This window comes from Triturus cristatus, chromosome 2_2 (genome assembly GCF_964204655.1).
Source record: "Triturus cristatus chromosome 2_2, aTriCri1.1, whole genome shotgun sequence".
NCBI lineage: Eukaryota > Metazoa > Chordata > Amphibia > Caudata > Salamandridae > Triturus > Triturus cristatus.
The window spans coordinates 264,630,892-264,775,070 of record NC_140582.1 but is presented as its reverse complement, the minus strand read 5'-3'; the positions used below and the strand labels follow the sequence as shown (position 1 = coordinate 264,775,070).

Here is a 144,179-nt window from a genome sequence, read left to right as displayed (position 1 = left end):
CAGTTATGTTGAGCTGGTGTTTTCTGCGTGGCGTGGCCATGGATAATACTCGTGCCATGGAACCCAGCTTTGATTTTACATGAATACAAGTCAGGTGATGGCACTATACTTTAGTATCACCAGGGCGGGAATGGCCATTGGACGTTGGCCATTGGCCGGTTTTGCAGCTGTGGGGGCCAGGTTTTGTTGCTAGTGGCTGGTTTTGCAGCAGTGCTGCAATATCGGCCTCCAGTAAATAAAAAGGCAGCAGCGCTTAACACTTGCACCCCTCTCAGCCCCTGGGGGGCTGGTCGGACAAAATTGCCAGGGCTGCTTTGGGTTCCCAAGCCAGCCCTGAGTATCCCCACTCCAAGGGAGAGATTAAGTAATTTGCCCAGAATCACAGGATGTGCCGCCTGAGACTCGTACAGGGATCCCCAGCTCTCAAGTCAGCCGCTCTAGCCGTTATGCCACATCCTCTCTAATCCTGTGATAATTGTCAGGGAGCTCTTTGCTTCCTCTCTCACTGAAATCCATGTCACTATTGTGTCCTATAACAGTTTTACCTGCTCATCTTTAGTCATGTCCTGGACAGTGGCGGTGCGTCCATTGGGGCGTTGAGGCGTTGTCTCCCCGCCGTCTCTGAACTTAAGTAAACTGACTCAGTTTACTTAAGTTCAGAGACGCCGAGGGAGAACTGACAATCATGTCAGTCAGCATGACGTGAGACCGCCCACCCCCTTCAGAGTCTGTAGGGGGTGGGCGGTCCGACGTCATGCTGACTGACATGATTGTCAGACCAGGGGCAGCAGGTCTGACAAGTGCGCATGACTGGTGAAAGTCGGCAAATTTTTCGCCATGCCCAGTCATGCGCACTAGTGTCTGCTCTGGCTGGCGGCTGCGCATTAGGAGAGCGAGGGTTGAGCAAAGGCGCAAACCTCAGTCTCCTAATGGGCAGGCGGGCGGTGAGTAACTCTGCTCTAAGCCAATCCTGTTTTGGCTGAAAGGAGTTGCCACTCCAGTCTCCAGTGATGCAGCTGCTATTCCTGTAGAAAATGTTGAAGGCGCCGCACGGGACCCGGTCAGGTACGTTTTCTTTATTTATTTTTTTTTTTTTTTTTATCTCTTCTGCCTCCCCCCCCCCCTTGCGCATATTGCGAGCCACGACGGCTTACATTCCCTCATTTCCGTTTGTATAAATCAATACAAAAATATGTGCAAAGCTCACCAGAGTAAGTGTGACTAGTCTTCGGGTGCTGTACAGGAGACCACTCTCGGATTCACAATATCAATTGATTGCAGCTTTCTTTTTTTATTGTTTTAACACCACCACTGTTACCAATGGCCACGTGACTGGGCTTATGATCCAGTACTGGTGTTCATTTAGCGCATTCTGGGGTAACCTGTCACTTCACTTAACCTGGACGATAGTACCAGATTACAACGATTGGGGAATGGAGAGACCGATCTACAAAGAAAGTCGATTCATTTGTACAGAACCGAAATGCGAGCTGCTCCTTTTTATGATGTGACGTAAGCACTAATCAGAGACTAAAACCTCCATGTATATTAACGTGCCAGGAATCCCTCTGCTAAACCCTCGGAATATTTGCCACTACAGTGATGAAGGCCTGCCTGGGACAGCAGACCTCTAACACCTCATTTGCATTATTTTCTTCTTTGATTGCAGTTTTATGGTGGTGTTGCTCGCGTGGGCACTTTCGTTTTTTGAACGGCAGGGCGTTTGTGATGTGTTTTACACTGTGTCCCTATCATGGTATGTCTTCACTTCCTGCGGGCTGGCATTCATTTCCCCATTTTAGGACCTTGCAGAGAGATCGGACATCTTCTCCAGGAGGTCGACGAACATTTGCTGCTCTTTCTTCGTGTTTCCGTCAATTTCACCACAGGAGTGTGTCTTTCTGAACCAAACACGAAACATGCCGGAAGCGAATGCAGTTGTGCCTATGTGCATGTACACAAAAAAGTGATCTCAGTTAGGTGGGCTCTGCAGGAGTTTTCCAGAGAGACTTTAACAATGAAAACAGTGTGCAGCCGAACAAGAATGTAATACTGGAATGGAAGATAATTTCTCATTATTGAAATATTCATTGACAACTTGTATATTGTATGCCGATGCACTCCTTAATACCAATTCACAATGCCAACATTCTTCACTAGTTCTTGAGCCTCAGCTCTTCCACTGATACCTACTCAATTACCTAATCACGGTTCAGTTTGCTAGTCTCTCATTATAGGGGTGTTGCTTTCACACCGCCCAATAATTTCACCTCCTCTGCCCCGCCAAGTCTCTAGTCTCAACACCAGGATGCTGTAGGAAAAAAGACAGGGCAGCCAGGTTGGAATCCTGGGCACCTGCTCTGGTTGTTTATGTCAAACTAGGAACAATCACATGCACAGTCACTGCGGCGGTGTCGGTATGTCTGTCTCTCATGGGCTTGTCATTTGCTGTCACTGCGGCGGTGTCGGTGTGTCTGTCTCTCATGGGCTTCTCGTTTGCTGTCACTGAGGCTGCGTCTGTATGTCTCAGTCTCATGGGCTTGTCATTTGCAGTCACTGCGGAGGTGTCGGAATGTCTGTCTCTCATGGACTTGTCGTTTGCTGTCACTGCAGCTGCGTCTGTATGTCTCTGTCTCTCAGGGGCTTGTCGTTTGCTGTCACTGAGGCTGCGTCTGTATGTCTCAGTCTCATGGGCTTGTCATTTGCAGTCACTGCGGAGGTGTCGGAATGTCTGTCTCTCATGGACTTGTCGGTTGCTGTCACTGCAGCTGCGTCTGTATGTCTCTGTCTCTCAGGAGCTTGTCGTTTGCTGTCACTGAGGCTGCGTCTGTATGTCTCAGTCTCATGGGCTTGTCATTTGCAGTCACTGCGGAGGTGTCGGAATGTCTGTCTCTCATGGACTTGTCGTTTGCTGTCACTGCAGCTGTGCCTGTATATCTGTCTCCTATGGACTTGTTGTTTGCTGTCACTGAGGCTGCGTCTGTATGTCTCAGTCTCTCATGGGCTTGTCATTTGCAGTCACTGCGGAGGTGTCGGTATGTCTGTCTCTCATGGACTTGTCGTTTGCTGTCACTGCAGCTGTGCCTGTATATCTGTCTCCTATGGACTTGTCGTTTGCTGTCACTGAGGCTGCGTCTGTATGTCTCAGTCTCTCATGGGCTTGTCATTTGCAGTCACTGCGGAGGTGTCGGTATGTCTGTCTCTCATGGACTTGTCGTTTGTTGTCACTGCAGCTGTGTTTGTCATTTGCTGTCACTGCAGCTGTGTCTGTATATCTGTCTCCTATGGACTTGTCGTTTGCTGTCACTGTGGCTGCGTCTGCATGTCTCAGTCTCTCTTGGGCTTTCATTGCCTGTCTCAGAGGCTTCCACTGTCTGCCTTTGTCTCTCTAGGAACATCATCGCCTGTCACCTCATCGGTGGGAGGGGGCGAGGAGGTGGGGGTACAGCACTTGTTCATTTTACGGTGGCCCGTGTAGTTAGGTGACCCAGTGTACGCTGAAACGGGCCTGGAGCGGCAAGTTGTCAAGGCCTTTCATTTCTCCTGACCCCTCACCCCAGTCGGATTCTCCGCTCCACAACCTCCTTAATTCTCCCACATAATGCCTCCTGCTACCAAAGCTCCCCTTCTTTAACTAAGGTGCGGCTCTTCGTGGCTGGGCAGTGCCTAGAGCCTCCACCGGCCTTCAGTGAGCTTACCTTGCCTGTGGCAGTGCGCACAATATGACTATTAATTACTTTAGTCTGGCATCCAGAATGGCACAGCTGGAAGGGGCTCCTTTGGGCCTTGTGGGATTGCAGCATGTAGGTCATGAGAGCTGCTGGCAGAGGGAAGGGGGGCCAGCTCAGTGGGCACTGGACAGACACCTGATGGAGGCTGGCGGGAGGGTGGGTCACTTCTCGGGCTGGGCGTCAGCTCCGAATAGGCTCTTACGCACAGCAGCTACATCGTGGCCCTGATCTCTCCCGCAATCATTGTTGTTACTCATTTATCTTAAACAGCTAACACCCAGTAATAAAGCCAATCATACTGACAGGCTTTAGGCGTATGTCAGTTGCTGTGCCAATTATCTGGATAAAATTACATCTCAGAGAGAAACCAAACAAGCATTTACAATGCAATAGGTCTTGCATTTACGAGAGTTTGAGCTATTTGGCATTGTAAATGACAATGCCTTTTATTTATGTTTTACAAACAAAAACATAAATAAAAGGCATTGTCATTTACAATGCCAATAGCTCAAACTCGCGTAATTGCGAGACCTATTGCACTGCAAATGCTTGTTGCTGTCTGTAGAAACTATGAATAAATGCAGTCGTACAGTGTGAACTGCTTTTAGAGTCCTGCATTTTGCGAAAGTAAAAGAAAAGGTGAAAAGGGATAGCTTACAGGTTAGTGGGTGTGTGCAGGGCAATGGGGAAGTGAAGGAGATGCCTGGAAGTGTGTGCAGGAGAGAGTCAGTGGAAAGAAACTGCTGTGTGAGCTATGCAGACGGAGGGTTTTTAGAAAGATGGGGAGAGAAAAGGGGCATAAAGTGTTCTAATAGAGAAACCGTAAAGGAAAGAGGTGTGAAGTGAAGAATGGGAGTGATTAAGACTCCGAAGACCTCTACCTCTTACACAGAACTCAGTAATGTTTAATTCACACACTCAAACTTCAAAATTGAAAAATTTGCATTTCTAATTAGTCACAATAAAATCATTGTTACTTATTTATCTTATACAGTTAATAAGCATTGACAAAGCCAATAGATCCAGCGTATTTTAGGCCTATGTCAGTTATTGTTAATTATATGTCCGGAGGTAATAACAGAAGCTCACAGAGACAAAATAAATACTCATCAGATGGCTGCAATAGGAAGCACAGGTTTTTAATGTACACGTTTAAAGTCATGCTCTTAATTTCTTAGGTCTGACCTATTGGAAAGGATTCCTAGTTTTGCTTCATAAGACCCGCTCTTTTTAGGTACCCCCTCCACCCACACACTTTTATAATTTAATTAAAGCCGTGCCCACAGTGCCCCAAACTACACGTTTACGGACACACAACCAGGACTGCCTCGCTGCCAGATGAAATGTGTGTACAGATAACCGGGCTGGAAGACAGCACAAGGCAGCAAACCTCTAGTTCGAAAGAAGCGGGCAGGGGACCACGCCTGGCTGTTTACCACCACAGCGAATGGCGCTCAGTAATATTACCCACTGGACTACCCACGCTGATACATTATAAATTACTCTAAAATTAGCTGTAATGCCGAGTTTAAAGCAGTGAGGGTGAGGTAAACGCCCGAAGATTGAACCTCGATGAGTAATCTGTCAGGAAGGTGGTGGTGAACCCAGAATTTAAAAGAAATGAGATGGAGCCAGAAAACACACTTTACCATTTAATGCCGGTGGGAAAAGGGGTCGGCAGGGGATGAAAAGTTACACCCTCTCCTGCCAGCTTCTAGGCCCTCTTTTAATTTGCCCAGCCCATTTGCTCGCGTAGAGATAATGCTTGGTAGGTGGGGCCCAAGCTGTGTGGTGAGATGTGTATAGATGCAATCACTGGCAATATTCTGGCACGGTATATATATCATTTTTAGCATTGAGGGCACCCATGACATAATAGTTGTTCTGGTACAATCTACATAATTGTTGTCATATGGGGGATGGAGAATCCACAGTATATTTTGAATGTGCGATTAACTCATGGTGCGCATCAAGCTTCATTGGTTTGCCATGACCTAAAAGAACTTTAATATGTAATAACCTTCCGACTTGGGATCAACGCGAGATCGCACCGGGACTCTCTTTGCTCCATCGACGCCAGCACCTCGCCGGACCCGCTGCGTGGGTCCCGCAGCGCCCACCAGGCTTCGTGGGAGCGGTGTGGAGCGGGACTGACCTAAACCGGGTGAGCGTCAGCTGACAGGGCTGCGAGCAGCAGGGGACTCCATTGCCCAGGAGCCCCTGCGTGCCCAATAGCCTACACCTGGGCAGCTCTCCCTGGAAGACACGCCCCCCACGCCTACATACGTATTTTATTTACGGCCTTGCTTCCCTGCAGCGCGGGAGTGCGCAGGAGTGCCCGGGGCTAAGCCCGGGCAATGGGCGGGCCGTCTGAGGCCGTCAGAGGCAGGAGGAGGCAGGGCTGGGCCCACTCCCTAAGACCTGCTGTCCATTCCCCCATCCTCTGAGGTACTGTTTGTTCACAAGTGCATGTTAAGTGGCACACACCCACCATTTAAATGTAGTTGTTGTTTGTGGGCCACTTTATATAAAACCCACGCACGCTCCTTATATTTGTGGTGTAATATTGCCATTTCCAATCATCGGTCTTGGTCATTTGCCTGTTTACTAATATGGCTACTTGTATTCCACCACGCAAATCATCTACCCTGGGAGGCTCAGTCAGAGGTACGTTGGATAATTTTATCACAAGAGCAGCCTCTGTTCTGGAAAAGGAGATAGCTATGGTGGAGCGACGTCTATCGGCTGAACATTTACAACCCAAAAGATCTTCGCTCGGCCCCATCCAGTTGGTTATTTCACCGCCGCCGGCTCCACCCATCTCTTGTTTACCAGACAGTCCCATTGCCTGCACATCTTCTTTGACTACTTGTGTTGGCAAGTTAACGTCACACTCTCATATTCACCAAACTTTGTCTGTTTCTACCCTTTCTAATAATCATTCTAGGGCTTCTACACCACCGACCTCACATCTTCCTAGGGCTAGGTCTAATTCCAATGCTGCCAGCCCACAAAAGCTGAGAGGGAGAAGTAACATCGTAGCCCCCCCCCCCTTCTAAGAAAAGGAAGAAGGGAGGAAAAAAACTAAATAACATGAATCAGCTGGGCAATATTAATCATATTGCGATGGAAAACATTGCAAACAGTTCTATTCCAGTAGCTAAGCAGTTAACAGAGCAAAATATGGAGTCAGATCTCTGTAAATTTGAACTTTTAGCCAACGATATGATGTCCCAAATTGAGAAAGTACTTAAATCACTTCTTCTTCCATTAATAGAAAGGATGAAGAGTGTCTCAAACCAACTAGGGCTAATAGAGCAGATGATTCAGAAAAACAACGACAAACTAAACGAGAAATTGCCAAAGGTCTTGGCACCACTAAATAGTACCTCTGCTGTCAACTTATGTCCAGCGTCAGATGATAGGCTATGCAGATCAGAAATAACTAATACCAAAACTGTTCTACCCCCACCAAATGTACTTAACCTATCACCCACCCGTAAGACAACTGCTACCTCCCCTTCCTCTAGAGGCCCCCACCCTCCCATAAACAATGCACGTACCTGTACCCCTTTAAATAAAACACACAGTGCCAGTCTTGACCACATAGACCTCCCGCCAGAGGCAACTCCTTATGCTGTATTTATGACAGGAGTCCCTGCACTAGAGGCAGGCAAGAAAGAAGGTTATTATGACCTAAAAAACAAGGTCCTGCACTGGCTGGGGAAGAATAGGCCGTTACCCCTTAATATAAATGGCAAACTTTTGAATGTTCGTAGGCTTGGTTGGGTGGGCCCACGGCCTAAGGACATTGAAGGCAACGTAATTGTTGTCAATTTTAGAGATGTTAGAGCTACTAGACATATAGTGAATTGGTCCCAAGTTCCATACCAGAGCTCCATTAAAACTTTTGATTTAACCTACTTTTACCCGCAGTCACTGATCAGGAATTTTACTTATCCCAACACTTCAACTCGGCCACAGACAGGGTTATCTTCTTTTAACTTACCTACTTTTAATCGCTTCTCCCTACTCAGAGGATTAGAGGATGTTGATTGACGCCCCTTAGGACATTACATCCAGCACCCCTCATGTGGTTCATCGAAGGGACAATTAAGTAAAGACTACTTGCCCCTATCTCCGACTTACGTTACACCAGACAGTGGGAGGGACAATCCTGGAACAATTCAAATACTGTCGTGGAACATTGCAGGCCTTAAGAAACATCTGGTTAAACCGGACTGGTTTGACTTTGTCAACCAATATGATATTTGCATGTTTCAGGAGACCTGCAGCCTAGACCCTCTTTATATGTCCGGCTACTCCACTTTTCATATTCCAGCAGTGCACCAGGGTATGGGCCGACCTTCGGGTGGCCTACATATCTGGATTAAGGTCGCACTGAATTTGGACATTAAAGTCCATAATGCCAAGTCAGTAGATCTTCTCCATCTATCTTTTAAACGGCGCTGGAATGGTTCTAGAGTTGACCTTCTCAATGTATACGCTAGAGGAGGCCCCCCCACTCAAAACTCCTCCACTATTTCTATTCTGGAAAATGTCATGTCAGGTATCCCGCCACTCTCCAACATTATTTTAGGCGGTGACCTAAACTGTACGTATGAACCACTAAGAGATGCAGATCTTTTAGGGCTCATTGAGGAAGATAGTAAAAACTGTATCCCCCCTCTAAATTTGAGTCCTATTATGAGATGATCAGCGAGGGCACTTCCGATGACTGGTCTCACCTTGGAATTCAACCTCCGAGCCCTAAATGGAAGAACTCTCTCTGAGCCACATGGGGCTATGACCTTTAATAGATTAAATGGGCCATCGCGCATCGATTATATTATCATAGATGCAAAATCCTGGGAGTATGTGGTTGACATGAAGGTAGAACAGATGCCAGACAGCGACCATAATCCCCTCTGTGCAGTTTTTAAATGGAATACAAGGTTAAATTCTTCAAATCTGAAATTTGCCTCAAAAGCAGTAATCCCTACAAACTGCAATAGAAGGTTGAAATGGCACAAAGTATCATGTCACGAGGACATCCTAACCTCCATAAATCTTCAAGTGGCCTCTAAGGCTGCAGAATTTGCTTTCCTCAATGCCATGTCGGTTGAGACAAACTATGCTGACCTTAATAATTCTTATAAAACACTTATTGAGGACATAGGTTCGTATTTTATAATAAAAGGACCAAAAGCTGGTATAAATCTTCCAGCCAAGAGAGGCAACTCATGGTTTACCAATCAATGCAGAACTCAGAGACAGGAGATCACACTTGCACTTCGCAAAAAAGATCCGGTAGCTGTCAGGTTGGCTAGACAAGCTTACAAAAAATCCATAGTAGCTGCTAAACAGGCATGGGAGGAGGAACATTGGCAAGCACTAAAGAGCGCAGCCTTTTTAAAAGATTCCAAAACCTTCTGGACTTTAATAACTCAACTAACCAGAAGAGACTCTGAACCAATCCCCAATAACATAACTAAACAGCAGTGGTCTGCGCACTTTTCAAAACTATATTGTAACGAGGTAGAGCCCGTCTACCTCGCGTCTGATAGGACAGACCCTAACCCAACCTTTTTTCAACCTGATCCAACAGATCTCTTTACATTTGGGGAGGTTCAGATCGCCATTAAAAGTATAGCTTCCGGGAAGGCGGCAGGCCCTGATGGCCTACCAGGCGATTTGATCCTCCATGACCCTCTAATATGGGCAGAACTTATTTCTAATGTGATGAACTTACTGCTAAGAGGCCATGCTGTCCCTGACTCATGGAAGGGTGCCGAGGTGGTCACAATCTATAAGACGGGGGCGAGAGAGGACCCTGCCAACTATAGGCCGATAAGCTTAATTGATGTTATCCAAAAGGTGGTTGGCAGGGTTCTCAACTCGCGAATGTGGACCTGGCTTGATGAGGGAAACGTTTTAACACACTTACAAGCAGGGTTTAGGAAGAAAGTGGGTACTATGGACCAGGTGTTTAGATTTCTAGCCACATACTGGAAGACCGTCCTTATTGGCGGGGGATCTTTATACCTGGCCTTTATCAACCTCAAAACTGCATTCGATCTCGTTCCCCGGGCCAAACTTTGGCAGGTCCTATATGAAATGGGGCTACCACGATACCTTTTGGAGTTTATTAAAAGACTGCACGATGGTACATATGCAAGAATTAGATGGGGGAGTGAAGGCCAATTGACCGACCGTATTCCTGTTCAGAGGGGGGTTCGCCAGGGATGTGTGATGGCTCCGACACTGTTCTCCCTCTTTATTAATGGGGTGGTAGACCATTTGAGGGAGGACCCAGCAGATGCCCCTGCCCTGGCGGGGGAAAAAACACCTACCCTCCTCTTTGCAGACGATACACTCCTCATGTCTAAAACTCCTATGGGTCTTCAGAAATTGCTTGATAGGTTCAGTGCCTTTTGCGACAATCGTGGACTTACCATCAATACCGCTAAGACCAAATTGATGGTATTATCCAGAAATAAAAAACATGAGAAAATTACTGTCGCACTAAACGGCACCCCATTAGAAGAAGTGGATGCCTTTGACTATTTGGGGGTCAGGATAAACTCTAAAATGAAATGGGATTCCCACATTGTCAAAATGTCTCTAAATTTAAAGAGAGTGACAGGAGCTATCCTCAGAGATCATCGTTTATCCTCTACCAAGCCCATTAGTCCTGCTTTATTAGTATATGAGGGTAAGGCATTGTCTGCTGCTACCTACGGGTCTGAACTGTGGGGATCGGAAAGAGTTGCTGATTTAGTCTCTGTAGAACACAAATTTATGAGAGAATTAGTGGGTCTTCCAGTCTCCACCCCTATTAAGCCGTTACTTTATGACTTGGGACGTCGTTCCATCAAAGACATTGTTGGTCTCCGCCCCGTTTTATTTTGGGTCCGGCTTAGGAGGACCCCAGAACTGAGCAATTATGCAGCAGTCCTCGATGAACTCATTGCTTTAAATGGTTCCAGGCTGATCCCATGGTTGAAAAAGTTGAGGGATATGGTAATTAAGCTAGGGCTAAAAGAAGAATGGTTCTTGCAGCAGCCCCCGCAAAAAGATATTATTAAGAAATTATACTGGTCAAGCGTAGAGGGAATGGCTCTGACAAATCCTAAGCTGGGCACTTTAACTGACGCATTTATGACCCGCAAGCCAGTACCGAAGCTGGAACCGTTTCTAGATTTCATCTCTTCATCAAGGGATAGAGCTTTGTTCCTCAAAATGAGGTTTGGCACACTACCCCTTAATGTTTTTACAACCAACTGGAAAAATCTTAAACCTAATCTTGCAGCTTGCCCGGGTTGTTCCAATCCTACTGAGTCACTGGGGCACTTCCTGTTTGCCTGTAAGGCATACAGGGCACCTAGGAAACGCTGGTTAACCCCAGTTTGTAGTAATCTGGGAACCAGGCAGTCATCAGTGGCCCTCCGTATCCTAACAACGGATACCACATCCATGTTGGTAATTTGTGGGGTAGCTAAATATCTTGGGAAAGCATGGCAATTACGATCTAAGCTGGTTGAAGCAAGCATCGCTTAGACTCCCATTTTGTCTTCTCATGCCATCTATATGAAACAACTTTCTATTATTGGATATGTATCCCTTGCCTACATCCGCTTACCTCTCTGTTTTATTTAATTTCCCTCTTTTATCATTTTTATGAAACTTCTAAACGTATATTTCTATATGTTTTTACTAATTCCTGTGGTTTTTATTTATGTTGTATTGTAACTACTTTTATGATACCTTGTTATCGAATAAAGTATAAATCAATATGTAATAACTGCCCTTTCAGAGCCTGTGGCTTTTTGACGCATTTAATTTAAGACGGGCAGAGTATTATGCCCCAACCCATTCAAGAACCAGCTGGTGAGCGAATTTGTCTGACCATAAGTACATTTGGAGCGCGCTGTAATATGATAATGTAAAGGTTTGTGGGATATTTTCCAGTTGCGCATTCAAACTGGCATTTGGTATGGGACATCCGAGGGTAAGTGCAACTTCGAAGCCTGGTATATGATGGTGGCTTGAGGTCACAACCCCCTGCTTTGCCCTGGCAGCCAACAGCTAACAGGGCTATAAACTATATGCAACTCCTCTGGTGCAGCCTGATTGCTATGATGAGCTGGGCTGTGCTGGAGCAGTATGGACAGCTGTAAGGGGGAGGCAAATGTGAGAGAATGGCTGAAAGATTTATTGTGTGTGACAATGTATGTGTAGGTTTTGCCAGTATGTGTGTCTGTCTGTCTGCATGTTTGACTTTATTTGTCTGCTGGTCTTTGCAAGTGTATGTAGGAGTAATATTGTATGCATGTGTGAAAGTGTGTTTGAGTGAATTTTTGTGGTCAATTGTTTACGTTGCTGTGCGTATGCTGTTCTGAGTGCTTCTCTGCGATTGTGTGTCAGTGTGTGAGAGACTGCGTGCCTGTAAAAGCATGTGTATAAAACGTGATCTACGTCATTATCTTTTGTTCAGTGAAGTTATATAACCTTTTTGCCTCTGATGTCGGACTAAAATCTCATTCATGGTCTAAGGTGTCATCCTATGGGATGTCAAAAAAACACCTGTAACCTTCAAATGCTATTACAGTTATCAACTGATTGATAAATGATCATTATATTAATTATCTGTGGAGCATGCTATACAGAGTAAACGTTCAGTAACTCTAATATTGGACCATTTACAAAGTGCAGCTGCAAACTGGCTTATTAGGAAAGGTAGTTTTGCACAAGCCATTGAGACTGATTTTAATCAACAATATAAAAATTAAAGGCTGGGTTAATTCTTCCAGGATTCAAACCTTTGATCGCCAAGTTACATATGGATCTTCGCAGCAGTTACTAAACCAACTGAGCTAACTTGAAAGTGCTGTAAAACCATCTTTGGAAATTACATAGAGCCGCGTGGGCAAGATGGCGGCCAACAAGTCGGCCGGGTGAGTCGTCTTTCTCTTCTCCGATGATGCAGTGGCAGGTCTGAATTGTTTTGAAGAAGACCGGTGGATTTTGAAGGAGGTGCTCGGTGTCCCGGAGCTGTAAATGCGCTGGAGAGCTTTTTCGCTTGGAGGCTGGAGAGACCACGGAGGCTTATCTCTCCATTATCTCGTTGGTGGCGAGCCGCGGTGTCCGAGCGTCTGGCCGATGATGGCTTCGAAGGGGGTTTCTCGAGCTCAGCGTGGCAAAGATAGTGTGTAGATGGCCGGGACTCCTGTCAAAACTAGAAACGCTACGGCTGCGCCGGGAGCTAAGACAGCGAGCAAGCAAACTCTTAAGAGTACCAGTTCTATGACCCGAAAGGGATCGCTAACGCAGACCCCTTCATCCCTGGACACGGACTCTAATGTAGCACCACTTGGTGGCTCAGCAAGGATACAGGCAAACATCCAAAGTTTATCTGCAATTGTACCTGCAATCTTTTCACGGGTTCCGAAGAAAGGACCGGCTTCTGAGCTAGCGGTTGCACCTGTGGAAGGTAGCAGCAGAGTGAGCAGCGAGGTTGAGGCTGACTCGGACGGCGCTGTTGGTGAGTCCACTACTCTTCCTCTGGCTCGGTTGATCTCTATATCTGCTGAAGGTCCCCAGGCTTCGGATGAGGTTTTGGACTCGGGTTCGGATCTCCCGCACACTGAAACCGCTCTGGAAAGCCTCAGTGAGCACTTGCTAAAACAATGCATTGTGGGAACTGTAGGCCTTCTTGATAAACCTATTGAGCCACGGGAGCCACAGACTGTATCGGGACTATCCCTGCAAGAGCCGATGTTTCTAACAGCTATGAGAGCAGCGGAACATAATATTGATGTTGGCATAAATAGGGCGACTAGCAGTGTACAAGAGAACTTGGAGGTCCCTAACAATTTGGATATCCCTGATAAAATCTCTAATACTGATGATTTTTTTTCACTGTCTGAGCACTCTTCTGTTGAGAGTCTAGCTAAAGTATGGCTGGAAGACTCTAATCCAGATGATGATGCAGGGAACTCAGATATATCGGGCTTTGCTATGACTGAGAAACGGTCTGTGCGTAATAAGAGCAGTCTTGTGGTGGACAGACAACAGGGATCCGACGCCTCATTGTCATGGGACTATCAGAACTCTCCAAATATAGACACTCTTTCTACTAACGTGGTCGGGACTATTCCTGTAGAGAAAGATCCAAGCTCGGGGGATATTACACTTACCACCATTTATGATCTTATAATGGCCCACAGAGCTGAAACTCAGGCAGAGAGTAATCGTTCTCAGAGTGCATGCAAGCGGCTACAAAATGCAATACGAAGAGTATCTAAGTCTTGTTCTGATGTTGTAACACAGGTTGTTGAGACCGAAACTAGGATTTAAACTTTAGAAGACGACTTAGTAGCACAGAAAGAAGTAACAGCATCACTGCGGTCCCAGAGAGATGATATGCAATGGAAATTAATTGATTTAGAGAATAGGGCTAGACGCAATAATCTCTGCATTTTAGGGGTCCCGGAGGGAAGTGAAGGTTCTGATGCAAGGAAATTTGTTATTGAGTTATTGAGTGAGGCTTTTCCAGGACCGGGTGAGTGGGATTGGCAAAAGGAGGTGTTGAGGGCACATCGTTTCCCGTTTAATCAAAAGAAGAGAAGGGGGCAGAAAGAGGCTATGCCACGTGCTATTCTTATCTCACTTAATAATTTTCTAGCGAGAGAGGCTCTATATGACCTGGCACGCCCTCAAAAAAAAGCCCATGGGAAGGGTTGCAAATTTTTTGTAAGACCGGATTTCTGCCAGCCCACGGTCGAGACTCGCTGGAGAATGCGTCAGCTGATCCCACTATTCCAGGCTAAGGGGGCACAAATCTTTCTACAAAATCCGGCTAGGTTAAAAGTAATTTTTAAAGGTCATACACAGGTCTTTTTTTCTGAAGTAAAAGCTAATGAATTTCTACAAACCATGTGCTCCTAATGGTGCTCCCAATTGTGGGGTTTCAAGGTTTAATCTTAATTCCTTGGTATTTTGTTATTTTTGGTTTGCTCTAAATTAGGTATGACCTTTTTCTCTATTGAGGCTTGCACTGCATCGGGGAGGAGGTTCATGGGAGAGATCGACTCTACATCAAAGGGGGCATTTGTCCCTAAGCTCCATGGGCTGGGTGAAGGGGGTGAGGGTGTTGGGGGTTTGAGGGGGGTGGTGCAGAGGGGTGGGGAGGTGGGGGGTGGTGTTGGTGGAGGGGGAGCGAAAAAGAAAAATCCAACTACAAACTTTAGCATTTTTGAACGCTACAACTATCGGACATTTCTCAACCCAGCTATATGTGTTTTCTGATACTTCCTTTTTCTTTCTTTTTTTCTTCTTTTTTTTCTCGAGTCCAGATCACAAATGTATTAGTTTCTTGTGCAGGATTGTCCACCTGTGTTTCTATATATTTTTATGTTCCAATGGCTAGGGGTATAAAAATGTATATTACTAAATGAGGAAATTATCTTTTTGTACCCTCAATATTTCTGGGCTAAACAATCCCAATAAGCGTAAGGTCCTAGCTGGGCTAATGAAGTCGCAAGGCTGGGATTTAGTGTGTCTTCAGGAGACTCATATTTCATGGGCTCATAGAGCATGGTTGGATATGCTTGGGATGGAACTATTGGGCTGTTCACGACAATCAACCAATACTAGGGGGGTCGCTATATTGTCGAAAAAGTGTATATTGGAATGTAAAAGGAAAAGGGAGGATCCGTGGGGAAGATGGGTGATTGTGGAGCTGAGGATCAATGGGGAGGGTTTTACAGTTTGTAGTCTATATGGTTCAAACTTGGATGATGCCGAAGTGATGGATTCAATCAACAACGAATTAGCATTATGGCCACAACCTTTAGTAGTATGTGGAGATTTAAATATACATCTAGAGGCCGAGTTCAATGCTGATACAGGCCAGTCCTATATGGGGCGAAAACCCAGGGTCTTTAAAAGTTTACAGGGATTAATGCAGGATCAGGTACTATGTGATGTTTGGGCGAGATTAAGACCCAATCATCCCGGGTATCCATATTTTTCGGCACCCCATAGCAAGCTGGTACGCCTAGATTATTTTTTGGTCTCACATTCTATATTGGTAAGATCCTCCGTTAAAAAGTTACCAAGAATAATATCGGATCATAATCCTCTTATCTTGGAAATTTCTGGTACTGATTCTCCGTCGTCGATCAATAATTGGTCGTTTGATAGGAAACTGCTTTTGGATCAGGACTATTATACTCATATTGAAGAGTGGATTAAAATGATCTTTACGATTAATAAGGGATCTGCCTCTGAGCCCATAGTTTGGGACGCTTTCAAAGCTGGATTTTGTGGCGAAACGTTGAGTTTTGCGACGCAAAAAAGAAAAAAAGATAAAGACAAACTTGACAGAAGCTTGGCTATTCTGTCTGAAGTTGAGAAAGAGCTGACATATAATATTAAACATAAATTAGATTTAGCAGAATGCCAGGCAAGACTTGCAGTTAAACGATCAATGATCTATCAACACTTTTCAGAGGAAGTGGCCTTAAAATTCGAGATATACAAGAGAGAGTGCTATGAATTTGGGGAGCAAACCGGTAGGATTTTAGCCAATAGATTACGTCAGAGGGAGTCTCAGAATAAGATTTTAAAAATTAAAGATTTGCATGGTAAGATGCAGACCTCTCCATCAAGCATAAGGCAGGCATTTAGGGAATTTTATCAAAGGGTTTATATGAACGACAAGACTGCGATAGCGGAAGGATATTTAGCGTGGACCGAAAGTTCGGTTCTATCAGATAGCAATAAGGATTATTTAGCTTCTGTAATTACTTGGGAAGAAGTGGAGTTGGCGCTTCTGTCTCTCTCACGAGGGAAGGCAATGGGTCCAGATAAAATTCCTCTAGAATTTTATATAACATTCCGCAATGCTCTAAAAATGGAATTGCTTTCTATAATACAGGGTGCATATGACGGAACGCCACCAAATTCATGGTCAAAGACCACAATTGTGGTATTTAAGAAAAAGGGCAAGGATGCCATGGAACTCTCGTCTTATCGTCCCATCTCTTTAATAAATGTGGATAGTAAGATCTTTTCTAAAATTCTAGCCATTAGGTTGGGGAAAGTTATTACTCCGCTAGTATCTCTGAGGCAGCATGGTTTTATAGGTGGACGAAGTACTACGGATCATATTAGACGGGTTATAGCACTATTCGATTGGACTCAGGCGACGAAATCCCGAATGGGACTGGCCCTCCTAGAGGCATTTGACAGGGTCTCGTGGGATTTCCTATGGTCAGTACTTGCCTGGAAGGGTTTTCCGTCGACCTTTATAGAAGCTATACAGGCTTTGTATAAGAATGCATCGGCCACCATTAGGATCCTGGGTGGAGAGTCGGAGGAATTTGTGGTGAACAGGGGGACCCGGCAGTGGTGCCCCTGCTCACCCCTCCTCTTTGCCCTGTACCTGTAACCCTTAGTTAATAAATTTGAGACAGACCCTCTGATATCCCCTGTAGCCTCCTGATAGAATCTCCCAAAGTCCTGACATTTGCTGATGACTTGGCAATAATATCCTCTGATATCAAAAGCGCTTTGAGTAGAATTGAAATTATTACTAACTCATTTGGTGCGGTCTCAGGGTATAAGTTAAATTTGGGCAAGACTCAAGTCCTTCATTCTGAGGTGGGTCTTCCTCAACAGCTTGAAACTGTTTCTGAGGCAGTTTATTTGGGTATTCGCATTTCTCCTGATGTTCAGAAGACACTAGAGGCTAATATAGATCCGGTTGTGGACTCCTCGAACAAACTTTTAGAAAAATGTAACCGCTTACATCTATCACTTTATGGTCGATCTAATGTGCTGAAAATGGTAATACTTCCTAAGTTTTTATATCTATTTCGTGCTATACCTCTGGTATTTACCAACGCTGTATTCATTAAGTTAGAAGGAATGTGTGCACGCTTTATGTGGGGATATAAGAGAACTAGGAGGGCGATAAAGTGGCTTAATCTACCTAGAGTACGAGGTGGCTGAGATGTGCCGAATTTTAGGTATTATTATTGGGCTTCCCTACTCCAGCATTTTGGAGATTTAATAGTTGGTGAAGAAGCAATGTATGACCCCGCCAGTACTCCGTCTATCTATAAGATGATTTTAGGCAATAATGCCCAATACCTCTTAGTAAGGATTCTAGAGCCGAGTTACTACAAAAGGACTCGCTTTAAGGTTCTGGAGGCTGCCTTTTTGATTTGGAAAAAGGTACGTATCATGTATAAGATCCCAAAAATATCATTCCTGACTCCTTTTGAATCTATAGGGCAACTGCCTAGTATCTTTCAAGATACTGTTTCTCGTAGGTGGGTGATGTCGGGCATTCGGGTTATCGGGAATCTATATGAATCTGGGCAGCTTCTGTCTTTTGCACAGCTTCAGGATAAATTTGATCTGCGTAGGGGCGATTTTTTTTACATTTCTTCAGATACATAGCTTTTTGGATAATGCCCGGTCGAAAGGATTCTTTCAGGAAGGGCGAAATAATTTGATAAAAATGATTGCAGCCAAGTGTAAAATTGGTCAGGTATATCGATGCTTAATCTCCGTTCAATTAGACGATTTAGATGTGCAGCAGGAAAATTGGAAACGCAGACTTGGCGCTGTCCCGATCAACATACAGTCGATGCTGGAAATGGCTAATTCAGTGTTATTTGCGGGGTGCTTGAGAAGCCAATTCTATATGTCTGTTTTTAATCTTTACTATACACCCTTCAAAATTGCTAAATGGAAGACGGGAAGGGGGGACAAGTGTCCTAGATGTAAACTTTATGCCGCTGACTCAGTACATATGTTCCATGCTTGTCCTCTGCTTGCTGTATTTCTATCTGAGGTTCAACATTTTCTTAACTCCTCTCTGGGTATAACATGCAAATTGACTGCCAAAATTGTACTGTTTGGAATGTCATCAAGTAGTGGCAATGGCGGGGAGTATGCTCCAGAGTCTCGCTTTCTATTTATTTGTATGTCTATTGTCAGATTATGTATTACATCAAAATGGATAGATTCTGATCCCCCCACGTTTTGGGAGTGGAGAACCAGGATTCTCGCTATATACCATTTAGAAACTGCTCTGTATAGGCTTAAACGACCAAGAAAAAAACAGATTTGGTCGACAAACCTGGGACTTTATCAAAAAATGGCTTTTATTTCTCCTTTTTTGCTGGAAACTCTAATTCTATCATTTTATATGTATCCGGTATTTTTTTATAAGTCTGAAAAAATCTTTGTTGTGTTCTACCTTCTCTGTATTCTGAGGATTAAAATAAAAAAAAAAAAGGAAATTACGTAGAGCCATATACTGATAAATAGGCAGGCAAATCGAACCAAGATATATGGCAGCTGCATTCATTCAACCTTTCTGAACATGGCAGGCTTTGTGACCCGGCGGGATGCTGCAGTCAGCGTCTGACCCCGTACCCCCACCTCTCCCTCCGACAGCCATGGATGAGGATATCGTGAGGATAATAAACTCAAGAGCCGGTGGAGCTTAAAAGGGAGATAAGGGGGCTGCGGGGATCTGGGACGTTTGGAGCATTGCATTTTGTAAGTCGTTAAATAAACAAGAGAGAAGAAAGAAAAGGAGACAAGAGTGATAAAGCGAAGGTAAAAGGTTGAGGGAATGGCAAAAAAAAAGACGGTGGAAAGCTAAAGGAACAAGAGAGAGAAATGGAGTCTGAAACAAAGACGGGATCGATGTAACAATAGCCTCCGTAGTGCGTGGGGCCCTGAGAGAAAGAGAAAGAGTGAGATAGAGAGAGAGAGGGGGAGAGAGAGAGAGAGAGCGAGAGAGCGAGAGAGGGGGAGAGAGAGCCCGAGAGAAAGAGAGAGCGGGAGAGACAGAGAGAAAGAGAGAGAGAGAAAGCGAGAGGAGAGAGAGAGACTGCAATCTGGGTTTCTGGTGACCAACTGGGGGTGAGTGCTGAAGCAATACAGGGAAGGGTGAGGGGGTGGATGTGAGAAGCAACATGCAGGCTGGCAAATGGTGTGCACTTTCGCAGCCGCTTTGATGTTCTCAGTGGCCGCGCGGCTCACTGAGAACATCAAAGCGGCCGCGAAAGTGATCAGGCAGGCTGACAAATGGTGTGCGCGCCCGGCACACATGTACTGTAGTTGGAGGCCTGAAAAGCCACTAGTCTGCACTTCCAAATCCCGCTTACTAAAACTCTCATCAGAGCAGCGCTAAAGCGCTGGGTCAGGCGAAACCTAAAAACCGGTCTGATGGCACACTATGGGAATCACAGATATGTATTTGGCATGTTCCTTTATAGGGAGCACTGTGAGAAGCTGGCCTGGCATATGCTGGTCACTAGTTATAGTGGCTACCTTGCACCAGTCCAATTTGACTCTTATGGTAGATAGGTTTATGACAACCTTTTAAAGAAAGCTATCCTAGTGGTAGCTGTGGAGAGCAGCCTTCAGGCTAAGTCTAAGAGGAATGTAAAGCAGCTTGTTCTACCTTATAATCTCTTGAATTACCAAATGAAAGGACACCACACAGGTATATATATCAAATATATATGTATTTATTACTAGACACACTCTACTAATCTCTTTATGAGATTAGAAGCCAGGTACACATTCAAATTTCAACGTTTCACAATAAATTAAGCACAATTATGGCTGGAGCCCTAGGGGCGTACCAGACCATATACTAAAAAAATGGTATAAGAATGTCGACTTGCAAAATGACAAGGCCTAGGGCCTGAGGAATCACTGGGGCTTCACTACTGCAGTGTTAGCAGGTAAGTAACAAGCCCACGGGAGACGCGTGCAGTGTGTGAACACAGCCGCGGGTTCCCTATCGATTACTATGGAGCAAGTCGCGGTTTGATTATTAAAGTTCTAGGGTACTTCGAGGAAGTCTACAAGCAAGCCACTTACAAGGTAAGTACTTCGAGGGCCAACACACACTAGGGCACCGGAGTGCACGAGTTACCTCACCCAGGGAAGCCGGGTGCATAGGTGTCTTTTGGTGTCGGGTCGCGTTGCTGTTTTCAATGGAGACCAAAGAAGACTTGCTGCTTGCGTCGACTGAAGAAGTGTCCGGTGGAATCTGAAGGTGGATTCAAGTTGCAGAAGATCTGAGAATTGAAGGGACAGTGTTCAAAGTCACTTGCCAGTGACCGGTGGCCAGGAAGATGGATGACCACAGATGTCGCGTGATTTCAGGTCATCGATGGTGTTTTGACTCTTTGCTCACGAGGTCCAGGAAGGATCGACGATGACCAGCAGCTGGATTCAGAGTGTCTCACAAGGTCTGCAGCTGATGGCAGTGTCGGCAACCGGATTAGAGCCAACAAGCCTTGGCAACTGCAAGTCCTGTGTAGACTGAAGAAAGTCGATGGTGCAGACCAGCAAGGTCTGAGGGACTCACCCAGGAAGGGTGAGTGAGGCCAGGCCTGGAGCAACCAGGAGAGTCCTTGTAGTTGATGAGAAAGTCTTCGGGGGACCCACTAGCCAACGGGCAAGTGATCGCAAAGATGCCTCCTCAGGAAATGCTTCACAGGAGCCCACGGTCACTCGGGATGGGGTAGGCCGCTGATTTTTGCTGCAATATCTGCTGGAGGCTTGGGCCACAAATGGTCCAAAGCACAAGTTCGTAGAATGTTGCGAAAGGATTGCACTCGACAATAGTGCACGGTTTCTAGTCACTCGTGGGGTCCACTCGCCACAGGATTGCTGGGGACTCACAATGGCTTTCGAGAAGTCAGAAAATCTACTTCCGGGGCAGCAGGGACTTCGAACTCCGGCGGGAGCGTTAAAGTTTGCAACCGTTGATTAAGGTTTTTGGTGCCTGCCAAGCAGGGGAGTCACTCCTTGACTCCAAGGGAGATCCTTCGGTCTTCCAAAGGTAGTGGAACGTTGAAGGGCCAGGATTCTTCTTTGTAGAGCGTCGTCCAGGGTTATCTGCTTTGCAATGGCAATGCTTGCTATCTTATAGTGAAGATAGGGGAGAGACTAGCTCTATGACCACTCCTCTAGGAGGGTCAGGGTAGGGGGTGGTTACACCCACTTCCCTTTGTCCAGTGTCACGCCAGAGCAGGGACAGGTAGCCCCTGAACCGGTTTGAGCTGGCATATGCACAGAGGAGCCTACTGCTCCCCCAGTGCAGGACTTCAAAGCACTCTAGGAGTGCACCCACCCAGCTCCAATACACTAAATCCTGTCTGGAAGGTGGTGACACCTCCCTGTGACAGGATGCCTTTTGTTGGGCCTCCTCCACTGCGAGTTTCAGTCAGCAGCAAGGGGGCCTGCCCAGTGTCTGTGCTGGTGGCATCCATTTTGTGATGCCAGGGCTCTTTCAGATTTCTGTCGTTTAAGTACAGTGGGTACATGTCGTCCCCTCTAGAAGTGTGGGATCATATTCCCACACCAGTTACTGGTGTGGGGGTATGATTCCAAGTTGTTTGACACCAAACACAACATGTTTTGATGCAGTCATTCCAAAGTTAGCATTTACTGCGAGGTTATAATGCACTTAAGAGTATATGGTTTAACTGCATCCACAAACAGCCACAGAGAAAAGACTCTGCCAGCTGCAGAGGGGTCTTGCTCATGCAGAGGCACTCCCTCACATAGTAAACCAAGCACCCTGCCCTCAGGATTGATAGGGCCAGCCATAGGGGTGGCTGATAGGTTTATATGTGTGTGTATGGTGAGATATAGGAACCTATACCTCAGTGAGGAGTGCTAACACTACCTCACACAGGCTGCAGTAGCAGGCCTGTGGTGTCAGATTGAGAATGCTTCCCAGGGGTGGCATAACACATGCTGCAGCCCCTGGTAGGCCTGTGAAGTACCAATGCCCTAGGTACCTAAGGTACCATGTACTAGGGGCTCATAAGGTACCACAGTATCCAATCACTAGTGCATCTAATATGCACACCAAGTCGTTTAGAGAGAACAGAGAGACTGGGGCCCTGATTAGCAGGGACCCAGCCCGACTATAGTCAGAAACCAGTGTATACATCAGAAACAAAATGGGGGCAACATAAGTGCAGATCCTACTCTCCTACAAGCACCCAATTTTTTCATCTCACTTAAAGACCTGTCTGCACATATTTCTATATGACTGGTTACAGCCAGCAGCTGTGGGTGCTTCCGGAAGTCTGGCTAGAGCATATTTTTCTAAAGTTAATGCTGCATGCAGTGCAAGACACTGGGCAAGCATATATTTTAAAGGGTTAAAGTTGTTGTCATGCAGAACAATTTACATATTACAGTAACTGTTGGACAAATTAATGCAAAAAGATACGGGCAAGTTTTTTATGTGTTTAATATTTCAAAACTATACGTTCCCATTGCTTAATAAGCCTTGCTTTATCGCTGCATTCATTTGCTTTAAAATGCACCATTTGCCAATCTTTTTTAGATTTCTTTCTCAGGAGAGGGACTCTCCCTAGACCCCAGGTTTGTCCAGTGAACTTGTTCACATCGCTAACTAGTGTTTTCTATTGGAACGGGTAGAGCCAAAGCAGTCTTGCTTAGTACCCTAGCCCCCTTCAGAAATTCTCTGAAATAATGTATGAGTTTTCTTTTATGAATGCCTAGAAGAACTGAATTTTTAGTCGATTTATCACAGAAATAGTGCTGAAAATCGCACCAAAATCTCGGTAAGTCTTACGTCGGCACTTTGCTATCTGGGCTAGTTAATTATGCAGATTTTTTGCTTTCTACCGTGACGGATGGTCTTGTCATTGTCTTTGCTCCATATGAATGTTGGGGGCTTTTATATTCATGATGGCTTGAACCACGCAGACTTCCTGTTTTTTCTTCATGCTACTGATGTAGCGTACACACTGCGCTGCATAGTTTTGCATTCTACTTCTGCCATCTGCGATCCACTCTTACACCGAGATCAGGTTATCATCATGCACTGGGAGAGAGGAGGGTTGGTATGAGAACCGTATTGATTAGATGTCCACTTCTCCAGGTGGGCTGGTGACTAACAGACTTATGAATGCAAGGTTCAGTTGTCATCTTTAACTACAATACGTGTACAATTCTCACATTCCATATTGTGGGTTAATACTTATGGACTGCTGCCTGATTTGGTTACTTACTTCTCTTATAGGCTGTTGGTTTCCTGCCTATTTGGTTTGCAACTTAAGAGTTGATTTGCGATGGGACGTCCCCTCTGCTCGGATGTATTATAGGTAAGATGACACATAACAATGAAGGTGCTCAGGGTTAAGGAGTAGGTAGATGGTTTACAGTTCTCTCTACCAAGTTTATAATATTTTTTCAGTTAGTATGCTCAAGTGAGATTTGTATCCCGGGAACATGGAAGGGATGTTACTGATTAGATTTAATTATTTCCCTGTAAGTCTAGCGGTGTTACTTATTGCACAAGCCTATCCCTCATCAAGTTGTGTTACCTCGCTTACTTCTAGACTCTCGCGTGATAAACTGAAGGTATGTGCTTACTTATTAGGTTTTCTCATCTTGGCAGGATAGCATGTAAATCCTACTGATTTTCCATCAGTTCAAGCATAGTTACTGTTAATAATACTTGTCATGCCTCTATGGGGCTCCTATGATGGATTTGTAATATTCCTCTCTCACTTTAGATAAACTCCTACAGGATCTGCTTTGAACACCATCGCAACATAACCTGGCGGTGTTGGACATCACCATTGTGGGACGTGCCTTTTAGTCATTTTTGGTTGTGCTCTTTATATAGACGGCTCTAATTCTTGATATAATGTAAGTTTAGAGAAAATGGTATTGGTTTTGTTAATATAGCTCTATTTTTGTTACTCACTGCTCAAATTGCAATTTATATTGATTGCCGTTATTCATATTATAGAACATACCGGACGGGAAACAGCTCACTTGCAGAGAATCTTATGACCTTTCAGCTCATGGTAGTGTTTGACTCCACCATCATCATGCGGTGGGTACTCATTTGTTTACTGTTTTTATTGATTTGATGGTGTTTTGTTACCTCTTCTGTCGATCCGTGGAATATGGGGATTGACCTTTTTTGATCAAGCTGTGACACCTTAGTCTCTCATTTCGGGTATCCATATAATGTTGGAATTTGTATATATTGGGTTCTTTCTATGACATTGCTCTTTCAGAATTCTTGATTGTTCTGCTTTTTCATGCCTCCAAGCCCCGATGGGTAATTTCATTCTCTTTCATCTGTCTCTTGTTGATTTGCACCCACTGACAATGAATTACAGTGTTCCTATCTCACATAGTGAAGCGTGAATAATATGATGTCACTGGAGATAGGCAAAAATGAGGGCACTTTTGATAATTGTATCCCGGCTGGGACTTTTGGCCCTCATAATGTGTTAACTAATATTAAGTATTTATGTATTGCTCATTAAATGTAAATAGGAAAAATTCATAACTGCTCTATAGTTTGTCGGTCTGTCTTTGTTGTGCATAATGTATAAGTATGTAAAATTAGTGTGATGTGGTTATGGGTTAGAAATTAGCCCATCTGTATTTATGTATAGGATGTCTTATATTTGTTGTAAGTGCTGTTCTTATATATGTATATTTATTTGTTTGTATTTACCAGCCCTGAAGAAGTCCTGCACAAGGACGAAACGTGTCGGCTGTACTGTGTGTTGAGTCATTAGAACTGGACTCTGTGTTTTATCTACGTGAAATAAAAATGGAATAAAAAGAAAAAATTGAAGAACTCTCTTTTCTGGATATAGAATTTATAACTGTCCTTATTGATCAAGTTCCGTTGTGTGGTGCACCTGTGCTTTTGTTCTCAATTTTTTTAAAATGTCTTCATGGGGGGGGGGGGAACCCATCTCCCCTTCTTGCCGTCGGGCGCGTTCGCTGCGCTCGCTCGCATACGTTCATTCGTTCTGCTTACGCCTCACCAGTTTCAAATTATACCAGCCGCCACTGGTCCTGGAAACTGATTGTATATCAATCATAAATTTTGAACAGCAAGCCCGAAAAGCTATGGCTTTCGAAAATTCCTCGAACAAATAGCACTTTTAGACTACAAGTTTTAATGCCGAAATAGCTCAGTTAGGAGTGCGTTATACTGAAGATCTAAAGGTCCCACTTTTCGGCAGCACAAGTGTGTTTGGTACTGGTTTGGTATTTATTTCCTCCGCAAGTCGCACATTCTTTTTTCCGCTAGTTTTGCGTCCTCCCTCTCGCGTTCTCCCTCTCCGATTTCAAATCATCATTCTTCATTCTCCTTTCCCCACCCTCCATCTCTTGTGTCCAGCCCACTTCCTCACCTCATCCCTTCCTCATTCCCACCTGCGGACTCTTCCTCTGGACACGCAAACAATGTTTAATGCTCAGACCAGTGCTCAATTTTCTCTGTAACCTGCTCGTTCGCATATTTGAGGTTGTAGTGCATTTTTACAGATTCGCAACAGGTGCCGCAGCTGCTGAGGAATCACACACACAATTTAAAATCATCTCACAGTTCAGGCGAAAGAGAGAAAACTATTCCCTTCCGTCTAACTTCAAAGACCACTTGTGCAGGCGTGCCGAGAACATACATGGGTCAAAGAATAAAATACCTACCACGAGAGGGACTGCCGCACAAACATGCCCACTCTTTTTCATACACACTTCTGTTATTTCCATACAAAATAGTTTGTTTTCCAACACAAAAAAAATGAAACACTCTCTACTTAGGTCATTTATTTTTGATCTAACAATATACACACTTGTGTCCTGTTTTCTAACTCGCTGGCTGGTTTAAACCTCCAGAGTTGGTTGGGCTTGCTGGCCGAGCAGCCCTTCTCCCTCTTCTCAAACAATATAAACATACTTTTGAAACAGACATAGAGCAGCAAGCAAAAACGGGCTATTGTGGACGAGCAGCCCTGGAAATGCTTTTTGTTTTCAAGTTTGTAAATAACAGTATGGTGATGTGTCACTGAAAGTGAAAGTAAAATTTCCTGATTGCGGTGGGATTCGAACCCACGCCTTCGAAGAGACTAGAGCCTAAAACCAGCAACTTAGACCGCTCTGCCACGCTATCATACCAGTGGTGCTCTATAATGGTTTTGTGATTCAAAGGAGACATAGACTGTATTGCACTCCGTTATGCTTATAGTTAATAGATAACACCAGTCCATAAAGAACTTCAGGAGTGGAGAAGAACAAGATGGGATGGTGGTCACTGGATGTCCGGTTCTGGGTGATGCCTCGACTATAATGCACAGGTGGATGTGGAGCGAGAGGTGGGCAAAGGGAACCGCTCGACTGCACAACTGCTCACTAAGCTATAACTTGCAACAAAAACAGTTTATTATTAATCACATAGGTGAAACCGATGCATTACAAATGCTTGTTCACCAGGGCATCCCTCAGTGTGCCTGTAAATGTGAGATTATTCAACCCTCCACAGACTCACCCAGTACAATAGAGGTTTAAGATGTGGTTATAAACCCTACCTCATTTAAAAAAGGAACAGTAATGGTAAATTACAGTACGCCCAGAAAAGTTGTTTTAAAACCTGTTCTGTAAAATAAAGAGGTCAGAATGTACCCACATCTCTCTGCTATTCACACTTGGATCCAGGGCTTGATCTTCGTGCATTTTCTGGGGGAGTGACACCAATCTTTTGACGAAACGTATGTAGCCCTGCTTCTAGTAATGAATTGCCCTTTTTCAATTTCTCCAGCAGGTTTTTTGGGGGTTAAGGGCCACGCATTTTGTTTTAGTCTAATTGCCATTAACCCGTTTATTGCAGAAATCTCAACAAGAAGTTGCATGTTCTGGATTCCAAGTAGCTGGCCTGAAATTTAATAACGTGCCACCAACAAATAAAAGGGTTGCGATTTTTTTGTCCCCAAAAAGTTGGCGCATTGTTAATACAATGCTGAATCAGCTCAATATATTGTTTAGAGGGTAAACAAAGCTGGAGCTAGTACACATCCCTGGCGTACAAACATATTTACTGATTTAACAAAGAAATAACACCCCCAGATTAGAGGTCCGGGCTCTACAGACTTTTGGATCTAGCCAGCCTGCGTTGACACCTCTATTGTGAATGGTGGGCGGAGGATGGACGGAGGTTTATTATGGGTGCCAGATAAGAGCCAGGACTCCTCATTCCCAGAATCTGCGATTCTACAAAAACACTCATAGACAAAGTGTTTGAGTGCCCTTTACCTCCCTCCATGTGTGATCAGAGTCATTTCCTTGGAAGTAGGGAGGGCCAGTAGGATGGGGCCCATTGCCCATGAATCTGCAAGGCTAGCCCGAGCAACTATGACCAGGTTTATAGTGGGAGCGGATAGTGTGATTTTACGTTGCTGGCAGGGCTCGGCATACTATCACCTTCTAATGTCAATAAAGGTGGATTGTGGGTCATTTCTTTCCAAAGGCTGGGGTCAGAAGGATGGAACCAAACACCCAGGAATCATCAAGGCTAGGAGGGAACCAAACACCAAGGAATCATTAAGGCTAACCCAAGACATTGAAACCAGTCCTAAAGTGGTAGGATTGATCTGCTTTTCCCTAACTGGTAGGGCTCAGCGTACTTTCATCTAATTGCGATACAGGTAGATCATGGGTCATAAGGTTTTATACGGTATGTCATTGTTCAATTGGTATTCTAACAGTACTCTAACCTATGGGGAGTGCCCATGCAAAATAACAAAAGAAGACTCTTATTGAATAAATGTGTATCATATAACATGTCACTGTCCTCACGGGTCAACTAAACCAATGACATTTGAGATATGGTTTCTTCTTTCCATTTATATTCCATTGACATTCTATTCTGAAACCTGGTCATGGATAATGTCACTCAGGACATGGAATATATTGCTTATTATATGCCACTGACACCAACATCTATTTCCCATTGGAAAACGAGCCAGGAAACCATAACAGCATAGCCACATGACACCTGGCCACATATTTCACTAACGCAAGCTTTATTTGACTCAATGGATGCAATACCTATTCTATGGGTTGAAGAGGATTATTGTCAAATGTACTGCCTTTTGAGCTGCTATTAAATCTAGGAACCTATACCTATCCATCCACTCCACTCTGCTGAGGTGTGACATTTAGGAGTCCTATACAGCACGTATCTCTCGTTCATTCCTCAAGTAAATGAAGTTGTTAAGATTCACCTGTAACTATACTTGCTTTGAAAAAAGTAACTATCACTTTGTGGTGCTGGGAGGCCTGATGTTGGCACGCTTTGGCTATTGCAGCATCATTCACACAAAGCTTGCCAGGATATCCATCAACAGGCTGCAGCGGTTACAATACCAGGCAGCTGGATCGTGTCTGACGATACCATGTCTGAACAGTTGCAACCAGCACTGAAAGCATCACACTTCCCCTTAGTGGATGTAAATCTTACATTCAAATATATCTAATTCTTATATTCTATCCACAGAGATAAGAAACCAGAATCCATGCAGAAACTGGCACACAGCTGCATGATGGCCAGGAACCTGCAGCAATTAACTATACATCGAATCAATCAATGAATCTCTAAACGGCTGAAGCTTAGAGGCAGATCTGTGTGTGTGCAAAGCCACAACTGTGAACTTCTATTAATTCAAGCCAGGGGGCAGAACCAAACTACATTCACTTCAGGCCCTAACTCACTGGCCTTAACTCACATCTACTTATGAAGACGGTAACGAAGGAAAAACATTGAACAGAAGTCATCTTCTTCATTGAATTGGACTCTGTCTTCCTCCAGTTATGTTGTACAAACTTTACCACACTACTCCATGCATCAGAGAGTTGGAGCGGTAATTTATCTAACCACCTCCAGATAGTCTGTCCACCACTTGATTCTTTAGAAGACCATGCACTGACTGGAGCTTCTCCCTAGGAATACCTTTTGTCCTGTCACCTTTTTATTTTTTTAATGGTGAGCTAATGGCACAGATTTTACGATCCAAAGGATGTAACGCCTACATGTACTCTGAAAACATCGAGGTCCTCATCAAATTGGAGGGATTAGTGGCGTAACAAAACTTGAGGGGGTCCTCCTGCATGGAGGGGGCCCACAACGCTCCGGACTCAGTCAGGAGCTTGATGGCCAAGTGCCCCATGGCCCATACCGGAGGTGGGGGGGTCGCCTGCAGCTCAGGCCCACCCCCTCACCGTGGGGGCTGCAGGGACTATTGTTACAACACTGGGAGAGAGACATTGGTGTCTTTCCCTGTTTGTCTCAACCCATTGTGCGAGATATTAGAGATGGAATGAGAAGCTTCTGGCTCAATTTGCAGCCTGAACAATCAGTGGTGATGCATGTTGGCAGCAGTACATACCACTGAGGCCCTTCTTTATGGACAGCTAATAAATATATATTGGACCCGGTGCCATTGGGTTACTCCTCATGTAAAAATACTGAAGAGTAAAGCTCAAACTGCAGTTTCCAGATTAAGGAAATCTAGCAAACAATTGGATACATTTAGCTACAGAGAAGCTCTTTCTGTTAAACACAAATCCATCTTTGTAGTGCAACAAAATGTTACAGTGATAAAACAGAAACTGCACCAATTCTGCTAAAACATTTTTTGCTGCAGAAAAGATCCTCAGTAAACCTGAGTGTAAATATCCACTTTCTCAAGTGCTCTGTGAAAATGTAGCTTTATGTTTCAAACTGTAGATAAGATGAGCACCAAGACAGCTCAACTGGCCTTATCCTCATTTGCTATCACCTGTTTCTTAAACCTGGGATAGCAAGTTGGGTTGTTGGTTGAGGGGGATGTGTGCAGACTCTGCGATGTAGCGAGCGTAAGGTAAGTGGTTTTATAATATTTTTAATTTAATTTTACCTATCCTGTTATCTGTGGACTTCCCACTCTACCCGCCCCATCCCCACACCGCCCCACAGCTCTTACCTGTGCCGGCCGCCACTGTTACTGCTATTTTATGCTATAAGTATTTGCCAAGGGAAAAGTTGACATTTCAGGGAACATACCTGCTATTAAATGCATTATGCATTCAAATATCCCCTTCGGACTGTGAGTAAAGTCTTTCTATATGTCTCAGGATTTATTAGGGTGTAATTTTGAATTTCAGTTGCTATGATAGTCAGTTGTCCTTATGCCTGATATGGACTTGTCATGGAAAATTGTTGTAAGTCTGTCTAATTTCCTTCAATATCATACTTGATTCATGATCCTGGACTAGATTCCAGGGTTTTATCTGTGAGCTGTTTTAACTTTCCTTCACATTATGCTCAGTTTTATATTATATTCGTTTGGTGTCGAGTGGTCATTGGACATAGCTTTCACCCTATTGAACGTGGCTGTCAATTTATGTCATTATACTCCTAGTTAATGCTTCTGCACTAAGGACGAATGATATGATAACTGCTTATAAAGTGCGCAATTGCCCGGAGGCGTCTTGGCACTGCAACTGTTTTAAGAGATCTTAGATGCAAAAAAAAAAACGTAATAATTTACAAATAACCACGTTTTTAAAGCCTTTCTGAAGAGAAGGAGATTGGTCAAGGATTTCACATTTAGAGGTAGGCTGTAAGTTGGTGGTACAGACAATAAAACATCTGCCGTCCCAAGAGGAACGCCTGAACTCGTGGTCTATGACTTTTTTGCCAGAAGTAGAGCAGAGCATCCTGGTGGGAATGTACCATTTAAAGTTACGTATTGTGAAGAACCTTGTAAGTGAAACCACAGAGCCTTGAAGGCAATGTGCTTCCTGATTGGTAGCCAGTGAAGCTTAAGTAGGGCTTGTGATGCTGATTGAAACTTGGGGATCCCTAGAAGCATGAAGGCTGCTGCATTCTGCAGCATCTGAAGTTTGTTCAGCAGTCGCTGTTGCATGTTCATATACAGGGCACTGCAGTAGTACAGGGGCCGTATTACAGAGAGTGCCCCAGGGGGCACATTAGGTTTTTGCGCCCGCTTTGCGTGCCCCCAGGCCACTTTGGTATTACAGAAGGGACCGCAGATGCTTGTGTGGCCCTTCTGTAATACCGATAGTGCTGGCGCACATAAAGAGCCAGGGCTATCTGCAGAGGATGTTCCCTCATTTGCATGGGGGCGTGCCCTATTCAAATGAGCGTATCCCTTTGCCTCTGCGCCAGCGCCATATTACAGGCGCGGGCGGAGAGGCAAAGAAACTGGAAGGAGGTGCACTGTCAGTGCGCCCCCTGAGGGCAATCCTCTGGAGTGGGTAAAGAGGGTCCTATGGACCCCCCAGACATTCCCTTGCAGGCGGGTGCAGCCACTGACTGCACCCACCTGCCAGGGGATCTCTAGTCCCCTTTGAAAGGGCAGGCGGGTGCCGCCTGTACAGTGAAAACACAGAGTGGCTCCAAAGCAGCTGCTCCATTTTTCAGAGGAATGCGCTGCCCTGGGGGCAGTGCGAGTTGGCGGCTACCCTGGGGGCAGCACATTCCCCATAATGCAGTGCAATTTCATTGTTCGCACTGGGCGCACCTTTTAAAAGGTGCCCATGGCGCAAACAATGAAAATGTGCCATTTACATAATACGGGCAGAGGTGTCTCCAACCTTATCTGTAAGAAGAGCTACTCATGTTCAATGAAAAGCATCCTGAGCTACTAATATTAATGTTGAAATAGTGAACACATCAGACAAGATTACATTAGTAGCCACCACATACTAGATGACCAGCAGTGATCACCTCAGTGCATCAGGCACAGTTGCCAGCAGCAATGCAAAAATGCTATGTCAATGTGGAATGCCTCTAAGTCGTTAGTACATAACAGCCATAACTGCAATGCCTCTGGCGCCAAGATAAAAATATTAGTTAAAATTCTCCTCAAAGCTGCATAATATATCAGACCAAGTTAATAATATTAGTAATAATTCTTCCCAATGCTGCATGATGTATCACTCAAATATCAGCTTTAAATTTAATTTGAAATTCAACCATTTTTCTCCACACATCAGCTTGGGAATTCTGAAACAACATTTTCATCTTGAATAGACACTTTTCAATTTTGATATACATATACCAATTCAAACAAGCAAAAGCTTCAAATTGATAGGCTGTGCTGCACACAGGAGAGCTACTTCCAGCAGTGGAGGCTGGTGACTTTTGAAAGTGGTGGGGCATAATGATTGATTTCAACTTTCAAAAAGCAGCAAAGACCAATAGACACAAGAGGATTTGGTGGGCAAGGTGGGCGGTTAGTTCTAGAACATTTTGGCAAGGAATTCGTGTGAATATCTAAAGCTTTAGAAGGCAATTTGAATTAGAAAAAATGAAGGCCTGTGGCACTGACCAAAACTCAGTAGGAGATGTAAATGAAAGCCTATGGCTCAAAGCTATGCTGGTGAAGTGAAGAGGAGTGAGCAATAAATATTAGTCAAGGATCATTATATGTTTTTTATTGTGGCATCCCATTGATTTGTGATAATTTATAAGCAAGACATATAGATAGGTCGGCAAATGTAGGTAGAGTAGCTTTATGAGTGGCTACATTAGTCTAAATCAAAGGTAATAGTTTGACATGTGGGAAGGCAGATCATCACTATAATAAACACAATAAAATAAAGGATGGAACACATTTAACCTTATAAAATATTTCACCAAATCCTATGTAATATGCACTACTTTATACATGTTACCAAACTGATCCAGGTAGACATGATATACGTGTGTGAGTGAGTAACAAGCCTTTGTGGAAAGATGCATTTTTTATCAGCAGAAAATTCTAGCTCACAACCTGAATGGAACGTGATGCAACTGCTTTAGATAATCATCCAAAAACAGAAAAGAGTATTGTCTCTGCACTCCCCAGACAAGCAAGTGTAAAGATAGGTCCTTTACATGCTATTTGGACAGTTCTGCTTAATTTATATTCCATTTACACTTAACTTGCCAGTCTTTGAAATTCATTGGATTATTTTCTGCTTGTTCTTGATATTAAGAACATTGAATATTGCTCTATGTGTTGCTGGAGGATTTTTGTTTTAGATCTAGATGGTCGTGTCTCGTGCTGTGCACAGTGGAATTAGAAGTGCCCTGCTCTGAAGAAATCGGGCAAGACCCTACTAGGAGCAGTTTGTCCATGCTGGTGTAAACTAAGTTCACTAAGTGAGCTTATTTAACTAAATACATAATCATTGTGCTTTAGGTTTAAAACGTTTTTTTATTGAGACAAAACAAACCATGGGGGAGGGGGATAGGAGGGCAGGATACATGGAATACAGTCAAAGAAAAAGGGTGCAACTCCAGAGGGTTGGCAATAGGTAGCGCGGTGGGTCAGGGGGAAAAACACAGTAAATGAAAGCTAGAAATACAAGCTGTGAAATCCCCGCACGCGTATCCGACACCCCAAATCTAAGCAATAAAAACCCCCCCCATCAACACCTCAATAGAACACAATCCCCCCCCTCCCATCCCCCATCCTCCCAGTAACGAAACAACAACACTCCCCCCCCCCCCGTCCTATGGTCCCGCATCAGAGTAATCCTAACCAGGAAGCCCCGCACCCCCCCCCCCCTCCCCGGGTCCCCGTCTCACATGTAAGCTAGTCCGCCGGGGTCACCGGCGGCGTCAGCCTGAGAAGTCTAAGATACCTCGGGCAGGTGAGCTCCCGGAATTCAGTGGACAGCAGCGCCAGAAAGGGTTGCCATAGCTCTTCAAATTGGTCTATCTCCCCCGCAACCGTAAGCGACAGCTTCTCCATCCCCAGCACATGCCAGAGCCTATGCAACCAACCGGTGATGGAGGGGACGGTGGTTGTGCGCCAGTGGATTAGAATGTTCTGAACCGCAGACCCCAGCGCGATTGCGATCTGCCTACCCCTGCGGGACTTCAGTGGGTACATTAGGTCATTGGGGAGGCCCAACAGGACATACGCCGGGAGTCGCGGCAGCTCTATCCCAAAGTGCTTATCCACCTCGTCCAAGACTTCCTTCCAGTAGGCGGTCAGCACTGGGCAATCCCAAAGAATGTGTGTAAGGGTACCTTCCTGCCCGCAGCTCCGCCAGCACCCCCTGTCAGTGTGTTTATGCATTTCATACAGTCTCTCCGGGGTGTAGTACCAGTATGTGGACACCTTAGTAAAGGTCTCCGTAAGGCCCGTGTGATATGCAGAGTGCCGCGCCCGATACGCAATTTTGTCCCATTCCTTGTGGCTGAGTGTCCTACCCAATTCCCTGTGCCAACGCTCCCTCCCCGGGTTGTAATAGTGAAACGGCGGGGGTTGTAGGTATTTGTACAGATCGGTGATCAGTTTAGCGTCGGAGGTCCGAGTAGCCAACCACCTCTCATACGGTGTAATTGGACGGGCGGCGGTGGCACGCACCTGGGGCTGGAGGGCCCAATGCCGAACTTGCATGTAGCGCAATCTGTCCAGCTCCGTCAGGCCGAACTCCTGGCGGAGTTGCTGAAAAGGAACCACTCCTTCCGGGCCATAGATCTGGAAGAGTGCCCTGCAGCCCGCCTGCCCCCAAGTGGGAGAAAACCCCCGGCTCCATCCCTGGGGAGAAGTCCGGGTTGCCCGCAATGGGCGTGAGCGGCGAAGGGAAGGTGGTAAGGCCCCGGGCCTCACAGACCGCGTCCCACACACGCAGGGGGACCCGCGTAACAAAGGAAGCGTAAAGATTAGGGGGGCGATGCGCGCGGCGCAGGAAAGGAACCTCTTGTAAGGTGCGGCCCGCCACTGCCTGGTCTTGGAAGAGCCAATGTTTGTCGGACTCCCACCTGCTCCACTCCACCAGATAGCGGAGCTGTGCCGCCTGAAAGTACTTATGGAGGTCCGGAATGCCGAGACCCCCCGCTTCCGGAGCAAGCGTGGAGAGGACCCTCTTCATGCGTGGCCTGCGGCCCTGCCAGACAAAGCGGGAGATGTCAGCCTGCATTTGTCGTATCCAGCCCACCGGTGGTTGGAGCGGAAGGGCCCGGAAAAGATATAGTATCTGGGGCAACACCGTCATCTTGACCGCCGCGATTCGCCCCAGCCAGGACAGCAGGCCTTTGTTCCAGCGGCCAAGCTCGTCCTTGATCTTCCTGCTGAGGGAGGCATAATTGGCCGTAACCATCTCCGGTAATGTAGGCGCCAGCAGAATCCCCAGATACGGCACCGTGGACGAGGACCACTGCATGGGGAAGAGCCGCTGAAGATCCCTCCTGGTTTCCGCAGCCAGGGACACGTCTAATGCCATCGACTTGCTCATATTCATTTTGAAGCCAGCCACCCCCGCAAAGGCGTCCAGCTCTCGGAGGCAAGCAGGCAGCGACCTCCTAGGGTCGTCCAAAGTCAGCAGGACATCGTCCGCGTAGAGACTGACAGTGTGGACGTACTGGCCCATCCGGACCCCGACAGCATCAGGATTATTACGAATCCTCTGAGCAAACGGCTCCATGTAGAGGGCAAACAAGAGCGGCGAAAGAGGGCAGCCCTGCCGCGTGCCGGGCTCGATGGCAAAGCCACCGGAGCTACACCCGTTGACCCGCACCGACGCTGAAGGATGCTTATAGCAGTTAAAGACCATGGTGCGGAACTTATCGCCGATTCCCAGTTTCTTGAGGACCAGCTCAAGATACGGCCAGTGAACTCTGTCGAAGGCCTTCTCCGCATCAACGGACAGCAACATCCGCTCCCCCGAGATCCTTGAGGCCTTCTCCAGAACATGCGTCACCCTCTTGGTGTTGTCAACCGTCTGTCTGCCGGGCACAAAACCAGCCTGGTCCGCCTCCACCAGGTCGGGGAGGTGTGGACTCAGCCTGGACGCGAGAATCCCCGTGTACAACTTGAGGTCGACATTTAAAAGTGAGATGGGTCGGTACGAGCCGCAGAGGGCCCGGTCCTTCCCAGGTTTCGGGATTACCGCGACCGTCGCCCTCAGGAGATCCGGAGGGATGGCTCCCGGTTCGGAGAAAGAGTTAAATAGCCGAGTAAGGACAGGGGCCACGGCCGTGCAAAAAGTCTTGTAAAATAGCGACGTGTACCCGTCCGGGCCCGGGGCCTTGCCATGTTTCAGCCGCGCGATAGCTGAAATCACTTCCTCAACATGGATGTCCCGCTCCAGGTGGTCAGCCTGAGCCGGATCCAGTACCGGGAGGGTCACCGACTCCAAATAGCCGTCGGCATCCCATGGCGAGGAGGGCTCCTCAGCATACAGCGCCTCGTAGAAGCCGCGGAAAGACTCCGCTACCTCTGCGTCCCTGGAGACAACCCCCCCGTCCGCGCCCACCAATTCTTTCACAACGCTGCGCTGTTGCGCGACCCGGAGCCGGTGTGCTAGGAGCTTGCCACCTCTGTCCCCCCCAGTGTAGTAGGCATGTTTCAAGCGTAGGGCGGCGTACTCCGCCCTGTCAAGATCCAGAGCCGACAGGAGCTTCCTCGCTGCCTTCAACTGCCTCCACACCCTCGGCGCCCCCGTACGGCGGTGGACCTGCTCAAGCTCCCGGACTTGAGCTGTCAGCTCATCCCTCTTCAGTTGCCGCTCCTTATTCTCAGCTGCAGAGATAGAGATGAATTCCCCCCGGAGGACGGCCTTCAATGCCGCCCACTGTGTCGCCTGCGAGGTGTCAGTGTTGCTATTGTGGATGAGATAGTCCTGTATGACCTCCCCGATGCGTTGCACCACCGACTTTTTGTGTAGAAGTGTATCCCGGAGGCGCCACACCCCCCGAGAGGGGGAGGCCGCCGGCCACTGGAAAACGCCGGTGACTGGGGAGTGGTCAGACAGGGTCAGGACCCCGATGTCCGCCGCCGTGGCAGCGGCACGCATCGGTCCACTCACCAGGAGGTAGTCCAGCCGTGAGTAGGTTCGGTGTGCGTGCGAGAAGTAAGAGTAGTCCCTATCCGTGGGGTGCATGGAGCGCCAGAGGTCATGCAGATCCATTTCCGCAATCCGGGCCCTCCCAGCCTGGGACAGTTCCCCCGTCTGCGGGAAGCGCTGCGCCGATCTGTCCATCGCAGAGTCAAAGACAATGTTGAGATCTCCCCCCAAGATAATGTGGCGGTCGGGGGAAGCAGTGACATCCACCAGCGCGGAATCTAGGAAGCGCTCTTGGTGATCGTTTGGGCTATAAACGGAGCCGACCGTAAATGCTATGCCTCCCAGGCGCATGCGATACGCAAGGAGCCTCCCCTTCTGTTCAGCACACTTATGCAACACCTCCCCCCGAAAGGAGCTCGCTAGGAGAATGGCTACCCCCGCCGTCTTGTTCGCTGCCGAGGAAAAGAACTGGGTAGGGAACTTAGCAGAGCGCATCCTATGGCAATCTCGGGGCAATAAGTGTGTCTCCTGCAAAAGGCAAATGTCCGCCTGCGTCCCCTCCAGCAACGACAGGATCGCTCTGCGCTTCACCGGGTTGTTCAGACCCTGAACATTAAGGGTCACTACCTTTAGGCCCGGCATTCCTCGCGGGGGTCGGGAGCGCCATGCAATGGGCAGGGAATCAGCGGGTGGGGCGCGCGGGGCCGCAGCGCAGGACAAGCCAAAACCAAGCGGGCATAGACAACATCGGACGGGACCTTCCCAACCCCAAAACAACCCCCTCCCCCACCCAAAACACAACCCTGGCAACTAGCCACCCACAAACTCAAACACCCCATAGTCTCAGTCAAGCCCCAAAACGGGCAAGTCCGTAGAAAAGAGCGAAGTGGACGTCCAGCCACTCACCTCCAACCGCTCCCCCCCAACCCCCCCGCCCCGTACCAAGCATGTAAAGAAGCTAAAGACATCTCCCCCCGGAGTGTGTGTTAGGCCGTCAGGGCCACGCTAGAGGAGCCGGTCGAGTCCCCGGCCGCCGCCCTCAGGGCGTCGGCCATGTCCGCTCTGATGGTAGGGGAGTCCGGGCGCCCCACGCTGGTCGCTGAGCGCCGCCTCGTTGACCTCCGCCGGTTCCGTCTCTCCGAGGACCTCCACGACGGCGTAGCTCCCTCCTCCTCCGCCGCCGTGAGCCCCAGGACACCACAAATGTCTTGCAAGGAGCGTAGCTGGTGTAACACTCCGTTCCACCGAAAAATCAGGCGGAAGGGGTGACCCCAAGAGTACGGCGTCTCATGCTCGCGCAAAAAGTCAGTGGCAATCCTAAAGGACCTGCGTTTCTGCAGAGTGATGGCGGAGAGGTCCTGGTAAAGCGCCACCGGCCGATCCCGGAAAGTCAGGGGCTGTTTCCTGCGGGCTTCAGCCATGATGCGTTCCTTTAGTGGAAAGTCGGGCAGGAAGGCCAGAATGTCCGGTGGAGGTGCCGATGACTGGCGCTGCCGGCCAACCCTATGCGCCCTGTCAATGCTGATGGGAAAGTCCGCAGCTTCCCCCAGGATCTCTCGGAACAGGGCCCGCAGGTAGCTCCCCAGATCGGACCCCTCGTTGGCAGTCGGCACGCCACGCACTCGGATGTTGTTCCTCCGAGATCTGTTCTCAAGGTCCTCGGAGTGGGCCTGGAGCTCCACACACTGTTCCCGGAGGCGAAGAACGTCCTGCTGGAGGTGGACTATCTCCTCCGCTCGCTGTTGGCCCTCCGTCTCCACCGCTTCCACACGCTCGCCAAGGCCCTCCACCTCCCTGCGCACTTCTCGGACCTCGCTGGCCACCTCCCGTTTCAGTGTCTGGAAGTCCTCCCTGAGGGAGCTGAACAGTTCCTCCATAAAGGCCCTCGTGACGGGTGGTTCCCCTCCAGTCACATCCGCCGGAGCCCGGGAGGGCCCCGGTGAGGGCTGCGTCCTGTCCCGCAAGTGCTGGGCCCTGCCAAGCATGTCCGGCAGGGTACGGTCCCCTTTCTTCGGGCCTCCTCTTCCAGACATCGCTAGCTCCGCAGTCGGGCACCGATCCAGGCGCTCCAGGGATGCTCAGCCGCCGGCTAGCACTCGACCTGGGTATCCCCCACGAGTGAAGTCGCTGCGTCACAGGTGACAAAATGGCGGCCCAGTCCGGTCACCGTCAGCCGCAAGAGCTTGTGTGAGACAACCAAGGGGGCCGCAGCAGAGGGGTCTCATCAGCACATCCCTCCGATAATCAGCCCAGCAGCAGCGGGGGTCACTTGCATCCAGCAGCCAGGACTCCGGCGAAGGCTGCCACCACTGCTCCTTCGGGGACAAAATGGCGGCCGGGCGGAGCAGGCCAAAACGACCAGGCCCAACGACACCACCGGGGCCCCCGAGGCACCCCACAGTAAAATAAGTTCCACCACCGGCCCCCGTCTGTCACGCACAGGGGCCCAGATGGTCCAACCCCATCAGGGAGTCCGCTGTACCTCGGCTAGGGGTTAGGGCCTCCGCAGTGCGAGGTGTCGCCGTCACCAGTCTGAGTGCCGGGGCACCCGTCCCAAGCCTTCCACACCGTCGGGTCCCTTCCCGCAAGGCTCCGTCAGTCACCGTCGGACGGCGGGCCAGATCCCCTCCAGATCGCAACTTTCAGCACCAGGCCCAGCCGAGGCGCCCGGACAGCTCTCCAATGCGCTCCGCCCCTCGGGCTCGCCGTCGTCGTTCCTTGGTCTCGATCGAACTTTTTGGGGGAGTTCCCCCGAGGCGATCCGAACCAAAACAGCACCAATGTGCACCCCTGATGCTCCGCCACGCTCCTCTCCCGCGCTGAGCCTCAGCAGGGGGAGAAAAGCATAAGAAAAGGGCTCTAGCTTGGCCGGGCCGGAGGAGCCACAGGAGGAAGCGTCCGCTCACCCCGCCATCTTGGCCACGCCCCAATCATTGTGCTTTAAACTATAAGTGCACAACAGATGCTAACTATCACCATAAATATTTCTTCATGTGTTCTTCATGTCCCTGCTGTCCTCTAGTGTATTTGGTGTCACTTGTGTTTTGGTGGTTTGGGCTTGCACCTGTGGTTGTAATACAAGGGCGTGCACTGGTGGTTGTAATACAAGGGTGTCCAATGGAGGGTGTAATACAACGGTATGCACTGGTGGATGCAACGCAAGGGCATGCACTGGTGGGTGTAATTAAACGGTGCGCACTGGTGGGTGCAATGCAAGGGTGTGAGCAGGTGGGTGTAATACAAGGGTGTGCACTGGTAGGTGTAATGTAAGGGCCTCTTGTGCCACTGGAGGTCATGATTTTGAGTTAATACTGGCCGGTGCTGGCATGTTGTACTGATCTGGAACATCAGACAGCTGTCTGACGCAGTCTAGACACGACAGTCTTTTTAATGCAAGCTCTGGGCGAGGTCACACATGGTGTTGGGTAATTTACTTTACACTTGCTGAATGTCTCACAATAAAGATATATGTGTTTGTTTTTAATCATTGTCCGTAATTGACAGCACATCATTGATTAACTGAAACTGTGTACTTTATTTACAAGAGTAAGATAAACTACTTTTTTGTTGTTTTTGTTGCTTTTATAGAGCCCAAACTCAACTCAAAGATATTGGAATGTTCTATGTGAGCACCAGTCACATAACCTACTTTGAAGCAGGAGGAATCTACCTTCGCAATTGTAATATGAATGTATTCAATAATGCTTCACTTAGGCCCTTTTCCCAGTTAAAGAGCCCATCATCAGCCATACACACTGAGATAGGCGAACTTACACACACAAACACACTCTCACACCGTTACACACATCAGCACCAGTTACTCATCCAGCACTCACTTAGACCTACTGCATGATGGTCTCGCTTCTCTCTCAACTGAAGGCAGCACGTAGCGTGACACCAGGCGTGACCATAGTCTTTCAACCACTGCAAGTCACAGAGCAGTGTGACCCCTGCTGTCATACTCCCTGCTGTAGGCAGTGAACGAGCCTACCATGTGGCAGAGTAAAAGAGGGCTGAATGGCGGTAAGTATGTTCATACGTAGCACAGTTATAACGCACCCGCTGTAAACGTTCTGTGTGAACCCCATGCCATAGATGAAAAACACAGCGGGCACATCACTGTCCGTGCACAGCGAGTGCCTATAAGCCAGTGAAATGATTACAAGGTGTCACACACATGCATTACAAAAATCCCAAGAGCCAATATGCACAGTGACTCCACCCAAGCCCCTTGCAAATCCAACCGGTAATAAAAAGATAATATTGGGAGGATATCAGCATGCATACCCAGGCTACAGAGTCCACCAACCCCATCCAAGACTCCAGTCCACCTCCTGCCTTTCCCAGCTCTCTATGCTCGTCTTGTGCTCTGTTGACCCTGCCCTGAGCTAAAGCAGTCCACAACCCTGGGCAGACAAAATCAACAGAACTGAAAGAAGGCCACACTCCCCAGATGATGTAACTGCCCTGGCTTCACTTTGTGGGAGAGGGAAATTTTCACCCGAGTCAGTGAAATAACACACCCACTCCAAAAATGAATCTCCAAACTTTTTTGATGTGGAACAGAAAGCGTTTTTCTGAGCTGCTGTTGCTTTCCCATCTCCTTCCTTCTCGCTTACCATAAAAGGTGGGTAACAGAAGATGAGCATTCTAAAACTTCCATTCCCGAGGACATGGCACCAAATCCCACATGCTGCATCCATCGCTACGTGTGACGAACGGGAATGGGTGGGATCTTTGCCTGTGAATGACGGGCGGCTGCTCTCACACAGGGAGGGAGCCTCCAACGCCCCAAACCATGATACTGACAGCCTCTCTGGCCTATAGAGAATACTGCCATAGACTACAATGGCAATGACTCATTATGAAGGGCTTTAGAACAGCAAGCCCTTTGTCATGCATCCCGGTTAAGAAAGTTGATGTACTGCCTCGCTTCCCTTTCCTGACTCAGAGTGAGGTGGGGCAGGCAGCCTGGGACAGACAGGCCAGACTTAAATTCATCTATTTGTGTAGAAATACAATTGTATCTCTAAATAAATCGATCTATTTAATACTTGTGCAGGAATGTGAAGTAATATCGGTGGGGGGCGCATTTCCAGAGCCCTAATGGAGAATCAGGTAGTAGCAGATCTACGAGTAGCTCTTGAGCTACTCGTTGGAGAAGCCTGCAGTAGTCTATTTTAGAAAGAGAGAGGGTCGTCGTTATAGTTTTCTGCAGTTCAAATGGAATACATGGAAGAATTTTTCTTATTGTCATTAAAGTATAGAAGGAGGAAGAGATGACGGTGTTATTTTGTTCTGTGCCAAAGTTAATTGCCAATTGTTTTGTGTTTATTTAGAGTTTTCCTTCGCCTTATATTTAAATAGCCTTATATTCTATCTGGCTCTGTTCTGATGAGAGCTGTCATTGTACCAAAAATAGCTTAAGCTTCATTTTCTTTCAAATATAGCACACGCTGCATTAATTGGGGATTACCTGTGCCAAACAACTTTGGAGTTTCTGGTTTGTCTCTATATATAGCAGTTACTGCGCCTTTATTTTGTATGAAATGGCTCTAAATTCTGACGCCCTCTGCTGGCAGATCTTTTGGGATGCTCTAGCAACAGCCACTGATCCACCAGACACCCAGTCACACTATAGCCCTATGCTTATTCTACTGTTGCGGGCTGACAACTCCACCTCTGCAGATGCAACAGATCCCACCCATCAACTTGGCAGGCAACCTTCATTTAGGAGGAGTTCAACCACACCTCCAGAGCTCTGGGGAATAAATCTCAGCACAGAGTTCAGTCCTGTCTCTCTTCTCCATCTGCAGGTACCTCTCCTGAGATCCACAGAGCCTTCCTAAACACTCGGTCGCAGCCCTCCGGGTCGCACACGCCAGCAGGATGATCAAAGACGTGCACAGCTTGGTAAGCATGGGACTATCCACCACAGACATGAGAAGCAGGAGGGCTGTTCTTGTCTTGCTTTCTTCTTGATGAAGCATGCTTGTTCACTTGAGGGTATATCAGCTGCTCTGGGCACCTGGCTGACTTTACCATGTGTTTTATCCTTTGGGCTCCCTTACTATTCCTTCAGGTAAGAGAATGCTGTGAAGCCGCGTCCTGTTTCACGATGGTGCATGTTCCTTCAGGTAGGAGTACGTCCTGCAGTCACCTCCTGTTTCATGTTGGTGCTTGTGACGCGTGCCCGTCACATCTCTCCAAATGGACCACAAAGGAGAGGCTGGCAATGGTATCTCCACAGTACTGGCCAAGCCCATTTCAGAATGAAGCAGCAAAGGCTTGCACTGAACGAGTTCTGTGTTCATGTCATTATGAGTTAATGCATACTTGGATCTGCTCAATCCCCTGAAGCAGTTGGCTACAATGAGTTTGGGTGTGCCTGGCATGGAGGTGTTCTGCGTTGATGTGCATCAAGCACCTCTGTTTACATTCCTGATGTGTCATTTTGTAAATAGTTATAATTTGTTTTTATATACTATCTTATGCTGGGGCATTGTGACATTCGACCTGTAGATTGAAAAAGGTTTTCTGTAAGGAATGGGTTAAAATATACTGTTAGGGATGAGTATTATGGCACATGAATTCGTTTTTGGCACCATAAAACGTTTTAATTTATTAGGTTTAGTATAACAGAATGTAATATATCACGCGACAAGAGATAACTTTGAGGATGGTATAGTCGAACATACAGCTCAACGTGTAACAGAATAATACACAAACAAGTTTTCAGCCTGGACAGAGTACTCTAGTGGTCACCTTCAATGTCCTGAATGATCCAATCAGAGTAGTTGAAAGAGACGATGTGCGTGTCCAGGCTCTTTTCAACATTTTAGCAACATTCTGTACATTCAAACACATGCATTTAAAATCTTTATTTAAAAATAATGGTCTTGGATGCATGACTTTGAAATTATTTCCTTTTTGACTGGTCATACTTCATGTGTGACTTCGAATTACATTTTTCTTTAATCCCTCCAAACTTTCTTGTAGAGTACCACATGACTCAGCCATAGTTCTTGTGTGATGTACCAGTGCCTTCTGGTAGAACCATTTATTAATTTGTTGTTAAAATTTTGGGATTTAGCGAATTTGTGCGAATCACGGCAAATCAATTACAGATACAAAGTACAAGGACTCAGGGCTAGTTTGCGAAATTGTGCACTTTATATCTAGTGCAAAAGAGGTTTGCAAGTGTTGTGTATAAGGACTATAGTTTAGCTATAGCACCATGCAAATGAGGCATCCGATAATGTTATTGAAGGTGCTGTTTAAATTAGAACGCCTGTCTATACCACCTCTATGTTGTCGTCTGACATTTGATGTAATATCTCTTGTCAGTTTACTGCATGGCTTGACTGAAACAAATATTTAAATTCAAAGTGGTTTCACATCAAAACAATTTATTTCACGGTAACCTTCATCTCTGAGAAAATAAGAAATCTCTGGGTAATGAAAAATGTTTGAAATGCAAATAGAGAAATATAGGGGCAAGTTAATAAGGGCTTTAAAAGCCAAAGAAGCGGAGATAAAAATATCGCCCTATCAACAACAGGGTGCTAACATGCAAAATCGCATGTTAGCACCCTTTTTCACTACGCTTCCCTTTGAATCTCTAATGAGATGCAAAGTGGGCGTTCAAGAGCAAAATAATAGGAGAAATGTCGCTAAGCGACATTTCTCCTATTATCAAGCTTCACGCTAACCCTGTTAGAGACACAAAAAGCAGCGCTAACCACGGTTAACGCTGCTTTTTTACGTCTGCTAATTTTCAGACTTAGCCATGTAATCCAATTGGAGGTGGATTACATGGCTAAGTCCACCATGGGCTATCAACAAGGATATCCCTATCCTTGTAGTTTTATCGCTGCATTACCAGCGATAACCTCCCAAAATGCCTCTATCGCTGGATTTTTTGTCGCCTAGGCAGTTAGCGTTGTTAATAACGTGATAACCAGGCGATATTATCCAGCGATAGCGGGCGTTAAAAAAATTAACGCTAAGCGCCCTTAGAGTTAATTTGCCCTATTCCTTGTTAATATGCCCCTACATTTCTACTAAAAGTAATTAGAATTTTCATCTGATATTTCTTTTTTTTTGTATTGAGTTTCAGCACACTTAGCCCTGATTTATATTATATCGGAAAAGATACACAGTCGCAAAGGTTAGAGAGTCTCTTTTCCACCTACTGAAGGTCCGCCCACCTCATAGTTCTAATTGAAAATACTATCTTGGTGTAAGCACCGGTGCAGAAAAGCAGCCCCTGCTGATTGAAATATAAATATGTGATTAAGGTGGATCTGTACATATGTGTCATTATTTGGCTGCCATTTATTTCTCACTTCGACACTAACATTAGTTAAACTTGTCAATTTGATGCCAAAGTGTGAGAGACTCCAAGGATGAGTTGTGGCACAGAACAGAAGATTGGTGGCAAAAGCAGTGTAGACTTCCCTTATAGTGTATTTTATGCTCAATTGCAAATACCGTCCAGGTGTAAAACTCAAAGAAAAGTTGTTGATTGTACTTATGCACCCTCGAACCACTGGTTCTGGAAGCAAGGACCCTTGCCTTATATTGGCAAGGAGTCTTTAATTTGGCTGTAGCATAACGTGTGTATTTGTAAAGCGCACGTTCACCCCAACCGGGGAATCTTGGCACTAAATAACATGTTTATTGTTACCCAACAGTACTCATTTTATCAACATCCTAAAGGATGAGTGGACCACCCGGGATTTGAACCTGTGACAATGAGGTCGAACACAGGCCCCTGCAGTGGCTAGTGCACTAAGCCACCACAACCAGCTCATAACTAGAAAGTGGATGCTATCTGAGAACAGTCCAAGACCAGTTAGATTTACTACCTGATCTAACACTATTTTTGGATAACAGTTATTTTCAGTGGGTTGCAAAGTCATTTAGACTTTGCCTACAAAGCTAATAATCAATTGGCTATTATTCAAGTGAAAGGCCTTGTCCGGGTTGACTCCCAACAACTATATATATGCTCATTATTTTGCCTCTACATTTGATTCGTGTGTGTTTGCTAATTCTGTTCATATTTGCTACAACGAATTTGCCCACTGTCATCCCACCCATTATTACTAACTCAAGTTACTGTTAAGGATATATAAAAACAGTTTAAAGCAGTAAAACATTTCTAATTCACTGTGGTAATACCACCTGATTTGTACTTTAAGTTGTTGCTCCTTGCTTTGACTAAACGTGTTATTGAACACGAAAAGCCTGTATACAGTCATCAAAGTTTCTGCAGTTGAATCTGGGTGCAGTGACCCAGTAATGTGAATCATTATATATGATGTGCAGCTGGAAGTGAGCAATCTTAAAGAGCCCTAGATAGTCTTTCTTCACTATCAATGACAACCTGTACCCTAACAAATTCTTAACCGTCCATAAGTGCTTACTTCTATTTATATCAAATATTTTTAAATTGTCAAAGGACTGACTTTCTATGCTTCCGCAATTTAAAAGTGGAGCATACAATAATATTATTCTATTGAGGAGAATTAATCTCACAGTGAGTGCCAGTGATGTACCATCTTTGCCACAATGAGCAGTAGAGAAACTGGAAGAGTGATGATGAGCGTTCTTCTGATTTATTTTGCTGCTTTTTGCCACGGGGTTGTCTATTTTTCATTTTCTAATTTTTGATTTATTATACTTACATTTTTGGGGGAATTTATTTTCTTCTAATAAGAAAATGCTATGTCAACATGATGACAGTTACTTGTTTATTATCTGGACGGCAACCACTTTACTATAGACAGGGTGTGTTTGTGATATATTTGTATTAAATTAACCCTTAATCATACTTACATGTTATATGCAAGCCAAAGTATTTACACAAATAGAACCGTGTGTAACCATTTTGTATGCCATACACATACAATGTAGTCACCAATAAAACAGTTAAAGGCACATTCAGCAAGAGGGTCGGCAGCACTTATTGTTTCATCAACTAAAGTAGCACTTTTAAACATATCTCAGGCCTCTCAGGGCAGCCTGTGTGCACTTTTATATTGCCAATTCGACCTGGTAAAATATACCTTTTTCCTGGCCTAAACTTCACTTTTTAGTATATATAAGAAACCCTTACGGTAAGCCTTAAACAGCCCATAGGGCAGGGTGCATTGTATTTAAAAGACATGACGTGTTTTTAAGTTTTACATCTAGTGAAAAACTCCCAAATTTGTTTTCCACTAGTGTGAGGCCAACCTCTCCCGTAGGATAATATTAATTTAACTTATTACATTGAATAAGTGTTAAATTGTGATTGGGAACAGGGTGAAATGTCAAGTTTGGTCTTAAAATAATTGTACATAAAATTCCCTTGAAATATAAAGTTGGATTTTGAGCCACCATTCTGAAAATGCCACTTTAAGAAACTTTCCATTTTCTCATTCATTTGGTGCTTGCATCCTGTGTGCTGTCACACATGGCTGTGAATATTTGGCAGTTGGCCTTTGTGTATTCTTCCCAGACCGCAAATAAAGGAAAGACTAGGTTTTGTCAGGATGGCCCATTCGACCAAGATTGGAGGGGTGGAGCTGGTCCCTGCTCCACCTACATTTCAAAGAGCTGCCCGAGCACACTCACAAAGGAGCTTGCCCCCAGTCTTTTGTCACCCTAGACTACTTGGAGCCTGGGCAAGGAAAGGAAGGAGCTTTCCAGATCCAGACGGTAGATGTTTCCCCCACTTCTAAGGCGGACAACAGGTATAACAATTGGACGTTCAGCCCAACTCTTTAGTACACACCATCTTAAGACCTGGATTTTTCTGATCTTGTTCGGCGCTGCCACCTATTATTGCTGCCCTTGATAATAGGTGGCAGCGTCGAATTCAATGGGTGTTGTGGTGGAACGCCCACCGCAACACCCACTGCACGCCGCGTTCACTCTAAATTTACTGTGCAAGGGGCACTATTATCAAGGCAGCGTTAAGTCTCTTAACGTGGCTTTATGCCACGTTAAGCGGCTTAACGCTTCCTTGATAATAGGGAGCTGACCCAATCGCCACCACAACGTCACAAAAAGTGATGTTGTGGTGACGATAGGGGCTTGACAATATGCCCCTGTTTCTTTCACAAAAAGCTGGTGTGCAATCTGCAACCACTTTTTAGGTATGGAGTAATAGTTGCTCAGGCCCTAAGTTCTGTTACGTTTCCAGCTCAGAAGCTTGTGGGTGTGTGGCTCTGAGTCAGATCCTGGCAGGACAAGTTCTGCTGGGTCAGGTCTGATTTGGTTTAGCACCCCTTCATAAAGGTGTATCTCATGATGGGCGTGCTCCCAGCAGGAGTGAGAGAACAGGGGCTGCTGAGGCACAGTCAGATCAAGGTCCTGGCTCCTTCACAACAGCCCCTGGGTTTAAGCTATGTTTTATGGAATGGGCGGATGGAGACAAGGGACGCACCATGAGATTCCAATATGGGATTGAGAAAGAAGCATTGTCTTTGTACAGTTGTAATTAAGCTGGCAAAGATCAGTAAAATGTACTCACAAGTGAGGGAAGTTTGAATTGAGGGGATACTTTTCTTCAAAAAGCTTCTTGCTTAGAAATTCTTTAAAGTTTGGTATCTGGTATTCTTAGATAATAAAACTAAATGTGCGACGGAGGAAACGAAGCCAGAGCTGTCAGAGTTACACATGGCTGTGAAAGGGATCATCGAAGAATTTCCCTGCTTCAATAAAAGTAATTCAGTCTCAAGCTCACTTGTCTGTCTTTTATATATCCATATGGCTCAATGGCACTTCTTACATGGTTCCTTAGCTGACAACTGGCATCTGTTTCTCTAAGCTCCCTCACAGGGAAGAGTTGGAGAATCTTTCATTCATTGAGCTCTGAGGACACAAAGGGGTAGAATTATCTAGACTATCTAGATACAAAGCACCACAAGGTCTTGAAAAATGGTTTACTTTCCAGTGCAAAAGTGTGCCCTTTTTTCCCAACACAAATAGTGCTTTGCACTGCTATGTGCCACTTTGTATCAAGAGAACATGACATGGGTGGTAACAGGGCATTCTAGAACAAGCACCAATGTTCTTCCACACAGCGCCCTACCTGCTTACATTATCCGACTGGGCTTTGTGTCAAAAAATAACTCCCCCTTCCTCCTTGAGGCAGGCACAACTTTTGGAGGAATGCATGTATTTGTAAAGCCAATGAACATATTGCATGTGTGTTGCACTGTGCAACACGCATCCAATGTGTGAACTGTTTTAAACATTATTCAACTAGTGTACTGGAAGGTTGTATATCCATTACAAAACTTGTGCTGGACATCACACAAACACTTTTGCACCATTGAGCAAAGGAGTGTGAGTGGCGCTAGACAACCAGCTTATGCACAAGTGCAGGGGAAGAGAGAAGCAGCTGGCCATGTTCAGTAAATGTGGCTCTGCGCTGCTCTCCCTCGTATGCCATGCAGGAGTGCAACTGCACTGCGTTACGCTATATTTTAATAAATCTGCCCCACAGATTTTCTCATATCCCCTTCAATTCAATTAGCCTAGTCTGGCGCTGTCAATAATGTGTCAGCCAATCTAGGCAAATGAGCTAAAACATTGCTGCTGATAATGTCATTGATAATTACTTTGAAAATTTCCTGTCACTCTAGGAACAGCGGGAAATTATGTACCTCTTGCAAAGATGGGCATGTTTACTTCAATTCAAAGTAACAATGTTAAACCCAGAAATTCTACTTCCCATTTTCTCCACCCTATTGATAGAGATATTCAGCCGGAATATCAATAGTGACAGCCACACTCTGAGGGCATTGTGAACCTACAGCAATAAAACCTAAAAAGAGATGGTGACTAACTCATGATTAGTTAAACTTGTAAGTGGTCAAGAAGATGCTCATAGTGTTGGTGGATTAGGTGGTGAGTGTTGTGGAGTTGGTAGGATGGTGATTGGAGCTTGGTCAGTGACCTTGATAGAGGTAGAGAAGGATATGGGTGCTTCTGCAGGAGACTCATTTTCCGGGATTAGTGGTGATAGAGTGGCACAAATAATTCATCAATCAATCAATCTTTATTTCGACATAAGTCATAAAAGTATTTATACAATTGACATTAAAAAACTGTAAAATTAATAGAAATATAAGAGACCATAAAACGTTGTACAATAGCTGAAAAGGAAATAGTGCAATGTAGAAGTACCAGTTATTGCAACTACATAAAAATAACAAGACTCAAGAATCATAGCAATAGTAATAATCAGTGCAGTGTACCTCCATACAAGCTATATTATACTATATAGGACCTTCTCATACATCTGTGACACTATAGCGGGAGGATATAATATCAAGCAAAGTTATCACAAATGCTTCTTTTCCTCCACATAGCTGCGGGGAATGATGACACAGCAAAAACCATTACAGTAGTTAAGTCTGTTTTAAAGATTCAATAGGCGTTCATACAATGGGTGAACCCCAGATTTTTGCAAACGGGAACAATACAACGCTTCCTAATCTTTTTATAGGCAGGACAGAAAAATAGTATATGCAGTTCATTTTCCTGGTCGGCATCACAACCAGGACAGTTTTTTTGGGAGAGCGGCAACCATTTGCTCGTAAAGGCTCTTATAGGTAGGGTGCCGTATCTCCACTGCAGATCCAATTTCCTTGTGAAATATGGTCTGATATAATTTAAGGCATCCTCAAGGTAATAAAAATCTTTAAACATTAGAAAAGATTGTGTTCAAATGGATGATTGAGACTTTTGTATACGAACAGATAGTTTAAATTCATAATACGAGTTAGCCAAGTGCTTTCGTGAAACACTATTACATGCTGTCGCCGGATTGGACCACAGCTGTGGGAGGTCTATTCTCCCCAGTTCCTCTTTCACATATCTCAGCCAAGGATGTTTCCCTACATTGGGTAGTCCTAAAACTTCCGTAAGTTCTTTCCTATAAGCCTGGAGCTCTGGAGTAATCCAGATCCTCCGCCAGAATGTTAGAGGTTTAAGGCCCAATTCTTCATCTATAGATCTGAGGCCCAAATCGAGTCTTAATGGCAGTAAGGGAGAACTGGGGGGAAGGGCCAACAATTGCCTTAAGAATTTATTTTCTGTGACTGTGATCTCCGGACGGCAATGAAAGCCCCAGAGTTCACCTCCATAGATTAATCCACCCCTTGCCTGTAGTTTGTAAATTTCAAGGGGTGGGGCAATTGGTTTGGCACAAGATTTATTTAGAAGTCTTATAATCCCCCCTGCCACTTGGGCTAGTTTGAGTTGGGCTTTGATTTGGTGTGGGACCCATGTCATTGATTCATTTAAGGTGATCCCCAAATACTAAAAGGTCTGGACCCTTTCTAGGATAGCTCTCCCTATAATCGGATTAGGGCGTGTCATTGCTGGAGGGTTAAAGATCATATATTTTGTTTTTAAAGCATTAATTTCTAAACCCCGTTCAAGGCAGAATATCTCAAAACCGTCCAACACTCGTTGGATACCCATCGGAGACTTCGAGGGTAATAAGGTATCATCTGCGAACATGATCGCAGGAACCCGAAGTCCAGCTAATTTAGGAGCATCACTATTTATGACCTCGTTCAGATGTGAAAAGACTCAGTTGACAAAGAGGCAGAACAGGGTTGGAGCCAGAACACATCCCCGTCTGACTCCTCTGTCAACGGGAAATCTAGAAGTTAAAGCACCATTTTTCCCACACCTGACTTGTGCGAAATTTCCCTTATGCAATCGGATTATCATATTCAATAAGGGAACAGGAATGCCAAGTTGTAAAAGGACAGACCATAGTTTGGCCCTGGGAACTAGGTCAAACGCCGCACGAAGGTCCACAAAAACAGTGTATAACGAACCACCCTCTATTTTAACAGTTTTCCAGAATATCAAAGTCAGGCGGAAAATCTGATCCGTAGTAGAGACATTCTTCCTAAACCCAGCCTGATAAGGGCTAAGGATGGAGGACTCTTCAATCCAGTCCCTAAGGCGATCTAAGATCAACCTTGCAAAAATTTTTTGAGGTACATCAATAAGGCTGATAGGCTTGTAGTTGGCTGGGAGGAGAGGTGAGCCCTTCTTGAAGATTGGGACTATCTCAGCTCCCAGCCAAGTACTAGGTATCGGCATACCCTTCTGGACTGCATTGAATAGAGCCGTTAGATAAGGAGCCCAAACCTTGGGTTCATGTTTAAAAAGGTCACCAGGCAGTTTATCCAAGCCAGGCGCCTTGCCAGCTGGAAGGTTAGATAATATAGCAAGGACCTCATGTTCCCTAAACTCATCCTCTTCTAAATCGGAGGTACAGTTAGGCATTGCTGCCCCCTGGTCCAAATCATAAGTAGAGTGAACACCTCCATAGAGGGAGGAGAGGTGATTTTCCCAGACAGTAGCAGCAATATTGGGTACGATCGCCATTAGGGGATCAGACGACCCCGTATTAACGATTTGCCAGAACTTCCGGGGGTCCTTTGCTTTTAATGCAGAAGTTAAATTAGCCCAATTGTCACTATCCCACTCCATCTTGGCATGATAAGTTAGTTGCTTATATTCTAATAGTTTTTGTCTTATAAGCTCCTTATCGTTGTTAAGCTTCACAGCCTTTAGAAGTTCTGTTTTTGACTTCCTACAGGCGGCATTGTACCATGTAGGTTTCGTGCCGCCCCTTCTCTCTTTAGGCACTATAGGATTAAGAATATCAGCCAAAATGTTAATTAATTCGAGGTTTAAATCCTCAAATTTTCGGTATGTTTCGGGAGTGGGGCACTGTAATGGTAGGCAAGCAGTAGCTTCCAGTACCAGAATTACCTGCTCATAAAGTTCTGCCAGTGACGCTTGATGTGTAACTAATTTATCCCACCTGACCCTACGCCTATTACTGGATAGTAGGCACCTGGAATCTGGGTCATTGATTGAATTGCATAAACCTTCAGAATTTGCCAAGGAAAGAAATTCTAGGATCAATGGATTATGGTCACTATCTTTCCTAGTTTCTATCCTAAAGTCAATGACCTTATCCCATGCGCAACTTTCAACAAATATATAGTCCAAGCCAAGCGTGACTCTTGACCAAGCTTGTTGAAAGTGCACTTTGAAGGGACATCTGATTTAGAACGCCCATTGCATGCCCTGATTGAATGTTTTAGGGTTAGGGCCATGATTTGAACGGCCAAGGGCGACCATGACCTAGGCGAAGGGCCCACTACTGGGGGTATTCTCCAATACTCAACCTCTTCCACAATACCATTAACAGTCAGACCTGGAAGCGGCTCAAAATGACAGTTAAAATCTCCTCCTATCAGAACAGTATTACCCTGGGCGATCGTATTTAAAAGTATAGAGAGCTCTTCAATAGTATTGGCCTCCGATGTAATATTCACAGGTCTTGAATACACGTTAATCAGAGCAAGCCTAGATCCATTCGGCCATTCCAGAATCACACACTGGAGATCCTCCACGACAAAATTCTCAGTGGGGTGGGAGTAGGTATAGGTTCCAGAGTTGCTTCAACTTTACCCTCAATGATCAATGCGGTCTCCACCCTTCGGCCTTCCCCTACGACCACACTGGTCGTCGGGGATGGTGGTGCCAGAGAAGGCCCCTGAGTGAGCACTCTGGGTGCTATCTATTCCCCCTTGTGCACCCCTTTCCATGCATATAGCTAATCGATCCTGGTGGTCAAATTTGTTAGTACTGCTATCCCTTGCCCTTAAATAACTGTGGATTTGAGTTACTGGGTAGTCAGTCCACCTCGTCCAGGCAACTGAACCGATTGTAATCCAGGTAGTGCAATGCCCTGTTAAAAGAGTGTGAATTGTTCCTATTCCCTATAGGATGACTATTACACCCCACCCTTGTCCAGCCCTCCTCCACTCCTAAGTCAGAACATCTAACAGGGGGTGGATAAAAGAAGGACAATGGAAGGGTCCGGATTAAGGACTCCTCCCCAAAAAACGGGTTTCTAAGAATGTGGGTGACTGTCTCTGGGTCCCTAAAATTGACCACAATGCAATCGCCACTAGTATTTTTCTTAGTTGATCCCAGCCATGAGACTCTTCTAACCATCAGGATTTCACTAAAGGTGTGTGCGGGAAGGGGTCTGTGCTTGTTTAACCAGCTTGATACTTTGTTTTTTAGTGAAACAAATGGCTCAACTCTTGTGTTAGTGAGTTTGGGGACTCCTACTAGGACCACTACCAAGGGAGCAGCTTCCGGCGGTAGGTTTACTATCAACTCCTTTTTCACTCTATTACCCCCCATTTTTCCCTGCTCGATGTTTGGAATAGGCTTTATCGCTGATGGCCCAGGAAGGGGGGGAGGGAAGAGTGGGTGTTCCTATTTAAAGTATCCTGCAATTGAGAAGAGGGATTTGACAAAGCTGGAAGAGTTGTTGAAATAGGAGAGTTGGCTAGATGTGCACCTCTAACATTAACATCCATACTCCTTTCGGTAATTTCCATAGTTTGTGGATGATCAGTCCTAGGCCCAATGGCCCTTTCTATATTAGCCAACCTAGTATCGATTAGATCAAGTCTAGTAATTAGGGGATTCAAAAGAGATTTCAGAATACTTCCAAAGTCAAGAATTTGCGGATCAACCCTTACTTGCATGTCGTCGCTAATAGTTATAATAGGGGGGTGTGCTACAGAAGAACTCGGATCAGGGAGATTAATGGGCTCAATGGCAGCAGGAGGGAGCACCTTAGCATTTGCCCGGCCCTTGGGGTTAGTATATGTTACAGAATTAGATAGCCTTGCCTTCTTACCACCTCCCGCCTGTGTCTCTCGCTTTCTTTTTGGAACAGCCCCCTCCCTATTACCTCGTAATTGAACAGTACTGGCCACAGGGCCACTAGCAGACGTCACATTAGCAGTAGGGGGTGGCGCAATGCTAGAGTTCATTGAGACCGTTACAGAGTCACCGTTATATCCAGGACAACGCCCAGAGTCGAGCATCATAGTTGTTTCCAGTTGATCAGTATTGGATACAATATTAGGCAACATAGTACACCTCTCAGGAGTTGTTACATTCGCTATGTGGCCGAGCGACGATCTTTTGGCATTGTCAATACCCTGCGAGAGACGACGTTCCAAGATGGTAATCTCATTTGATAATAGAGAATTAGCTCTAAGCAAAAAACAGTCCAATGTTCCCGCCATGATAGTGCTAGACGAATGAGCTTTACTTCTTGTCTTCCTGGTTGCCATTATTTCATATGTACGCAAAAGTATTAACCTAGGATATTAGAGAATAAATCAAAATCAACAAGTACCTCGGTTAGAAGAAGCCCAAGAGGGATGGCCCGGTCCGGTCTTGCACGGTCTGTAACGGGCTAGAACGGGCCCGCGCCCGGCACGCGCCCACGAAGCGGGGGCCGCGAGCAGTTTTCAAGCTGCAGGCAGGGGCAGAGGCAAAGGGAAGAGGACACAGGTGATGAAAATACCGGGCTGCTGGTCCTCGCAGTCCCTCGCACCAGTAGTCAGCAAACAACTCCTTCTGCTACGAGCGGCTCCCGCAAATCGGGGGCCGCAAGCAGTTTTCAAGCTGCAGGCAGGGGCGGTGGCAAAGGGAAGAGGACACAGGTGATGAAAATACCGGGCTGCTGGTCCTCGCAGTCCCTTGCACCAGTAGTCAGCAAACAACTCCTTCAGTAACGAGCGGCTCCAGTGAAGCGGGGGCCGCGAGCAGTTTTCAAGCTGCAGGCAGAGGCGGAGGCAAAGGGAAGAGGACACAGGTGATGAAAATACCGGGCTGCTGGTCCTCGCAGTCCCTTGTACCAGTAGTCAGCAAACAACTCCTTCTGCTACGAGCGGCTCCCACGAAGCGGTTGCCACGAGCAGTTTTCAAGCTGCAGGCAGGGGCGGAGGCAAAGGGAAGAGGACACAGGTGATGAAAATACCGGGCTGCTGGTCCTCACAGTCCCTTGCACCAGTAGTCAGCAAACAACTCCTTCTGCTACGATCTATAATGCTTTTTACACTTAGATAATCTTAAATGACAGTGTATCGACACTGGTTTATTGGTCCTCAATATACAACTTGCAAACATATGTTGAGGTAAGAGAATGTAGGTTATACAATGCACATACAAAAAAGTCAAGTACATTTAATCTAATATTTCTTCATTGTGCAGTACATTCCACTATTCCTAGGAATCAGTTCAGCATAGTGATCCTAGAAATGGTGCATAGTTGTGGTGATGCAGCGGCATGCAGCCCATGTCAATTCAAATCAATTCAAGACCTTTATTCGGCGAGTAGAAACTGCCATAAAAGTATATGCAATTATAAACAAAATTCAAGCAGTAGAATGTAAGAAAAATAAAATCCTTTAAGATATCATAATCTACATAAACAATCATAAGCCCTAGACAGAATCAAACATAATACATTCTCTTCAATAAATAGCTTTAAAAAAATAAAAAGAGCAATCCCTTGCATCTTTATGGTTTCTACTATTCTGGATAATAAATAAGGGTTTCAAATATTGACATCGCAACTCCTCATAAAGCTCACAGAATTTATAAAAAGTGTTGCTTACTCATTCCATCACAGGGGCAAGGGATTTTGTCACAGGTATAAGCATTCATCTTCGAAATGCAACGAAATGATGCACCATACCATATCTAAGCCTAGTTAGAACATACTGATGTTGGTTGTTTCTAACACACATCAAATACTCCTGACACCCATCCCTTTCCTCCAGGGACATATACCTAGCGACATTTATTTTCTGCGTCCCTACACAAATTCTAGCTTCAGACCTATGCATTAATAAAATGGCCATCATGTGACTGTTAGTTAATGCTAATACCTGGGATGTCTCCCATCCCATTGCCAAATTAAACATAGAATCAAACATGGAAGCTATATAGGCCAGCCATGAATCGTGAAAGGCATAAGCCAGTTTTAAACAATCAAGTGTAATCAGTTTGCTAAAGCAAGTTTCTTCATTTATCCAGATTGAGAGCCAAAGCAACAATAATATCATTAACAGAAAATCCTCTAAATAAAACAGTACCACCTCTTTATGTACAATCAGGGATGGGGCTGAAATAGGCAAACAGAGTAGCTGTTTTACAAAGGTTTTTTCTTCAACTTGAAGAAATTTACTAGGAGTGTACCCCCACAGTCTAGTCCTAAATGTGGGAGCAATTAATACTTTGGCCTTGTAAATCTTCTTTAACAGGGCACTGACCCAGTTTAGATGAAAAATTAAAATTCCCCTCACAATTCCTGCTCATTTCAAGTTTAGCATTTGCAATCTGTATAAAATGTATACAGTCTGTTGATTAGGGAGCCTTCAATACATACAGGCCTACATTTATTTAGTTGTTTCCTGCATATCATTGTGAAAGTCTTTGATTTATTGATTAGCATACTTTTAGATGCCATGAACTTCCCGAAGGCTACCATCAATATCTGCATTCCCTTGGGGGTGTCTTAGATATTAATACGACATCATCGGCGTATAACAACACCAGACTAGGGCGCTGCTGTCTTTTGTATGACAAATGTGTGCTGCATTTTGTGGCTCAGGAAGTTTTACTCATGTCCCAGTGGTGATATAAGAGTAATTTGGCTGAAACCAATACCACTAGATTAGGGAATCACATGATGTGTGTCTTTCACTGTATTCACTGCTTTGATTTTAGTGAATGACATGATTTTCAAAAAGCAGAAGCAGTGGATCCATTACTTATTTGAGCATCTTGAAATAGGTTAGTTGGGCTGACATTTGTTTCATACATACACTAGGTCAGAATGCCGCACAGTTAACAACTTCACCAGTGAAGGTACTGCTATCTGTATACTAGTATTGGGTAGCAGGTATTCTAGAATGGCATGATGGACATTCAAGTCTGTTGTGAACTAGCCTTGGCATCAAAATGTTCATCTTGGAATTGGGTGGAATCCCTCTCTCTCTATCGGTGGTGGATGTTGGGTACGTGTGAGTGTTGGTCTGCTTTGGATGGAAAGTCAGGCACATTGGCTTACACGTACTTAGTAGTCCAGCCTTGCACCCCAAGTCAACCCAGAAAATGTTTCTGCCAATAGCTTAGGTCTGTTCCATTTGACTGACTGAAGTAGACAAATACAGAAGTAAGATCTGAGTTCACAAAGCTTGCATGCGACACTTGAACCTTTCGCCACAGAGCAGCATTGCAAATGGCCTGTTGCAATTTAATTTGTACTGCCTAATGATGTACGAGCTACATACATACATAGGGGTAGTCTACAAAGAGGTTTGGCCAACATAAGTAAGGAGGGTGGTCTAGCAAACATCAGCCAGAATGTTTTATATCTTTCCGAACTGAACTTTCATTTGAAGAGAGCAGAACTGAAATTAGGAAAGCATGAAGGCAGGTAACAGTATAAAAGCATCCTTATTGGTGGATATTATCTATAATCATTATGATTAGGCTTTACTGCATTGAAACATAAATGTAAAATCCTAGGAGCTGGTTCTGTATAGGGTGAGCTCTTTAAAAGCTGGTACATAATACGATAGTGTGATTCCTCCTCCCCCACAAAATAGTTCTGAAAGTGAAACGGTGCCAGCATGAAATTGTCTCGATCATCAGCAAATACCCAAAATAAAAGATATCTCTCCCATTGTGCTGCAGAGTATTGGCCTTCAATGCCAGTGTTAGCTGAATTAGGTCCACAAAACACTAAGTACAGGAGAATGAACAGAAACAGTAAAGCAGCTGAAAAAATATCTCAAAGGTTTAGTGCAAATGCTGCAGAAAATTATGAGCCGGCACCGATAGCGGCTGGTTCCAGGACACTCCGATTCAATCTGAGCTATTTATCTTGTGTTCTTTGTATGCAATAAGACCACTGGTGGATGTGGTAGTCAAAAAATGATGATAGTGTTTCCAATACATTCTTATTCATGGACCCACTAATACATTTTCACAATTGCCTCCACTCCCTTTCGTCAATTTTAACTCCTCAGTTATTCTGCCCTTGGATCTTCAGCCTCTAAGAATATTAGTTGTTCTCTTTGGATTTTGTTTGGTTATATTAAACCTACATGCACTTTACGAGTTGGAGTTATAACCAAAACCCATTGCTAAAGTGATTAACTCCAGGTTTACCTCCGAGTCCAAATGTTTATTTTTTTCACCCATTGATTTTAGAACTTGCCTTAATCCCACCAGGGCAAACGCCACTAGTGCTAAAATAAATATGAAAAATATCACACAAACACATATATGCAAGTGCAAAAATATTGATAAATTTAACAGAGGAGTTTATGCAACCTGATTACAAGTGCAGTGAATAAGTAGTTGTAAGAAATTGGAATATTATTTGGGGTGGGTGACTATCCACCTAAAAAGAATGGTCACAACATTTGTCAGGGTGAACTCTCAAAGGCGCTAAATTAACCTGAGCTCAACCCCCTAGTAGCTATGGTCATGTTGCATTTAAACACCAGTATATGAATTGGATAAGCATCCACTCTACAAAAGCTAAAAATAAAATACATTCAACTTTAACCAGAAATATTGTTAATTTCTTCTACAGCACAGAAAAACACTTTATCACTATCCACCACCAATCTTAATCTTGTGAGGTTTCCAAGTCCCAATTGTGTTTTTTCGATGTTTATCAACGTATTTTGAATACAAAATGCTGTACATTTTAAGCCTGTGCCCATAGTTTATACTACTTGCTAAAGGGCAAACTGACAGAAAACAACAAAACAAATAAGAAACAAACATTTGGAAAAAAGAAACAAAAAGGTAATAATTGTCTGTCATATTTTAAAAACAAAAATAATTCATATTCTATGCTAAAGGACACTCTATCCATATTTTGTTTGATGTTATATGCTTGCCTGTATTAACAGTTATAAGAACGTGTATTTTTATTTGGGGTGGGTCGTCACCCACTTCTAGGAGTAATGATGATGATGAAGAGAAATTTATAAAAGTGCACAGATGCTCCTGGTTAATGACACTAATTTCTCAGGGTGAACCCCAAAGTCACCAACATAAACTGAGTTCAACCTCCTGGTAGCTATGGTACAGAGCAGGTAGGATTTACTTAGAGCAAGGTGTAAAGTATTCGTGCAGTACCAAAAAAAGTAATAATCAAAATAAAAAAATATTTAAAAAACAAATCAGATCAGAACAATAGAATTAAATGTATTAATCAAAATTACACCAGAACTACAAGAATCCAATTAGGGGAAACCCAAGATATGAATTTCTGAAGCATTAAGTAAAGATAGCGCCAAGAAGCTCTAAGTGCCTATTATCGTCTAAGGAAGTTGTAAAATAGGATCTAGGCACAATTTCAGGCTGAACGGGATGGAGCGCAGGTCAGATTCACCAAGCGGGTTCACCACTGAAAGAGATATACCTTCTGACTTTATCTTTTTATTTTTTATACAGCTAAAATTTCTTCAGCAGGCCAAGACTGAAGATGCATCCCAGGATGGTAAATCAAAACCTGACACATTTGTCACAAGATTCACCTGATGGTTTCTGAGGTCTCACAAATCCAAACTTTTTTTAAGTATCAACTTTTGTGGTTTGTGGAGCAGCTCCTCAGAGTTTCTTCTAAGGCTTCAAGAACCTCAGGGACAGCAGTTAAGGGCCAGAATTCACTCATGCAACTGCCACCAGGAAAGTTAAGTCCACATATAGAAGGTCCTAGACAACTGAATACTTTTTCAAAAAAGGTTTCTTGCAGTTAGTTGTGTCCCTGTAGCAACACAGGAGGACACACAATTGACCATTGGACCCCACTCTTTTGTCCTGGGTGCAAGAGGGAGGTAGGTCCAGTCCTTCAGTGCTCCTCTCAGGTTGTATCAAGCACGATCCAGTCCCGTTCTGATATTTTGCACATTCAGAAAGTGTTCTAAGGAGGGCTCTTTGAAGTGCAACATTGATGGCTGGTACTAGCCAGTGGGCGAGGAGACTCCTTGATACTCCCTAACCAATGGGGAAAAAGTTCCCATGGACAACACTACCTGTGTTTTCAACAGTTCCTGTTTGCCCTACTGAAAACAATCCCAGTATCCCTCACTCCTGAAACCCAAGATGGAGATAAACTTCCCCCCTTTTGCACAGCCTGTTTTCCCACTCAGTGGTGTGACTTCAGAAATCAGCCACCCCCTCCCTTGTGGTCACTCTTAACTTGTTCTGGGGTCATCTCCCCTCCCACTTGGTTTGGTGCCAGCCTGGCTGGGAGGACAAAAGGTTGCCTTCTCAAGGTCTTGCCTTATATTTACTTGTGAAAGCGCAGGCTCCCCCACAAGTTAATGAAGTTCCTGGGTCCACCCTAACTAGTCTTTCTGAAAGGGGAAAAACACTTCAATATACACAGGCAATTATTCTTGCTCTGGGAGCACTTTCACAACTCTAAGGTCAAGATACTGGGGAGCTAATAGAAATTAGCATCCAGGGCAGGCAGGAAAAATGTAACTTTCTAAAAGTTACTTTTCTGAGCATTTATGAAAAAACAACATCACCAATGAATTAGACCTTTAATAAATGTGAAAGGTAGACTTTGAATAATTATTCTAGCCTTTACCTGTTAAAGATTAACGTTTATAATCTGTACTTTGACATTTTCTAGGATTCATCTACAGCCCTGCAAGTGGAAGTAGCTTTAGAGGGCTAGTCACTGGAGGAACATACCAACTTTAATTTCATGCATGTACTTTTCACTATCATCCGCCCTACCTTGTTGGCGGCAAGGTCTGCTTAGGATTGACTTCTTACTATTTAAAAGCTGGAATTCCTACCTATCAAAAAGAATTATTTTCACAGGTTTATTTTTAAGGTGCTGCAGTTAGGCTACGCATGGTAGGCCTGAAGCCATGTTTTACAGGGCAACCCTGTGGATGGCACTGTAGGTGCTGCAGTCTACAGGCAAAAGACAAACAAATGATGGACAGGATGCAGAACAAATTAAACATTTACCACCAGTCAAAAGATCTGGGTTAAATCCATTGTTCTTTTGCTCACCATGCCATCCCAGTTTAGACCCAGCTGTATGCAAATGAGTCTTGACACTGCTCCTCTTGGGAGCACTCCAGCCCGAACTGCCAAGCCAGGTCCTCCCTGGACCAGAAACAAGAATCCTGGGATGGGTTTTGGGGTATTACACCTCATCAGCCAGGCTAGCTTGAATCCAGTGGCACAGTGAGCCCGGTACCCACATCTGTGCATAAACTTGGGTGACATGGTGAGCAAAGGAACGATGGATTTAACCCAGATATCTTGACTAGCGTGGTGAATGTTTGATATGTTTCTGATTCCGTACATCATTTGTGTGTCTTTTGCAGTCTACAGGCAGCATTTAACTTCCAAATCCTGGGTGTATTTCCTACTACATAACACAACATACTAGGGAATTGTACGCAAGTTAAGTATGTCAATCAGGGATAAGGCAATTTAACCATATTAAGAGGGGGCATAAGAACATTACTTCTGTTTAGCAGGGGTAAAGTGCACAAAGTAAAAAAAAACTGCAAAAACAGGGTCCAGAAAAAGGAAAGAAATATGGGGTAACGAAGCAGAAAAGGTGGATTTGAGACAACGGCAATCAATATTACATAATTGATTAGTTTCATATATAGCTGAGTTGTATGTCTATTAGGTCAATGGCCTGCACTTGGACTCTTTTGACCATAGACTTCTATTTTCAGTAGATCTCCTACATTAATTCAAATGGGATTTATTGATCCATTTAAACATAATTGTAACATTTATTCAATACATGTGTCTCGAATGCCCTGTACCTTGTTTTATTTTACTATTTCTTCCCTTAATGTCTTTTAGAGTTTGTCACATATCTTCCAAGTTTGCAAATATTCTCTTTAAAGTTGATTACCTTTTTATTACTGAATGAAGTTTATTTGTGCATATAAAGTTGTAAAGAACGACATGCTATAACTCTCCAAAAGAATGCCTGTGTATAATTCTAATCAATCAATTGTTTGCCGCATGTACATTCAATCATATAACACAGTAAACTGTATTGCAGCTGATGAATATTTGTTTCATAGTGTATGTAGTTCCTGTATTTCTTTGTGTTGTTGGCAACCTATTTACTGTATTTTCCACATTTATAGCTACAATGAGATATTCCATGGCTTGTGTTTTGTTGATCATTGATGCTTGTTATTTAATCATGAATGAGACATAAGTGATTTTTAAGGATTTTACCATTTGAAGTCTGTGGAAGAATACTATTTAAGTTATTTTCCAATATTAGATTTTCTGACGCTGTGAAGAATGTTGTACAATTTATTATTGTATTTTGAAATGAAGAAAATAATCTCATTCTGTTTCAAATTCTTTTTTTTCATGAAAACTGTTAGAATTGGCATCCATGGCAAAGTTTCTCCTGAGTTTCTGTCTTCCGACCTCCTGTTTTCCTGACTTCATTTTTTGTTAGCTGTATGAATCTGGGCTCTTTACCACTGCTAACTAGTGCTAAAGTGCATATGCCCTGTATTTAAAACATGGTAACCTTGGCTTATCCACAATTTTCATATTTAATTTACTTTTTTGTCTCTTAAGTTAAACCTGACTGCTCTGTGCCAAGCTGCCAGAGGGTGAACACAGGATAATTTAGGTTGTGTATCTGACTTACCCTGTCTAGGATTGTGGTCCCTACTTGCAGGGGGTGCAAACCTCTGCAAGGTAGAGACCCACTTTCTAACAAAAAAGATTCTACTAACTGTGCCTTTTTAGAGGCCAATAATAAGACCTTTGTCTCTATATCTTGTTTCAAGGAATGTTTGTTGAGTACTTTCTGCTTTTGCCACATGTGCATTGCTGTTACTGCAGTACGTTAGCTCTGATTAATTCCGCATAAGCAATATTATTAATGTGGTTCTTCGAGTGGCAAGATGTGACATACAGAGTGCTGTTTAAGTTGGTGTCTTTCTGGTGTAATTTACTGTGCAACCTCTCTCTCTAGACATACGATTAGACAATAAGAATTATACCTTTGCTGCTGTATTAGCTTGGTAATAAAATGGTTATCATTCAAGCATGCATGACACTCCAATATTTATTTTTTCTGTTCCATTACAGATAATGAAAGTCATCTATGTAGTGACCCTATATTATAACCTTGTTCTGTATGTCACCTGCCCGGTCACTCAAGGCAGCCAGCTTCTCATACTAACCTATGAACAGATTGCCACAAGAGGGGCAAACCTTGATCCCATATCTGTTCCATATATATCTTGATATATCATATTCTAATACAAAAGTAATTGATTTTTCAATACAACTTCATTAAGTTGCACTCACTTTAGAGCTGCTGATATAATTAGCTAGTCTAGTGTATAGATACTATTTTAAGGCTGTAAGGCCTTTCTCATGTTCCTTTGCTGTGTATATACTGTGGAGATCTTTTGCCACTAATAGTTTCCAATCTAATACCAAGCCTATTTTACCATAAGGCAGTTGTCCAAAAGCCACACACTCAGGGAGTACTAACAACAATCTTGTTAAAATCAACTATCAAAAGGAGTTGGAACATGCAACAGCACTCAGCTACCGCATCACAGGAATTTTATACAATGTGAAATCTGCAAATGCTCACCACCTTCAAATAACCTTCCTGATAAACCTTCATGATGTGGACCAATTAAGCATGACCTAAAACTGGATGAATGATTTTTTTTACAAAACATCATACACTCCTTAGTTCCATCAGATTTCAAAATTGTCCCAACTGGTGGACAAGGCAACATTGGAGATAGGAAGGCCTTAATCGTCAGACTCCTTCACCTGCTTGATGGCAGGCTCCACCTTTAAAATATAAAACATAAAAGTTGCCGTGCCTTCTAATACCTTCCTTACCATTTATATTCATATACGCTATAGTCACCTAATCTTCAAACAACTTTTCTGATCTTTTATCACAATATATCTCACTTAATCAGATACTCTTACCCCCACAGTATATATGTCGGACATTTTTAAATTGACTGGGTAATGCAGACTCCACACTGTACAGGGAGTTGGGTAACTGTTTGACTTGGATTCTCTAGTTGGCACAGGTATGCACTTGTGACAAATAGGGACCCTTGCCTCTTATCAGGGTAAGGGGGTATACTCCTACAATAACCCCTGCTCACCCCCTTGGTAGCTTGGCACAAGCAGACAGGCTTATCTCAGAGGCAGTGTGTAATGCATTTGTGAACACATACACTAATCAAGTGGCAACACTACAGATAGACACCACACAAGTTTGATATAAAAAATAAGTATTCTTTATATAGATTTAACACAAGACCATAAACTACAAAATAGTAGAATTGAGCTCAGTTCTCTTTAGATCCTAAAAGCGACTCTTTGTGTCAATGTACATTAAGATGCGACACGCAGGGCAACGAAAGTGTTGCAACGATGGTGATGCGATGAAAGTTTGGTGCAAAGAAATAAAGATGTTGTCTACTTCTTGATGCGGTACACTTCTCCGATGTTGCGAGAAGTCTCGACTCGATGAGTCAGCTGCAGCGGCGACACCCTTGTTCCGTGATGCGATGACAGTGGCTTTGGCGGCGACTCTCTTCTCCAACGATGCGAGATGCTTCCGCTCGATGCGACAGCTGCAGCGGCAATACCCTTGTTCAGTGATGCGACGACAGCGGCTCCTATGGTGGCATGCTTCTCCGTGGATGCGAGGCGCTTTTGCGGCGCAATGCGACAGCTACAGCGGTGACACCCTTGTTTCGGGATGCGACGGCAGCGGCTGCGACCGCGACACGCTTCTTCTTCATTGCAAGTCTCTTCTTGTGATGCGGTGCAATTTGACAGCTACAGCGGCGACACCCTTGTTCAGTGATGCGGTGGCTGCGATGGCGACACGCTTCTTCGGTGTTGCGGGATGCTTCTCGTGATGCGGTGCAATGCGACAGCTACAGCGGCGTCATCTGTGATGCGACGGCAGCGGCTGCGACGGTGACACGCTTCTTCTTCTTGAGTCACGCTTCCAGCTCCTTGCGGCACGCAGTCCCTCAGAAGGCCCAAATACAGCTACAGGCACTTCCAAAGAACTCTTGGGGAGCTGGTGGTTGAAGTCTGTTGTCCCTGAGACTTCAGCAGGAGGCAAGCTCTTTTCCAAGCCCTTGGAGATCCTTCACAAGTTGAATGAAAATGCACACAAAGTTCTTTCTCCTTTCTTTGGCAGTCAGGCAACCACTGCAGGCCAATCCCACAAGAAGCACTTCAGCTTAGGGATAGTCTCTCCTCAGTTTCTTCTGGTTCCTCTCCTCAGCAAAGGTTTCTTCTTGTTCCCAAAGTGATCTAAATTTCTTGAGTTTGAGTCCTAATATATATACCAAGTTTCTCTTTGTTCTCTGAAGGCAGATAGGCCTTTGCCTAGTCCAAACCAGTTCTGGTCAGTTCTGGAGCACTTTGTTTACATGACTCCTTCTTTCCTTTCAGAGTGCAGGGCAGAGACATCAGACACACCACAGGAGGTGGAGCCAGCATTGTGGAGGGAAGGAACAGCCCTATTCAGGTCCCAGGTGCAACTCCTCCCTCCCATCTAGATGCAGATCTCTCTATTCACCACTGGGCTGACTCACCCTGTCTCCTGGAATCCCCCAGCCATGTCACTCAAACTCCAGACAAGCAATACACAGCCTAGCAGAGGCAGGTTTGAATGGTTAGACAAGAAAATACCTACTTTCTAAAAGTGGTATTTCAAACACAGAATGTTAAAACCAACTACACTAAAAGATTTATTTTATCATTCTGAGCTCAGGCATACTAGATTTGAGTTTTTACCATGTTCCCTGAGTCAGTTAGGATTATAAGATGTAATAATCAAACTGCCCATTCTGGCCTATGGAGAACAGGTAGCCTTGCAATAGTGAAAAACAAAAATGGCTGTAATTGTCTATTAGAACATGCCACACACACCAGGGCATGTCCTACCTTATACTTACAATGCACCCTGCCCTTGGGCCTACCATAGGGGTATCTGATATGAAGAAAAGGGAAGGTTTAGGGACAGGCAAGTGGGTGCACCAGCAGTCAGCATGACAGTACCAGACTGCACACAGGCTCTGCAATGGCAGGCCTTAGACACACTTTTACAGGCTGCTTCTGTGGGTGGCACAACCAGTGCTGCAAGCCCACCAGCAGCATTTGGATTTACAAGCCCTGGGCACTCCTGGTGCACTGTACTAGGGTCTGACAGGTAAACCAAACCAACCAATCCTGGAATCACTAATTCATACATCAATTTACAATAGGGCGCACTGGCACTGTGGCACTGGACAGCAGTGGCACAGTGCCCAAAGCATATAAAACCAGCAAAAACACATGAGGCAACAGCAAAAATGGGAGGGAGATCCAAGCCAAGGTGCCAGGTCTAACAGTAACGTTTTAAAACTACACAGTCTTACCCAACTTTCATCCATTTAGACCAGAGATACTCAAAGTACTGCCTGGGGGCCGCATGCTGCCCTCCTGACCTTTAATTGCGGCCCCCTGGTGAACAGCAGCACTGTACTGCCTTCACTTGATGGAGCACGAACATTCAGAAAACTGTGAAAGAAATGGGTTACCATTATTTACATATTAACTAAAGTAACTGGAAAGAAGGTGTCCTGGGAAACTTATATTTAGGAACACCATTAGCTTTAAATACATCTTGCACTAAACATGTAAAAACATGATAAACTCTACGCAAACTTCGAAAAAGTGTATTATATTAACATGCATGAGCCTTGCTTTGACTTTATTTCTTGGTGCATGCTAATAGAGCATTGATGGTAAACAGACGTAGCGTGAAGGGACACCATGCATCTGTTTCAAGTGCCCCTACACCCACATGTCACCACATCGATCCTTGCCCTGCTGGCATCAGTGCGGCCCTCAGGCATGCCACAGACAGTACTTTGCGGCTCCCGTGGATATGTTTGCAAGTACCCATGATCTTGACTCATAACGAACATAAAATGTTATTTCTGAATTTTATTTTAATTAAAAAAGGAGCACACGTTTTCTTTTTACAAGTAGACTGGTTTGACACTTCCTGTTGTGGTTCTATATTCCTTTCTAAAAAAAAAAACTACAAAGAAACACACAAAAAACAACATTTGGTTTGGGAATTACAATTTATAAAAGTGTTCTTCAAAGACATTCTTGAGCCGAGCCTGAACAAGAACATTTTCATATTTGTATTGAATCGATATGTGGACAGTATTCTAAGACCATTGATGATTTTCCCAAGGCGATTGCTCCCTCAAAGCTAACAAAGTACAAATCCACACCCTGCAAATCTTAGTTCAACAAGGAATTGCTCAAAATCAGATAATTTGAGTCTGACAAAAAGAAACACAAAATAAAGAGCAAAGTCCAAACTTAAAGCTCACACAGCATATAAACATGGAAATTTCGAAAACAGCCCTCATCCAGAAGCAAATGTCCTACTCTCCCAAACGTGTTTGCTCCTTATTTAGCTATATAAGAATTAATGCCAAAGCTTCTAATGAAGTGATTTCCTCTCCTAATGAGAAATACAACAAATGCCTGGCATTTTTTCTATCAATTGCCAAAATAAAAGAAGTCTTCAACACCAAAATTACTCAAATCTCTGTTTATGCGCCTAAAACAGCTGGCACTTGGAGTTCCTTTCAGTTACAACCACTCCAAAGATCTCACAAAGATAATCAGTCAAACGCATCCCACTTGTTGCTTCCGAGACACTAGACCAGGCAAATTCTAACTTTCAACTGTTCACACTGTTGTGGCTTGCCCTAATCAATGCTTTGCCGTTGCAAATAAAGTATTCCAATTTTACACCTATATATATATATATTATCTACTGGCGGTCGCCAGTAGATAGTTATAGTTAGGACCGAGTTCCCATAGGAAATCTGAAAATTCTATTTTGAATTACTTTGGCGCCGGTTGACGAATCCTTGCGAAATTCTCAAAACTAATGCGGCGCTCCGCTCAGCTCCTACCCTGAAAGTCTCGGGGTGATTCGTTAAGCGGGGGCTGAGAAAAAAGGGGGGCCCCAAAACACGTTTTCCCCATGCATTTTCCCATAGGACCTTTAGTCGAAGGTACAGCCCGAATGGCTGAACAGAATTACTTGAAATTTGGCAAAGAGGTAGTCCTCAGGTCAGGCATGTGCCTTTTGCATATATGGTGTCAATCTGTTCAGTAGTTCCTGAGAAAATTGCAGTTAAAAGTACATAAATATCTATAAGTGCGCACTGTGCGCGCACCATAACGTGCGCGAGCGTAATTCTGATTGGTGGTTACATGTCAGTCAACATTCGAATCGGTCGAAATCAGGAAGTGTCGGCCGCCATTTTGTGTGTGACAGTGAAAAAGAAAGGTGGAGAACGTGAAAAGGGGGCAGGGTAGAGAGTTCCTGACCCCCTAGGCTTTGTCAGGGGGTCCCTGAAGGACCCCGAAGGGTGAAAAAAACATTTTATTTTTTTTTCAAAAAATCGCGGGGTGCGCGCACCGTGCGAGCACCGTGAAAAAAGCTTTAAAAAACAAAAAAACATTTTAAACTGTTTATAAGTTTATAGAAGATATTAACTATGCTGTTCAACTTTATCCACATTAAAAAAAAAAAGAGCTGAGCCATTCCATATTACAGGATACAGTCAATCTATAACTATATACATAGGTAGTTTATTGTAAAATAAATATATAAAAAATATAATAATACATACATAAATTAGCATTTAAAAAACCTTACAAATTCACTTAAAAAACCATAGGTTTCACACACGTTATAGTTAGGAATTAGCATTTAAAAAACCTTGCAAATTCACTTAAAAAACCATAGGTTTCACACAAATTATAGTTAGCTGGACATTTCACTCGTAAAAAACCATTGAAATTCCCCCGTTATAGTTAGTTCAGATAACTATAACTCGTGCGACCGCCACTCTATCACAAGGATGATGTCATCAGTGATGTCATGAGTGATGTCACTGACCATGTCATGGGTGATGTAATATGTGACGTCATCAGCAGTGGATTGCGGTCGCGCGAGTTATAGTTAGGGGTGCTATCGTCAGTCCAATCTGGGTTCAGAGAAGGTCATAACATAGAAACAGCCACACGGAAAGTCCTCAATATTCATCCCATACTAGAGGATGATGAGGCCTGCCTTTTGGTCCTCTGGGACTTATAGTCTACCTTCGGCGCAGCCGACCATGCCCTATTCCTAAATACCCTCAAAGGAGGAATGGGTTTGAGAGATTTAACATTGTGTTGGATCTGATCCTTACTGACTAATAGTATTGAGGGTTCCATGCTCTCCTGTTCAATGTATATATAGAACCTCTTGGGCTCTTGCTTGCAGACACTGGCATAAAGCTCCACCAGCAGGCTGATGACACAAATGAGTATAAAACTTAAATCAATGATCTATATACCCTGCTGCGGGGTTTGAGAAAAATACAGGACTTGATATATTCAAACTTCCTGAAAGTGAACCCTCGTAAACCAGAATGTGTGCTAATCTCCCACAGACACAATAGAAAAATGAACCAGCCACTGTTTCAGGAACTAGTGGAATTTGGTTAGGTCTCAGCTGGTAATGCAACAATCAAATCCCTAGGATTCACAGTGGACTGCTCTAGCTCTATGCCTCCTCGTGTAAACAAATTGCTACACTCTTCCAACTTCCATAGTTGGCATACAACGTGCAATTCACTACACCACCGCCTTTCTCACCACCCTCCTTGCCATGCAGGTCTCAACCCAGTAACAACTAGTAAGACGGTAGTTGGTCTTCACAGCGTAGTCTTTATTAATTTCAACATGATATCGCCAATCTCCCTATTGGCTCACTCACTGTTAATCTCTTGACCAATTTATTATTGCTTATTTAACACACCACAGCACGCCCAGGGGATATCAGGATTATATACTTTACATCTCCCCATTATTTGTATTTACATTTGACTCTCCACAGAGCCTTTGCCACGTGTTGTGCCAGCAGGCCACAACCAAGATACCCTGCTCTCCTTCATGCTGACCGCCCACCGGCCAACGGAGCCGCAGGTAGTTTCATCGCTGCTGATAACCAGCGCCGGCTTCCTGGGTAGGGCCAGAGAGTCCAGAGCCACCAGCAGGTCAGCCCCCTCTCCCGCCAGCCCGGAGCCCACAATGGACTGCGCGTCCTGTTCTGGGGCCAAGCAGCCACTGTCAACTGGAGTCCCTGTCATTTCTCTTGTCCAGGACCCCGCCACAGGGCGATGCGCTCCCTGGCAAATTCGCCCTCCCCCCCCTCATACCTTCTACTTCCACCGCGAGTGCTCCCAAAATGTTCTGTAAAAACAACTCCAGCCCTGCATGGGACAGGTGCACTCCGTCCGGCGCGTACAGTTCGGGACTTGTCACCTGAATTAGCTTGTGCCTAATGGTGCTGATGCTAGACCTCCTCAGGATTTCCGCTACCGACTGATTCAACCTCTTTACTGATTTATTGACTGCCTTAACCGGAGCCCCCTTCGCCCATACCCATCGTGGAATCACTTCCGACCAAAGTATTTTCGTATCTGGTAACATGTTCCTAACCACCGAAAGGGCAGAGAACAGCGCTTCCTTGACTCCTCTCCTGCCCGTTGGGATCATATCATTGCCACCTGAGTGAATCACCAACACATCTGGGACCGGCATGCCCCTGGTCAAGGCCCGCCTTAAGTCGTTCGGCACCTCTACAAGCCGCTGTCCGCCGACCCCCACCCAATGATGGTCGACTCCCTTCGCTTTCTGCCCTCTGTCTCTGTGTGTTTCGTTGAAGAAGCGCCCTGCTCTACGAATAAACGAGTGACCACACCAGCATACTTGGGTTCTCTGACCCGGGACACCTGAAGCAAATCGTAAAGGAGACAGAATCAGCCGTGGCAGGGAAGGGAGCATGACAGTCTGGGGATTCAAGCAAGGTGAGGGCATACATAGCGTTCGAAACATGATGATTTCCATCGCCCCACCCTCTTAATAGTGTCACCGGGAAGACCCAATGCTGCAGCCGTTGTGGCAGCCCCGATGCGGAATGAATGGGATGTGAAATGTGTCGTCTCCACCCCCAGGGATTCCAGTGCTCGCTTGCACACTCTGGTAAACTGAAATCTAGTCAGGGGAATGCCATCAGCATGTACTAACACCCTCTGGTCCCCTCCACTTGGTCTCATCTTGAAGAAAATGTGGGCCAAGGTCACCGGACAAAAGGTGGCCCCAGCCACTGCCCCCAAATCGACCCACGTCCCCTTGCCCAATGGGTCTGTCTTGGACCTCCGAACTCTGACCTGTATAGTATCACTGGTTAGGACCACATCCTCCAAGCGCAAGCCCCCTTCTCTATCAGATTTAGAAGCGGGAAGTAGTTCTGATACTCTAAAGGCCCCAAAGAAGGCTAATGCATATGCTAATCTAAGCAATTGTGTTTCAAACATTGAGAAGCAGATGCGGGGCAACACTTCCAGGATGTTTGCCAGTCTGCTAGCATCGATCGGTCTTCTATTGTCTCTTACCCCTGGAACCAAGCGTTCCCACCCTTTCATTGCCCTTTTGACTCTCTGGTCCTTTGTGGGGTCTGCCACCCCCCCCAGGCCCGCATAAAAGGCTATTGCTGATAGCTGCCTCCTCACCATGGACAAGGATTTCCCGCTCTCTTTCTGCCGTACGATAAATACCAGCACCCCATGCGGTGACCACATCTCTACTGCCCCTGACCCCCTAATGATAGCCAAGTATGCCTGCCATGCCTTCTCATACATACTCTTAGTCTTGGGGGCCAAAGACGCTGTTATCAACTCGGGGGCTGTGGGGCACCAAGCTTCCATAACCCCTCCGGAAAGTTCGTCATCTGTCTGCCGGCTTGCGGCCATCTGGCACGGAACTCTGTTAACTTAAAACGGGACAGGGTGTCAGCAACTGTGTTATCCACCCCCGGCACGTGTTTAGCTGTAAAGTATACATTGCGCTGCAAGCAAATAAGCACCAACTCTTTCAACAGCCGCAAAACCCAGGGGCAAGTCGCTCTCTGATTGTTAATTGCCATCACTGCTGACATGCTGTCGGACCAAAATATTATACGCTTGTTTTCCAACAGGTCCCCCCACAAGTGCAAGGCCACCACTATTGGAAAAAGCTCAAGAAAGGTGATGTTGCGGGTGAGCCCAGACTCTGCCCACTCCCCCGGCCAATGCTGCATGCACCATTCGGTGCCCAATATTGCTCCGAATCCTACACTGCCTGCCGCATCCGTGAACAATTCTAACTCCCCATTTGCTTGACTGGGTTGTTGCCAGATTACCGCTCCATTGAAGCCTGCCAAGAATTCCTTCCATAGCCCCAGATCGGTTCTGACCTCAGAAGAAAGCCTGGTGTGGTGGTGCTTTTCCTTCAGGCCGGACATCGTTCGTGCTATGCTTCTAGCAAAGACGCGGCCCATGGGTATCACCCTGAGCGCAAAATTAAGCTGCCCTAACAAGATTTGTAATTGGTGAAGCGTCACTTTCTTTGCCGTCAGACATGCCTCTATTGCAGCCCCAAAAGACTCTACTTTCTCCCGGGGGAGTTTGCATACTCCTTCCTCCGTGTCAATTTCTATCCCTAGAAAGGTTAACCGTGTCCCTGGTCCTTCTGTCTTCTCCTCTGCCAGGGGAACCCCCAGTGCTTTGGCCAGGTGCTGGAAGCCCAGCAGGGCCTTCCTGCAATCCGACGAGCCCTGTGGTCCAAGGAATAGGAAGTCATCCAAGTAATGTACCACTTCCGCTGATGGCCAGACTTCCTGCACTGCCCATTCGAGAAACCTGCTGAAGGTTTCAAACACTGCACATGCGATAGAGCAACCCATTGGCATGCAAAGGTCAATGTAAAACTCTCCCTCAAAGGTGAACCCCAGAAACTTGGTGTCCTCTGGGTGAACTGGCAGGAGGCGAAAGGCCGACTCAATGTCTGCTTTTGCTAACAGGGCTCCCGCTCCCAGCCTTTGCAATTTCTGTATTGCCACATCAAATGTAGTGTATCGCACTGTGCATAGGTCCGGGTCCAGGTTGTCATTTACCGAAAACCCCGGTGGACTCGACAAATTGTGGATCAGTCGGTATTTGCCCTCTTCCTTCTTAGGTACTAAACCCAGGGGTGAGCATACTAAGTCTTGTCTAGGCAATTGCTGGAAGGGGCCAGCCACCCTCCCCAAGGATACTTCTTTCCTGATCTTCTGCCTAGCCACTGCTGGGTTCCGAAGGACCGAGCGCTGGTTGCGTGGTGGAGTACCTGAAGGGGTAGCCCTGGAGGGAATGCGAAAACCAAATGTAAAACCCTGGAGTAGAAACTGCGCTTCCTTTATCTTGTTGTACTTACTAAGGAGGTGTGTCAGCACATGGAGTTGTATGGGAGTAGGTAGGGTCTTAGGATGCCTGAGTACCGCGTCCCCTCGGCTGGGGTTGATTCTGGGTAGGCTGCTCCTGTGGCTTTCCCCCTTTCTTATAGCACTTACTCTCTGGGTGTCCCAGCTTCCCGCAGAAGGAGCACAAATGCTTAAACTTGCATGCTGTGCCCCGGTTGCACTCATTCTTGTTGTACTGCCAACACGCCAGTTTTTTGTCCCCCGTCCCTCTGTCCCCCCGAAAGGGCTGACTCGTTTTGTTAAATGACCCCGTTGAATAAAATACCGCATGCCAAATGTTTATCTCCCGCTGATCCCAAGCTACCGCCGGATGGACTGCTTTCATTTGCCGAAACTTGTTGTCGTACTGAAGCCACCCCGTTCCTGGGAACTCCGAAGCGGCCCCATGAATCATGGAAATGTAGCTGATTAACTGGGCTGCCATTTGGGGGTACCTCTCGACCATAATAGCTGCGTAGATAGCAAACCCCGTGACCCAATTCTTAATTGTCCAGTCCACCCATACTCTCTTCTGTTTCAGCTCCCCTTCCTTCCCGTTCCTGCTCTTGCCCGGAACTACCCCAGCATTAATTAGGTCAAAAACATCTACAAATTCCCCTCTGAATATTTTTTCTCTGGTCTCCAGTGGAACGTGCCATGTGATCCCCGCAGATGGGGCCACCGCCGGATTCGCCGACCCATAAATTAATGGACTATGTGCAAGGAGTGGCTGCCCTGCCGGTACTGCCCCCACCGCGAGGGGGTGCGTTGCCATGGGAGCCACTGTCACTGGTATCCCGCTATTAATGGCTGGTCCCTGGGACGTCGCCGCCACCACTACTGGAGATTGTGCCACACCTCCCGATTGGACCCAGACTTGTGCTATCCCACTGCCCTGGTGCGCTACCACCGGAAGGGTGGGCTGTGGCGTTGCGACCCCTGTTCCCCCCTGTTGAGCCATTGCGCCGGGTGAAATCACCTCTGTCCTCAAACCTTGCCCGGCTACCCCTGTGAGCTCAGCATTGGTTAACGCCGCATTTGCTACCGGCTGAATGGTTGCCCCGCTTGAATGCGCCGTGGGGGTCGCACTTGTGGGCTGTATGCTGTCAGCGGGCAAGACCGTGTGTCCCTTCACCCCTGGGGTACCAGTCTGTGTGTCCGTAACTTTGTTGCGTTTGTCTGCTTGCGCATCCTTAAATCGCTCTGGTGTCCGCCTTGCCCGCTTGGCACGCGTGCCCTCCTGCTGCCCGCTTGTCTCGCCCTTTTCGGACAACGTGCGTAGTGCCCAGTCGATGCCTCCTTTTTTCGCAACCTCCCAGAGCTCTGCCAGTGAGCGGAAATCATCTTTGGTGGCCGGTGCGCCTTTACCCTTCTGCGACCGTTTCGGGGGCATTCTGCACTTAAAGAAACAAAATATAGTTAATTGTTGCCCCTCTTCCCCATTTTCTGTGACCCCAAGGCCCCAGTGAAACCCGCTTTCACGCTGTCCCATATTATCATGCTCTCATGATGTTTACTACACCACCTAATTACACCCCCCCTGCGTGCTTGCTGAGATTCTGTGCCAGCGCTCTGCCCTTTGTGCCATCAAGCTGCGCTATGCCCTCGTATACTCCAGCCAAGAATGCCAATGTAACACTCATCCCCTTACTCCATCCATTAGGGCCCCTCTGACTCGTGCTCCTTAACACCCCCTCATGCATTACCATGTAATCCGCCCCAATTCTTTCTGTCCTCTTTGGGTAAGAATTATTAATAACTTTATTTTTTCTTAATTTTTTTTTTTTACTAATATTAATCCTCTCCGGGATAATTATTCCGGCCCGCCCCTTCTAAGGTGGTAGCTTAACAAATTCAATGGCGGTCCCCCATCCAAGTGCTCCCCAGGCTCGACCCTGCTTCACTTCCTGGTCTTGGTAGCTCGAGACACGGCTAACCCTGCAACCAGGTACCTCCCATTCCCGGCAGCCTTCTTGGCCTCGCACTCCCCTTACTTCCCGCTTATCAAGCCCAAGTATAGCCATTTCGAGCCTCCCCACAAACCCCGCTATCTGACGGGACTGTGCGGGACACATGTGCTTACCGGACCTGAGAAAATAACCGCTCGATGCCCAGCGTTTACCCCTGCAAACAGCTTCGATAAACTGCCATGGTGCCGATGAGGATAACACCACCTTCACCGCTACGGCCTCCTTGAAACCCTCGTGCCACACATGCGAACCCCCCCCCTCACTAACGCGCCTCCCTGCGTTTACTCGGCGCGAAGCGTAGCATTCCTTCGTTGTTTTTTTTTTTTTTTTAAATGTATTTAGACCAAACGCGCCCGCATGAACATAGCGCGACTCCGATCATCGCCGCCTATAAACTTGGAAAGGGGGACCCGGAGAACAACCCAACGCTCCCCTAAATGCTTCCCATCCCCCGCTACGATGCTACCCCTCTAATTTAATTTACCTCTTCTTTACCCGAATGATGCTACGCCGATGTGGGCCCCCTCACCTCTTCGACAGCTCCGACACCGCTCCTTCGCGCCTTCGATGCACTGCAACTTCGGCAATTCGATGCTCCGCGATGTCGCCGTCAACACGGCGAGGGGACAAAGAGGGGGTTCTACCTCCCCCCTGCACTTTTAAACCCCGCGCCAGTTTCGGTTTCACTGGTCGGCGTGACGCGCTTCCGGGTCCTTGCAGCCTTAAACACTTCCGGTCAGCTTGCCCCCTCCTCCCCGAAGAGTTCTATCCGTTTCCGCCCTTTGTTGCCACTAAAGGCACCACGCCCTCTAGGTGGGGTGGTGCCGATCATTTCTATCGACTAAAAAAAATAAAACTCCTTCTTTTTAGCATTCAATAAAATCCTGCAGCTCACATGCTCATTATATCCAGAACTGACTTGGGCATTGCGATTTTAGCTGGTTTCCCAGTTTGTCGCCCACTCAAAGCTATCATTTACTCCAAGCCTCATTGGAGAGAGAGAAACATATTTGATCACATTGCTCTAATCTTGAGAGAGCTACACTGGCTACCAGTAGAGACACAGATAAAATTTGTTTTCTGCTGCACCTACACAACTCTGCATTATTGCAGCCCCAGTTACTTAGAAGATCCATTGTTCTTGTCAGGGGAATTGAGACACTCCTATGAGTTTGATCTCTCTTATCCCAGAACCACCTAAACCATGCTCCTCTCATGTTCTCAATCATTCTCAAGTGCCACATCAAGTTCAGATAAGGTCACAAATCTCACTTATTCAATTCTTAAATTGGTGGTTCTGATCCTTATGTCCATTGGAGTTAACAGGGATTTCGATTATCAAATAGGAGTCTACTATCAAAAGAAATCAGAGTAGGCCACAGACCTAAAACATAAAAATATAAATATGTAAGGATGCTTATGATTACAGCTAAATTAAATATGAAATTAACCAATTATGGGTTATTGATTACAGTAAATATATTACACAACATGCATACAGTTTATTAAGCACAGAATTTGACTGGGGTCCTTGTGTTTGAATATGTTGTACTGCTGTGACCTTTTTTCTGGTCTCCTTTCTTGTATGTTGTCATTTTATACCCTTTTAATCCAGAGGAAGCAAGTATAAAGCTCAAACACATCAACCAAGGCTATAAAAGTACTAATGTTTTTCCATTAAAAAATGCAAAGGATTATTGGCTATACATCATTGGCTATTGTCTAAGAAAATAAAAAGAAAAATTGGTAATTGCAAGCTTCACAATAATAAGTCTTGAATGGAATAAAGATGAAGTGTTCGACTATTTTGAATGTCTCCAAAAATATGCACTTATTTTGTGGATAAAATGTAATTTATTTTATTTTCAGCATTTCTAGATCACCCATGTACTACTTAAATATCCTGGTACTTACATACAACACGAGCTAGGAAATAACTTAATTGAGAATAGTCAAAACTTAAATAGTTTGCAAAATTGGAGAGGACTGGTTTTGTTTCTCATATTTACAAGGGGGCATTGCAAGATTTCTCTTAAATCTAAGAATGAGAGCACTCCTTGCTGAGTGGCACAAATTACAGGTACCTTTAATGTTTGGTTCAGCTTCTGTATTAAAGCTCAGTTTCTACAGATTGAGTAACATTTGCTGGCACCTCAAGATAGAGTGTGTTACAGTAGCCAAAAATTAATCCATCAATAGCTTTCTTCAATGAAAAACCACAAGAGAGACTAGATGACATCAATATTAAGTAGAATACATAGCTACTAATTACTTTGCACTGTGAGACCAATGGGAAAAGGCTTGTCAAAGGTGACACTGAGGTTATGACTGTGGTTGCAAGTGTGTGGGAATGCCTAATTCAAACAGCCACCAACTGTCAGACCATATTGCGGATGCTCATCCTACAGTCAGCATCTCTGTCTTCTTAGAGTTGATTTTGAGAACATTCCCCTTCATTCAGCTAATGACTCTCAAGAGGCACTGCTAAAAGTTAGCCCTAGTGAAGACACTGGACACACCCAGTCTCAAAATAGAATCTGGTCCACTGCGAAAAAAAGAAAGAGTGCATTGGGGATAGTAAAGTGGTTGCTTAAATATTAAACACTGATGGGCTAACGGAGGGCCCCTGAGGAGCTCCAAATGTAGGGGAATGAAAAGAGAGAAAACACTGTGGTAGGAAGACTACTTGAGAACGGCCAGAGATAAGTGGTGAGCCATGTACCCCAGTGGCATACAGTTGAGACTTCAAGGTAGTGTGAGACACAGTATTGAGGGTCAATGGGAGGCCTACAAGGACTATCTTCCTTGATCCTTACTGGTCCTCAGCTGGTCTGAGACTGTAACCCGTGACTCTTTTGTCCCACGCGTCAACCGAACTCCAGCCTGATGGGTATCAAGGAGGTTGCTTTGTCACAAGAATTACAGTTGTAGCTTAACATGAGTACTCGTGTAAATATTTGAATTTCAAAAATATTATAAATCTACTCCAAATGTAGGACGAAATCTGTGAGATTAGAATCACCATTTTGTTTTTTAATCTGGTCATATATATTTAAGAAAAAAGTGAGCCCTGTATCTATGCAACCTTAAACTATGTATGAAGAATATAAAGATTTCAGTTTTAATCTAAATTGCACAATAGACTGTTGTGTTTCACTCTGGAGTATATTAGCTGGACTTATGGGACCAGATATGCACTTCCTGTGTTCTCTTGAACATAAATATAGTGGATATATCTAGGTTCTACAGTATGTCTGGCCTCTACCTACACATGGCCAGTGCCCCTACTGATATTTACATGTATGCAATATAGTTTCCAGTTCTCTTTTACTTTCTAAAGAGCAGATTCAAATTAAGGCATCAGATTGATTAGGGTGAAGGCGACTGGTGTAACCTGTTGGGCTTTGGAGAACAATCCATATTCTCTTATCACTCCTTCCCAATATCACAGTAGACTAACAGCGCAGCCGCAATATCAGGAAGGAGTTTTTGCCGGTTTCCCACGAGTGATAAGAGAATATGGATTGTTCTCCATGGCCCAACATGTTTTACCAGTCGCCTTCACCCTAATCGATCTGATGCCTTAAATTGGATCTGCTCTGGTGGGCTAGCACAACACAGGAAAGGATCGTGAGTGCATCTCCATTTTCATAAACCACACATGAAGTTTTGTAATAAAGGTAAGAAGCCTTTAGCTGTTTGCCAAGTAATTGGTCACTTGTCAACTGCCGGTTATGGTGAGGTCTGTAACTCAAGAAAGGCCGAAACACGTTGACCATCTGTTCCTCTGGAGGAGTCATCAGAAAATGAACTTTCTGAGAAGGGCATAACTTGGCACAAAAAGAAGCTACTTGTTAATTGCCCGTGCTACCTCGAGGTGGATGATGGACGTTTCGAAGGACATTGCTAAACACCATTATTTTCAAAAGTTGCGGGTGGGATAGGCGAGAAAAGACCACAGAATGTGTTTATTCTTTGAGATTATATCATGTTTTTGTATTAAAGTGCGTATGTATTTTTATAATTCTCTACCATTAAAACACCCGTCAATGCATTACAATTAAAATAAATGTACTAAAGGTTGAGTACAGGGATATATGGTATTTCAGAATTCATTGAATTTAGTTTTGCACAATTTACCTTTGTGTTTGGCAAACAAATCAGCATTGTTTTGCATATATAAACTAATGATACACATCTGTTCCTGCGCTCCCCAATCTTTCATGGTCAGTTCGTTAGCCCTAGAGTGGCGGTAACAGAAGGGCACTCCCCTGTTTTTATACAGTCCTATTAACTGGGCAACGCAAATTTGACTTTTAAACTCTTTGGTGGAGCAAACGACCATCTTTTTTTAGGTTAAAAATCCCATATTTGGGTGGTGGATTTTAGAAACATTTGTAGTTTCGCAGTCACTTGGGTTCAAACACACCAAAATGACACATCTTGCACACAGAATGCACCTCAGTTTTTGTACAATGAGCAAGATGAAAGCTATGGAACAAGAAAACATATTTATTAATTTCAGCCCCCTCCCTCCTTGTGACAAATTGTCTTCTCTTGGGTAATTATTTTCTGAACATATTTATAGAAAATATGGCGTGGTGAGAACATTTTGAATCTAGAAAAAACAAGGAGTTCCTTCTCTGCGATTATGGTACTCCAGTTTCGTAAATGTTTTGATGATATTCAAATCCTATCCTTCCTATCCTACTCCTTTGTCCTCTTAATTGCCGTTATGTGATAGAGATGAATGAGCCACTGAAGGCTCTAGCCAAGCTCGAGCCAAATGTTCTCTCTGGATCAGCACAAGGTGCCCTTGAATCCTTGAGTCCAAAACGAACCAACCCTTCTGCTGTCTGCCCCCCTCGCCCTAACCTCCCGCCAAAAGTTAAGTGTCTTTATGTGCTATAGCAATTTCAGGTTTAGAAGGTGCTTCTTTGAAGCTAACACCTCAGCAACCTTCTTTAAGGTTAGCTCCCGACAGCTAGCCTTAGGTGTCCACAAGGCCACGTCACAATATTCTCCCCAACAAAGTGCCTTGTGGCGTGGGTTCAGCGAGAGTTCACGGTCGTCTTCCTGATCTGGAGGTCGAAGACCATCTCCGCTTCTAGTTCAGTTTCCCCCAACACCCCTCGGACACAACACGCGCCGTAGTGCAAGCTAGGATAGGTACCCTTGGTTCCAAGCACTAGTCCCTCGGCCTCTGCAAGCTTCCCCACACTCCTTGAACTCCTCAGGTCCCAACACCTCAGGTGGCTGCTGATCCTTACGAGCACACTCCTCTGCACAGTTTGATAACTGTGTACGTAGGGATGGTTCTTGTCTCAACTGACGAACACTTAAACCCATTTTCGCAGCACTCTGTGCGGTCCTTACAATCTCGTGGAAACTGTGAGATCCTTTGTGTCCCTGGGATCTCGTGGACAGGAGGCCAGCCAACTGTCCCTTGAAGAGTAGTGAGGCACCTGGGCCAGACAGTTGGCTCTTAGCTATAGGCCAGCAATGGCCAGGCAAAATCCACCAAGTGATAGTCCCCTTCCTGGAGCACCAGAAGCTCCAGACCACCACAAGTCTGTGGATAGTCCAGTTGCAGTCCCTCCTACCCTAATGATTTCTTTTGTAGATGTCCTAGCGTAATATAGTTCCAAATACAAAAGCGCCTCTACTTTCGGAAGCCAGAGCTCCAGCAGTTATACCCTGTTAGACCTGTCAGCCCTTTGGGTGGTCCCTCCTCATCATTATTTATTTTGTCCCACTTTTGCCTCAAACCCTGTTAGTATTTTTTCCTTTTTGGGAACCACCAGACTTTTTAGTATTGATGCAGATTCAGGGAGCCATTTTATCTACCCCTGGAACTTCTGTCTGAGGGCCTGAAACACAAAATGGTGGCCACCCATTGTCACCTGTGACATCACTGGAACCTACCAGTACCTTCCAGAACATTCTAGAACCCTGTGACAGTGTGAGGCAGGTTTAGAATGTTGGGAAGCCAGCTCAGAGTTGGCAGTTGGAGTAGGCAGTTGGCACCTGACTGGTGAAGAGAGAGGAGCACAGAACTGAAGGAGGAAGGAGTGAGGCAGCAGGGGTGGAAACTTGTGCCTGGAGTGGGGTCCAGAAACCCACCCTTGATACTAGTCCCTGCTGACTGAGCCCAGCCTGGAGCCCTGTGTGGGAGAAAGCAAGAAAAACCATCTTAAGGACCTGGACAGCCGGAACAGGCCTTAAAAGTAAAGAACAGCAAGTTCCTGACCTGGTTACTGGTAACTTCCTGAAGTCCGACGTCGAGAAGCCTGGAGACCCGGAGCCCGAGGTGGAGAAGCGGCGCTGACTGGAAAGCAGACGTCGTACCCGGAGCCGCCAGAGGTCGAGAGAGGGCGCCGACGGAGGTCGTGGGGACACCAGAGGTCGAGGAGGAAGTCACCTGAGGTCGAGTGTGCGGCGTCGACGGGGGAGTGAAGTCCGCCCTCCGGAGTCGCCGGAGACCGAGGTGAAGCGTGCCGGAGGTCGGGAGTGGAGATCGCACTCCGGAGTCGCCGGAACCTGAAGAGAATCGTGCCGGAGGTCGGGAGTGGAGATCGCACTCCGGAGTCGCCGGAACCTGAAGAGAATCGTGCCGGAGGTCGGGAGTGGAGGTCGCACTCCGGAGTCGCCGGAACCTGAGGAAAGGAGCACCGAAGGTCGGGAGTGGAGATCGCACTCCGGAGCCGCCGGAAGTCGACCTCGAGCCAAGGCCGCCCGACGTCATCGAACCGGAGCCGCCCGAAGTCGACATCGAGCCAAGACCGCCCGACGTCATCGAACCGAGGCTGCCGACATCGAACCGGAACCGCCTCCCGGCGTCGACAAGAACTGTCATTGAGCCGAGGCCGCCGACATCGAACCGGAATCGCCTCACGGCGTCGACACGACTCCAGCGGCGTCGGAACTTCATAAAAAGGGCAGTAAGTGGAATAGAGGGCGCCTAAGGCCCTGTGAAGCCCTAAGAGACCATCCTAGAAGCTAGAGAGGTGCTGGAACCAGCTTGATAGTGCCAGGGGTGAGCTGAGACTAATACAGAGGGGTTGTGTAGTGTGGGAGAGCCAGATCTCTAGATTCCCCCTTGATCTACCTCAGTTTAGGCCTCAGCCTTGTCCAGGCCAGGTAGTACACCCCTCAGGTCATCCAAAACTCTACAAGCTGGGATTGGCCCAAATCATCCCATAGTACCTCAGGAATGTGAACTGATTTTCAAGTGTCACTGTTGGCTTTTATTATTTATTGAGAGCACTGTATTGATAGTATTCATCCTATCTATTGCCTCACAGTATTTATTGCCTCACAGTATTTATTGTTTCACAGTATTTATTGTCGCACAGTATTTATTGTCTCGCAGTATTTATTGCCTCGTAATATTTAATTGCCTTTTATGTAATGCACTTATATTTATGCCTTGATTATTTATGATCGACCTTATTTATTGAATCGTTGAAGTATTATTTATTTGACTTACCCTTCCACAGGAAAAGCCTTGTGTACTGTGATTGTATTATTATTTATTTAATCAGCAACTAAGAGAAAAGAAGATAAAGAGATATATTTTCAGTATAATTTTTAAGGTGTAGTGTCGTTTTTGGAACGGATGCACGCATGGTTATTGTGTGGTATGACGTATGCTTAGCACTGTGCCTGATCCCTGACCACTCGAGCCAAGCTACCACAGTGTATGTCTGGGAGAACACCACCACCCTTCCGGTGTGGGAGTGTTTTTCTAACATAATTGGTGTTCAGTGGTGGGATAGAGCTGTGCCTACGTATACTCGACAATAACTGTGGGTAGTCCATAGGCCTACACCGGGAGTTTTCTCCAAGCGGACTTCCTAATTGTGAGTTTTTGTTTTTTCCAAATTTACTCTGGTGGTGGGAGGAGGTATTATAAAAGGTACCCCCCTGCATAGCTTCTGCAAATAACTGTCCTCTGACCTGAGTGGGCAAGATGGAGTTTGTATTGGAGAATTTAGAAACGTACACTGTGGCCCAACTCAGGGAGTTTTGTCAGCGGGAGGGGGTGTATTGTCCCCCAGGAGCAAAGAAGGGTGCACTCCAAACCAGCTTAAGGGCTTGGGGGGAGGCACGACGAGAAAGCAAGGCTGAGGAGGAGGACAGGGATAGAGAGCCCGACAGTGAGGGAGCTGGTTTGTACCAACCTGAGGTGGGGAACCTGTTAGCGGGGCCCAGGACACTTTCCAGGAAGGGCAGCAGTGCCTCTAGCGGTGGCTTGTCTGAAGTGGAGTTAACAGACCGGAGGGAGAAAAGACAGCTCACATGGGACTTAGCAAGGCTGGAGAAAGAGAAGGAGGAACAGAGGATGGCTCATGAGTTGAGGTTAAGGGAGATAGATCTCCAGATCCTACGAGTCGGGGCACACCCTGTTCCTAATGGTGGCAGCGAAGAAAGAGAGTTCACCAGGGAACCCAAACCCTATTTGCCGAAAGACATAGTGGCTAGCTATGGTGTGGGCGACGATATTGCCAAGTGGCTAGCGGCCTATGAGGTCTCATTAAGGGCCCATGGGGTTCCAGAGAAGTACTGGGGAGGGGGATTGTACAGGTACATGCCTCCAGCTGGTAGGGATGCATTATTGGCCCTAGAGCAGGATGAGCAGACCCACTACCCCACCATGAAAGTGGCGCTCATACGAAAGTTTGGACTAACACCCGAGAAATACAGACAGAAGTTCCGGGGTAGCCACAAACTGGGCACACAGAATTGGGTGGACTTCCTGGATTATGCAAAGAAGGCATTAGAGGGTTGGATTCAGGGCAGTGAAGTGAGGAACTACGAGGGGTTGTTTGATTTAGTATTGAAGGAACACCTGCTCGAAAAATGTTTCCCTGAACTGCGTCAACACCTGGTGGATAGCAAGCTGACCAATCCCCGGAAGCTTGCTGAGGAGGCGGACATTTGGGCTAGTACCCGGGTGTCCACAAGGGGGACTGGAGGGGATACTCAAAAGGCCGGACAGGGCGCCCCCCAGAAGAAAGAGGGAGGGGAAAAGAAAAAGGAGTTCTCCAAAGGCCCCCAAAATAATTTCCAAGGTAAGGGAACAGGATTCACCCCTAGGACTAACCCACCCCGAAACCCTAATCCTGGCTAGAGTCAGCAGCCAAGGGTTGTCCATTGCTTCGAGTGCGGTGGCGTTGGACACTATAAGGGAGATGCGAAGTGCCCAAAACGACCACCCCCTCCCATTGGAGGAAAGGCCCCCGGAGTAGCTAGTGTAGTGCTCGGGGAGGAGATGCCTTTAATTAAGGGAAGGGAGTGGGCGGGTGTCACTTTAGTGTCCCTGGGAGAACGGGAGATGGTTCCTAAGATCCAGGTGCCCGCAAATACTATAAAGTATGGGCAGTGGGTCACCATCAACGGCCAAAGGGGGGAGGCTCTGAGAGACAGAGGAGCCAGTATGACTATGGTGCGTAGCCAACTGGTGTCTCCAGAGCAGGTGATTCCCGATGTACTCCACCCTGCCGCGATGGCTGACGGCAGAATGGGCCACTATCCGGTGGCCGAGGTTCCCTTTGAATGGGAAGGGGTTGCAGGTTCACTTCGAGTTGCCGTAAGCCCTGCCGTGCCAGTCGATTGTCTGCTAGGAAATGACATGGAGCACAATGCTTGGAAAGAGGTGGAATAACGGACTCACACTGAGATGCTGGGTACACCTGTCTGGGCCTGTGTGAGCACAGGCTCCGCGACTACCCGGAGAGGGAGTTCGTTCAGGCTGGAGCCTGGAACAAAGGCCCAGCCAGCTGCCGATCAAGGGAAGAACCGAGGACGGGAGGAGCCTGCCTCGGCATCCGCGCCCCGTGTGACGGATAGGCCACCGGAGGTGGTGGACCAGGAGTCCGCGGTGGGGGATGTTACCAAACTGGAGGACCTACCCATCCCGGCCGAGTGGCACGTGGAGGGAGGCCTGACCAGGGAGGAATTCTGCCAGGGCCAGAGGGAGTGCCCTACCCTTGAGGGACTGAGGCGTCAGGCCGAAGCCCAGGCAGCAGGGAACGTTGAAGGGAACTACAGTGTTTACTGGGAGGATGGCCTCCTCTACAGTGAACCCAAGGCCCCCCTACATGGATCGTCACTAGCCTTGGTAGTCCCTCAACGTTATCGAGCCTTCCTTCTGGAGTTGGCTCACGAGATCCCATTGGCAGGACACCTGGGGCAAGACAAGACCTTCGCCCGTCTGGTCCCACACTTTTATTGGCCTCAAATGAAAGTGTCGTCCGACACCTACTGCCGGACATGTGTGTCTTGCCAAGCCAGTGGGAAAACAGGGGTGAAGCTGAAAGCTCCCCTGGAACCACTTCCTGTCGTTAGCACCCCCTTTGAAAGGGTGGGCATCGACATTTTGGGTCCATTAGATCCGCCTACTACAGCTGGTCACAGGTTTATCCTGGTTTTGGTGGATCATGCCACACGGTACCCAGAGGCTATACCTCTGAGGACCATAACTGCACCTGTTGTGGCTAGGGCCCTGATGGGAATCTTTACCCGAGTGGGTTTTCCCAAGGAAGTTGTGTCCGACAGGGGGACCAACTTCATGTCAGCATACATGCGGGCGATGTGGAAGGAGTGTGGAGTGACCTACCGGTTCACAACTCCTTACCACCCCCAGACCAATGGTCTGGTGGAGAGGTTTAACAAAACCTTGAAAGGCATGATTAGAAGTCTGCCTGAAAGCCTGCGGAGGAAATGGGACGTCCTCCTACCCTGTCTATTGTTTTCCTACAGGGAAGTGCCACAGAAGGGAGTGGGCTTCAGCCCCTTCGAGCTTTTGTATGGGCACCCTGTGCGTGGACCTCTCAGCCTGGTGAGAGACGGATGGGAAAGAACTCCCAGAAAGCTTCCCCAGGATGTGGTGAGCTACATGCTGGCCTTCCGGAGCCAAATGGCTAAGTTGTGGAAGTAAGCTTCTGACAACTTGGAGGCCAGCCAAGCAGTAAGGAAGGCGTGGTATGACCACAACGCTCACCCGGTGGAATTGGAGCCTGGCCAGAAGGTGTGGGTGATCGAACCAGGAGAGCTTAGCGCCCTCCAGGATCGCTGGTCAGGACCCTTTGAGGTATTGGAGAAGAAGGGTAAGGCTACCTACTTGGTGGATCTTAAGACCCCTCGTCAGCCCCTACGGGTGCTGCATGCCAACCGCCTCAAACCCCACCACGAGAGGCCCGAAGTCATTTTGATGATGGTGACTGACGGAGCAGAGGACGCGGAAAGCGAGCCTCTCCCCGATTTGTTTGCGTCTCAAGAGAAGGATGGGTCGGTGGAGGGAGTGATTCTCTCCCCATCTCTAACTCCTGAACAGCAGGAGGACTGCCGCCAGGTCCTGGGACAGTACTCTTCGTTGTTCTCCCTTGTTCCGGGTAGGACTCACCTGTGCGTCCATGACGTGGACACAGGAGACAGCCCACCTGTGAAGTCCAAGATCTACCGGATGTCAGACAAGATGAAGGCCAGCATTAACAGTGAAGTCACTAAGATGCTGGAGCTAGGAGGGATCGAACCTTCCAGCAGCCCCTGGTCCAGTCCGGTGGTGTTAGTACCAAAAGCCGCACCACCGGGTGGCCAACCGGAACTGAGGTTCTGTGTGGACTACCGGGGACTGAATTCAGTAACCAAAACTGATGCTCATCCGATCCCAAGGGCGGATGAATTGATTGACCGGCTGGGAGCTGCCCAATATCTAAGTACCTTTGACCTTACTTCTGGGTACTGGCAGATCTCTTTGACTGATGGAGCTAGGGAAAGGTCAGCCTTCTCCACGCCGAATGGCCACTACCAGTTCTGTGTGATGCCCTTTGGGCTCAAGAACGCACCTGCCACGTTTCAGCGTCTGGTGAACCAGATCCTCACTGGAATGGAGAGTTTCTCTGCTGCTTATCTGGATGACATAGCCGTCTTCAGTAACAGCTGGGAGGATCACTTGCGTCACCTGCAAGCTGTTCTCCAGGCCCTGAGACAAGCTGGGTTAACGATCAAGGCCAGCAAGTGCCAGATCGGGCAGGGGTCGGTAGTGTACCTTGGACACTTGGTGGGTAGGGGAGCGGTGCAACCCCTCCAGGCGAAGATCGAGGCCATCATGGCCTGGGAACCCCCCAAGACTCAGACTGAGGTCCGAGCATTTTTGGGCCTCACCGGATACTACCGCCGCTTCGTGAAGGGATACGGTTCCATCGTGGCCCCCCTCACGGAGCTTACGTCCAAGAAGCAACCTCGACGGGTAGTCTGGACGGAGGCTTGTCAGCAGGCCTTTGTGAAGCTGAAGCAAGCCATGTGCGAGGCCCCGGTCCTACGGGCCCCAGACTTTTCCAAGAAGTTCATTGTCCAGACAGATGCATCAGAACATGGCATTGGGGCAGTGTTATCGCAACTCAATGAAGAGGGTCTGGATCAACCCGTGGTCTTCCTATCCCGGAGACTACTTCCCAGGGAACAGAAGTGGAGTGCAATAGAGCGAGAAGCCTTTGCAGTGGTATGGGCTCTGAAGAAGTTGCGGCCATACCTGTTTGGCTCGCACTTCCTAGTTCAGACCGACCACAGACCCCTTCGTTGGCTGATGCAGATGAAGGGGGAGAATCCCAAGTTGCTAAGGTGGTCTATCTCCCTACAGGGAATGGACTTTCAGGTGGAACATCGGCCTGGAGTGGACCACGCCAATGCAGACGGTCTCTCAAGGTATTTCCGCCTTAGTGATGAGAACTCCCAAGGGGTTGGGTAGCTCTCCCCACTTTCAGCTGGGGGGGACGCGTGTTAGACCTGTCAGCCCTTTGGGTGGTCCCTCCTCATCATTATTTATTTTGTCCCACTTTTGCCTCAAACCCTGTTAGTATTTTTTCCTTTTTGGGAACCACCAGACTTTTTAGTATTGATGCAGATTCAGGGAGCCATTTTATCTACCCCTGGAACTTCTGTCTGAGGGCCTGAAACACAAAATGGTGGCCACCCATTGTCACCTGTGACATCACTGGAACCTACCAGTACCTTCCAGAACATTCTAGAACCCTGTGACAGTGTGAGGCAGGTTTAGAATGTTGGGAAGCCAGCTCAGAGTTGGCAGTTGGAGTAGGCAGTTGGCACCTGACTGGTGAAGAGAGAGGAGCACAGAACTGAAGGAGGAAGGAGTGAGGCAGCAGGGGTGGAAACTTGTGCCTGGAGTGGGGTCCAGAAACCCACCCTTGATACTAGTCCCTGCTGACTGAGCCCAGCCTGGAGCCCTGTGTGGGAGAAAGCAAGAAAAACCATCTTAAGGACCTGGACAGCCGGAACAGGCCTTAAAAGTAAAGAACAGCAAGTTCCTGACCTGGTTACTGGTAACTTCCTGAAGTCCGACGTCGAGAAGCCTGGAGACCCGGAGCCCGAGGTGGAGAAGCGGCACTGACTGGAAAGCAGACGTCGTACCCGGAGCCGCCAGAGGTCGAGAGAGGGTGCCGACGGAGGTCGTGGGGACACCAGAGGTCGAGGAGGAAGTCACCTGAGGTCGAGTGTGCGGCGTCGACGGGGGAGTGAAGTCCGCCCTCCGGAGTCGCCGGAGACCGAGGTGAAGCGTGCCGGAGGTCGGGAGTGGAGATCACACTCCGGAGTCGCCGGAACCTGAAGAGAATCGTGCCGGAGGTCGGAAGTGGAGATCGCACTCCGGAGTCGCCGGAACCTGAAGAGAATCGTGCCGGAGGTCGGGAGTGGAGATCGCACTCCGGAGTCGCCGGAACCTGAAGAGAATCGTGCCGGAGGTCGGAAGTGGAGATCGCACTCCGGAGTCGCCGGAACCTGAAGAGAATCGTGCCGGAGGTCGGAAGTGGAGATCGCACTCCGGAGTCGCCGGAACCTGAAGAGAATCGTGCCGGAGGTCGGGAGTGGAGGTCGCACTCCGGAGTCGACGGAACCTGAGGAAAGGAGCACCGGAGGTCGGGAGTGGAGATCGCACTCCGGAGCCGCCGGAAGTCGACCTCGAGCCAAGGCCGCCTGACGTCATCGAACCGGAGCCGCCCGAAGTCGACATCGAGCCAAGACCGCCCGACGTCATCGAACCGAGGCCGCCGACATCGAACCGGAACCGCCTCCCGGCGTCGACAAGAACTGTCATTGAGCCAAGGCCGCCGACATCGAACCGGAACCGCCTCACGGCGTCGACACGACTCCAGCGGCGTCGGAACTTCATAAAAAGGGCAGTAAGTGGAATAGAGGGCGCCTAAGGCCCTGTGAAGCCCTAAGAGACCATCCTAGAAGCTAGAGAGGTGCTGGAACCAGCTTGATAGTGCCAGGGGTGAGCTGAGACTAATGCAGAGGGGTTGTGTAGTGTGGGAGAGCCAGATCTCTAGATTCCCCCTTGATCTACCTCAGTTTAGGCCTCAGCCTTGTCCAGGCCAGGTAGTACACCCCTCAGGTCATCCAAAACTCTACAAGCTGGGATTGGGCCAAATCATCCCATAGTACCTCAGGAATGTGAACTGATTTTCAAGTGTCACTGTTGGCTTTTATTATTTATTGAGAGCACTGTATTGATTGTATTCATCCTATCTATTGCCTCACAGTATTTATTGCCTCACAGTATTTATTGTTTCACAGTATTTATTGTCGCACAGTATTTATTGTCTCGCAGTATTTATTGCATCGTAATATTTAATTGCCTTTTATGTAATGCACTTATATTTATGCCTTGATTATTTATGATCGACCTTATTTATTGAATCGTTGAAGTATTATTTATTTGACTTACCCTTCCACAGGAAAAGCCTTGTGTACTGTGATTGTATTATTATTTATTTAATCAGCAACTAAGAGAAAAGAAGATAAAGAGATATCTTTTCAGTATAATTTTTAAGGTGTAGTGTCGTTTTTGGAACGGAGGCACGCATGGTTATTGTGTGGGTATGACGTATGCTTAGCACGGTGCCTGATCCCTGACCACTCGAGCCAAGCTACCACAGTGTATGTCTGGGAGAACACCACCACCCTTCCGGTGTGGGAGTGTTTTTCGAACATACCCGCATTGGCCTTTGAAGATACGATCAGTTCAAAAGGCCACTTTTGAAATGCACAGGTCCTCTCAAAATGTTGTTCTGTCTGCCATCCTACCCGGTAGGTTTGATCACTATCTTCAGTGGGGCCAAGACCCTGTCCCTTGGTATGCAGGTGCCAATTCCACTCCCATGTAACCATCCCAGAAAGGCCCAAGAGTCAGAGGTCCACAGTTTCCCTTGAGACCCTAGTTTCTCCCACTAGCACCCAGATCTGAATTGGAGATAGGCCAACAGTCACACAGAGCCACGAGCATCGAAATGCCCAATTACCCAAAGTGACATTGTGAGAAGGTGGCCTGGTATATGCTGTCCATTCGTTAAAGTGGGCACCCTGTACCAGTTCACACGACCCTTATGATGTATGATGTCAAAGATAACCTTATTGGTAGCTATGGAGAGCAGCCTTCAGGCTTAATCTTGAAGGAATGTAAAGCAGCTTGTTTCACCAGAATATCACCTCCTGAACTACTAAATTAAAGGAGAACCACACAGTAGTTATATAAAAATATGTATTTATTAATATAACACTCTCTACTACCCTCTACACGAGGATAGAATACAAAGCACACAATACTGGATCAATAGAACAGTCGTAAGTTGCACAATACACAGCAGGCTCCAGAGGGAGACCGAACCTTATACTAAAAAAATGGTATAACAATCACAACTTGAATAGACACAGTGCCTAGAGCAAGTAGAATCGCTGGGACCTCATGGAACCACCCAAGGTAGTGACACAGGGAGCCCACGGAGGAAGGGTGCAGTGAGGAAACACAACCGCGTGCTCCGTACAACTCTATGAGAAAGTCGTGGTTGCAAAGTTACAGTTTAAGGACACTTCTAGGAGGACTTCAAGCAAACCCTTAGGAACATAAGAGCTTCTAGAGCCAACCCACCAGTGAGTACAGAGGTACCCGTGTTACCTATCCCAGAGGAACCGGGTGCATAGGAGTCAAGTGGTGTCGGAAACCTCTGTCGTTTTCAATAGGGAGCTTCAAAGAAGTACTGCTGCTGGGAAGGGGAAGAGTGTCCGGTGGAATCCAAGCCTGGATTCTAGGTGAGAGGAACCTGAAAGCAGAGGGGACAGAGTCTGGGTCAAATCAGGTGACCAGGGGCTCGGTATCAAATGCCCGCCGATGTCGGGTGCTTCAGGTGCGAAGAAGGGATGCTTGACTTTGCAGCCACGAGGACCAGGAGATGTTGAGGACAACCAGGATCCGAGGTGAGCTGTCCCACAAAGGATGTCCAGGGCTGAGGGGTCGATGTCCGGCTGGGGCACCAACAAGCCTTGGCAAATGCAACCCCCGCAGGAATGACAAATAGGTTACGTGTGGACCAGCAAGGTCCAGGGGACTCTCCAAGCAATGGAGAGTCAGGGCACAGCTGGAGCAATCAGGCAATCCTAAGAACAAAAAAGATGACCGTTGCCAGGACCCACAGGCGAACGGATCACGAGTCGCGAGGGGACCTCAAGCAAGTTTGTAACGTACCAGTTCACGGAGCACTCAGTGCAAGGAGGTCCGAGTACTTAGGTGCAAATACTGCTCGGGGTCACAGAGTCCAATGCACAAGCTCGAGAATCACCAACAAGCATATTCAACTGCAAATGTATGCGATGCACAGGAGTTCAGGTCGCGCAGTCCCCACAAGGGATAGTGGCCTCAGAATTGCTGAGAGGGCAGATCAACCTCAGGGACCTTCGGAAACCCACCTCTTGTGTTGCTGAAGTCTACAGATTCCTCAAGAGCTCTGGAGAAGCAAGCCGGTCAGATGTGCTTAGGTGCCTGCTAGTGCAGGGGAGGAACTCCTTTACTCCGAGGGAGATTCTTCAGTCATCCAGCGTCATGCAGACAGTCGAAGTACTTGTTTTTTGCTTAGCAGAATCCTGCACAGGTAAAATCTAAACTTCTGTAGCCAGGTAACCCACCTTATACCCACGGGAAAGGGTTGGACAGATTCAGGGGACCGACAATCCTAGGGGAGGGGCAGGACAGAGGGGTGGCTGCACCCATGTCCTTTGTCCAGTTTTGCATCAGAGCAGGAGCCAATGGCTCCCAGAACAGGTTTGAGCTGGACTATGCACAGGGACACCAAATGTGCCCCCAGTGCAGACTTTCTGGCACTCTCAGAGTGCACCCACCCAGTCCCAATACACTAAACCCTGTCTGGGACAGGATGTGACAGGATGCCTATTGTCGTGCCTTCCTCTGCTCGAGCTTGGCTCAGCGGCAGGAGGGCAGAAATGTGTCTATGGCTGGCAGCATACATTTTGTGCTGCCCGGGTCGAGGAGGCTGGTACCGGTTAGACCAGTGACCCCACATAGTTTGTTTCAGAAGTATGGAATCATACCTCCAACACCAGTTACCGGTGTGGAGGTATGATTCCAAGGTGTTTGACACCAAAACCGACATGTTTCTACGCAGCCGTTTTAACGTTAGCATTTATCGCAAGGTTATAATGCAACTTAACTTAAATGCATGGCTGCATCACAGACAACCCCAGAGAATGGTCTCCGAAGGCTGCAGAGGGGCTCTACTCATGCAGGGGCACCCTCTCACGTTAAACCCAGCACCCTGCCTTCAGAATTGATAGGGCCTGCCAGAGGGGCGACTGATATGTTTTTAGGTGTAGTGGTATAGATAGATATAGTGAACCTATATCTCAGTAAGAGGTGCAAACACCAGCTTACATAGGTTGCAGGAGCAGATATGTAGTGTCATTTTGAATGGCCTCTCATGGGTGGCATAATACATGCTTCAGCCCATGGGAGGCCTCTGGGGTTGCAATTTCCTGGGTACATGTGTACCATATACTAGGGACTGATAAGGGTACCCCAGTATCCAATCTGGAGTGTACCTAAAGTACATACATATGAATTTAAGAGAGAAAGCAGACCGGGGTCCTGGATAGCAGGATTCCAGTGAGTCTAGTCCAAAAACAGTGAGACATCAGCAAAAAGTGGGGGTAACCATAATAAACAGATAATACTTTCCTACACAATCCCCCCAAATGCAAAGACATTAAACTAACCTTGACCAGTTGAGTCTTCATGTTCTAAGTGGAAATATCTGGAGAGTCCATCTGCATTGGCATGGTTACTCCTAGGTCTATGTTCCACTGTATAGTTCATCCCCTGTAGGGAAATGGACCACCTCAAGAGTTTGGGGTTTTCACCCTTCATCTGTTTTAGCCATAAGAGGGGTGTATGGTCTGTCTGAAGAATGAAGTGCATGCCAAACAAGTATGGCCTCAGCTTCTTCAGAGCCCAAACCACAGCAAAGGCTTCCCTCTCAATAGCTGACCAAATTTTCTGTCTGGAGGTCAGCCTTATGCTTATGAATGCTACTGGCTGTTCCTGACCCTCTTCATTCAATTGTGATAACACAGCCCCTACCCCCAATTCAGATACATCTGTGTGAATTATTAATTGTTTGGAATAATCAGGACTTTTCAGAATGGGAGCAGTGCGCATGGCCTGCTTCAGGTTATCAAATGCCTTTCGACAGCTAACTGTCCACTGAACTTTCTTAGGCATTCTTTTAGAGGTAAGATCATTTAAGGGGGTCACTATAGATCCATAACCCTTAACAAACCTCATGTAGTACCCAGTGAGGCCCAAGAAAGCTCTGACCTGAGTCTGGGTAGTTGGAGCAATCCAGTCCATGATGGTCTGGATTTTGCTCTGCATTGGTTGAACCTGGTCTCCACCCACAAGGTGGCCCAGGTACACAACCTTACTCTGCCCTATCTGGCACTTAGTGGCCTTGATAGTGAGGCCTGCCTCTTGCAAGGTCTCCAGAACATTTTTTAGGTGGACCGGGTAATCCTCCCAGGTGGGGCTAAAGACAGCAATATCATCCAGATAAGTTGCACTATAGGCTTCCAGGCCTGTGAGAACTTTATTCACCAGCCTTTGAAATGTGTCAGGTGCACTCTTCAATCCAAAAGGCATCACCACAAATTGGTAATGCCCACTAGGGGTTGAGAATGCTGTTTTGGTTTAGCATCCTCAGCTAGTCTGATATGCCAGTAACCAGCTGTACGGTCAAATGTACTTATGAATTTGGCTGAAGCCAAAGTGTCAATAAGTTCATCTGCCCTTGGAATTGGATGAGTATCGGTCCTAGTGACTGCAATGAGCCCCTGTAGTCAACACAGAACCGCATCTCTCCCTTACCACCCTGGGTGTGAGGTTTTGGTACCAAGACTACTGGACTAGCCTGGATCTGAGGCTCAATCACTCCCAGTTCCAACATTTTCTGGATTTCAGCTCTGATACAGTCACTGACATGGTCAGGTTGCCTGTAAATCGTATTTTTAACAAGCAGACTGTCACCTGTGTCCACCTCATGTGTACACCAGGTAGTCTGACTTGGAGTCAGTGAGAACATGTGTCTATACGGATTGAGGACCTTCCTGCAATCAGTCTGTTGCTGTTCAGTGAGGCTGCCTGCCAAGGCAACACCATCTTCTGAACCATCATGGGGGTTCTGTGAAAGGAGGTCAGGGAGTGGGTCACTCTCTTCCTCCTGTTCCTATTCAGTAGCCATGAGCTAGCCCATGCCTGACCTGTCCACATATGGCTTGAGTCTGTTCACATGGAGCTCCCTGTGGGGGATCCCGGGAGTTCCAAGATCCACCAAGTAGGTGAACTCTCCCTTCTTCTCAAGTATGGTATGGGGCCCACTCCATTTGTATTGAGGAGCTGCTGGGGCCACAGGCTCCAGCACCCATACCTTCTGTCCTGGCTGGTACACAGTCAGAACAGCGTTTTGGTCATGCCAGGCCGTCTGTAATTCCTGGCTAGCCTCAAGGATTTTGGATGCCTTCTTCATATACTCACCCATACTGGAACGGAGACCAAGCACATAGTCCACTGTGTCTTGTTTAGGTGGTTTGAGAGGTAAGTCTCAGCCCTCCTTAACCAAACATAAGGGACCCCTAACTGGACGTCCAAACAGAAGTTCAAAAGGGCTGTAGACAACCCCCTTCTGAGGAACCTCTCTGTAGGCAAAGAGAAGGCAGGGCAAAAGGATGTCTCATCTATGCCTACGCTTTTCAGGGAGACCTTTTATCATGCCCTTTAGGGTTTTGTTGAACCTTTCAACTAACCCATTGCATTGTGGGTGATATGGTGTGGTGAATTTGTAATTCATTCCACATTCCTTCCACATAGCAGTAAGATAACCAGACATAAAGTTTGCATCTCTGTCTGATACTACCTCCTTAGGGAAACCCACTCTGGTAAAGATTCTCAAGAGGGCCCTGGCCACAGCAGGAGCTTTGGTGGTCTTATGGAATATGGCCTCTGGATACCTAGTAGCATGGTCCCTCATCACTAGTATAAATATGTGCCCAAATGCAGTTGGGGGATCCATGGGACCAACAATGTCAATCCCAACCCTCTCAAAGGGAACCCCCACCAAAGGTAGTGGTATCAGAGGGGCCTTTGTAGTACCACCTGCCTTACCACTGGCTTGGCAGGTAATACAGGAGTGTCAAAACTCCTTTGTGTCCTCTGACATGTGAGGTCAGTGAAAGTGAGGGACAAGCCTGTCCCAGTTCTTGCCTTGGCCTAAGTGTCCTACTAATGGGATGTCATGTGCCAATGTTAAGAGGAAGCCTCTAAATTTCAAAGGTATAACCAACCTCCTGGTGGCACAAGGCTTGAGGTCTCTACCCTCTGAATATAGAAGTTCATCATCCCAGTAGAGCCTGTGGGACCCACTGGTACTCCCAGCAGCCTCAGCAGCAACTTGCTGTCTAAGGGGTTCAAGAGAGGGGCAGCTCAGCTGCTCCTGGCTCAGGTCTGCCCTGGAAGGGCCCCCTGTCCCCAAGAACTCAACCTGATCAGTTCCTTCATAGGGACTGAGATCATCTCCCTCAGGAGACTGATCCTCACTCTGAGGCAGGGGAGAAGTCACTGCCTTACCCCTACTGCTCCTTCACTTGGGAGGCACCTGGTCAATTTTTCCAGGAGCCAGGGTCTGTTCAGTAGAAGAGATATTTGCTTGTGACCTATTCACTGGAAACACATCTGCAGAGATGCCCAACATTTCTGCATGTGTCCTGAGTTCCACGTCAGCCCAGGCTGAAGTCTCCAAATCATTGCCCAATAAGCATTCCACAGGGAGGTTTGAGCTAACCACAACCTTCTTAGGGCCAGTTACCCCTCCCCAGCTGAAATTAACAACGGCCAAAGATTGATCAGTCCTGACATTGATAGCATTTGCCACTTCGTACATTTCACCAAGTATGATCTGGTCAGTGCCCACAAGATCTGTTGTCACCATTGTGACACTTGCTCCTGTGCCCCTATATGCCATGGTCTTCTTTCCATTTATCAAAGGCTGTTGTCTGTATTTGCCCAGATTACTGGGACTGACAAATAAGGAGGCAATATTCATGCCTCCATCACAGACCAAAACAGCCTGAGTTGGAATTCTGACTAGGCCAGAATCCATCTCAGATCCCAGGGTTAACCCTACTAAACCCTTGTTCCGAGTACCACCACTTGGAGCTGAACTAGGGGGAACAGTTGCCTCAGGGGCAGGGGTAGTGTTGGTAGGAGGATGCTTGGCCCTTGAACAATTGGCATCTCTTGTCCATTGGGGTTTCTTCTTACACAGGAAGCACCAAGGTTTATTTTTGTTTTTACGCTTGTTATATTGTGACTCCCCCCCAGATGCATGTTTTTGGGGCCCTTGTGAAGACCTCTGGTATTTACCCTTCTCCCCACCCTTATCTGGAGTTTTAGCATCCTCCAAGCAATGGAGAGTCATGGCACATCTGGAGAAACCAGGGAAGCCCAAGAGCAAATGAGGTGCCTTCACCAGGACCCACAGGCCAACGGACCAGGAGTCGCAAGGCGACCTCAAGCAAGTTTGCAAAGTACCAGTTCACAGAGCACTTGGTGCGAGGAGGCCGCAGTTCTTTGATGCAAATACTGCTTGGGGTCAGAACTACATGGAGTCCAATGCACAAGCTCGGGAATCACTAACAAGCATATGCAACTGCAAATGTATGCGATGCACAGAGGTTCAGCTCACAGAGTCCCCATGAGGGTTACTGGTCTCAGAATTGATGAGAGGGCAGATCAACCTCAGGGACCTTCGGAAACCCACCTCCTGTGTTGCTGAAATCTTCGGAGTCCTCGGGAGCATGGGAGCAGCAAGCCGGTCAGATGCGCTTAGGTGCCTGCTAGTGCAGGGGAGTAACTCCTGTACTCCATGGAAGATTTTTCAGTTGAAGTACTTGGCTTCTTCTTAGCAGAATCTAGTCCAAGTAAATTCTAAAGTCCTGTAGCCAGGTAACCCACTTTATACCCACTGGAAAGGGTTAGACAGATTCAGGGGACGCTCCTAGGGCAGGGGCAGGACAAGGGGTGGCTACACACATGTCCTTCGTCCAGTTTCATGCCAGAGCAGGAGTCAATGGCTCTCAGAACTGGTTTGAGCTAGACTATGCACAGGGACACCAAATATGCCGCCCGTGCAGACTTTCTGACACTCTCAGAGTGCACCCAGCCAGCCCCAATACACTTAACCCTGTCTGGAAGGTGGTCACACCTCCCTGTTACAGGATGCCTATTGTCGTGCCTTCCTCTGCTTGAGCTTGGCTCAGCAGCAGGAGGGCAGAAATGTGTCTGTGACTGGCAGCATCCATTTTGTGCTGCCCTCGTCGAGGAGGCTGGCACCGGTTAGACCAGTGAACCCACGAAGCTCGCTTCAGAAGGGTGGAATCATGCCTCCCATACCAGTTACTGGTGTGGAGGTATGATTCCAAGGTGTTTGACACCAAATACAACATGTTTCTACGCAGCCGTTTTAAAGTTAGCATTTACCACGAGGTTATAATGCAACTTAACTTGTATATCTGGCTGCATCACAGACAACCCCAGGAGAATGGTCTCTGAAGGCTGCAGAGGGGCTCTACTGATGCAGGGACACCCTCTCACGTTAAACCCAGCACCCTGCCTTCAGGACTGATAAGGCCTGCCATAGGGGTGACTGATAGATTTGTAGGTGTGGTGATATAAATAGATATAGTGAACCTACCTCTCAGCAAGTGGTGCAAGCACCAGCTTACATAGGTTGCAGGAGCAGACCTGTTGTGTCATTTTGAATGGCTTCTCATAGGTGGCATAATGCATGCTTCAGCCCATGGGAGGCCTCTGGGGTCCCTATGCCCTGGGTACATGTGTACGATATACTAGGGACTGATAAGGGTACCCCAGTATCCAATCTGGAGTGTACATAAAGTACATACATATCAATTTAAGGGAGAAAGCAGATAGACCGGGGTCCTGGATAGCAGGATCCCAGTCAGACTAGTCCAAAAACAGTGAGACATCAGCAAAAAGTGAGGGTAACCATAAAAAGCAGATACTACTTCCCCACAGACATTTCCAACATTACTTGGGTGGATCCACTCGCACTACCTGAGAGAATTTGTTATTACAAACTCATCGATATCAAACACCATACTGCTATTATTCTACCCGTTGAAATACTGCTGAATAGCCTTTCCCTACATTTCCCCATACTTATCCAATGCGAGGAGCAGGTCCTGTCATACCGAACACACCTCCGGTGTCATTCATGACCCATGTATGTAACACACACGCCCTGCTTCTTCCCAACACTGCACCTTGTTCCCTGGGAGAACTCGAATATAGCAAGAGACATGCAGAGCCTTGACACATAACATTTTAAATGACAAGCCGGGTAACAGTAACCTGCACACACAGGTCCCACCAGGGCTAACTTGTGGCACAATCAATGAGCTACCTTCCTGGACGACACAACCCGTGCTGCAAGCCCTCGGAGGAGCATTCGAGATACATTTTTTTAAATTTTTGATAAAGACCTTTATTGACTTCATTTACACAGCAAAGTGCCTACATCCCAGCGAGCCAGCATTGCAAATATGATGCAAGTTTCACCGAAGGTGGTGAGGGAAGGAACACAGCAAGTCGCCTACAACCTCATCGGGCCGGCCGCGTCAGGGAGGCATACATTAAGATCAGCTAGCAACTCAGGTCTCAAACAGGTACAACTGAACAGTAAGATCAAATAGCCACATTAGTCACGTCAACGGTCGCCTATGATGATCAACCACCTCCAACTATGCTTTCATGCATTATTCGTCACCTAATCTTATTCACCCTTCATGTGTAAGCAAAACCCTCCACTCATCAGGTTAGTCAGTTCGCTCCGGTCCCTGGGGTACCCACTGCCGAGCTATGTCCTTCCCTATCGCGCGTATCATCCTCTTCAGGGCGAGGGTCAGGGACCAGGTCCTCAGTGTCGGAGTGTTTCAAGAGGTATCTTTGAAGAGGAGCCCAAATGTCTTGTGGGCGGGAGGAGGGTGGCATAAGATCAGAATAGATTTGCAACTGTTCCTGGCAGTATAGAAGGTCGTTCAGCCAATCTTTGAACTTGGGGGCCCGGCCTCTTCCCCATCGGCAGGCGATGCGTCGTTTCGCCAAGAGGAGAGCCAAGGAGCCGTATCTCTGTATTTTGACGGGGAGCTGTTCTGTGTAACCCAGGAGAGTGGTGAGGGGATCATCAGGCACGTGTGCCCCTGTCATTTCATTTATGGCGTTAAGGACTTCCCTCCAGTATTCACGAAGAGGAGGAAAGTCCCAGACCAAGTGCCCAAACCCAGCACCCCCCACTCTGCATCTATCACAGCGGTCATTATCTCGCAGTGCAAGCGGTGCTAACAAGCCGGTGTATAGTACAATCAATGCAGATATCTATAATGGAGGAGGCGCAGTCTGCTATTGACGGAAATTTTGCCAGTCTGGCGGCAGCAGAATGACCACTACTCGTCAGTGAGAAGATGTCCCAGTTCCTCCTCCCACTTACCCTTGGATGGGACAGGGTCTCTTTCCCATCCCTTTGAGTGGTGCGATACATGCTCAGGGGAGGTCTGCTGTAAGAGAGTGTGAAGGGGGAGCAGAACGGGGGTTCAAGTGGAAAGCATTGTGTGAGGAGGAGCATTCGAGATACATGCCCTAGTATATGTCTTACCCCTTGACAAGAGACTTGCAGATAACTCGAATCAGCCAATAATGTAAACACCAATCACCAGTATGGATACAACAAGCACAGCACTTTGGCACTCAATGGCAGTGTAAAACGTGCTCAAAGTCTTATGGTTAGCATCCAAATCAGTGGAAAACTGGGGAGGAGAATATCAAAAAGTTGAGGGGAAGCACCGTAGATAGGTCCATGTCCAGCACTTACTAACCCAGCTTGCTGAGCCTCAACGGTATGTGGTAACTCTGATTGGCCTTTAACTCTAAACGAGTTATCATTCCTAAAAGGTTTATTTGCTTGCGGCTGCAGCTTCATTTGAGGCTTACCTGGCGCACTTTGCATTTCTACGAACAGCGTTTCAAAATGAAAAGAGCAACGCTAACACCCTAGTCTTTTTCGAAAACGTGCAGTTACTTGAAATATGAACTCTGCTTGTAAGGTCTGCAAAACACACCCTGCCTTCCTCCTCCCCAAATACCACTGGCTCATCCTCAACTGAGTTTTCTGGCTCAACCAGTTTTCAAAAGGCCACGTCTTTCAGGCTTGGGAGTTGCTTAACCAGCCGCGAACTGAAGATAAGAGCTAAATGTCAGGTCGCCCTGACCCTTGACCTCCTTCATTCAGTTTGTTGTAAAGTACATTTCTTGCCTCCAACACTGACCCACTCCTTTCTGCTACGCTCCGAGGCACGACCATATCCATGACACGTTTTGTAAAATCTTCTTCTACAACGTTGAAGAAATAACTCAAAGACCAACAAGGACAATACCTCATCTTGAAAAAAAATAAATTGCGTTGCATAAAATGAATTCTTGCTGCGAATTATTTCAATATGGCTAAGATAATGTTTAAGTTCTTTTATTTTACTTTTCATGCATAGGATCTAAAACACATGCCCAAGCAGAAATGTCCTATAGCGTGCACGTGGAATAGATACATTTTAGCACAAACAGCCTCACAATTGTGGTAAACTGCATGCAAGGGCCAATATGAACAAGCATTTACAATGCAACGGTCTCGGCATTATTAAAGTTAGAGCTATTGGCATTGTTCATGGCAATGCCATTTCTTTAAATGTTTTAAAAACAAAAACAGAAACAAAAATAAATGTCATGAGCAATGCCAATAGCTCTAACTTTACCAATGCCGAGACCATTGCATTGTAAATGCTTGTTTAAGTATACTAGAGTTAAAGCTATATTGAGGCTGTAAATCAAGCGATCGGCGCTCAGGAGACGGCGGGAAGGGAAGTGGTTCAGGGTGGGAGATGAAAGGCTGGGACATGAGAGCAAGTGAACAGCGGGGTGGGAGGGAGGGTGGGGGTGATCTGGGTACTGGAGAACAACCAGCTGCTGGCCCAGCAGTTTCGGAAAAGCAAATCAATTGGTTTGCCAGTGTGAAATAAAGAAAAGTAAATACGTTGTGAAAGCAACTCTGTTTTAAACAATGAAAGGCGAGCCTAAAGTCAAAGCGTCGCCGTTTTGAAATCAATAAATAAAGATGCGAGGCGATGCGGATGGCTCGCTGCCACACATTCCTGTTTATTTCCCAATGTGTTTACTTCTGTGTCCGATTGTTTAACAAATCATTAGGTAAATGAGCCTTTTGGATCGGACAACAAATTGTTTACATTTAATTGTATAAACCATGCACTTCTGTTCCACATGGAGGGCGAACTACGGAGTAAAATATGAGACTCAATACCAAATGTGCCCATGCTATAACAAGCATTGGCAAAATCAATAGGTCTTGCCTTCTTTTTTTGTTAAAAAAAAAGAAAAAGTAAAACATGTAGCCTAAACGTGGTCCCTGATGCTTGCAATAAAAAATTCATTATAAAAAATAAAACACACATAATTTTAATTGAACAGACAAGTGTGCTAATAGCATGTATCGGGGCTCTTTTCAGCTTTAATTATGGTCAAATATGATGATTGTTGGCTCAAAAAGGAGACAATTCGTTTTGAATTACTCCAACCTGAACGCAGTTTAAACACACAAGGAGTGTAAAAAAAATGATTTTTTAAATTAAGTACGAAAACATAAAAGCATTGGCATAGTAATGTACTGGTACCCACCCCTAATACGGAGATGTAGACATTTTGTATTCATTATTTTATTTCATTACAACTGCAAGACAGCTAAAACGGTTTCTGGGCAGGATCTAAAAATTAAGCACTATGGAATTAGGAGCAAACCTGAACAGGTCAAATATGAGTATAGGTCAAATACTTTATCAAAACTTTTCTCACAAGAATCCACAAGATCGCTATACCCTCAGTAGCAGTTTACTCAGACATGCCCAAATAGGGGTTATGATAGGCGCCTTAGACTCCTCAAAGGAAAAGCAAAGGGGATGATGGACTGAGTGTTGAACATTGCAAACACTCACCCCCAGACTCCTCAAAGCAGAATGGGTAAGGGACCACTCTAGCCACCTGACACCTGGGAATGTACATCACCAAAATAAAACACAAATGGAGCTCTTAAACGTTCAATGCACAACGGCAAGATACTGTCAATGTGTGGACTCAGTGGCAGCTCTTTAGATTTGCATTTGGCTTTTCTGAGGTTATTAAGATACCACTTGGTAGGCACTAGTCTGTGCAAGATGAAAAGGCCTAAAAGGAAGCCAATGTGAGATCTACTGGCTTTGTCTATTATTTTTACTGATGGTGTATGGTATAGTATGGTATGTAACTGCATAATATGGTTCGTCGTTGCTCAAGCACATTTATATCCTGAGCAAGATATAACTCAAGAGCCAAGAATGTGTTGCTGTGAATCCCTGATCAACTGACATAGAAGTGGTTTTAAGTAAGGGTAGGACTTGTAACCTTTCATCTCTGAGTTTGATGACACTTGTATCACAGATGTGTTAATGCTAGCAAAGATTTTCTGTTAAGGACTAGGGAACAGAAATTAATTGGTCCTTCGGAAGCAAACTCAAAATATATTCTGCATTTTTCCCCAATGAATGGAACTGTGAGATCCTGAGGAAAGGCACCCCACTGGGACTGGTGAGATGCGTCTCTTGAATGAAAAGTAGGTGAATAAGGGTTGGTGAGTGAAAGGATTTTTAGACGGGCGTACAGGTTGAAAGGCAAGTGGAGCAATTACAAATTGGTGCATTTCGGGGGCTGGAAATGCTGCTATCTTCGATGCAGACCTCCCCGGAGGTCGCCCGGGTTATTGTGCATAGATTTACTCAAACAAGTTTAACACATGCCTTTCGACATTTCACATGTTAAAAATAGGGACGATGTTGGCTTAAAGGGGTACAAGCATATTAAACCACATTGAATAAAGCACTGTCACTAGCACACAGAGTAAATGACTAGGAGAGCTGCCAGGCCGCTAATCAACAGCGCTCAGCAGGAGCAGCAAATAACTAAATACAAATGCTGCTGCTATGTACGGCGGTCAAGTTTGCCTGTGGGCGCTCCAAAACAAATTATTATGTTAAGTTTTATTTAGTGCGAATCAGACCCAAACATATCGGGTATCAGAGTGCTTTACATGAGCACCAGTTTCCTTACACAAGGACACAAATGTGCCCAGTAGCGCACGAAAGCGAACGGCTTAAGCAGCAAAGCGGGAGGGGGTGAGGAGAAGGGCAAGCAATGACAGGGGAAGACAGGAGGCAGCAACAATCAAGTGGAATAAAAAAAAAATAAAGCATTAACAAAATTCAATTGGTCTCGTCTTTGGGGCCTTGTAGGTTTTTAGCTAGAGTTAATGGTTTAGCCAATGTATATAATCCTAAAAGGCTGTAAGGGCTGAGACACTGTTATTAGCCCAGCAAGTCCCAATTCAATAAACAAATAATCCTAATAAAAACTGAATTTCTCCTGTAAATATTCCATCGCCTAAACCAGTTTTATTCTTAATTTATGTCTGAACAGTGTACATGTCTCTATCCTGCTGAATAATGTTTTTCCGTGCGCCACTGATTGATGCCTGAAGCAATAAAGGTAGAAAAGAATGCGTGTGTGTGTCTGTGTGAATGTGTGCGCACGTGTGTGTGTGCAGTTGAGTGAAATGTGCAGTTTGCATACATTTGAAAACTACATTTGAAAACGGAAACCTGCAAAAGCATTAACCATGCAGGATGGCTCTGTCTCCTCCGTCTCTGCAATGAGGTGGGGAGAGAAGGGAGGGGGAAGGTCAATCCAAGGAGCAGAAAGGAAACTGATTAGAAAGGAGGGGGTAGTGTGAAAAGAGCGGGGAGATAAGGGAGGGTGTAATAAAAAACAAAGGAGCCAAAGCTATAGAGAAGGGAGGGGGGAGTGGGAGCAGCTGTGCACGTGCATGTGATCGTGCACTCAAGGTTTAGGCCAGCCAAAAGACTGTGGGTAGCACTTTGAAAATCCCACATACAAAATGTCTCTTCGAGCCTTTGGCTCACCGAGACCTAAAAATGGCACTGACCGGAATTCCAATGTGGAATCCCACTCGGCATAGTAATACGTGAGCTAAGGTATCCTGCACGAAAACTAACAGTGTCTGAAACCTGGAGCCAACTTTACCGTCCAGAATACCCTGCCAGTGAAATCGCTTTGTTTAAAGGACTATTGCAGCTGGACCTGTTCCTGAAACCTTTTACCAAGTCCCACCGGAACTCTCACAGCTACCAGCTGTCAACTGGGTCTTGGTAACGTTACTAAGGGAAGAAGGAGTGGACAGTGGCTGCTGTGGACGTTCTGCAGTCTCCCGTGGAGACTACAACCCTCCGCTATGCAGTAGCATAAAAGTGGAGCCCCCTCCCCCCACCGGTGGCCTGCCCATGTACTGACAGCTATTAGCATTTTATCACATGTCGAGAGCCAGGTTGACTCCTGTCTGAGAAGTGATGGAGGCGACATCATGATCATCAGAGAAAGTCAGGACTGCTTGAAAGTCCAAATTATGTCCATTGCCTGATGGGACACCAGAGTGATAAGTGAAGCTGAGCGGTTGCAGAAATGTTGGTAGTTGCATATCTGAAACCACTGGACCTGCAGGGTGAATTATAACTGCCAACTCTTACAATTACATTTTGTGTGCCCATCTCTCCTGCCTACTGCACCGCACTGTTATTTATGTGCTGCGCCCTCTTAAGATAAGATAAGAGTAGCTCTCTGGTTGCTCAAAACACCAAAAAAAAAAAAAAAGTTACAAAATTGTCGCCAACCACTTCTTCTCCAAAATGTAGCATGCTACCCATCTGGAAATACGCTTTGACCCACATAGCTGGGTATGAAGCGCTATATGAATTCTACAAGATGTCAACCATAAAGCTAAGGCCACACTGACTTTTGCTAAAAGATTACGTTTACATGTTGAGTCACCACCACTAGAAGTCTGTAAACCCCAGGGCCAGAGTACGATTTTATTTGGATCAAAACTAAGGGGTTAAGCAGATATGGGAAAATGAAAGTGGCAGAAAATAGCTTCTTAACCTCTTATTAATAGACCTGGGATTAGAAGCATTAACCACATTGTAAAATGTAGACCACTTACATTTTGGTGTTGAGTCTGTTCAAATAAGACAGTGAGGAAATATAGATATGCTCTTCAAGAGAGCTTGGCCTTTGAGAATGTAAATAATTTACTCTGGCTTAATTATGTTCAATCCTTTTTAGATCAGTTAGGGTGCACACATTACTAGAGTGTCCCAGAACTCTATTAATCAAGATTTTACTAAGTACAACAGCAACTCATAGGATGTCCCAGAGCAACAAAATGCTACAATTCAATTTACCCACCCAGTTAAGTCCTCAAAAGGCCCAATCAAATAGCCAAGTTTTCACAGCTTTCCTAAAGAAATCCCATGATCTTGCAGCAATGGAGCAGGAGCTGGATCCATGCTATTTCCGTCCTGCTGCATCACTCTTGCTCCTGGCCTCTCCTTGCTTTCTCCCCGTTTTTGAGTACTTTCTTCTTATCCTTCCTCAATTTGCACTGCTTCATCCTTGCCTTTCCCTTGTTTTCACTGCTTTCTCATGATTTCCCCCACCCTTTTTGTGTGCCTTCCCCTTGATTTTCCCTCCTTCTCACTGCTTTCTCTTTGCCCACCCCTTTTTTGCCTTTCACTTTGCTTTTTACTTGTTTTCACTGCTTTCTTCTTGCTCCCCCCTCCTTTTTTTACAGCCTCCCCATGCTACCACCTCACTTACGGAATTCTGACGGGCCCTCAATACTTGACTGTATTAATGAGCCTTTGGGACCTGCAAGCGCCTGGATACCCTGCCAGGTGATTAGCTGCGCTTCACCAATCCTGATTGATTGAGCTGCAAGATTGGAGAATGATGCCTCTTCCCACTTTTTAGGTCGAACCTGCCATGCAAGGCATGCTGTATTCAGGTATGGACTTGAAGCTCCGCCCACTCACCGCCCATATTTTTCATTGGCTTGTTTTATTGTCCTTTGTAAAGGTTGGCTTCTAATTTGTTGATAGGTTTATTAGTCCCTCCTTAGTACCTCCTTGTCTTCTGTTGTTACCTCCCATTAGGACTGGCCCTTTTACATGTGTCCTAACTTAGGCGCTTTCATTAAAAGTTTAGAGAACTATTTACTTAATTGAAATAGACCGGAATCGCTGGATGCCAGCAATGTCATCCGCTTCTATGTATTAGCAGCGCGCCATGCATGCTTCCACTGTGGCTGCCCTCCCAGCATTGGCGGGACACCAGCAATGGCAGACGCTTCAATCTAGTGACAGCGCGCCATGCGAGCTTTCACTCTGGCTGCCTCATCCCACAGTACTCGTGGGACACCGGCAATGGCGGCTGCTTCCATATAGTAGTAGCTCACCATGAGAGCTTTCCCTGTGGATGCCCCCCCTCCCCCTCAGCACTCATGGGACACCGGCAATGGCAGCAACTTCTATATAGTAGCAGCACGCCATGCACGGTTTCACTGTGGCTGCCCCCACCAGTAATAGCAGGACACCAGCAATGGAGGTGATTCTGTGTATCACCAGCGCACCATGCACGCTTTCACTGTGGCAATGCAATAGGTCTCGCATTTGCTAGAGTTTCAGCTATTGGCATTGTAAATGACAATACCTTTAGTTTAAACTCTCGCAAATGTGAGACCTTTTGCATTTCAAATGCTTCTTTTGTCTGATCCTTGGCACCGATACTAAGTTGGCATCTGACAAACTGAGGGCTGTAGATTGATGATAATGCTGTAACCTCAACAAAGATAATGGGGGCCTGTGCCATAAAGAGCTTTGTGAGCCAAGACTAGTGTTTTAAATAAAATGTTCACCTTAACAGGTAGCCACTGGCGGTCTTTCAGCAAGGAAGCAAGTGAGAGATGCTTAGTCACTTTTAAGAGTAGTCTAGCTGCTGCGTACTGAACAATCTGCAATCTCTTCAGCAGAATGGCTGACCCTGGTACAGGATATTATCATAATCTATATGTGACGTAAATACAGCATGGCCTCTGTGCCTGGAATGGGAGCAGTCTCAAAAACATTTTAAGTGATCTTACTAAGATAAACCATGGCCCGACTACAGTAGAGATCGATAAGCGTATGGAGAAGTTAGAATCATTGTAACCCCTAGATTCAGAGCCAGAGTGGTGGGGGGCGGTGGGGGGGTGTTGGCCTGCTGTGTCCAGCATTCATTGTCAAGACTCGGCTAGGGAGTCCCAAACAGCAGGATATCTATTTTTCCAGGTATTGCACTGAAGACTTTTGGCCGCCATCCACTTAAAAACAGCTGCCAAACTGTTCTTAAAGGCTTCGCAGGACTCCGGGGTATCCTTGTCCATTGAAAGAAGGAGCCGAGTATCATCTGAGTAAGATATAAAATGGACCCTGAAGGATTCCACTTGTGAGGCCAGGGGAGCCATAGATATATTAAAAAGAGTTGGGCTCAAGGCCGGGCCCTGTGGCATGCCACATTAAGTGGTTCTGGCTCCGAGGAATGTAAGGGGCCAGTCAAGATGCTTGACTACAATTCTCAAGAAATTAGCAGAACCAACCACACAAACGTCCTGTAGACATTGTAACAGGAGGGTGTGGGAAACAGTATAGAATATTGCCGATAAATCCAACAGAACCAGGGCAATCTGTTTACCCTGATTCAGTTCCAATTTAATTGAATCTACCACTTCAACCAGTGCAGTCACCATGCTGTGTCAGGGTCTGAACCGTGATTGCGAAGGGTAAATACATTTATGCTTTTATAAGTAAAAGGACAGCTGTGCATTAATTAACTTTTCAAGTATCTTAGAGGTAGCAGGGAGTAATGAAGTAGGCCTAAAATTGGCCAGCTGCGTTGTTAGCCAATGGCTTTTTTAACAAGGGAATCATTCTAGCTACTTAGCGGGTTGAATTGAAAGATTGAATAAATATTAAAAATGGGGTGAGTGGCTTTAAGAACAGCAACTAGAATCTGGGGAGGACAAGTATCCTCTGAGCCCAACTTGCATTTCAGAATGGATTGTTCAGACTCATGGAGAGAAAGCTGAGAAAATTTGCACAGCTTATCCGCGATCGCCCGTACGCTGCCTGTAGATGTGATCTCGATGTAATGTGGAGCCCTGCTTCGTTTTAAATTGGCCACAATTTTGACAGTCTTCTCCTCTAAAAAATGTGAGTGATCCTTGCACAGTGTGGCCAACACTGGACACTGTGATAGGCTATGAGAGGGACATAGGTTGGAGATAAAACGCAACAGTATTAAAGACTTCACATGAGCTGTTACCTGCCCAAAGTGCTTGTAGCGATCAAAAGGTGGTATCTTATCGATCCATGAAAATGCTTCAAATCCAACCTATAGATCTCCTTATCCTCCAGCGAATAATGTTGTTGCCACTGCCTTTCCAGATGTTTACAGCTTTCCTTATTGCTGCCAGTTCCAAGGGAAAGGAATGTGTCTTGGTTGTCCACTATGTTGTTTGGGGGCCACATAGTTTGCCATCTCCTGAACCACATATTAAAGGCTAAAGTATCAGCCTCGACATCTCCTCCTTAACAATGACTCGATTTTAACTACTTTTGACTTCAGCCATCCCCTATAATATCTAGGGTGATTTGAGCATCTGCTCCTGGAGGGCCATATCCATGTCTGAAGTAAAGTAGATTAGAGAGTGGTAGGGCCATGAAATAACTTCTACTTTTTGAACTATAACCTCCTCTAGCACAAAATCATGATGAAATGGATTATTTATATTTTTAAATTGGAATTTACAGCCACTTGGTTGTCTTTTGAATTGTGTTTTCTGGTACCTCCACTCCTGTTCTTGCCTGTCTCAATTTGTTTTCATTGCATGGAAGTCAGAAGGAATTAAGTTTGAAATTGTAAAATGAATAGCTTTTTTGATTTATTGCAAATAATAGTTTTCTTTCAGAATGTTGTCAATGTGTTAGCTATTTATATGGTGTATTCTACATATTGTGCCCATTTCAGCTTTTTGTCTTGTATGTATTGTGCGCAGATGTCCTTATGCCTGCTTTTTAGGTCTTGGCTAGACAGAGCACGCACTGTCTCTTTGTGACCTCTTCTTTCTCACGGTGGGCTTAGAAATCAGCCTATTGCTTACCATTGCCTGGCTTTATTGTTACTCTCATTTGCTTCTCATTGGTCAACTGCTGTAGGCTTCCTTCCTGTTTGTCATTCCCCAGGGCACATTGGTTTTGCCTTTCCACTTCTCATGTTTTTAGGCTCTACCTTGTACTTTGCATTTTAAAATGGCTCCCTCGTGTATTTCTCCCACCCCTGTGTTACACTCACCTGTGTTGCTTGCCACTACCTGCCCTCCATCGCCCATTTTTGCTTGACCCCACCACACTCCCTTCCTCTGCTGTTCCTTGCCACAACCCACCCTCATGTCATTGTTTCCTATTTTGCTGCTGCTCATTTACAACCACCTGCAACCCTTCTGGTGTTGCCCATTGTCTGTTGTTGTTGTTGCCGCTTGCCCATTCATCCAACCAGCCTCTGTCCATTGTTGTTGCCACTGCTGCTTGCTCCCACCCACTCGCCCTCCTTCCATTGTTGTTGCCCTTTATTTCTTGCTACCACCTATCAACCCTCCTTCTGGTGTGTCTCCGTCTTGTTGCTTACTCCCAGCCACCCCTGTGTTGTCCACCAGCTTGCTCTCAGTCCCTCCCACCATGTTTTGTATGTTTCCGTTCACCACTCCTCCGTGTTGTCTCCCCCCTCGAACCCCACAATAAACAAACAAAAAAATGCACTGTGTCACAGCCAGACCTGGCTGCGTCTCAGAGGTTTTTTTGTTTTTTTTTTAACTTCAGCTGCGCTGTTGTACAACATGTCTAAAAGACATATCGAAAGCCAGTAGCTCTCTCCTCTACAAGCCCTATTGACTTTGCCAATACTTGATGAGCATGGATTATATATATATGCATTTTCTTTTCCTTGATTTTAATGCCGTACTCCTTTTCATTGATGTTTTATAGTTACGTTTGCTGAAATAGACAAACAATGGATTTTAAAAATAGTTCTGTTGTACCTTCTGTGTTTTTTTGTAAGTTTTTATGCATATGCCACACTCTTTTAAAATGAGCAATACTGTTTTCATGTTTCCAAGCCTATCACCCTAGTGCTAAATAAAATCTACCAGAAGTTCGAGTCCCACAATTGATTATACAAACGTTTGGTCATCCTAGGCTATAAGTGGGACCTATTGAATCACTTCAATATCAGCCAGCAATTTGATGGTTCCTATAAATATGCCATGTACTTAATTAGTCTACTTCCTGTGCATTAGAATAGAACTCATCACTGCAGAACTTATGTCAATTTCTCAAAAACTGCAGGTCCTTATGTCTGGGAGCTTTGCACAGTGCAGGTGAATGTCGCAGAACCGTCACACTGAATCAGAGCATCTCAGGTGCAGATTTATATTTTGGTAACAGCAACGGAGTACCCTTTCCACCAACATACTTGTCCACCACCCAGATTGAAATGCTGTCAGACCTTTGGTGTAATGACAGCAGAGGCTACTCCGCCTCCACCGTGGTTACACTGCTCCTTTCACACAACACCAGCTGTCCCAGTCCCAGAACGACTGACTAGGTCAGACCTCCCACCTCACCTCCTCTGTGTAAATTTGTTGAAAGACAGTATGCAGCAAAATTCAACCTCTGGTAGTAAACTGTCAATTTTCTATGCATTGTTTAATTTTTTTTTTCCAGTTTTGTTTTCCCTTTTTCAAAATTGTTATTTTTCTTCTGCAGAAAGAGTTTGAGGACGAGCTTAAAAATGCAGGATCTAAACTGGTGATTGTTGACTTCACTGCAGCATGGTGTGGGCCCTGTAGAAAGGTCGTGCCTGGGTTGGAGGTAAGTGCTTGTTTAATATGGTTGGTGCAGTTAAGGCATCGCTGTCTTTGAAGGAACAATCTTTAATGTGATACCTCTGAACTATCTGAGTGCACTGACGAGGTGGTGTATCTTTCAGAGCAGAGCGTGAAGAACTGCTGCTAAAAAAATCTCAATACTGTTCATAGTAAACCTGGGTCATGCAAACATGGTTATTGATCAATGAAGTAAAAACGTACCTAGATGGAATTTGTACTACAGGCAGCACACAAAGTACATTTCCAAAACACTATATGCGCTTAACAGTGTCTTTTGTGAATGTAATTGACTTCTTTTTAGGTCTGGTGTCAGCCATGATGACCTTTTATTTGTACTAACATATACATAATACATGGGATTCTGAAACCCCTGTATAGAAACCTGTCTCTAATTACCCCTATTATAAAGAAATGACACTAGAACTAAACTGTAATAACTTATTACAATTGAGTCCTGATGTCACAATGCCCTCTGCCAGAGCCAGCATGTGAGGGGAAAGGCTGGTCAGATCACAGAGCATATTTAAAGGAGCTGTTTAAGGAACAGAACGAAATGTTCATTTTCTTTCATTTTCTCTGTTTTTTTAGCAGTATAGTGACAAGTAAAACAGAGATATTTATAGCAACATGTTTATTTTTTTCACTGCTTTTGTCAATCAAAATACTTTATTCGGTTTTAAAATAAAACCATAAAAGTTACACACTCCATATAAAAAGTTTTAAAAACATACATTTCATAACAAAATGCCATTTTAACCAATCCAATAGAAACAAAGAAATATATATACATCATAATCGATGATAAAAAAAGAAAGGGGAAGGAGGACAACCAGTAACGGGACACACAGCTTTGTAAATGGTAATTGATGGGTTGCCGAATGCAAAAACAGCAGTTGATGGACAGAATGCAGAAGAATGTCATACATTCACCCCAGTTCAGAGATCTGGGCCTAAATCCATCGTTTTTTGCTCACCATGCCGTTCCAGTTTGAACCCAGCCATATGCAAATCAGTCTTGACCCTGTGCCTCATGGGAACAGTCCAGCCCGAACTGCTAAGCCAGGTCCTCCCTGGACTGGAAACAAGCATCCTAGGTCCGGTTTCGGGGTTTCACCCCTCTTCAGCCAGGATAGCTTGATTCCAGTGGCATGGAGAGCATGGGACCCACGTCTGGGCATACCCTTCCCACTCGGGGTGACAAATGCAAAAACAACAGTTGATGGACAGAATGCAGAACAATGTCATACATTCACCCCAGTACAGAGATCTGTGCCTAAATCGATAGTTTTTTTGCTCACCATGCCATTCCAGTTTGAACCCAGCCATATGCAAATCAGTCTTGACCCTGTGCCTCATGGGAACAGTCCAGCCCGAACTGCCAAGCCAGGTCCTACCTGGACTGGAAACAAGCATCCTAGGACCGGTTTCAGGGTTTCAACCCTCTTCAGCCAGGGTAGCTTGATTCCAGTGGCATGGAGAGCAATTGATGGGTTGCCAGCTGATGTTAGGGGTTTGTTAAATCTCCATACAATTTCTTGATCTCAATGAAGATTTTAAAAAGCCTACTACAAATGGAATATGTTGTATAGGAAGACCCAGTAGACCAACTGACAATCTCACCCAGAGAGGCACCCAGGCATTCTATGATGTCATGCAACATTCTAACAGAGCAGTACAGTGGAGAATAGCTGACAAGTAATTTACTACAGAATACATTCTGGTTTCAACAATTGTAGGTAAAAAAGAGCTGGGCGGACCTGAGTAAAATTCTAATTTTTTAAAAGGGGTATTAAAAATGATCTACGGGGTACTTCATAAAAGTTACAAAAAAACATAAAGTGCAGCAAGTCCTGAGGAGACACTCCGTCGCAGCCACAGGATGCTAACACCTGACCTCTACAGCTCCCTTTTGGAACAGCAAGTAAAAAGAGAAAATAATCCAAACGAAACCTGATCAATAAAAACCGCTCATGGGTCGACAGGGGCCACAGAAGATATGGTTCAATAGATAGAGTAGTTTTAAGCATCAGAAATTTACGGACGCTGGGTTTACACAATTCTACCCCACCTCTGTCAAACTTTTTCAGGGAAATAAAAGTCTTCTTTACAAATTCCACATCCGCAACGATAATAAGATCAGGCTTTAAAAACAGATCCGGTCGCCTCAGTTCCTCAAAGCAACCCTTTATATATTTTAGCCATGGAATGCTTAACATATGGTCAAGGCTCAAAACTTCTTTCAAAAGCTGATGGTTAAGGACTAGATCTTTATTTAGCCAGCAGTTGAGCCAAAACAACAGAGGACGCATTGCCAAAATATCACAAATAAATGGCAACCCCGTTTCTTCATGCACCACCAAATTTGGAGTTCCTCTAGGCACCCCAAGAAGCTGTTTTAAAAAGGTGTTCTCCACCACCTGTAAAACATCTGTTGCTGCATAGCCCCATAATTCAATCCCATAGCTGGTGATAGCGACACTTTTGGCCTGATACATTTTCAGCATTGCCGCAATAGGGCGTTTGCCCATCTTAGCAGCAAAGTTGAAAATAGCTGTGTTCGCCCTTATAACCTCCCCCTTCTTTCTTTGGATAACGGCCCCCCAATCCAAGTGATCATCTAATAAAACACCCAGGTATGATCGTGGTCAAAGGCACTTTCTCGCCACCAACTTTAAAGGGATACTGCCTCTTTGGTCGTATCCCGACCTGCATAATGTAAGATTTGGAGTTATTAAAAGCTAGGTCACGGTCGGCCATAAAACTCCGAAAGGCAACAAGCAGGGATTGAAGGCCCCTTGCTATCCTGGCAATGAGGACCGCGTCGTCCGCATATAGCAGGACGGGCAATCCTCGTCGCCCCACATACGGGAAATCAGGCCCAGTTTCTACCAAGATTTTATCCATATCATTAATATATAAATTGAATAGAAACGGGGCCAGAATACATCCCAGACGTACTCCCCTTTCGATTTTAAAGTCCCTAGAAACCCAAAGGTCCTGGGCAAATCTGATGTTGGCCTTGGTGTCCCTATGCAGGTCCCCCAGGAAGTTAACCAGGCCGTCCTCCACTCATGGCTCTCATGGAGTGCCACAATTTCCCCCGATTGACACAGTCAAAAGCGGAGGAAAGATCCATGAAGGCCATGTAGATCGTACCTTGGCGGGCAACCGTGTACTTCCCCAGAATCATACATAGGTTAAGGGATTGGGTTAGAGTAGAATGCCCTGGTCGGAACCCATATTGTATATCAGAGACAATCTTATTCTCTTCCGCCCAAAAGGCTAATCTGTTTAGTAAAACCCCGCCCACGACCTTGACCACGGAATCAATATGGGAGATCGGTCTGTAACACATAGAACTATTACGATCGTCCTTCTTGAAAACCAGTACAATCGTTGAAGTGCCTCAGGACTCCGGACATCCTGCCCTTGCCGCCGCGTTGAGCACGGCGGCGAGAACCGGAGCCCAAAAGGGTGGATTTGATTTGAAAAGGTCCGGGGGAATGCCATCCGGACCTGGAGCCTTATTAAATGTCAGCCCTGAATTGCCTTTCTCTACCTCTTTCTGCGTACATCGTACTGAGACATTAGTATGAACTCTGGTTTGGGCTTGTTGTTGATCTGTAACACTTTTAAAAATGGATTTAAAATGAGACACCCATTCATCTTCTGTTATAATAGTGCCTACTTCTCCGTCCCCGGTCTTCTCAAATAAGGGTCGATTAATAATGTTATGTTATGTTATGTTACTAGGTATTTGTTGAGCGCGCGGCTACTCCCAAGAGTGTCCCGGCGCTAATCATATAAACCCGTAACAAAAGCCCTCAACAATCACATACCACAGACACAGATCATAGGAACAACAGTGTTTTTAGTTTATGACGAAAGCACAAAAGATCATTTTCCTGGCGCAGCTCAAAAGGAAGGTTATTCCATAGTGCGGACACCAGTACCTGAAAGGTACGGCCTCCCCGTCGGGTGCGATAGAACCTGGGAGTGTGGAGCAATCGGGAGGACGAGGACCGTAGCATGCGTGAAGGTGCATACTGTTGGCAACGCGCCCTTAAATAAGGAGCGCCGATGTTGTGAAAGGCCTTGAGGGCCAGTACCAGTGCTTTAAAGAGTACCCTCTTACGTACTGGTAGCCAATGGAGTGTTCTCAAGAGAGGGGTCATGTGGGTGCGCCGATCAGCTAAAAAAATCGCTCGAGCAGCGGCATTCTGGGCCACCTTGAGACGATTAAGAAGATATTCGGGGAGACCCAGATACAGAACATTTACATAGTCAAGACGGGAAAGTATCAAGGCTTGGACGACTATCTTTCTATGGGACTGGGAGAGCAGTGGTAGAAAGTTTCGCATCATCTTAAGCAAGCCAAAGCATGTGCCCACTACTGATTGAACCTGGGCACTCATGGAGAGCTTACTATCCAGTTTCACCCCCAGGTTTTTAACCGTAGTGGCCAGGTCAGTAGGCGGAGGCATATTTAATGGCCACCAATCACGCCAATCATCATCCGGTACATCGCAGAAAAAAATTATTTCTGATTTATCAGAGTTGCATCTTAGATGATTGGCGTTAAACACCGCCGAGAGGCAAAGATTGATCGTCTTCCTGTCCAAGACTTCACCCTTGGCACATGTGAATAGCAGTTGTGTATCGTCTGCATAAGAGACGTTTCTGGCGCCAAAAGATTCGACCAACAGAGCCAGAGGAGCCACATACACATTAAACAATGTGGGGCTCAGGATGGAGCCTTGGGGAACCCCTACATTCATCGCTTGAATGCAGGCCTCAAATGGTGGGGACCAGACAGTTTGCTGCCGATTGGTTAGGTAAGACCGAAACCATTGAAGGGCATTGCCTCCAATGCCGCACCTCCAAAGACGATCGAGAAGAAGGTTGTGGGGTACGGTATCGAAGGCTGCCGATAAATCAAGCAATATCAATACTGCTCGCCCGCCGTTATCCAAAGTGACTTTTATTGACTCTGATACCTCGAGGAGTGCGGTTTCGGTGCTGTAATTAGCACGGAAACCAGACTGACTAGGATGGAGAACGTTGTTTGATTCTACAAACTCTCCGAGGATCAGGTTAACATATTTCTCCAGAGTTTTGGATAGGGCAGGAAGCAGTGAAATGGGTCTATAGTTGCTGGCTGTCCAGGGGTCCGCAGAGATTTTTTTTAACAGGGGAAGAATTTTATCCAGTTTCCAACGATCCGTAACTGTCCCCGTAGATAGTGAAAGATTCAACACCCTATTGACTGCCGGATTAATTACCTCAGCAATCGAGGCCAGGATCTTTGCAGGACAAGGGTCTGCTGGGGAGCCTGACTTAAGAGAGCGGAGAATATGTAAGGATTTTTCTGATGGAATTTCAGGGAAAGATAATAAACAGTTTACAGTAGGGGGTGGTTGCTGGAGAAGCCAATCCGGCTTCATATCACAGTTGGGACTAGCCGCTGCAAAAGAGGCTTGTAGAGAGGAAATGTTATTGAAGAAAAATTGGGCAATGCCATCAGTCCAAGCTTTAGTAGGAGTGAAGGGATTTGTTAAGGCATTAGGGGACGTAAAATCTTTTACAACCTTAAAAAGTTCTTCACTTTTATTGCCTGCTTTCTCAATTTTTGTGTTGAGAAAATTCATTTTTCCCATGCGAATTTTATTATAATAAGCTTTTAATGCAGTCTTATAGGTTTGCTTAGCGCATGTGTCGTAGTCCTGTCTCCATTTCCTTTCTAGATATTTGCAGTGGCTCTTGTTCTTCCTAAGATCTTCAGTGAACCAAGGGGCAGTTGGTCTGCCTCTGTTAGCCACTCGAGTTTGAAGGGGGGCGATATTGTTTACAAAAGATTCAAGCCAACTGTCCAACGAAGATACATCAGCTGCAAGATTGTCCTTAAAGGAAAAAGGATGTGTTTCAAAAAATGTTCCTACGGCAGTCGAGGTCATTAATTTAAATGACCTAAAGCTATTCATCCGTGGTACATAAGACTTAGATGCTGTAGCTAGTGTTTCTTTAATGCTAAAAATTAGTAGATGGTGATCTGACCAGGCTACGGGAAGAGGTGTGGCCATTTCAATTAATTTATTAGAAAAAACTTTGTCTAATATGTGTCCCTTTTCATGGGTGGAGTGGGTGACATATGGAGAAAGATGAAACATGTTTAAAGATTCGTATAGCTTTGTCGAGTCCAAATTATGGGGCAAATCCATGTGAATGTTAAAATCCCCTAAATTTAAACAATGTTCATATTTGGCGGCCAGGGGGGAAATAGCAAAGTTCAAACCTTCCAGGAAATCTTTAGCCTGACCAGGCGGCCGGTAGACCAAGGCCCCAGCAATAGAATAGTGGGGAGATATTTTTAGAAGGAAACTTATGCTTTCCGCATTCTCTAGAACCAAATTCGGGAGAGTGGAGCAGGTGAGAGTATTTTTATAAATGATCGCCACTCCTCCTCCACGTCCCTCTGCACGATCCCTCCTTACAATAAGGTAATCAGTTGGAATGGCATTGGCAATAGTGGGGTTATAACCTTCATGCAGCCATGTTTCAGTGAGAAATAGCACGTCCGGCTTAGAATCGGAGAGGAGATCCAAAATTTGGTACTCGTGTTGTTTCACAGAGCGTGTGTTCAAGAGCATCAGTTTTAGATCTATGCTAGTACGCTGACTAGTGGATGTGGATTGAACGAGCATACGTTCCCCTAGAGAGGAGAGATCCACAGTGATCTGGGGAAGGGGGAGGGTCCAATGGCATAAATCACAACTCCATGCTTCCATGGAGCCTACTGAGAGAGAGTGGGGACAACAGTTCTCATCTTTATTAAGATTTTTGAGAGTATCCATGGTATACGTGAGTCGGGGGTTATGCCTGATAGCAAACATCTTACCGTTGTTACTAAAATCGGCATAGTCCAGCGCGTCCGAGGCGCGGACTGGCGCAGACGGGCTTGCCTCAGGCACGCCCGCTGCGCGCAAGCGCAGCGTGCCGTTTTATCCCCTCCGTGCTTAAAAGACTAGACCGCGCCGTGCCAAAATGGCGGGTCTCAGAAAATAAAATTCCCCACTTCCTATTCCCTCCGTTCACAGTTCGGTTCCCTCCGTGACATATAAATCAGTTTCAATACAAGATAAAAGTTATTAAAATCAAATGTACACGTTAAGACACCCAAGTAATATTTAAAAAGATAGAGGCGTTCAATCGATTTTACAAGAGGAAAAATGTGCAAATTAGCAAAGTAGTTGTTCAGTAAGATCTATATTCACAGAGCAACAGCTTGAGTAGACTTTCACGGGTCAGCGCGCGCTAGCGCAGCGTGCCGTTTTATCCCCTCCGTGCTTAAAAGACTAGACCGCGCCGTGCCAAAATGGCGGGTCTCAGCAAATAAAATTCCCCACTTCCTATTCCCTCCGTTCACAGTTCGGTTCCCTCCGTGACATATAAATCAGTTTCAATACAAGATAAAAGTTATTAAAATCAAATGTACACGTTAAGACACCCAAGTAATATTTAGATAGAGGCATTCAATCGATTTTACAAGAGGAAAAATGTGCAAAGTAGTTGTTCAGTAAGATCTATGTTCACAGAGCAACAGCTTGAGTAGACTTTCACGGGTAATGCCCCAGAACCTAGAGCTGCTCCCCAATGTCTTTGGCTCCAGTAGTTCTCGCCACGTTGCTTCTTTTAGTTCACCGTTACGTGTGGCCGTTTATACTTGAGACGGAGGGCACGAATCAGAGTTTGGTCTCTCGGGGTAGCTTTTAAGGCTTCCTTTAAATCTCTAGCAGCTTTAGAACATAAAGGATCAAACCATCTGGGGTCACAAGTCACCGCCCTATAAGAGGGGGCGCTTAACAGAGCCCCTATCTTACAAGTAATGCCTTCGAAAGCCTTGAGAACACCCCCAGGATGGGAGCCAGGAGACACGCAGGATGCAATTTCAGCTGCACATGACACTTGTACCTTACCATAAAATAGATCCGGAGTTACCTGGGACCATTATAGGCGGCGCTTTCCATCCGTAGATCTCAGCGTGCCTGGCACTATCACCCTGGCCTGGCATGTCAACAAGCCACCCCCCAGGTACCCACAAATGGGATTATGTTCACTAAATACACTGTCCACAATTGTGAACCCCCGAAGGTTAGATTGAAGCCCAGCTGAGATCAAAATATAATCTATAAAAGAACCGTCACTTCGCCCTTTAAAAGAAGGGGGACGGGCTGTATACTAAGGGGGGCAGAAAAAGACATTGATGATATCAAGTCGAATTCATTAAGCATATTGTTAAGTACTTCCCCCTGAGCCGAATGCTCGAAGTGAAGGCCACGCATCCTAGCACATCCTAGCTCTCTCATACAAGTTATTTTGGGATCGCCACAAGGGTGGACATTAAAGTCCCCGGCCACCATAAATCTATGTACAACAAGACCATAGAACTGCCTAATTTGGCTCCTCAACCGGATAATCTTACACTCCCCCTGTGCATTCATTGCGTTATAGAAATTAATGATACCCATGCTATCATTTCCTCTCCTTAGGACGATAGCCTGAAAATCACTAGAGGCAGTGGGGAGTTGCTAAATTCCTACAATTCACAGCCAACGCTATAAAAATAACTAATCCACCCCTTGCTCTGCCACAGACTGACGGGGATGCAGGAACAAAGAAAGCTTTATATCCCTCTAAAAATAGGGTGCAGTTCACCAGCCAAGTCTCCTGGAAATCACAGAGAATTGCCTGACGAACTGCACCCACGAAGGCTCCTGAAATTTTCCCGCCATACCTGCAATATTCCATGACAGGACATTATAGGCGTCTAATTTGATAATCGGCCCCTGAAGTCCATCTGGTAACAACACCTGCTGCTGGGGGCTAATCGTCCCAAACAACTCCGAACTACCGTGCGCAGCATTACAGTTGAGAGGACAGAGGGACTCCTGTTGATGGGATGCGCCAGCTATGGCTCTAAATTCTTGTGCAGTAAATCGCGCTCATCCAACCTAGAAAGAGCTGAGAATCTGTTTGTTAACTCTATCCGAGGCGTAGGGTAATGCCCCGCCAAACGGGGCATCCCCCCAAAAAATTGAGAATGGTTACCCCCTGAAACCTCCAAGGGTCTTTGAAACCACCTATTAGTTGGCATACTTAGATTATGGCGCCTTATGTGGTCGGCTTTATAGAAAAAAACCCAGAGGCAGAATCTGGATACCAGAATCCCTGGAAGTCAGTTCAAGATAAACATCCCGAAAGATTTTCTCCACAAGGAATGGACTATTGAAATTCACAATAATACAATCACCCTCTCTGGATTTCCTCGAGCTACCTATCCAGCCCACACGTCGAACCATAATGATGTTACTTTCCACCATTGGGCACACAGAGGTATTGCTCGATAACCAGTGAGCAACCTTATTCTTAAGTTGGGTGAAATCCTCCTGAGAACCTTGTGCAAGTGGAGGGACATCCCCCAAAATTACTACCAATGGTGCGGATTGGGGTGGAAGATTTATATCCACTGGATTCTGGGGGACATTAGGTAAGAATCCCTGCACCTCTGCCAGGCTTTTTCCTGATCTATGAATAGCTTGACCCTGGTGATTTATAGGTAAAACCCCATTAGATACCTGCCTAACACTTGTGTCATCAGCCAGCCCCCTTGCTGTCTAGAAGACACATTTTCACCACTGGGCTGATTTACGCTAAAAGAACGAGAATCGACGGCTACCCCAGACAAAGGCAAAATACCTAGCACAGTTTTAAACTTAGGCTGGTCCGGGACCACTGGTTGGAGAAAAGGGGTGGGTTCTAAAGACTTATGTTGTTCAACTCGGATTTGCTCTATACGATTTAACTTAGCCACGATAGGGCTCAGCTTATCCTCCAGCATGCAGCACAAGGTAGATTTAAAGGCTTCTAATGTGGCCATGTTAACTGTATTAGAGGATGGTAGCACCGATACCTTATTTTTAGAGGCAAGCTTGGGGGGCACGTTAGGTTTAATTTTTTGAGCTTGACTCCCCATCGGCTTACATTTTCTTTTCAGGCCACCATCGGACCTTTGAGCCACCCTTGGAAACTGCAAGACGTCAGCACTGCCAGGAACTTCTAATGATGTATAATCAATGTTACCGCCTGTCCCACCATTACCTAACGTGAGGGAAGAGGCATCACTCCTCCTCGTCCCGATAACCACAACGGGAGACAGGGTCCTAGGAGGCACCTCCCAGGAAGATTCTGGTAAAGGAGACAAGGCTATGTTGACCTGTGAATCACCACCTAACCCAGGGGATGAAAGTATTCTCGGTACTTCGCTAACAGTTTCCCTAGGCGGATTGTTAGGCCCGCTCAGAAGGGTAAGAAGACCTTTAGAGGGAGATCTAGAGAGACACCTGTTCACTAGTTAAATCTCCCTATCAATGACTGAAGCAGCTCTTGATAGGAAGGTGTCCATGGTTGTAACAGTCGCCCTGGGAGCAGCTTGTGTCCCTTCTTGGCTCACTAGAGCCTTCCTCCTCCCCATGGTTCAGAGGCAAACCCCCAAGATGACTAACCAAAATACTAATACAAATAATTGTCCACACCAATAGAGCCCATAGAACTTAAAGCCAAATAGGATGGCCCAGCCCGGCCTCTTCCGGCCCCTGACGGGCACAGATGGGCCCGCCCTTGGTCTGGGCTTCATCCCGCACGCATCCCGCGCCGCTGGTGGAGAGGCAGCACTTTAAGCGCGATGGCCACGCTTCCCCTCCCTCGTGGCAGCTGTGAAATGCCTGGTGCACCCTGGGGGCTGTAGTCCTTACCCCCGGGTGATGGAGCGTCGGGTGTCAAAAAATGCGGCAAAGTTAAGGGGCAGCACAGCGTCCTTCAGCCCACCTCCTGCAAGAGACTGCAGCAACAGCGACAAAAGGTTTTCCCGCGCCGCGGGGGGGAGAGGCAGCGCTTTAAGCGCGATGGCCACGCCTCCCCCTCCCTCGCGGCAGCTGTGAAATGCCTGGTACACCCTGGGGGCTGTAGTCCTTACCCCGGGTGATAGAGCGTCGGGCGTCAAAAAATGCGGCAAAGTTAAGGGGCAGCACAGCGTCCTTCATCCCACCTCCTGCAAGAGACCGCAGCAACAGCGACAAAAGGTTTTCCCGCGCCGCGGGGGAGAGGCAGCGCTTTAAGCGCGATGGCCACGCCTCCCCCTCCCTCGCGGCAGCTGTGAAATGCCTGGTGCACCCTGGGGGCTGTAGTCCTTACCCCCGGGTGATGGAGTGTCGGGCGTCAAAAAATGCGGCAAAGTTAAGGGGCAGCACAGCCTCCTTCAGTCCACCTCCTATTCTCTGCGTTAATCTCTCCCTTCCTGCTTATGTAATTATAGAAAATTTAGAATGTTTCTGCATGTTCCAAGCTACTGTGTCTTTTTTTTTTAAACTGACTTGTATTAAACTGATTCGAATATCTTTATGTAACTGATATCTAACAGCTTTTTGATGCATTTAACTTAGCGCCAGAGATGCTACTATTTTTATTGTTCATGTTTGCAAACATCCGCTATTTCATATGAGAGAGTTAGTCATCAAGTATTTAGGTAGCTTGGTGATGGTGTGACCATGTGTTATATTGAATAAAGTACCCCGTGTGGTACATAAGGATATTGCAAATCACTTCAGTGTTCCATAATGTTATAAAGGAACTCTGTCTTCATCCTCATTCCTCTATATGGTCCTCAGTGACTTGCAAAATCATAATATTATATGGCAGGGGGTACTTTATCCTGGACACTACTGCATGGGCAGTGGGTCAGCCCACTTTAGTCATTGGCTATCTTCATTGTACTCTACTCTTTCACAGAAGAACAGAACATCTGCCCACAGTACTTCCCTTCATTGCCATGGACTTAAACTAAATCTTTGCTTTTTACGACCAAATAATATGTTTGCTTATAGTCAATGTTTTTTTGTTTATCATTATTATATATTTGTGAGTATCTAGCAGCTCCCCAACAATAATATTTTCCAAAAGCCATGGCAAGACCAGCATGGACAAAGCCAAAAGGCTGCTAGGCAATGCCTTGAATATTGCCTTTGCCAGTGCTTGTTTTTAAACATTCTTTATGTTTTGAAGCATTTGATAGTGCACCTTTTAAATGTTAAGTTTAATGTCCTTATAGTGCACCTTTTAAATGTTAAGTTTAATGTCCTTACACACACCCATTTGCTGTTGAGCAGTAAAGAGGAAACATTTTCTTTTCCCTAAAAATATAAAACAAATGCCATAAGCTTTGGTGTAAAAATATTCTACTGATTCATGTTTTTTGTCATGTGTACAAATACATTAAGTGGCATACATTACAACATTGTTGTTGTACATTTCTGCAGCATCTCAGCAAACAGTACAGTGACGTAATATTCCTGAAAGTGGATGTTGATAAAGTTAAAGTAAGTAATTTTTACAGTTATCTTTAACTATATTGCTTTTGCAGACCCTGTGTCTTAGGTTGGTGATACAAAGATATATACGTTATGTTGCTTAATCATTAAACTATTTTTGCCTTTAATATTTACTCCCTACAATAGGGTCCTTCCACCTTTCGGAGTCTGTTGTAAACTGCAGCGCAGATAGTCTCATCTCTAAGGCATCGAACCAGATATAATTAATTTTGTCAACCTTAAGGCAACTGGCAATATGATTTGAAAAGTACTATTTCGGAATAGATGTTGCATATGTATAGGAGCTTTCAACCAGACCTCTTCTTCTGTTGGTCTGTTGTCATTCATATTTTTCTATCACCCACTACAGCATACAGCATGGGTTAGTGGTTGAGCCCAATTTATCTATTGACCAACTTTACTGTTGGTAATGCTCTTTCACAAGGAGTACACCCACAAATAGTTCCTTTCTTTCCATGTACGTCTATGGTGGCAATGAGTGGTTTTCGAGACTTTAAGATATTGGATTATTATTTGGGGTTAGTGTCTATCCATTTCAAGAAATAATCACAACCATTTTCAGGGTGAACCGCCGAAGTCACTATATTAACCAGAGCGGTAGCAATGGCACAGAGCAGACCTCATTAACTTAGGGCAATGTGTAAAGTACTTGTACAGTACTAAAACAGGTATAAAGTCGAAATGCAAAACAATAATAAATCTTAATCTAAATTAGAAAAATTTAGTAAAATTGTATACCAGTGTAAAATTTGGATAATAAATAAAGGTTGTTAAGACTCCAAGTAGTAATGTTTCAGGTTGAGTTTATTCCAGTAAAGTGATCCCATCCATCAGGCAGGAGATGTCAGGTACAACTGACCACTCAACTGCAGATGCAACTCTACACAAGGTTCTATTGCCATGGTGCACCTTTAAATGTAAGCAGCATCTCTACAATGATAGATACAACTGTGAAATATGAAACTTAAGTAAATTCAAGATATTACACACCTTCCTCCTATATACAAAACTAAAGAAAAGAAATTTGAGTAAAACAATATACACCAAAACATTTTACATGAGAAAATCGTTGAATCTTGAAGGCAACTTGGACAACCTCTTGTTTCTCATGACACCTCCAGCTTCAAAGTTAACAGTGGGTTTCGGTTGAAAAGCAATAGGTGCTTCATTGTTACACAACTTACTATTCTTTATGACCACCACTCTGTTGAGATTCCAGATGCGCGAATCTTCGGTTTTTATAGCACTTTGATCACTCTGTGGGGTTTCTGAAACAAAGTGGAGGTTTTCCTACCAACGGGAGCTCTGATCATCACCAAATCACCCACTTTGACAGAAGTGACCTTCACGGCTTTTCTAAGATCATAATTGTTGGACCCGGCCTCGTAGTATGGCCCTACGTGCCCCCGCACCACCGAAACCTGGTACCTGCAGCCCCAAGCACACGGCCCAGCCGACCCTCCCCACCAGGACACACGCACCCGACCCGGACATCCCCGTCCATGGCCTCTCTCCTTTCGGCCACCCCGGGCCCGCGTGCCCACTTCATGCACCAAGATGGCCGCCCGGCCCCCAGCGCGACCCGGGCCTAGAGGCGCCACTCCGGCTGGAGGACATCCAGGGGATGAGAGAGGGAGGAGCAGTTTCTATCGCACCTCTGAACTCCTCTGGGACGATGGGTTTCGATCGGCCCTCCGGCCTCCCTGAGGGCTGGCTCCATGCCTGCTGGGTGTCTAGGACTCCTCCCGACCCGGCCCTGAAAGGATCAAAAGACAATGACAGGAAATCCCGACAAGCGACCCCCAGGTGACAAGACCCCTGCCTGCACAGACTCCGGACATCAAAGAGGGGTCGACCTATAACAAGGGGTGCTCTGGGTCTGTCCGGCAGATTCGACGCTGGAACAACGAGAGCCTGCCGACGTGGTCGCGGCTCCTGGAACTTGGACCCTCCTGAGCCCTGCTGAGTGACTCGCGGCTCCCCGAAGATCGTAAGACCTCCGAACTTGTACCTGAGCCTGCTGAGTGACTCGCGGCTCCCTGAAGATCGTAAGACCTCCGAACTTGTACCTGAGCCTGCTGAGTGACTCGCGGCTCCTTGAAGATCGTAAGACCTCCGAACCTGTACCTGAGCCCGCTGAGAGACTCGCGGCTCCCTGAAGATCGTAAGACCTCCGAACTTGTACCTGAGCCCGCTGAGTGACTCGCGGCTCCGACAGACTCTCACGGTCCCGCCGGACCCCGACTACAACAACGTATCCCCCAGCTCGCGGATTGTGAGCTGTGCGCCGGATACGTCCCTGCCTTGAACCCTTGCCAGAGACTGTCCCGCTACCCCCTACCCCTTCCGAGACTCATTGAGCCCGTGCTCTCTTTGTACATATTTGCGGTGATAACCTACTTGATAAAGATTGATTTCTAAGAACACACGGTGTGGTCACTCTGTGTCGTGTGGTGCCAGAGGTACGATCCTAGATACGAGATTCCTCCCCCTGGGGAGTCTCCCGCCAGTGCCCGGCTACGATACTTCGAGGGTGGGTCTCAGGGTAGTCAGGACCCCTCTCCGGGCTCCTCTGAGGTCGCCGTCTAACATTGGTGGCAAGCGACGGGATTCGGGCCCATCACCTAGAGATCGTACCGTGAACGGCGGACGCACTACCGACAAAGATGGCAGAAGGAAGCGCCATGAGCCCCGCAGAAACCAACGCCAACAGGGTGTTCCAGGTGGAGCATCTAGAAGAATATACACACAAAGAGCTAAAGCAATTTTGCAAAGAACTTAAAATCGCTACCACCGGTCTCAACACTAAAGAAGATTTGCAGAAAGCACTGAAAACTTGGGTGGATACCGGGGCCTCCCACCCGGAAGGCACGGGGGAGCGCCCCGACGAAGCCGAACCCCCCCAAAGTGACAGCAGCAGCAATCAGGTGCGAGGCATCGTACCAGACGGGGGCCTATCCCCGGAAGAACTCGCGGACAGAGAGAGAAGTCGCAATCATGAACTCGAGTTAGCCAAACTCAAAATCGAAGGCGAATTGAAGTTAGCGGAAAAAAAGCTAGCAGTAGAGCAAATGCGTGTACAAGGCGAACTGGAAGAAAAGAAGCTCCAACGAGAGCACGAAGTAAGGAAGCTCCAACTGGAGCACGAACGCAGCTTGAAGGAACTCGAGCTCAAGGCCAGAAACGAGGAAGGGAGGCCCCCGGGAAACCGAGAGACGGCCTCCCCAGCGGAACAGAAGGTCCACATCCCCAAGGACGTGGTCAAAGAATATTATAAAAACGATGACATTCAACAATGGTTCAGGGCCTACGAGGTCGCCATGACCTCCCATCGGGTCCCGCAGAAGGACTGGGGGGCGGGGTTGTGGGGGCGGTTTCTGAGCGAAGGAAGGGACACCCTGCTCGACCTACCCCTCTCCCTGCAGACCTCCTACAGCCACATGAAAGAGGCTCTACTCACAAGATACGGCCTCACCCCAGAAATGTACCGTCAGCGATTCCGGGACTGCAGGAAGATCCCGGGCACCACCTGGGTGGAGTATGTAACCTTTTTCAGTCGGGCCTTCGATGGGTGGATCAAGGGCAGCAAAGTCACCACCCTGGCCGAACTCACCGACCTCATGTTGTGGGAACACCTGGCTGCGAACTGCTTCATAGAACTACGTCAGCATCTGCTTGACAGCAAGCTCACAGATCCCAGGAAGCTGGCTGTGGAGGCCGACCGCTGGACCAACACCCGGGTCTCCTGGGGCATGGTAGGAGAGTACCCCCGAGCCAGTCAGGGACCACCCCGCCAGAGAGGGGGAGGGAACCAGGGAGGGCCGAGAGAGTCCCAGCCTAGCCCCCCGAAAACACAACCTCCACCTTTCCCGGCGCCCCCACCACCAGTGACAGGGCCCCCTGGGAGACGGGGACACCGGGTGACCGTAACGTGTTTCCGTTGCCAGAAACCCGGGCACTACGCCAATGACCCAGAGTGCCCCATGGCCACCCAAGTCTCCCCTACCACCCCTGCGAGACAGATAGCCAACGTAGCCCTGGGGGAGGAGGTTGAGGAAACCGAGGAGTGGGAACCCGCAGCGATGGCCCTAGTATCCCTGGGAGATAGGGAGATGATCCCTGGTAGCCTCCTACCCTCCAACACAAAGAAATACGGGCAGCTCGTCAAGATCAATGGCCACCAAGTAGAGGCCCTGCGGGACACCGGGGCCAGTATCACCGGTGTCCTCAGGCACCTAGTCCCCGAGGAGCAGATCCTCCCCAACATCTTTTGCCCCGTAATTTCCGCAGACAATAGAGAAAGTATGTGTCAGGTAGCCCTGGTGCCGTTTGAGTGGGGAGGGGTGATAGGTAAACTCAAGGTTGCCGTAAGAACCTCCCAGCCGGTCGACTGCCTCTTAGGGAACGACCTGGAGAGTTCTCCCTGGAAGCACGTCGAGCGCAAGGCCCACCTAGGAATGATGGGACTCCCCGAGTGGGTGTGCGCCACCACCCGATCTATGTCAGCCCGACTCACTCCCCGGAGAGAAGTCGAAAGCTCCCCGATCGAAGAGACCAGAACAGTCCCCGCCGAGGGTCCTCCCATCCCCCCATCAGAAGGGTCCGTCGCCAGCAACGAACCCGCACCATCCGACCCCGCCCCGGTCCCCGAGTTGGAGGATCTACCTGAATTGGCCCAGTGGCGCCACGAGGGCGGGCCCACCCGGGAAGAATTTTGCCGGGAGCAAGCCACTTGTCCTTCCCTGGTCGGGCTGCGGCGCCAGGCCGAGGGCCAAGCCGCAGGTGACCAGACCGGGACGCACCGAATCTATTGGGAAAATATCATCTTGTACAGTGAGCAGAAGTCGGTGGAGCTGGGATCCGGACGGGTACTGGTGGTACCCCTCCGCTTCCGGGACTTCCTCCTGGGCTTAGCCCACGACGTCCCCCTCGCCGGCCACCTGGGTCAGGACAAGACCTACAGCCGTCTCGTGCCCATTTTTACTGGCCTAGAATGAGAGCAGCGGTAGAAGCCCACTGCAAGTCCTGCCCCACGTGCCAGGCTAGTGGGAAGAGTGGGGGGAAGCGCAAGGCTCCCCTCCAACCCTTCCCGGTCATCAGTACCCCTTTCGAACGAGTCGGAATCGACATCGTGGGACCACTGGACCCCCCCACCTCCCAAGGTCACCGTTTCATCTTGGTCCTAGTGGATCACGCCACCCGCTATCCTGAGGCTATTCCCCTACGCACCATCACGGCCCCCGTGGTGGGCCGGGCCCTGATGGGGATCTTTTCCAGGGTGGGTTTTCCCCGCGAGGTCGTGAGCGATCGCGCCACTAAATTTATCTCGAAATATATTACGTCACTGTGGCAACAATGTGGGGTGTCCTATAAGTTCACCACCCCGTACCATCCCCAAGGGAATGGCCTAGTAGAAAGGTTTAATAGGTCTTTGAAAGGGATGATCGCTGGCCTAGAAGAGCCCCTCCGGCGTAAGTGGGACGTCCTGCTCCCCTGCCTCTTGTTCGCTTACCGGGAAGTCCCCTAGAAGTCCTTAGGGTTCAGCCCGTTTGAATTACTCTATGGACACCGCGTCCGAGGTCCCCTCAGTTTGGTTAAGGAAGGGTGGGAGGCAGCACCCCAGACCACCCCCCGAGATGTGTTCCAGTACGTCCTGGCCCTCCGGAACCAGACCAGGAAGTTCCGAGAACTGGCCGAGGCCAACCTGGAGGCAAGCCAAGAAGAGATGAAGCGCTGGTACGACCAGAATGCCACTCTGGTCGAGTTCCAGCCGGGCCAGCAGGTGTGGGTCATGGCCCCCGTGAAGCCTGGCGCCCTCCAGGACAGGTGGACTGGGCCCTACAAAGTGGTTGAGCGGAAGAGTCAAGTCACATACTTGGTGGACGTCCAGTCGCCTCGGGATCCCCTCCGGGTCCTTCACGTGAACCGCCTCAAGCCTCACTTCGTGCGGACAGAACTGAGCCTCCTGCTGGCCACCGATGACGGGGCCGAAGATGAGTCTGATCCCCTCCCGGACCTCCTGTGTGTCAAGGAGCAGGATGGCTCCGTGGAAGGAGTGAACCTCTCCCCAGCCCTCACTGCCCAGCAACAAGCGGACTGCCGCCAGCTCCTAAGACAATTTTCCGACCTCTTCTCCCTGACCCCCCGGGTCACCGACTGGTGTGTTCATGACGTGGACACCGGGGACAGCCCGCCGGTGAGACACCGAGCCTACCGAGTTCCTGATCGGGTCCGGTCCTGCATTCAAGCGGAAGTCTCGAAGATGTTGACCCTGGGGGTGATCGAGCCATCTGACAGTCCCTGGGCCAGCCCCGTGGTCCTGGTCCCGAAGGCAGCGGCCCCCGGTGTCGCCCCCGAGCTCCGATTCTGCGTGGACTACCGGGGGCTCAATGACGTTACCCGAGCCGATGCCCACCCCATTCCACGAGCCGACAAACTCATTGACCGACTAGGGGCAGCCCGGTTCCTCAGCACATTCGACCTCACCTGCGGATACTGGCAGATTGCGCTCACCGAGGGGGCCAAGGAGCGGTCCGCTTTCTCCACCCCCGATGGGCACTACCGCTTCCGCGTAATGCCCTTCGGAATGAAAAATGCCCCGGCCACTTTCCAGCGACTGGTGAATAGAGTCCTGGCCGGGCTAGAGCAGTTCAGCGCGGCATATCTGGACGACATCGCTGTTTTCAGTTCAGAATGGAGTGAGCACCTCCAGCACCTCCGGAGGGTGCTAACCGCCCTGCGCCAGGCAGGCCTCACAGTAAAAGCCAGCAAGTGCCAGATCGGGCAGGGCTCCGTAGTCTACCTGGGGCACCAGGTCGGGAGCGGCCAGGTCGCCCCTCTACAGCCAAAGATCGACGCCATCCTGGCCTGGGAACCACCCATCACCCAAACGGAGGTCCGAGCCTTTCTGGGACTCACTGGCTACTACCGAAGATTCATTCGGGGGTATGGCAGCCTTGTCGGCCCCCTCACAGAACTCACGCCTAAAAAACAGCCAAAGAAAGTGCAGTGGACGGCTGCCTGCCAGGAAGCTTTCGATGCCCTAAAGAAAGCCATGTGTACTGCCCCCGTCCTCCAGGCTCCCGACTACTCCAAGGAGTTTATAGTCCAGACTGATGCCTCCGAGCATGGCATTGGGGCCGTCCTGTCCCAAGTGAATGACCAAGGCCTAGACCAGCCCGTCGCCTTCCTCAGTCGGCGGCTGTTGCCCCGAGAACAGAGATGGAGCACCATAGAGCGCGAAGCCTTTGCCGTGGTCTGGGCACTCAAAAAACTACGACCCTACCTGTTCGGCACCCATTTCAGAGTCCAAACTGACCATCGGCCCTTGCGATGGCTCATGCAGATGCGAGGAGAAAACCCCAAGCTACTGCGGTGGTCAATCTCCCTCCAGGGGATGGATTTCACCGTAGAACATCGCCCTGGTACGGACCACGCCAACGCTGACGGCCTCTCCCGGTTCTTCCGCCTCAGCGAAGAGAACCCCCCAAGATGATGGGCAGTTCTCTCCGGCTTTCAGCTGGGGGGGACGCGTGTTGGACCCGGCCTCGTAGTATGGCCCTACGTGCCCCCGCACCACCGAAACCTGGTACCTGCAGCCCCAAGCACACGGCCCAGCCGACCCTCCCCACCAGGACACACGCACCCGACCCGGACATCCCCGTCCATGGCCTCTCTCCTTTCGGCCACCCCGGGCCCGCGTGCCCACTTCATGCACCAAGATGGCCGCCCGGCCCCCAGCGCGACCCGGGCCTAGAGGCGCCACTCCGGCTGGAGGACATCACGCTTCCAGGGGATGAGAGAGGGAGGAGCAGTTTCTATCGCACCTCTGAACTCCTCTGGGACGATGGGTTTCGATCGGCCCTCCGGCCTCCCTGAGGGCTGGCTCCATGCCTGCTGGGTGTCTAGGACTCCTCCCGACCCGGCCCTGAAAGGATCAAAAGACAATGACAGGAAATCCCGACAAGCGACCCCCAGGTGACAAGACCCCTGCCTGCACAGACTCCGGACATCAAAGAGGGGTCGACCTATAACAAGGGGTGCTCTGGGTCTGTCCGGCAGATTCGACGCTGGAACAACGAGAGCCTGCCGACGTGGTCGCGGCTCCTGGAACTTGGACCCTCCTGAGCCCTGCTGAGTGACTCGCGGCTCCCCGAAGATCGTAAGACCTCCGAACTTGTACCTGAGCCTGCTGAGTGACTCGCGGCTCCCTGAAGATCGTAAGACCTCCGAACTTGTACCTGAGCCTGCTGAGTGACTCGCGGCTCCTTGAAGATCGTAAGACCTCCGAACCTGTACCTGAGCCCGCTGAGAGACTCGCGGCTCCCTGAAGATCGTAAGACCTCCGAACTTGTACCTGAGCCCGCTGAGTGACTCGCGGCTCCGACAGACTCTCACGGTCCCGCCGGACCCCGACTACAACAACGTATCCCCCAGCTCGAGGATTGTGAGCTGTGCGCCGGATACGTCCCTGCCTTGAACCCTTGCCAGAGACTGTCCCGCTACCCCTACCCCTTCCGAGACTCATTGAGCCCGTGCTCTCTTTGTACATATTTGCGGTGATAACCTACTTGATAAAGATTGATTTCTAAGAACACACGGTGTGGTCACTCTGTGTCGTGTGGTGCCAGAGGTACGATCCTAGATACGAGATTCCTCCCCCTGGGGAGTCTCCCGCCAGTGCCCGGCTACGATACTTCGAGGGTGGGTCTCAGGGTAGTCAGGACCCCTCTCCGGGCTCCTCTGAGGTCGCCGTCTAACAATAATTCTTTTTATGTTCCTCTATTATTTTATTTTCTTTGACCTTCCATTCATTAACAGAATTCTTTACACCTCTTTTAAATTCAATGTCATTAATCCAGAAAGGAGCAACAAAGGTATTAGCACATCTTCCTTTTAGTAATTCAAAAGGAGTGCGACCAGTTGTGGCATGGGGTGTAATTCTGTATATTTCGACTTTCCTGATGATTTCCTTTTTCCAATCTAAATAATTTTGTTTGACTAAATCAATGGTTTCTTTTAAAACGTGGTTGAAGAGTTCCACCATTCTATTGCTCTCTTGGTGATATAGAGCACACCTTTTATGATTGATGGAACACTTCAAGAAAAACTCCTCTATTTCACTGGAAACCAATTGTGAACCATTATCGGTCAAAATAGAACCAGGCAGCCCTTCTCTTTCAAAAAGTTCCTTAAGAAACTCTATCGCATGCATGGTATCAATGCACTTAGTGAATTTTACTTCTGGCCACCTTGAATGAAGATCAATTAAGACAAAGACATAACTCCCACAACCATTATTATGAATTGGACTAAAATATCAAAAGCTAACTCTTCCCATGTATTTTTTGGCCTTTCTCTAATTATCATGGGTTGGACCCTAGGTTTCTGAGACTTTTCACTCATACAACAAGGTATGCAATCCATCACTAATCTCTCTACCTGCAAGTCCATTCCTGGCCACCAATAAGTAAGTCATAATCTCTCCTTAGTCTTTGACATCCCAAGATGGCCCTCATGTGCCATCTCAAGGAATTCTTCCCGAAGTGAAGTTGGTGGAATTAATCTGGTTCCCCTAAACATAAGGCCTTCACTCTCAGCTAATTCATCTCTTACCAGCCAATGTTTTTCACAGACTCCTTTTACCTTCTTGACCCATCCATTCTTGAGTAAAAAGGTTAACTCAAGAAACTCTTTATCTTTTGCACATTCTTCTCGCCATTTATTTTCCTTTATTCCACCAACCTCAATGGTACAAACCCATTCATTGATAAAATCCTTCTCAGCTTCACCCTTGTCATCATTTTGTACCACTAATCTAGATAAGGTGTCAGCCACATTATTCCTAGCACCAGGCAAGTACTCAACTTTAAAATTGTAACTCTGAAGTCCTAAAACCCATTTAGAAATCCTTCTCGAAATGGCGTCTATACCTTTTTTGTTAAATACTTGACACAGAGGTTTATGATTCGTCCGTACCTCAAATTTCACACCCCACAGCAAATTCTTCAGCTTCTTTATAGCCCAGTGGATAGCCAGAGCTACTCTTTCAATTACAGAATTTCTCAGTTCTGTACCTCTGAGGCCACGTGATAAGAACACAATGACATTCTCTGTATCACCATCCTTCTGTTGTAACACTCCCCCCAAACCTTTCATGCTGGGATGTGTAATTAGGACAGTTCTTTTAGTGGGATCAAAACTTTTCTTCAATTTTGGAGTTTTTTTAAGCATTTTCGTAATTTCTAGAAATTCTTTTTCACACTCATGTGACTATTCAAAATTGACACCCTTGCATAACAATTTCCGCATGTTCACACACATCCCAGCAAAGTTCTTCATAAATTTACTTTAGTATTCTGACATACCAAGAAATTTCATTAGTTCCTCCTTGTTAGATGGAGAAGCTAGGTCCTGGATGGCATTTACTAGTTCAGCTTTGGGCTGGACACCTTGACCTGAAATTGTGTGTCACAGATAGTCAATGGATGACTTTTTGAAATTGCATTTATCAATCCTTATAGTTAAATTGTATTTCTTAAACCTACTAAAGACTTCCCTGAGTATCAAATCATGTTCTGCGTCATTTCTTCCATAAACTAACACGTCATCTTGATAGATTTTTACTCCCTAAACACCTTCCAAAACCTTTTTCAAAGCTCTCTGAAAAACAGATGCCGCAGACACCAGACCAAATGGTAATCTAACAAATCTGTAAGTTCCAAATGGTGTGATGAATGCTGTCAGGTCTTTAGCCTTGTCTTCAAGTTTTATCTGATGATAAGTTGATTTTTAAATCAACAGTGGGAAAGACACAGGCACCTTGTAAAAGCATTAGCATGTCAGATATCTTTGGTAAAGGATATTTATCTACAATGACTTGTTTGTTCAATTCTCTCAAGTCAATGCATAGGCGCAGACTACCATTAGATTTCCGTGCGGGTACGACTTGCGCCAACCATCTAGTCCCTTCTACTTCTTCAATTATACCTTCTTTTTTAAATTTTTCCAGTTCTCCCTTCATCTCTTCTCTCACTGATAGTGGTACATTTTGAACTTTACAAGCCACAGGTATGGCCCCAGGAATCAGTCTTATATTGTGGGTATACCCTCGTAAGCACCCCAACTCCTCTCTGAAAACATCATGAAACTCTGTCTTTAAGGCAGTGGTAAAGTCATCATCACAAGTCTGAACCAAAACATCATTATTTTTAAAATTTTCTCTCAAAATAATGGGGAGATCACTATTAGGGTCTAACATTACTCCAAGATCCTTCTGGTAAAACCAACTGAGGATGCTGTAACCTTTATGTGAAACGTAAATTTTGCCCGTGGTATATCTCCCTTCATACTCTATCAATCCAGAAAAGTACCCTAAAAGTTGTATGGGTTCACCCTCATAAGCATAAGGGTTTATATCAGCTTTAAGTAGTTTTACAGTGTTAACAAGTTTATTCATGAAAAATTGTCTCAAAATTATGGTAATCTTTGCTCCTGAGTCAAACAAGACTTTTTGTTCCTTCTCCTTCCACTTTTATTATATCTAAAGGTCCTTTCTTACTATTATCTGAAATTTGGGAAACAACTTGCCCGCAATAAATTTGATACTTGTATAGCGCACTACTCACCCGCAAGGGTCTCAAGGCGCTTGTACGAAAACCGCTGTGGAACCCATCCTGGCTTTCCCTGTGAGACGTCCACTCCTGGGCACCCCCAAGGTGGAGGCCAGGCATCCTTAGCGTTGTGGGGGCCGTTGTGGAGATTAAGCAAGCTATTGCCCAGAGTTGCAGAGTGGGACTCCATGATTGGAATAGGCACCAAGGCGAGAATTATCAGGTCCATGGAATTTTTGAGCCCAAGACCCACCGAGGTGGGGAATTGGACCCTGGTCCTAGGCTAGACCTTTGCATCAGGGTCTGCCACTCTAATCATTGAGCCACACTTCTCCACGAGCAATGGCAAACAGATTCATTCTCACTATCACTGTTGCTGTTGTCTGCACGAACAGCAAGAACTTTCCCTTTATCCTTCTTGACATTGCAAGCAGAAGTAAAATGTCCAACCTTTTTGCAAATGGTACAGGTAGATTTAAGGCCCTGGCATTTTTTATCTTTAGCCAAATGCTTTTCACTCCCACACCTGTAACACTTGAGCCTGAAGTCTCTCCTGTTTTTTCTCTGTTCCTTTTCCAAACTACTTTTCTAAAGCTCGTTTGTTTTTGAGTTAAATTTTACCGACTGAATAGCATTATCTTTGCTCTCATGTTTAGTAATAATATCCACACATTTCAAAGAGTGTTCAATTTGTTTAGCGATGGATATTACCTCCTCAAGTGTAGGTTCATCTTTTTGCCACAGTTCACTTCTGACCTTTTCGAGATTGCATCCTAGCATGAATTGGTCTCTTATTCTTTCTTCCACAAGTGCACCAAACTTGCATGAGGAAGCTAGTTTCCTAAGGGCAGTATCATAGTTTTCCACCGACTCTTCTCATTCTGCGCCCTTCTACCAAAATGATACCGTTCAAGGATGGTGCTCACTTTAGGTAAATAATGTCTGTCAAGTTTCAAAATACAAATTTCAAATTCATTTAGAGTCTGATCATCTACATCTGGCAAATGATCAAATACCTCTTGTCCTTCAGAGCCGAGGCAATGAAGGAGAAGAGCTGTCCGCCTTTCAGCACTAAGATTAGTACCACAAACCTTTGCGTACCTCTAAAAAACTTTTTTTCCACTTTTGCCATTTGATTGGGGATCTCCTGGCATGGATAGGAAAAAGGGGGGAGTTGCTACATTCTGCATGTTCAGATGCGTTAAACAATAATTTAAAAAAAGAGCGATTCACAATACAAACCTAATGTGGTAAGAGCAATGAAATTCACAATACACACCTAATGTGGTGAGAGAGATACAATTGTCATTAAAAACCAGTTTGTAGAAAAAATAAATAAGATACTATAAATCCTAAAACTTTGCTTTCAGACGTTGTTCTGCTATTTTAGTTATTTTGATCACTGAAGTTAATCGTACCTGTGTGTGAGTTCAATTAAAAACTGATCCCCAGGGCTGATGATTTTAGGTTATGACAAAGAATGCTTCTGTTCTGAACGCTATTATGGGTGTTGTAATTGTTTTGCATTTTGCAGTATGTAATATATTTAAGCTCCTGGTTACTTTTACATGCTACTGGACCAGATAATTTCTGTCACCTCAATGTTACTTGAGCTGTAAGTTGTGAGTGATGTTTATAACGTCCCTTACACTAACCTCATGCAGGAACATGGAGATGAGCGTGTCTGATAGTATTTTTTTGTTTTTGTTTCCAACATAGGGTATATCCCAAATGTATGGAATTATATCAATACCCACATTTATTTTCATCAAGAACGGCAAGAAGGTATGTTGTGTGTTAATTTCATTTTTTTTAATGTTATTACATAATTTTTTGTTCTTGTATACATCTGAGTTTAGGGAGTCATAAAGTAGCACCCTCATACCATGTGTTTTAGATATAAATATGTGACTTCTGTGCTGTCATATGACTTTTCTCCATTATCTCACCCAGCACTCTGTATCAGGGATGGTGATTGAGAACTGGGCCTTTGGGAATCAGAGGGAATGCAGATATTGAGATACTCGAAACTGGGACTTTGGGCCATGGTAGTATTGAAGTACAGGTTTTCTCTTTCACCTACTCTTCCATCCTAAACCCCGCTATACAGGTCGATGAATCTTTGATGTCGGCAGAAATGTAAGGAGCTGCAGTCAATATAAAACGTAATCATCATTTTTTCTAATTCATTCAATAAAGAGATTTAGGGCCTTATGTAGGTAGCCTACCATTTACCACTTCATAAATACCGAATTTTACCGATTCGGTATTTATGAAGTGGTAAATGCTATGTAGGTAATTAGTCGGTAAAAATTACCGATTCGGTATTGGTCGGTAATTAAGAATCGGTATTTACCGATTCGGTAATGGTAACTGGCTTCCCATTGATTCCTATGTGCCAGAAGGCCCATAGGAATCAATGGGAAGCCAGGTACCATTACCGAATCGGTAAATATCGATTCGGTAATGGGGGGAGCACAATCAAGGGTGGCAGGGTGTCACAGTGACACCCTGTTGCACCCCTGATTCCTGCATGTGTGCACATGTGGCACACATACATGCCCTAAGGGCATGTATGTCTGCCACATTGCACACTTCTAAGGGCCAAATAATGTTTTTTCTAAGACATTCGTCATTTACCACCAACTTTTAGTTGGTGGTAAATAACGAATCCACACTACACCCACACACTCCCCCTACATCTCATTTCAGGATTCGGTATTTACCGAATCGGTAAAATTACCGAATCGGTAATTTTACCGATTCGGTAAATTACCGAATCCTGAAATGTCCCCCCTACATACCAAAAGCCTGAATACCGGTCGGTAACGTGATTTTTACCGAAAATCGGCCGCTACCGACCGGTATTGGGCTTCCTACATATGGCCCTTAGTGTGAGATAAAAGGTTTCTTTTTTAGATCTTTTAGATTGTCATCTTTATTAAAGTATTATTTTACAAGTCTCATCAACAAAGGTTATTATAATCGATCAATCAATATTAGATAATAAGGTAAATCAATATTAGTCAATAATGCAATCAATATAATAATAATGAAACAATCAAGTTTCATAAAGGAACTCCCCTATTCTACAAAAATCAAAAATGGGAGAAGGAAAAAAGGTATATATTCAGATACTTATGAAGGGTTCTGATGAGGGAATCAAGCATAAGCATGAAGCTTTAGCATAATAAGGTGGAAAGTATTCTCAGCTCAAATAACTGCAGACCATGAAATAAGCTAAGACTTCTCATATAAAGAAATCCAAGGAACTAAATAAAGAGTTTACTCTCAGAGTGTTGAGGAGGCACAGATTTAGATGTTGCTCTCAGTCTAGGGAAAAGGATGAATGAAAATCTCAATCAATCTGCCCAGGAATTAGTCTAAAAATACATTTTCTATGCAGCAACATTAATTTTCTTTCTTCGTCAGGGTGACTAATAAGATTCCAGCGCACTCTTGGGAACAGCTTTACTCCAGAGTTTCTCACCAGAGTACAATCGTCTTTTAACCATGTGTCCTTGAATGTTGCAGCACATCCGTTCTTGTTTTCCAAAAACTTCTTCCCATCAACCATTGTCCCTGCCATCTGCATCTTTTGAGGTGAGAACCTCACTATCAGTCGTCTAATACAAACAAGTGTCTGTTCACTAGCTAACAAACAGTAGCTTCCGCAGTTGCAATGTTTACAGCAGGGAGAAGAAAGAACATCTTGCACAACGGTCGTTAGATGTGAAAAACAATCCTTTCAATATTAATATATTTTCATATTCATTCATGGCATCATCCGTTATGTCCAGTTAAGAACCAATGTTTCTCTTCACTGTTACAGGCCAATAGTCTTAAAGTATGGTTGCCTACTACAAATGTTGCATTTAACACATTTTATTTTTAAATGTAAACTCTGCACAATATTTTCAATAAAGCATTTGCAAATGTCTAAATTTGCGGCAGAATTAGCATACTGTCATAGAGTTGATAACCTCAGGAAGGATTCAAAGAGAGCTAGACAACACTCCTAATATTATCGAAAGAAAATCTCCAGCCATTCTACAAGTCTGACAACTTGAAGCTGAGCCACTGACAAGTACACAAGGTTGTTAGCAGCTTATACCATCCCTCCACCACCAGCACAATCACCTTCCAACACTTTTTTTTAAATTTTTTGATATTTCTACTTTGTAAAGATGCATTAGAAAAATGTATAGTTCAAGAATGTAATGTAGGTTTCTTAAATGAGGATAAGTTATTTCTTTAAAGATCCGATTTTTGGGCAGAAACTTAGGCGGTCGAAAATCCATAATTAATATTGCATAAGATTGTTACCTTGCGGAACTTTGACTTTCTGAAAAGAACCAAGCTGTTCAGTATGTAGCTTATGTACAAGCATAATGTTCTTGTTTGAATTTGTGGGGGAGTTTGTAATTGGTAACAAGACATGTGTAAATTCAGAACTAATATAATGTATTTACTGCAGCATCTGCTGCCATGTATTCCTCACCTATGGCTGAAACCAAACCCCTCTCTTCCCACAATGTAAATCATTCATCAATGCCCAAAGGAAAGTACAGATAATGGGACCCGTACATTCTTACCCTCAGCTCTTCTCTACAAAACGTTTCATAAGATAATGTTGATCCTGAATATTCCAAAGAGGTCTTATGGGGTGCTTTGAGTGAGAACAAAGAGTAAAGTTCTAATTAGCCTACTTCAAGAATCAAGAAGCCCAGAATGCCCATTCGATTTCTGCTAGGATTAACAGTCTGATTATGACTCCATTCACTGACCAGCAGCTTCAAGCTGTTTTCCTGCATTCTTCCCTTACCCAGTGTCATGCCCTACCCTTCATCGCTTATTCAGCTTTAAAACATATTTACTGCCATGTTTCCCATTCGGCTTTCCTGCTCCCAGTTGCATGCAAATACCCATGTTGGGGCCTGATTACAAGTTCCTCATAATATTCCGAACCATGCGTATACTCCTGTTTAACATGGGTCTGAATTACAAGTCTAAAGGTATTTAACTCGTCCGATAATTATCAGATGTTCTAAATAACTAATTCTTTACATTCCCACAGATCAAACCTGCTGAAATTTAACAGGGGAAAACATACAGTATTTGCCATATTAGGCAGATTCTGGTGCGTTAAACACCAAAATCTACATGTTATTCCCCATACACTCTTAATGGGTGTTATTTATTACATTAGATAAATAATGTACCCCATGGTATCATTATTTTTTAAGGGGTAATAAATAATGCCTTAGATCGTAATAAGGCCTTGAGAATCTGTGGTTTGCCGACCATCTGTCACAACAAGAAACAAGACCAAAAACTGTGAAGACATTGGTCATTTAATCTTGGATGTACATATCATTCCATATCCCCTCCTTCTTACAGCAAGGGCAGAACAGTAAACACTGCCCCCAGCTGATGCTGCCTGAACCCTATGCACTCCTGCACCTCATCTCTTTCATTGTAATGTATCTCTGTAAAGAGTTAGCCATTTTTATTTATCTGCTGCATTACTTGCTCTGTATCATGGCGGAGGTATTTGTTCCCCAAAGGCTTGTAGAGAAAAATACATCAGGCCAAGGTATACTAACATGTTGTGCAACGCAACACAACGCGGCAAGACCACTTTCTGCGTTGCCCTGCATCAAATGCAGGAAGCAGTAATATGCCATTCTTACTACGATACAACATATTTCTGCTCTCTCTGTGTGCTGGCTCACTGAGTCTGCCTAGAGCATACGCAGGCACCCTTGTGCGGTGGTGCAAGGTGCCTGCATTACCAGCAGGATTGATTTTGTGCAGGAAGGGACACCTTCCTGCACAAAAAGAGGCATTTTCCTCTTTCTATATGTACAGCAGAATGCAGAACACATAGAAAGAGGCAATAATGAGGAGAAATAAACATATTTCTCCTCATTACACCTTTTTTTAGATGGTTTGTCATTTTGATGCATTTCCAGGTTTACTATTCTTAGCAAATCTGGTAATGTGCTAAAATCCATGGGTGGATGCATGAGAACACCCACTCTCCACCCAGGGAGCATCTTTCCAACACAGAGTAACAAAAGGCGACTTGCACTGCTGTGCGTTACTCTAGATTCATTAAGCCATGCAGAGCCATGCAAGTGGCTTAGTACATCTGATATAAGTGCTTGCGAGCCCTTAATATATCTGAGCCCTACTACTTAACTTGACATTTTCATTTTTTATTTTTTTGATTCTACATGTTGTGAAGAAGCATGGCATCTCACTTTCTCATTTTTATATAGATATTTCTTTTTGCTTTGCAGGTTGACATGTACACAGGAATTAACTCGCAGGAACTCGAAACAAAGTTAAAAAAACACATGTGATCGCTCAAGATTTATGATGATTTTTCTAACCTTTGTTAAGTCATTATGATGCAAGCTTTTATTCAAGCAGGGTCGCAGCATATGACGAGTGCAATAAAGATATATATTGTGTACAATTGTTGTGTCTTTCATACACTTTCTAATTATCGTTGCCTAATTCTCCTTTGATCTGTGCAGTGCAAGTCTGTGTAATAAAAAAAAGTGTTAAATGCAGTTAAACAAATAAAAACACTTATCTTATAGGAGAGCAATTTTTCATAGGAAGGGGTCAAAGCCTTTTCATATAATTGGAATAAAATGTTTCCTTGCGATTGCAGATGCAATTCTTTTTTCTGGTATTACCTGTAATACAATTGGTTCTTTAAATTCTCTGTCTGGGACCGCCTTTCACTGTCCCAGGTTGGGAAGTATTTCAAGTACTTTCCTCCCTCAGTCCCTTTCTTCTGTACTTCCTAGAAGTACTTCTCTACAAGGTAAAGGTCATGGCACCTACCACCACTGGAGAAACGAAAGCCTGACCGCACGTGGTACAGTCCTCCCATACTGAACCATACAAAAAAGTGATGGATGAAATGCTTGGATTAATCTCAGC

General features: G+C 46.1%; 2 protein-coding genes across 4 annotated transcripts; one reads left to right on the top strand and one right to left on the bottom strand.

Annotated features, from left to right (window-relative positions):
* The first annotated feature begins 43,180 nt into the window (after nt 1-43,180).
* On the top strand, nt 43,181-143,703 carry LOC146862129 (thioredoxin-like). Of its 3 annotated transcripts, XM_085641318.1 has the most exons (6): nt 43,181-43,334; nt 113,046-113,150; nt 125,536-125,595; nt 138,939-139,004; nt 140,754-140,822; nt 143,525-143,703. In XM_085641318.1, exons 1-6 carry the CDS (start codon nt 43,311-43,313, stop codon nt 143,585-143,587), a joined length of 387 nt encoding a protein of 128 aa, XP_085497444.1. In that variant the 5' UTR covers nt 43,181-43,310; the 3' UTR covers nt 143,588-143,703. The 3 variants fall into 3 exon arrangements, with proteins under 3 accessions (XP_085497444.1, XP_085497445.1, XP_085497446.1); XM_085641319.1 differs by lacking the exon at nt 125,536-125,595; XM_085641320.1 differs by lacking the exon at nt 140,754-140,822.
* Nucleotides 73,198-74,247, bottom strand: LOC146862130 (uncharacterized). Its single transcript, XM_085643391.1, has one exon. It carries the CDS (start codon nt 74,245-74,247, stop codon nt 73,198-73,200), a length of 1,050 nt encoding a protein of 349 aa, XP_085499517.1.
* Nucleotides 143,704-144,179: the final 476 nt, after the last annotated feature.

Coding starts and splice junctions, on each gene's coding strand:
- LOC146862129 (XM_085641318.1), top strand. CDS start 43,311: ATGATCAAAGACGTGCACAGCTTG. Junction 139,005..140,753: donor TCATCAAGAACGGCAAGAAG/GTATGTTGTGTG, acceptor TGAATGTTGCAG/CACATCCGTTCTTGTTTTCC. Junction 140,823..143,524: donor TGCCATCTGCATCTTTTGAG/GTGAGAACCTCA, acceptor TTTGCTTTGCAG/GTTGACATGTACACAGGAAT.
- LOC146862130 (XM_085643391.1), bottom strand. CDS start 74,247: ATGGGTTGCTCTATCGCATGTGCAGTGTTTGAAACCTTCAGCAGGTTT.